At 43.9% G+C, this 134,148-nt stretch overlaps 1 protein-coding gene and 1 long non-coding RNA gene across 3 annotated transcripts; both read left to right on the top strand.

Moving 5' to 3' along the window:
• The first annotated feature begins 20,842 nt into the window (after positions 1-20,842).
• Positions 20,843-35,887, top strand: LOC140254305 (uncharacterized). The gene is made up of 3 exons (XR_011904137.1): positions 20,843-20,975; positions 21,077-21,172; positions 35,150-35,887. It is a non-coding gene; the product is annotated as an uncharacterized lncRNA (long non-coding RNA).
• Positions 35,888-41,850: 5,963 nt separating this feature from the next.
• Positions 41,851-114,186, top strand: FGFR2 (fibroblast growth factor receptor 2). Of its 2 annotated transcripts, XM_072339541.1 has the most exons (18): positions 41,851-41,985; positions 45,733-45,986; positions 59,422-59,688; positions 60,369-60,443; positions 67,375-67,544; positions 72,824-72,947; positions 86,266-86,456; positions 88,616-88,760; positions 90,761-90,957; positions 98,267-98,418; positions 101,118-101,239; positions 101,801-101,911; positions 102,643-102,833; positions 105,290-105,412; positions 106,411-106,481; positions 107,946-108,083; positions 108,928-109,033; positions 112,466-114,186. In XM_072339541.1, exons 2-18 carry the CDS (start codon positions 45,812-45,814, stop codon positions 112,628-112,630), a joined length of 2,523 nt encoding a protein of 840 aa, XP_072195642.1. In that variant the 5' UTR covers positions 41,851-41,985; positions 45,733-45,811; the 3' UTR covers positions 112,631-114,186. The 2 variants fall into 2 exon arrangements, with proteins under 2 accessions (XP_072195642.1, XP_072195643.1); XM_072339542.1 differs by lacking the exons at positions 59,422-59,688; positions 60,369-60,443.
• Positions 114,187-134,148: the final 19,962 nt, after the last annotated feature.

Here is a 134,148-nt window from a genome sequence, read left to right as displayed (position 1 = left end):
AGGGCACGAGTCGTTCTGCTGGAGCTGCTGGCTTTGTTAGGGAAGGAGAAGGGCTTCAGAATCTATATATTCTATACTACCTTTGATATTTTGCATATATACTCCCTTTGATATTTTGCAAAGGTTCTCACCTGTCCTGCAATGCTGTACATTTACAGCTTGAGAAGCAACTTAAAGATCCACACTGTAACTAATAAATAGCACTATGTTTTTTTTCCCAGATTTCCATGCTGTTGAATAAGAAAGTTGCCTTTACACAGACCTGAAATCCCATCTGCAATGTTTAATGAAGAACTGGGATCTCCTACCATTCCTCTGATCCTTTGTACTGCAGTTTCGGAAGGTGGAATGAATTCCACGGGTAGTTTGCTTTCGTATACTATTAACTCTTATAACTACTTCAGAGTTAAGCAAATGAATGGAAAAAATGGTACCTAGATGATTTGTTCAAAGGAATAAGAGAGAATGACCGGGTTAATACTTGTTTGGTCAAACAGAGCAAAGTGGCATTGCTGCTCACCCCAGTTCCAGTTGGGACTGTTCATCTGGTACGGCCACGTCCCCGAATCCCTACAGATACAGTATTTGCAAACTTAATCAGGAGCAACAGGTTTTTCTCATGACCTATTGTATAGTTTCCCTTCTGAATGGGCTGTTGTGCTGTTCCATCTGCAGGCAGCTCCGGCTGCAACATAAAGAGCTCTGTTCTGCCCTTGTGCCCCTCTGTATTTCACACTGGTGCGCAGAAATGGCACTACACATCCTTTCTTTCAAGTGACACCGAATGCTTCATTTTCTCCCCCATTCACTGAGGATTTAATTGCCCTGCACATCAAAAGGGGAATATCTCCCCAATTACCATCCTCCTTCCCAGAAAATAGTTAACTGCGTATCTCAGGAAACCTGCCAAGATATCCGGGCACTGGGAGCAGAATGGAAGTGTGCTGGTGTGGGCTGGGGGGAGCAGGAGGAGAGGGGCTGATGCAGGCAAGTGTTAAAACACTCCCCTTTTTTCCCATGCACCTCCTTTTAGCAGCAGAAAAATGAGATACACAACTGCTTTCTGATCACTCTCAGGGCTTCTGCTCTTCCTTCCCATATGAAGATGAACTGCATTAATTACAGCGATGACAGAACCAGAGCAGTGTTTTTGCAAGGGGTTTGATGCCCTTGCCTTAAAAACATGCCGAGGTTATTTGCCTGTTATAAAGAAATGTTTGACAAAAGAATCGGGTCATATTCAAGCTGCACTACAATCTATGGCTTGGGGGTGGGCGGTGGAAGATGAGTCTTCAGGTCGCTGTAGGGCTGGGTTTTTAATAATAATATCTTACAGACAATTGAAACTGATTTTTCATTAGAAGCCTGCAGTCCCTGAGTAGTGCTTCCAGTCCTGGATACGTAAACCTCTCAACATTTCTAGAGAATACTTCTCTGTTGATTTCTCCTCTTCTTCCCCTTTTCTCTCTCTCCTTCCTGGATCTCTTTGGTATCTGTTTTACCCACCTGCTGGAGGATGAAGCTCTGTTTTTTGTCACCAGGAGGGTTTTCCTAATACAACAACAAAAAGATAACTGCATTTCGAGTGTATCGAAAGCGTGCTGGGATTTGTAGAGATCTTCCCCTCCAGCTTTGCAGCAATGTAGAATTCAGCCAGAAGTGTTGGCTTAAAAAGTTTGCCATATCATACAGGAGTCAGGAGCCTCGTCCTGGGCTGATAATCTGGCTGTGCCTTCAAAGGGAACTAGAAATTCAGAGAAGATTTCACTGGAGCTGAGTAAATCAGAGTAAATCATGAGATCATAGAACGGCTTGGGTTGGAAGGGACCTCGAAGGTCATCCAGTCCAACCCCCTGCCATGGGTAGAGCTGCCAGCCAATAGTTTGGACTGCCCAGGAACCCATCCAGCCTGGCCTGGAATGCCTGCAGGAATGGGGCATCCACAGCCTCCCTGGGCAGTCTGTTCCAGTGCATCACCACTGAGAAAGAACACTTTGAACTGTGAAATGATGGGAGTATGATTCAGAGTCCTGAGAGGCAGCTGAGATAGGACAATCTGGGAAAGCCTGGCTCTGTGACCACACTGCCTGGAATGTAGCTCCATTGAGTCATGGCTCAGAAATGTCTTTTTTTGTGCGTGAGCATAGAAAAGTGTGCACAAGGTGTCCATCCCGACCCTGGCTCTGCAAATGCTAACTCATGTGCTGACACAAATGAAGCATCCTGAAGGGAATGAAGCTTCCTTCCTTGAGGATAAAACGCTTTCAGTGTTAGGGCTCTCGGTGATTTGCTCTCACACATTTATTGCATGGCAATTTTAAGTCTCTGTCTTTCGAACCAGAAGATTAGACAGTGAAAAAAAAAGGGAGAGGGACAGGATAGTTTTCAAGTTTGTCCTGGATGCCGGCAAGCACAAGAGACAGCAATTTGTGAAGGTCGTTTAAGCAGCTGGAAAAAATGCCATTTGTCAGGGAATTACGATAGTCTCGTCTAGACAAGGCCAGTGCCTGAATCAGCTTCCAAACCCTGACAAATCTGCGTGTGCCGCAACTTGGAAACAAGATGCAGACTTTAGCAGAGATTTCTGTCGCGTTAATAAATGTTTATATATATACATTTATATATACTCCCATGCAGATGCATGTGCAGAGGAAAAAACTGCATTTGGTTTACCACGGTGTGGTCTGTGAGGTGGCTGTCAGTCACTTGGACCACAAACATGGCAGGATGTTTCAAATGCTCAACTTGGGACCTCTTAGAAGGGGCCTCTGAGGGCTATCTGATCCAACTCCCCTGCAATGAACAGGGTCAGCACAGTTAGATCAGGTTGCCCAGGGCCTGATCCAGCCTCACCCTGAAAGTCTCCTGGGATGGGGCATCAACCACAGCTCTGGGCAACCTGTTCCAGTCTCACCACCCTCACTGTAAGATTTTTTCCTTATATGCAATCTAAATTTACCCTCCCTGAGCTTGAAGCCATTTCCCCTTGTTTTATCACTGCAGACCCTGCTAAAATATCTGTCCCCTTCTTTCCTGCAGCTCCCCTTTAGATACTGACAGGCTGCTCTCAAGTCACCTTACAGCCTTCTCTTCTCCAGACTGAACAGCCCCAGCTCTCTCAGTCTGTCCTCATAGGAGAGGTGTTCCTATGGATCATTTTTGTGGCCCTTCTCTGATGATCATCATCCATGTTCCAATGGATCATTTTTGTGGCCCTCCTCTGGACACTCTCCAACACTCTCTACGTCTCTCCTATACAAATCTATCTCCTCTCTATACTAAACAGTATACTAAAGTTCCCATTTGCTTCTGAACATAATGCAGCCATCTGTTTATTATCTCAGAAAAAAAAAAAAAAGCGTGTTTTTATAGGTGCAATAAAACACAATTTCATTGTCTGAGAGGGGTTGTGGCTCTTATTTTTAACCATGGTTTTGTGCTGAGAAGACTCAGAGACATCAACCCCACATTCCCTGTTGCTATCAGCTTCCCTCAGACTGTCGTGACCTGTTTCATTAAAGCTGTTCCCCCTTCACACTCCCCGAGCATTACGTTTAACGACAGACTTTCACTACTGGCATTGGTTTTCATTATTGGTCTTTGCACTTCCAGCATCTGGGAGCAGCACACGCAGCATATGTTCATATAATTTATTTACATTTAGGGAAAGTGTGGTGTAGATTCTACCACGTTCAGTTCCCCTTTGGATGACCGTTTCCTTGACGTGTTAGCGCGGTGTTTTCGGAGCATGAGTGTTTCCTGTAGTAAAGACTGGGTTCACTGTTGCATCCTAACATGAATACCCTCAATGCCCATCTTGTGGTATGTTTAGTTTCAAACGTGGGCTGTGATGCTGTGCCATGTGCCGTGGCCAAATACTTCTGTTTCCTTCCCTGAACACCTTTCTCTATCTTTGTTTTGTGGATCATGTGTGCGGATGGAGACCGAGGTCAGTGCACTTCACAATAAAATCGGACAGCGTAATTATTGTTCCAGCTCGGTTCAAAGCTTGAATGTTTCCATATTAATGTCTGTCATTCTCTTCTTTTGAATGACAGTGCTTCTACTGGGAGCTGACGAGAACAATTTGAGCATTAAAGATGCACGAGTAAAAGGAAAACAACAAAAAAAAGTATTTTTTAAGCTTGTCCATTTGAATGTCTTAGAAATATGTGTTCATATCGCAGCAAAACTGCCAGCGATGGGAGGGTTTTTCCTTTGCAGAAAGGGGGCCTTGTAAATAGTTGTATTCATTGGAGTTAAAATTAGGTTTCTGTGGTGTTGACTTGCAGCCAGCTTTACCCACAGGGCAATTTATTAAAAAAAGAAAAAGGGGGGAAAAAAAGGGGAGGGGAGGAGGGGAAAAGGAAGCCCTAAAATAGCACCGTGCATATGACACGTTCTGTGAACTTGAGAGCCCATTCAGGCTGAAGCTGTCTTTGTATTTCTTGGTGCCTCCAAGGAAGAGAGTGGCCATAAGCTACGTTTCCTTACTTTCTAACGCAAGGGACTGTGACTTTCTTTTCTTTTGATTCGAGTTGTTATAGGTGGATTCTGTTGGACTGTCATTAGAGAGAAGCAATAATATTCTTCCTTGAACCACTGGCTTGGGAGAACTTGCCCAGGTCCATCAGGACCGCGTTCCTCCCGCTGTGTTGTTGCATTTTGAAAAGAACAGAGTTCAGATGGATGTCAGCAGTTGGTTTTGAGAAAACAGAATAAACATTATAGTCTGTTCAGTCCTCGTGTGTATCACCAAACAAGTGAACTGGAGCTTGTATTGGATGCTGTGGTTTCCTTATTTTGGTACACTCTGAAGGCAAAAGCCCTTTGCTTCACCACAGCTCTGCCCATTTGGGCAGCAGCAATAATTTTCTTCCTGCTTTCGGCCAGTGTCAGAAATAAATCTTGGACTTTCTCCCGGGCAGACATTGTTCATTTTACCTCTCTCTCCTCTTTCTCATGGCACGGCTCCACGAAGCGATGGAGCGTGGGCTGCCAGCACAGCTCCTGGGGCTGTAAAACAAAGGGCCCTCCAATGGCAACTTGGTCAGTGTGAAGCTTCTTACAGAGACACTGAAGAATCTTCTTATAGAGGAGATGGAGTTGAATCCCCCCATTCATCCAAACACCAGAAGGCGAACTGACAGTCTGACAGTCACTCGGAGTTGGGACCCACTTGCTGAGCCCTCCTTCCTCTGCTCTTAGTCGCCCAAATGACAAGTCCCATTGGATAAATTATATTGAGTTCTTTTGCTACAGGTCTTGCAGGTACTGGTGGAAAACGCGCTTTCGGGTTCAGGTGTTATTATCACATGGTTAATTTGTCCTTCCTACGGAGCATTTCAAGGGAAGAGAATTGTATCTCTCAGCAGTGTCTGCTTCGCGTGTTTTCTTATCTTCAGAAGCTACTTATTATCAGTCCCAGATGGTGTTGCTGTACCTGCAAATCAATTGCAAGTAAAACAAGCCATCGTGCATGCACGTGACACGATTGGATTTTGTAGGCAGAAAAATACACTTTACCCTGGCTTTTGGTTTCTGCTAACATCCCTGTCTGATTCACAGCTACCACCGGTTTCCCTGAGCAAAGTTCAACCAAGGTGGAGTCCTAAAGATGGCCGTAAATCATTGAAGGTACAATAGCTCTCTTTACTGACACCCCTCATAAGCCCCTTGTGAATTCCACTGGGCTAATTTGCAACGTACCATGGCCTCAAAAACAAAATCCACATTTTGAGGGCAATGTCATTGGGGAGTAATTCATAAGGATCAGTCACCCAGAAAGGGGGAAAAAAAAACACCAACATCAAAGGGAAAGTCTTAAATGGGTTCTATGTTACTAACAATTATAAAATGAATGCATTGTACTTTATTATCAAGAAAATTTCATAAACTTTATTATGGCGTAGTAAGGCAGCGTAACTATCTGTGGTGGCTACATCCTCTTCCAATCCTGGTCTGGATTGTGAAGTCTGTAGTAACCTACTACTGCTATCTATATTAATACTACTATCTACTGTAATCTATACTACTATCTACTACTACTATCTATAGTAATACCTGTCTGCTGGTCTCTGCTCACCCTTCAGCTCAGAAGAAATACCTTTCCTTCCCTTCTGTACCTCACCTTTTTCATTAGCATCCCATTGAAGAGAACCAAAGAGTTATCAGAATCATCACGTTTTGCTTCTTAGCATGCAAATCCCAACTTATCAAAGAGATTTCTGTTTACCTGGCAGACTGTACCCAACTTCTGTTCATTTCATTTTGTGCTTTTAGTAGAGCAAAGTAGCTCCTCTGGTTCCTCAAATCAAGTAGCTCTATCTGCCTCTGTTGAAGGCACCCAGAACCAGCACATGGAGGTGTATGGAAGGAGTTGGATACATGTCTGCACTGAAGATGTGATGAGAGTCTCTCACAGAGCTACCGAGATTTGTGTTTTTTTTGCCTGTCAGATCTTGCTTTGGTTTTGACAGCCGTATTCTAAAGAAAGAACTCCTCTAATTCCCACTGAATTCAATTAGTGCTGATGGATACCTGTAGCATTCTCTGCTCTTTTATTTTTAAAGCTTTGTCTATGGCAATGTCTCTTTGCGGCCTGAGTGGAGAAAATGAACCCTTCCACTTTCTCTATTTTTTCCCCCAGAGCTAAACTAACATTGCTGCTTGCCAGTTGGTCATGGAGCATTAAATTGAATTGAGGGCAAGAATAGCATAGAGTCTGAAAAGCAAGCTTTTTCGACATTTTAGGTGTGCAGAAGGACCTGCCTGTGTTAGGTGAAACTTTTAGGGAGGGCTCCATAGGTTCCCTTTCGCTTGTTTGCATTGGCATATGCAGCAGAAAAGCACTTGAGCATCTGCCATGCGGTTTGTATTTCTGCAGGACTGGGGGCTTGGGGAAAGGGCTGCTGGGTGGGCTTGGAGCTCAGGGCTTCCAAATGGCCACGTTTACTTCTTCTCAAGCTTGGCAGCCTGGCTAGGCAGAGCGGAGCGTGGCTGCGTGGCAGGAGTCGCTGCTCGCTCGGAGCTGAGCGCTGGCACTTCTCGCAGAGGCAGCAAAGCTTTTCCCTTCCACACACAACCTATTGCCTCTTCGGTGCCAGTAAAAATAAGAGAACGGCGCGGCTCAAATAGCAGACCTCCCTCAAAATAACTCTGTGGTCGTGAGCTGAGGGCAGGAATTGTTCCTTCTCGTTAGCATGCGTGAGATAAATGACTTGCGTGTTTCTTTCCTGAGCCCCTTCCTTAAAAAGGGGGCTCCTCCAAGAAAGTAGATGAGAGTTATTAAATACATTTCTCTTGGAGACCTCGCTTGAGCCTTCTTTTTCCTGCACCAGAGGAAAAAGCTGTATTATTTTCACCAAATGGAACTTAATTTTCGCTATTTTACTGGGTTGTTCTGCTCAGTTTTATCTATTCTTTGCCATTTTTAGTTGAGGTGGTTTCTCTGGGAGCACATTATTTTTTTCTAACCAGACGTTCCAGTGTGGGAATGTCTCTAATTTACTCCACAATGCACTCGGGTAGGTGGAGGGATGGGGAGAAGTGAGGAATGCAGCAGTGCTTCCCCACACCCCGCTCTCTGGCACCCTGAGATTAAAGTTCTTCTTTTTCTCACAACAAACCCCTGACCCCTCTGCTTTCTTGTAACTCGGCATCCTCTAGATGGCCCTTAGGCATAGCTTACCGCATGATATGTGCAGATAGCTTAATAATAGGGTATCCAGCTGTGAGGGTCTTATGGATGCTGTGAAATCCCAAATCGATTCAAGGAAATCTGCATTACAATGCACTGTTTGGTCCAGGTCTGTGCACTGAGCGGGTACACAAAAGGTAACGGAAACTAAATGTGTCAGGCATCATCTTTCTAATCCAATGTGGGGTCTGTTTAATCCCTTTCAAAAGATGTCTTAAGAACTCCCAGCGTCTTCATTGAGCGCGCTCACCCACTGCCGCCGAGGGGCCGGGACTGCGCCATCGCGGCTCAATGAGCTGCCCTCCAGTTTGGCTTAATTAACTCGTAGCGGCCCATCGCTGAGCTACCCTCGCTGAGTTGTGCTTAATTAACACGTAGAGACCCGTCGGCTGCTGCCCCGTCCTTGCTTCAGCCCACGGGCCTGTTGGTCTATGGATGGGTTAGTGAGGGGCATGAGGAAAGGGCTGGGAATTTCTCCTTTTTTTTTTCCTCAGCTGGGGGAAATAGAAAAGCCAGTGGATGCAGAATGTTTGGGGCAGAAGTGTTAGGCCATCATAATGGCAGTGATGATAACACGCAGCTCTTACAGCTCTATGCGCCTACACTTCCACAGACACCAGCTCAGCTGACAAAACCTTAAGCCCTCATGAAAGCCCTTTGGCTCAGACCCTGAGATGTAGGCTCAAGGCTCAGTATATGTTTTTCCTGCACAAACATCAGCCTTCTGGGCCAGCCATGGGAAGAGGAATGCCATGGTAGAACGGTGTTGGGAGTTGGTGAGGGTAAATGTGTGGTGATTAATGACCAAGTCTGATGGCCCAGAAGCTCTAGAGCCCTCCAGCTCCTGGAGGAGAATTGTGCCTGCAGTTTAAGCCCCACTGTAATGGAGTTGTGCTGTTTTACGGGACGGCTGGGAGGGGGAAGGCTGGGTGACCACAGCAGCCAGTGTGTCATTAACCAACAGTGAAGTAAGAGTGATATACCAGAGAGAGAATGAATGCATTGAGCAAGAAAAGATGGATGAAAAATTAAGACCTGCTGCAGGCAAGGCAAAGTTTTATTAATATTGATTTTGCTTGCTTGCATATTTTCACAATCAAGTTCTGTCTCTCCTTGCTGGTTCTGGGATCTTCAGTCCCATCCCATTGGTGTCTGGCAAACTTCAGCAGTGCCCAGGGATGGAGGAGTTCACTCTTTCAAGGGTCTCAACTCAAACCCAGTGACATACTGCCTGCCCTTATTGCTCCTTGTGGCCATGCTGTCTCATGGAGCCCTACCTTGCTTTTTTAGGTGGGACTTATGGTGCTGTTGTGGTGGTGGATACACCAGGAATGCCCAACAGGAAGAGTCTAAAGCTGTTGTTGAGACCAGTATGTCAGTAGAGCTACATATCAAGAACTACTTCTAGATTTATGCCTTGGGACAAAGTCTGGCCTTAAATGTTTCAGACAAGTGTTTCAGCACTGCAGGGCAGAGACCCTACAGTCAGAGACCCAGAGACCCTGGGGTTTACCAGCTTTTAATCAGCCCTCTACGTATTCAGTTGGTGACAGGCAACTGGAAGACACAACACATTGCCTTTCTGCATCTTTTCTGGCCTTTTCTGATTCTATCGTGTGGTTGGAGGTGATGGAAAAGTTTCAGTTGCAAAAGGAAAATGTGAAAATACATAGAATATTTTAAGAAATTCCAGACTTTAATAAAAATGGCGTTATCTCTTCGTTTATTTGTTTTAAGCAGCTCTTTCATGTGTTGGGACAAAGGGACATTGTATTAACTGTGAAGTGTGAAATGTTTTTCTTGTTTGCTTGGGACAACAACTGGGAATACATGGATTTGCCCATTCACACTGTATTGTTTTGACAACATATTTTCACAACGTATTTGAAAGCTGGTGCTATGAAAGGAATAATGTTGACTCTAAATCTGGAGGAGTTTCATGCTTTTGTTTTAAGCTGGCATGTATGAGCTCTGTCAAGACTGTCTTTCATCCGCGGTGTCTGCCTGATTCAAGGGTTCTTTTCTTGTTCAAATATCCTTTAGTAAAACCCATTTGACTGAAAGGCTGAGCAAACACGGGCTGGCTATGATAAGAGTTCTACGTGAAGTCTTGCACATGCTTTGTCAGCATGAGGTTTTTTTCAGCTGTGTTCCCAAGTAGAAGGAAAAAAAGCAAACCAGAAGTATGTTTTCCCCCCTGCAGTAAGTTTATTTTCTTGAAGATCATTAATTTATAATCGCTGTAATTTTGTGATGGATTTCTGATGATAAACCATTACACCTTAGGTGAAGTGTTAATCCACCGTGGATTAGTGTTGCTTACAAAGTCCTACCCTAGTGCTGCGTAACTAAAACAAATCACAGCAGAACTTAGGTCCCAGCCTCAATCAAGTGTGCGTTGGTTCTGTTTCCTATGTCTCTCTTTTGTAAGCAGCTTGCCAAGCCTTCTTTAACACAGAAATGCTAAAAGGCATCATGAGGAGTCTAATCCTTTAATTTTGCTAAGCACAGAAAAGGGGGTGGAGAACACACTGATCAGCTTAATCAAAATCAAAAGATTGTTGTTTTCCAAATTCAATCATTATACGTGTCAATGGCAATGCATATGGATAAACGGAGAATAGAATGCTTTGTTTAAAGCCTATCTCTGTTAAGACTTTGAGTCAAGACGCAGTGAGAGACTTGGAGTGGTTGAATCTTAGCTCTGTAACATCCAAGATGGTTACTGCATAAAAAAACCTGTTTGACTTGAGCAAGCTCTTTGTGCCACGCAGCACACAGCCTGTCTTCTCCAGTGAGCTTTGTCCTGCAGCTGGTTTGTAGAAGAGCAAGATGTAATGCTGCTCATTGCTGCAGTGCTGAATCGTTCCAGCTCCTCTTCATCAACACTCACCTTTGCTTGTCTTGGGGTAAGTCTGTGTTGGCATCCAGCTCTAAGACAGGAAAAAAAGAACTTTTACCACATGCCTCATGCTAAATACTAACTAATAACATGCTGGTTACATTCCGTTCCACACAAAGTCCATAATTGCTCACCGTATGAAATGAAGTTAATTCTGTGTAACGTTTTGATGAGTAATTTTAATCAAGGTTGTGGAGAAACTGCTCTCAAGTCTGGAAATATAAGTGGTTCCTGTAGTAAACAAATCTCGTGGTTTTAGCATTTCACTTAATTTGATTTTTCAGGTGGCAGAACATGTTCCTTCTCTTGCCCTATGGTCTTCAAGGCTGAGGAACACTTCTGTAGCCCAATTTAATTTATTCCTCTCTTCAACCAGTGAAAGGGGAGAGGGAGAAAGGGCACTTTTCATCTTTTGCTTTGGCAAGTCAACAGCTGGTCTTGGCTGTGACTTCCTGCATCTAAACTATCCTTCACCCAGCAGGTTGGTCTGCAGTGATGGCCTGTGGAAGTTCATAGCTTCTTTGCCAAGGGCATGGAGGATCAGTTTCTTTGTTGAAAGACTGTGTGGGCAACCTGGTGAGATCTGATCCGGGGAGATCTGACACTTCTTGGCACACGGCGATGACTGTAGGCACCTGGAGCCAAATGGATCCAACAGGGAAATCTCTTGGCTTCCAGCAATTGCTGCCAGGATGAATTTGGTCCATAGATTTTAAGCAATCTTTACCGCATGTTCTAAGCTCCCTGGTGCTTTCGAGGCTCTTAAATACACAAGCTCTGTGCCAGCTTATCTGGCATTTGAAAGAAGCAAGAAGCTGCAAAAGGGGTGGCTGCTAGAAGTACTTCTATGGCAGTTAATAGGGAATTTTCTGGATGGATGAACCCGACCTGTTTCCTTCTCGGGCCGTCCCAGGCAATCTACGGCTAAAAAGACCAAGGTTGTTGTCCAGAGAAATTATAAAATAGAAACCTGGAAATCAAATTTCCATTTGCTGGACGTGGTATCCATGGGCAAATAGAACAGGATGTAGATTTGGTAACAGCTGCAAGAGTACCTGGTGGAAAACAAATACCCGACCTTTTGGTGTGCTGAAGGAACTTCAACTTTCATTCAATACAATAGGTGGCACTTGCTGCATACGATTTTCTCCTGTAATACAGTCTGCACAGATTAACCTACAAGCAGCAAGATGAAGAGTTCCCAAGTTCCATGTGTACACATCAACCATGATATGCTGTGTAGTTCAGAGCACCACAGGTCCTGCCCCCGTGATGTTCTCTGAGAGGAGGTGGGGAGGGCAGCACGGAGCCATGGCATGTCCCTTCAGCATCCTTCTTCCCAGGATGTTTCCAGAGGAAAAAGATACAAACAGGGAAGTAACGGTCATTTTAATTTATATGTAAATAGGAGGACGGCGGAGTGATGCGGGGGTTATTAATATTTAGCAGTATTCCTCTGTTGGCCATTTGTAAGCACCATTTCACACCCCTGCTGGAAATGTAAGGTCCCGTGAGCCACCCCATCTCTCTCTATTATTAAATTCTTTGTCAGGGTTTGTCCTTTGCCGAGCACATTACCTGCTCTTTCAAAGCTGAGGCTCTCCAGATGTTAATTTTGTTGTTCAGACAGGTTTAATGTTCCCCTTCCAAACTATCACGGCAAACAAAAGATGCATGCTGCTACAGACAGGATGGGTTTATTTCCTGGCAGGCATTCAAGAGGCTGGGAGGGAAGGGAGTGCCTGCTGAAGTTCATGGTTCCCAAACTGCACGAAATGTCTTTTCACACTGTGGTGAGGAGGGACATGCAGCTTTAGTTACTGTACAGCACCGTTTGCTTGGGAGAATTAAAACCTGTGCATCATGTACTGCTCTGAGGGAGGCAAAGGGGAGAAACTGTCCTACAATCCCCTGCAAACATCTCTAGAAAATATCCCATGGCATCTACTCAAGTCTTTTGTTTATTTCGGCCTTTATCTGCTATGAAAAAACATCTGTGAACATTTGAGTGGACGCATTGTGCTGTGACACCCAGGACCAGAGCGGCCCCAGCTGCAGAACAACACCTGCCTCACATGGCGGGTCAGCCATGAGTGAAAGGGGAATAATTCTACAAAGCATTAGGGGTCTGAAGTGTCTAGTTGTCATATTTATACCTTAAAGCACTTCTGTGCTGTGAGTGCTCTCTCCATTTGCACAGCATCCGCCAGTCAGGGATGTTCTTTCTATGGCATTATCCATACTCGGTTCTGCTGATAACAGTTACAGCAAAGCAGGATTTGATAATATGTTGGTTTCTTGAATGCTAAAGACTCAACCTGCATTTTCTACAGGCGACACAGGTTCTGCTTTTGCCTTTAATATGGGGTTTTTAACATCGGTGAAGCACAGAGATGTACATTAACAGTACCCTTTAATCTTCTTCCTCTTCCTTTGTGAGTAACCTTCAAAAGCAAAGTGACTGATGGAAAGCCCTGGATGGAGGATGTGTCTGGCTGCTTCATTTACGTGCAGAGACACTGGCTCAACACCTGCAGAACACAGCTAGAAACGAAGGCTGCATATTGCAACATTCCCCTTCCTGCAGCTCACAGTGCGCAGGGATAGGACGGGCTGTCAGCTTCTGTTGCAGCCACAGAATAACTCACCATCTGGTTTTTGTTTTTAATTTAGATGCTAGAAATAGACCCGAACCAAAGCCGTGGTCCCAGGTCCCGTGGGGGTTGCTAGAAATTCTTCTGAGTTAAATAATTAAATAAACAAAAGTTATTTAATCTCTCAGTAGAAACCCATTGAGCAGCTCATGTGTCTGAGCAGCCACTCGCTCATTACCTCATTCCTTCCAGTCCCTGCTCTGTTAGCACTTGTTTGTTGTCACAGCTCAGATCTGTACCATAATTTCTTCGGGGCAAGAACTGCGTATGTTTGTCTGGTACCGTATCTATGGGAATAACAGAAAATATGATGGTAAGAGCAGCAAACATGAAAGGTAATTTGGAAACTGGGATTAATTTTGAAGCTCGGCTTTTTGCTGCATCTCAAGTAATCAGAAAATAAAAGGAGAGGAGAGAAACATCCCACTCCAGTGGGCTTCAAATGAGATTCACTATACCACCAGAGCTACTACTCCTATCAAGGCAATGGGCAATGGGTTCAGCAGCCACGCTCACAAGCCCAGCTCAATGCCACCCAAATGGGGACACCAGGATACACGCTTGCTTTTGGAGGTGAGAGCAGGTGGGATGGTGCAGAGCCAAGCAGGATGTAGCAAAGGGCCGGCAGGCATCTTTGGATGCCTGGTCCTGGGATAAATCAGTCTTGCCCATGGAAGTGATGATTTAGAGGGACAGCTCCTCTTCCTCATTCCTCCCTTGCCCAGACTTGGTCCTGTCACTGCAGCTTCCGTCATCTCTTTGTACACCACAGCCCTGCTGATGCATCCCCACCCAGATAGGTGTCTACCTGGAATGCCGAAGGAGGGTTGGTGTAAGAGAAAAATGTTATCAAAACACAGGATACAAGAGTGAGGAATTCTGAGGACCGTCCAAAGCTACCGATGACTGAAAAACAGGATCAAGCTTCCTCTTAGAAGACCATTCACTCTTCCTAAAGTAGTAATGCAACAATTCCAGATTACAGTTTGATTCTGGAAGGAATGGATTGAGGAGATTCTTTAGTGGTGACAGAGGGTTGATGAGCACTTTATAGGACAAACAGGAAAATCTCTCCACAAAGACAGCGAGTGGCCCAGCCCTTCTTCGCTCCCCAGTCATATTGTCTGCACTGGCTGCGGTGCATTTGTTTTTGTTGTCCAGTCTCCAATTTGCACAGCCAAATGCTACCTGAGGATTCTCAGAAGCGTCTCAAATAGTTGCCAGTCCTCAGGAAAGGAGTGGATCTTACCAAACAGAGTAGACTTTCCAAAAAACAGAGCCTGACACGGCTGTCATATGCTCATCGTTATGTGTTTAGGGTTGGTCTTGATGATCTTAGCGGTCTTTCCAACCTTTATGATTCCATGATCTTCTCCTTGGAGCAGTGAGCAGGGCAGGAGCCAGGTTCACATGGAGTGGGGCCAGCCTGCAGGGACGTAACAGGACTTGATGCAGCACTGGTACAGCCACCACAGCAGGGCCTTCATCAGAAGATTGCCAGCGGGAGAAATCATCTGGAATGGAGTGGAAGGATGCTGGAAGAGAAATGAGAGACATCTCTCTCCCTTTGGCATCATGAATAATCCTATCTGTTTTGCTTTCTGGCGTTGTCTCCCCGACGTGCCAGGGGTGAAGGGGGCAGGTGAACTGACGGCACTTGTATGGGGTGAGTGCCAGCAGGGAGGAATGGGAGTGGAGCAGCACAGCTGCTGAGACTCATGAGGAAATTATGTGGAGCTGGGACAGACGTCCCTCTGGGTCTTCTCCACGTTTTAAAACTTGAAATGCAGTCTGGGGGTTGATTAGAGAGCTTCTACCTTCCTCCAGCTCCATCTATATGGATGAGATAGTGTCTGTGCTGCTGAGTTGGAGGTACTTTTGTTATCCCAGTCCCTCTTTTGTTATTTTCCCCTTTAGAATAACAAACATGTGGCTCTGTGCATGGCAAGAGAGGATTTGAGACTTGTGTTCAGGCCTGGATCTGTGAATGGAAAGTCTGAGCGTGGCTTCTCGCAGCTTTCTGCCCAAAGCTGTGTGTCCTGTGCCAGCTCTCCACTCTGCCCAGCTTTCCCAGAAGGCTGTACGAAAGCCATGCGACTTTCTGCTCCTGATTGAACAGAGCTCAAAATTAGGAGCAGGATGTGTGGCTCAAAAGTTGAGTGATTTGTTAGGTATTGTCACAGCCCGGCTTTGGAAAAGTGGTGGATAGGAGAACACCGCTGCAAATATCCGCTACGGCGCTGATCCTGCAGAGGTCACCCGGTGTGATGGAAACAGCTTTTGTGTGGGTCTGCCAAAGAGGAATCAGAAAGAGATTTTTAAATGCTTCAACTTCTGCCTAGGACTGTTGCAACCCTCCTCTATTCGCTGCATCACCCTCCATTTTGCTGCTGGAGGGGTGAGGAATGCAGCCCTGCTGTTTAATCGCTTGCCTTTACTGCTCACTTGTGGCTCGTACTTGCTCCTCAGCATTGCGAGTGGAATGCAGTAGCACTGCTTTGCCTTACCACCGTGTAGCTAAGACCCAGGCCAATATCATCAAAATTCAAGGCATTCCTTTCCCAAACACGTTTTACATGGAAAAGCACCCTTAACTCTCTCTAGTCCCGAATACCAGGCTGGAGGGCCTCTCTACCTGCCAATGATGCTGGGCAAGCTTACAGCCCAGATAAATCCCAGGCAGCTGGGGAATGGGTGGCGGTTCTCGCTTCACCACTTGAAAGGCAGCTTTTAAAAACTGATTGGAATTCAGCCTTTAATTTTGCACCCACAGATCTGAACCCATAATCAGATGTGAGCGTGGATTTGCAGATCCCATCTGTTGGAGAACTAAGGACATCACCGTGCCTATTGCCTGCCTAATCCGAAAGAACAGTTAGATAATTAAATGTCTCAACGTCTTTACTTTTTCCCACCGCTAATTATGAACAGGGAATTAAAAGGCTTTGGCTCCCCTGCACACGCACTAGGTAAGTCTTATACCCTGTATATATACTCCAGGTCACTTGCTCTGTATGGATGAGTGCTCCCTGCAGCTTTCCCACTTTATTCCAGGCTGCTTTCCTAAAGGAGCCCTCTGACAGGCCGCTCCAAACAGAGCTGTTTGTTTAACAATCAGAAACCCAAACCCACACGCTTCCTAAAATGAGACTTAATTTAGAGGGGGGTTCTTTAAAATACATGAATTCTCTTTCCTTTTCCAAATTCCAACTTCAGATAACATTTCACATGCTGCAGATGTCACTGCAATGGCTTGGGGCCGTGCCTGCAGGCAGCCAATGCCTCGGCACCACTGCCAGGGGTGCTTCTGCATGCAGCCCAGCAGCAATGGGTTCTTCATTTCTTGCTTAAGTGTATGCAAGCAGTATTAAGGACAAAAGGCCTTCTCCCTCCCCCCCAGGAGAATAATTGAAGTAATCACTGAAATTTGATAGAATCCTTAGAGTTGGAAGGGACCTTTTAAGGTCATCTAGTCTGACACAGTCATATTCTTTTTTCCACCCTTCATTTGCATTCTTTACTTCGCTTCGTCGCAATTTAGACAGTAATATCTGTGGGGTAGGAATATGTAATTTTACTTTTGTGTGCAAAACACACCTACTGTGCTATGCAAATAATAACGCAGGATCTGTAGTGCGTATTTTCATGGGCCGCCAGTGTTTTCTCAGGAAAAGATCTTGCAGATGGACAGACAGCATGGAAATCAAGTGGAATTTGTAACTCCGTTCCCAGAATTTCATTACTTTGTGCTCTTTGTAGTGTTCAACTCACACGGAGCACCAACGCTCGGGTAATGTCAGATACCATGTAGGCCTTGTGGGTGGAAGGCTACTCACAAATCCCCCAGGATCTGAGCACTCGAAACATTAAAGCCAACAATCATCAATTCCTTGGGAGCCCTGAAGCGGCAGAGGTAACATTGCCCTCAAAGCCATGTTGCAACAGGACTCGGATCCCATGCAGACCTTGTCCTAGGAATATCGGGTTTTATTATTTATTTAAGGGATGTTTTCATGACGCTGCAATTTCTAACCCAGCATGGTGAGGCCATAAAATAATAGCAGGTCTGTTTGGAAGAATGTGTTTTATTTGGCACGTTAGGGGAATGGCAGTACAAAGAAGGAAAATAAAGTCGTGATGTTTATGGCAGCCGAGCTCTCTGTCCATTGGTAACCACTTACCACAAATAACTGCTCGCTGGTGCCCACACATGATATTTTAAGATGTGAGCTCTTAAAAAGAAGCACTTAAACTTGGACAGTATTTATGGCCGCGCAGCCCCTTGGCCACCACATAAACGACAGCAGTGTTTTCAATGAAAATGAAACTCATCACACAGTGGTCTTTGCTGAGACCTCACATCAATCACTCAACCCCAAGCAGCGCCTCGCACCTTTTCAGTTCCCACAGCCTTGCTCTTTCCATTACATTAGGCCTAATGTCTCTTTTTCGCCTTCTTCCTTGCCTCCTGCTCCCTGAGGAAACAAAGCTGCTAGATGAACAATCCTCCCACTGATTTGGAGGGTAACCCAATCCAGTCTGCGTGCCAGACACGATGAGAGCATTGTTATTGACTGCTTCTTACAATAAAACAAACTGGGCTGAGGTAGTAACAAGATCAAAGAGTAGGTAAGGCAAGAAAATGTATTCTTGCCCCACACAAAATTAACTGTGGGACTTATTGCCACAGGATATTGAGAAGGGCAGAAATAGATTTTAAAAAGGCTCTGAGCAAACAAATGGAAGCTGGACTCATTGCTCACCATAAGTGCAATGACTCAGGTGAAAGCAGATGCTGAGAAGCACTAGGAAGCTGCCAGCCCTGGGTATCCATGGCTGGTCCTGCAGAAAACAGTGGCTCAGAGTCTCTCCTGTCTACATTCCAATTGTGCCACTCATTAGGACTAAAGCAATTACGAAACGTAATTACACACTCTTGCAGGTAATTTAATGGATGGCACAACTCAGTTCTTTCAGTTCATCATTCACTTTCCTCCCTTTCTGCCTAGTACTGTATTTCTCCTGCTCTGCTGTCATATGTTTTGATTGCATGCTCATCAGGGATATAACTGCTTTTGTTTCTGCAAAGTTGTCTTGTGTAGCCGAACGTAATAGCTCAGTAGCTTTGTTCATTTGCTCTTACATTCTTCCATCCCTTGATATCCCCACAAACAATGGCTCTCCTTGCTCCTTCTTCTCCTCCATTGCTCTGGCCTTTGTAAGGAGCTTGGTGTTGGAGTGGTCTGTAGTCACAGCAGCTGCTGGTGGAACCCTGTTTCAAAAAGGAGCAAGGCCAGTGCTGAGCGCCTGGAAACTCTTTCCATGAGGCTCTTTTGCTTTGAAAATCTCCCACCCACTCGTTGTTTCGAATTAGGGTTTTGGCCAGGGATCACTGAGTTACACAACGTGGCATGAGAATGTATATTGCAAACAGAACACTAAGCTGTGCAGCGGCCATTGGTTGCTTACACGGCGCTTTAGCAGCACTGAGCATGTCGTGATTTGGATAGTGTAGCTGCAGTCAGATGAAGTTTTTACTCTGAGACTGCAACATTTCTTATCAAATATTATGATACTGTGAAGAAAGGGAAAGGAAAGAGGTCACTGCTGCATGAAATGCGTGTGTCTCATCCATTTTCACTGGAGATGCCTGTATAAAAAGAGGAACTGAAGGGCTGTTTGTTTCAGTGCGTTGCTGGGGAGGGCAGCATCTCCACAATGCTCAGTGCCACAAGCCACCAGATGTCCTGGCGCTGCAGAGCACGAAGGGCCCCCAGTAAACAACTGCGGGGACAACAGGGCTCTAAGGAGGGGGTGGATTTGTACCAGGGCTATCAGCAGCACCCGCAGTAACAACAGGGCAATTCAACTCCTTGGGGTGGCAGACTGCAGCAAAAAGAATGAATGAGGAGTGAATGAATGAGGACAGATGAGCAAGGCTTGGCTTGTGCGGGCTGGCACATGATAATGCCATTGGTCCTGTCATTTGATGCTGGATGAAGAATGCAGACAGAAAGCGCTTTCAGTCAGCTAAGTCAGTGTAGGATGTTGGTGGGGTTATTTTCTGGCATTTTCTGCCCCATTCTCTGTTCCCTGACTCACTCCTCATCTCCTTTCATCTCGTTGTTCTCAGCTATCAGGCAGCAACATGAAGGTGCAATTCCCGCTGTAGGTGCTCCAGCGGTCACTGTGGTGGCATCGATACAGCCAGAAATTCTCTGGTGGCTTCAAGCAGGTTGGGCTGCCCTTGAAAAGACCAGAAAGTGGGTGGCTGGCCTGGGGCATTCACAGTGGAGGAAAGGTAGTGGCAAGACCCCAAGAAACTGGATCACTCTGCTTGGGATAGAATCATAGAATGGTTTGGATGGAAGGAACCTTTAAGACCATGGAGTTCCAACCCCTGCTATAGGCAGGGACACGTTCCTCTAGACCAGGTTGCTCACACCCCCATCCAGCCTGGCCTCTCCTCTCCAGGAAGGAGAAAGTGAGGAAAGTGAGCATGCACTGAGAAACTCAGCGCTGGGCAGCTGGGCTTGGAGAGGTTGGTTTGTTCTCTTGGTGACACATGCTTTGTAAAACAGAAATCTTAATGTAAATAGTAGCAGATAAAGGATTTTTAAAATGGCTCATTGCCACAAAGCAAAGGAGTTAGGCAAGCAAACAAGCAAACGCAGCTGAGAGAATGAACATCCCATAACTCACAGGACGTTTATTTACTTACTTTGGCGTGGGACACAGGTGTGAGGCTGTTCTTTGTTTCCTTCTGAGGGCTGGAAGAAAGCCTGTCTGCTCCTGCCACGCAGGTAAAATAACTTGAGTATTGGAGAATATTCTTTAAAGCTGTGCCTCGCCGCCTTTATTTTCTAATGAAAAAGCACACACCGTGTGGAAAAAAGAGCAGCCCAAGGACCTGCCGGAGTTAAATAAATACAATCTGCCAGCAGTTTTGAGCAGGGCTCTGACAATGGCTTTCATTTATTCTCTCACCTCTCCCTGAAATAAGCTGAACTTTGAATGTTGGTGGATTACTCTCCCCAGCTCTGCTTCCTGGCATGGATCTTTGCACATTGTCACCTCTCCGGCCTTACAGCTCTCCGTGGGCTTTGTCGTGTGCCTGCTGCTTGGTTGTAGGAACTGTTTGTATTTTACATCTTTCAAATATTATTTTTTTAAAGTTCCTTATTTTGCTAGTTTGTTTGGTTTTTATTTTAGCCAGCTTAGACCCCTCTACTGAGTTTTTGACCATAGAGACCATCTGAGAGCATGGGAGGGCAAACTGAGGCCTAGTGTCAGCCTGGTCAAGGGCAGGTAAAAACTGACGGCCAGAGGAATTGCTTCTGGGGAGAAATGGTCACATTCAGCTCCAGGAGAGGGGATGTGCTCTCAGAACTAAGCCCAGCTGTGGAGCAGCCCCAGGAGGTGGCTCAGGCCCACAACGTTACCAGGTGCATCTCCTGGAGGGCCGGTGCACCTGGGGATGATCAGCTCCATGGAGCTGTGGAGGCTGCAGAGCAGGGAGAGGAGCAGCTTTGGGATGGCCCACCGATCTGGTTAATGAGGGCAATAAAACAGGATTATCTGCTGGCCCTGGGTTGATGACTGGCAACTGCCAGATACTCTGCTTCTCCTTTGTGAGTAAATGACAGCGGTGGCACGTGGAAATTACTTTTTAAAGCTAATTAGCTGGGCGTTAAGTCTCATCAGATACTTAACCTATCAGGCAAGTACAACTTCAGCCTCCACGCGTTTTCTTTCCCCATTGGTACCTGTCACCATAAATTACCGAATTCCCCTATCAGTGCTTTAAATGCTTGTTTTCAGGTTGGGCTTTACCTATTTCTGATACTGCTAGAATGCATCAGGAGCTTTCCCAGCATGGAGATGTGCTTCCTGCTCCACAGGCTGTACGATGTGAAGGTAAGAGATGCAGAGAAAGCTTTAGACAGTGTATTGATTAACCTTGCATATAACAATACGGGGTGGCTGGGAGCTTTTGAGCAGGAGGACAATCCCACCTTTGGAAGGGTCTGTGTTTGCAGGTTTGGGCCTCATGGGGTAACTGAGAGCTTGGTAAAGAAAGCAGTGACTGGGGAAATCTTTATTAGGGCTGACTCAGATATTCTTGCCCTACCTTGAATTAGAATGTTTGCTTTTACTGCTAGTGCCTTCTTCCTGGCTGCTGTGCCTCCACTGAAATGTCTGTGGCACCGATGGACCTCTCGTGATTTCTGTGTATATCAAATGTGTACACAAATATGTTCCTCCAGGAGAGCCTTTCCCTAGGTGATGCTCTAGGTGAGCTAGTTTAGAATGAACTCTAATCAGAGGAAGCTGCAAAGAAGTGGGCTGGCACGTGAAAACCCTTCTCTTGATCTCACGCTGCTTATCTTTAATACTGTGAAGCTTATGGTATCAAAATAAGTAATAAAGGTAGCATTTCTGTGGTCAGATTGAGAGCGTTCGCTTGGCTCACAGCTCTGCACAGCTGCCCAGCTGACATGTCGGCAAGTATTGCTGTGTGGTGCATATGTGGCATGCTGTGGTGCTGGTGGCTGAGTGCAGTTTATTTTGGAAACTGCTAATGGCTTTGTTTGCACATGTATTCCCTTTGCTGAGAGAGACTGCAAACTGCTGCTGTGAGCTTTCCTGAGAGTTCCTATAGTAAGAAGCTGATTTGGGGGAAAGCAGGTCTTAGTGCATTGGACGCCCTTTAGTAAAGCATTCAGCCCATCCACACAGAGATGCTGTTTGTAGCTGGACTCCATAGGCTGGGTAATGTTTGCTAGGGTAAATATTTAGAAATTAAGAATTTAGGAATACAAATAGACTAATGCACAGGGTTATTCAGGGCACCGGATTGCTCATTTTAAGGGTCTGGTTCTGGAGCCATCCCCAGCTGTGCCAGGGATGTGCCTTAAGCTGATTTCCAAAGGAGCAGAGGATCTCAACCTGGGGCAGTGTGCCTTTCTCCCAGCTTCTCTGTGCAAAGTGCCCACAACTCAGGTGCCAGAAATAAAGGGGAATTAATGAACCATCCTCACAATGTGTTCTTGTAAGCTGTGTTTAAAAGGTGGTCTGAAGGCACACAAACAAAATCCTAAGGTCTAAATACTAATGGGATATTAATATATGAAGATAACTATAAACTGTGTTTGTTCTTTACTTTGGTACTGCATGTACAGCGTGTTGTATCGCCTTCACAAATTAGCCTGAAACAGTTAGCTCTGATTGTGAGTTTTAGTAACACCGATTCCCATATAGATCTCCAGCTTCTATTAGTAAGAGAAGTTTACTTATATGGATGATAATTTAGAAGAGGGAGAGTTGAATTATGAAGACATTTTAACTGAAAATCTTATGTATGTTGTCTGAAGCAATGCCAGCTCAAGCTCCTCTGTGGGAACTAGAAAAGTTAATTCAGTACATTCACAAGCATCAATATTCACTTTTAATCAGCTTAAGAAGTGTATAATCACATTGGTCACGTATGCTTGATTTTTTTCCACTTTTTGGTTATTTGAAAAAATGTAGGTTTACTTATGGAAGTGATACTAGCAAAATCCATACTTGTCTTACACAAGATTTTGTTTATATTTCCCACAGTAAGTAATGATGTACCCCCTAGTGGGACAGGTATCTTGTCTACAGTGGTTGCTGTAGAGAGCCATGACTTCAAAAGATGATGGAGAAAACACAGAGAACTTTGCTGATGGATACATAAGTAGCAAGAATAGGACAGGGAGCAGCTCCTTGACTCCTGAAAGTACTCTAAGTACAACGCTGAGCTGATCCCCATTGAACAAATAATGCAGGTGTCTATTTAAGTTTTATTGGCTTCAATAGGGCTCACACATGTTCAGTGACAGCATTTGGTTGAGCTGGGGCTCCAGCTGTGGTTTGTAAATTACAGATAATCATATTTGTCTAGCTTATCCTGATAGGTACAGATAAAGCTACCCTGTCTTTAAAGCAGTATTGTCTATGCTTGAAAATAGGAGAGAAATAGCCAAAGTTGGGCTATTACTCTTAGGTTCCCTGGACAGCCTAACACCATTGCCAGTGCTTCTCAGCCCATCAGGTGGAAGTGTGGTGCTCATTATAATAAGGTCTGCCATCTCTCTGAGTTATCTTCACACCAAGGATGGGCAGTCTCCTGGTCTCAGTACAAACTCAGGAATGAAGTGACATTCACTTGTATTGCTGAGAAGCCACCAGCGTTTGGTCTGCCCGAAATGAGAGCAGACCAATGCCATGTAGGCTAAAAATTTCAACTCTCTCTTGCAGATATCCCAGTAAATCCATCAAGGAGGCATTTCCTACAGCTGTGAAAAACAGCAAACCCCAGAAAGCAGGGCAGATCCTCCCAGCTGCTTGATGCTGCTGTAACTCAGCTAGGAGGGCCTGGCAGGTCACTGCTGGGGCAGGGGAACATGATCAGCTCCCTCCTGGAACGTTGGCACTCTTTGTTCCTTAATTCCCCACTCACCAACTTACATAGGATGCTCAGAGTCACAAGCAGCAGCAACAAGTTCAGCCAAGACCAGTGTGGCCCAAGACATCCTGGTTCTGCCTCTTTCCAGCAGCAGGAAGTGGTTTCAGAGATCTGAGTTTGGGTTCGTGCCACTGAAACAGGGATATTTTTCTAGTAAATAAAGAATGCATGCAGCTTACTTTACCTCAGTAAACACAGCGTGAGGGTGTGTGTAAGCTTGATGCTAGCACAGAGTTCATGACTTTGAGAGGCTGGAAGCCAGGGAGCTACTGGCAACCACAGTCTGGTCCTTGGGTTTCACAAGCAAACAAGGCAGTATCAATGCCATTGGATAGAGCGGTGCATTGAGAAGGATCTTAGACGGAGGGACAGGCTGGGATGGGCACAGAGCCCTGCCAGGCTGCCAAATGTTAAGTCTCGGTATGCCAAGTAGTAGGGAAAACCAGTGAAAGCTGCAGATGGAGTGCATATGCCAGTGGTTAAAGCACGCTGCTAGGTGATGCAATTCATCTGTGGCACTGTTGTGTACGCTCAGTAACAATGAACCCATGCCTGCTCTCTGAATTCTGGGAGAAGCAGCTTGGCTAGGAACTTTAAGGAAAGGGTACTTGTGGTAATGGTTTAGTGAGCAGTATTGGTGGATGGTTGGACTAGATGTTCTTAGAGGTCTTTTCCTTAATGATTCTATGATCTATAAAGGGAATCTAACCTGGATTGTGCATACAGCATGTGGCAGAGTTGGTTTCCCTTCAGGAATGTGAGCCTGGTGTTGTAGATCCCTGTAGCACACACAGCAGAGTGTGTGCAGTCACTCTGGGTTGTTTTTCTAATGGCTGGCAGCCATCGCTGGGATTTTCCTGACTAACCACATTCTGTCCCAAATATATTTTTCTCCTTAATCAATTTGCTATGGAAAAGAGATTGCAAACTTCATGCACAGAAATTCCTTGTCATCGCTGTAAATTCGTGTTTCCTTCGTGAAACCACCACTTTGGGATGTCTGTGGTGTCTTCAAGTGTCTTTTTCTCATATACAGCTTGAAGGTTAATAGCTGCCTGTAGCAGTTTTCTGAGAGCTTCACATCAGACACAGTGACTAACAGCTTATTCTTTATTAGTTTGCTGTCTGGGGAAACTTCACTCATTTCTGGGGGAGATTAACAGGTCATCCAAGCAGGCGTTAATGTGAGGTCAAAGACTTCTGTAAGCAGGACTACATTCAACATTTCCACTTCCAAGCAATTCTCAGCCCTGTTGTATCTCTCATCCCATCAATGTGGGCTTCCTGGTAGGTTCTGGTGTGATATTTCCAGTACCTGCATATGAACAAGGGAGCAGCCCTGCCATTGCTACTGCCAGACTGCGTGCATTGCTCCTCATCTCTGCTTAATTCTGCACGATACTGCTGTTTGTTTGAAGATGGGTGCAGTTTGCACACACTTCCATTCCTTCTACAGATCTTTTTTTGATGTGTTTTGATTATTTGTCAGCAAATGAGTAACTGGCAGTGACAAATGGACCCTTAATGCTGTCATCAGGTTCTACCAGTGGACCAGCAGTGTTAAAGGTGGGGACAGAGAAAGATGATACGTACCCAAAGAGGCAAATTGGAAAAGCTCCCACAGAGTTCAGCAGGATCAGGATTTAATCTCTGCTATTTGACAGTAGGACAATGCTACATGGGGGAGAGGCTTGGGGAGAAAAGCAAAACCAACAAAAACCAAACCACCAGCTCCTCATTCTTGAAGAGCAGTTGTGATCTCGTGTGCCAAATGCATTTAATTATGATTTTTCCAGTATCTCTATAGAATTTAGGGACACTGAGTGGGACCTTCTTTTCTGTTTGGAAAATACTTTGCCCACTGTGGGCATTATGAGAGGAAAAAAATTGAAATAAGCTGTATTCAATTGCAATGTAATGGAAATGTAATACAATGGGAGAGGACCAAGACCCACAGGGAAGCCAGTGGCACAACTCCCACTGACCTTAATGGGAGCTGGATCACATCCCACACAGCCTTGGAGTCATTGGTGGGGGGGGGGGAAGAAAAAAGTCTACTGTAAAATGAAAGATGAGAATGAAGAAATGCACGAATTACAAAACTTTGTGGCCTGAGTGGGATCAGATCCAAAACCTGCTGAAGCAAACACAGAGGCAACGGTCAGGCTGACTTTGTCTGACTTGCTTTTGTCTGCCTTTGTTGTCTGGAAAGGTTTGTCAGCTGCTACTGCTGGAAAATACCTGTTCATCAGGTGGGTGATGCCTCACCAGCACTTCTCCTTTCATGTGCTTTGTATATAAGCCAGTGTATCTGTTACACAAAGTTGTAGCACAGAGGTTATTTGTGCATGTGCAGTCTGTGCTGATGCAGTCCATAAGAGCCAGCCCTGTGTTCTCTGTTCTCTATCATGCCCAACTTGGAGATTGTTGTTGATGGCCAGCATGTGGTGTGGCATTTGCGGCTGGGTTACCTTGCAGTGTGGGGACAGCTGGCAGAAAGGGCTCTTGCAATGTCAGGGTCTTCATCACTGTGAGACAGGCTGCGGTGCTATGTGGATGCTGGCATCTCGCCGGCTTTAGGGACAGCATCTAATCAGGGAGGAATTATTTTTAACGTATTTTCTAGGTTTGAGATGTAGTTGAGGAAAAGCTCAAGGCTGGTAAAATATTCTCTTTATGTAATAGGCAAGGAACTCCTGAAGGATTGCTGGTGGGGGCTGCAAATGTCTTCAATATCAACAGCTTAGGGTCAGCAGACACCAGGAAGCCTTCAGGCTGCTATTGTCTGCTTGCCATTTTAGCAACGTATAGAAAAAATGCCCTCAGTGCTTCTGTTGGTGGTAATCAGGTGTCTAACCTACCAATGTGGGCAGTGGGAGCTGAGGATGACACATAGAACCCAATCTTGGGTACTGGGGCAAGCTTTGCTCTGTGTCTCTCTGAGCACCCAATTCCATGAACTGTGAGACAGCTTTTTCCTAGTTGTCAGAAACCTGAATAAAGCAGTGCTTGCCAGCATCAGCTTTGTAGGAACCCTGCTCTGAGCAGCTCTCATAGGCAAAGCCTGGTTATCAAGAGGGAGAGCAGCAGGCAGAGGAGATCCTTGCTCCTGAGCAAAGGGCTGCTTGTGCCTTCAGAAGAACATGCTAGAAGCCACGATGTGCCTTGGAAGGAACGGGGATCGTATTTCAGCTTCAGATTTTAGGCACACGTTGTGACAGCCCGCAGCAGACATGCCAGGAACTTCATTCCATAAATCACATTTCTTGCAAAGGAGGCCTCTGTGCTCGGTAGTAGTAGTGTTTGTTTCTTCTTTTTCTTGGCTGCTTTGCTTGGAAGTGGTGTAAAGACTTAACCCTGGTGAGAAGGACCTGCAGAGAAATAATGGAGTATGTGAGAGCTCCGGCTTTTGCCTTGTTAAATGAAACTCAGTCTATATAAACACCCTTGAAAAAACCCACTGGTAACGCTGCAAACACAGGATTCAGCAGCGGGCTGTTTTCATTTAGATTTTTGGCAGCATTTTTAACAAGAATATGTTTTTTTGTGACTTTCAAACCAGACACATCATCTTGGATGAACTATAATGGTAATAAAAGCATTGCAAATCTCTCTATTTCTAACCCAGGTTTTGCTGGAAACATCTTAATACTTAGAGGAGCGTTGGAGCCTTCCTGTGTAGTAAGAACTTGCTTAGAAGTGAGAGCATCCCAAAGCGCATTCCTGGTTTTACTCACGCCCCAGCTTCACTCTTACTGTCCCTCCCTTGGTTTGCTCAGTGCCTGCCACACCATCTTGTTATGGATGGCTTCTCCTTTCATCTACCCCTACAGCAGAAACTTCAGAAGCTTGTGCCCTGGTGTACCTTGCCTTTTCCTTCTGAAGTACGTGGTGTGTTTGCAATGAGAGTGTTTCATATACACGGTGACTTGTTGGAGGAGGGAAGTCTGTTCAGGCAGCTGCTGAGGATGGGGAAGGTCGTAGGTGCCTGGGTAGAAGATGTTGCACTCTGGAGCAAGCTCTGCTTTGAACAGCGCTGTGTAAATATTTTGCAAGTAACTGTATATATAGAAGCACATTGTTCAGCTTGACTATAGTGGCAATCCTTAAAGAAAAAAGTATGAAATGGTGGTGGAGAGAGTGGGTGCTCCTGTTAAATAAACCTGTTTGATGGTGACTGATGTGTGCAACAGATACGAGTGGCTGCAGTTCAAAGTTCCTGCCAAACCCACCAGCTCTCCCAGCTGCCTGCTGCAGCCCTTGGCACGTAGATCTGGCTCTGCGGGGTTGAAATTGCAGAGCAAGCTTCTGGGAGCTCTCCTTTTTGACTCCCTCTGTTCTCACAGCTCCCTTCCAGGCTCAGGTGCATCTCAAGGAACTTACCTCTGTGCCTTTGCTGGGCTCTGCCTGTTCTTCTGTACGAAAGATGGGGAAGGCCACCTGTGCCTGAGGGTGCAACTCCTCCACCCCCAGTTACTGAGCAGCCTACAGAAAGGCAGTGAGGGTTGGTCGCTGGAGTTAGTGTGGGCAAATTCTGAGTTACGGTGATTCATTTATTCCATGCAGTACTGAAAGTATGTAAAGAAGCATTGAAAAGTCCCCATTTCCAGAGTAAGATGTGCTCTCTTGCTGTAGAAATGAGAAAAATAAGCTAGTGTTCTCTGCCTAAAAATAACTGAGAATGGTCAGGAACTGGCTGAATGGGGAAAGAGTGGGGACATGACTTAGGTAAGGCAACAGCTCATACCCAACCAGTAAGGCCAGTGTTTTATAGTGCCTGGAGGTGGCTGAAATATGTTGCAATCCTCTTCCACTCTTTGACACGTGAGGAGCAGTCTCTGTAGTGTAATGCCAAGAAGTACATCTTCTTAATATGAAAATGATTAGAAAACACAGAACTCTTGGATCCATAGCTGTCTCGGAGCCAAACACATTTGTTTGTTGTCAGCCTTAATAATCATGAGCTGAGTGTGGAAAATAAATTGCATCTTTCACAAAAACGCTGGGATTATAAGAATTATAGCTAAAGGCATAATAATCACCTGGATCTTGCCAGTGCCTCAGATACCTTCCCTTAACTAAAGCACAGCCTTAATGTACGTGATGGTCCAGATTCAGTATCTCACCACACAGCTGCTTGTTACCAGCACGTGGCTCTCAAGTGGTGATGAATCACAGACCACTGCAGCGTCTTTGAGTGTCACAACATGAAGAAGGAATGAGAGCGCGCTGACGTCGTTGTACCCACTGCTATTTCACCCTGCACACAGTGTCATGGGGCACGTGGGGAGTTAACTTTGTGGCGTGCTCTCACTCAGAGTTGTAAGGCAGCCGCTCTGCATGGCTGCTACCCAACTTCAAGCTGCAACACGCAGGAAGCACCCAGGCACACCTCTTTGCCTCCCCTTTCACCTTTCATTGCCTTAGCGCTCAAATATTGAATGGAAAATAATGATCAGGAGCTGTGTTGTTTATTTTCAGGTTTTCTGTGCCAAGCACAATAAACATTCCCTGTGCTGCAAGGCAGAGGTGGTCACGGAATCAGACTGCTCACAGTGTGTTTTCCTGCTGGTCTGTGACTACTCTTGGCTCCATCTTTGTGCAGTTTGGGCTCATGGTGAGGATAACAGCTCCTTACCTGTGTGCTGTGCTGTGGGCCTTCAGCATTGCTTTCATCTTGTTTAATAGTGTTTGGTGTGATGTAGTCTGTTGGAAGGTGGGATGGGGGCTCTTGCAGGGGCTGTTGCTCATAATCCTAGCAAAGTGCTGGTGCAGGGAGCTACTGGAACACGACTTCCCTCTGCCTGCTGTTGGTACTACTTTGTGTCCTCTTCTGTACCCATTTGCTGCAAATCACCTCCCTCCTAAATCCAATGGGCTAATTAGAAAAAACAATTGCAGCAGTAATGCTAGTTGAGCTATGGGCTTTGGTTGGGGAGATGGGGAGGGTTACAGTGTATGGAGATAACCTCTAAGAACAAGGGCTCAGTGGTGGAAACAATACCATCACTACTGCCCTGTGTGGGCTGAGGGGCTGCAGTGCTGATCCCACCTTGGAGCCACCAGCAGATTTGGGGCTGTGTTGTACCTGCTGTCAATCAGGTGGAATAGCTGGTATGTGCTGGGAGCATGTTCATCCCACTGACCGTGGGTTAGTTTCATCCAAACGTCAATTTGGTCTAGAGAAAAGAGCTGACCATCATTTTGGTTACTGGGGAACTCACTCTATAGTAAACTAATACTGCGTCTTATTCCTCTGTGTCAGCTTGAGTGTTACCCCGATACACCACTTGTTCAAGGCTGCTTATGTGGGGCAAGGGCTCTTTAATGAACCACTGTTATAATGAGGTTCTGTGGCTGAAAGCTGAAGCTGAAGAATTCAGGCCAGTAATAAGGTGTGCATTCTTGGCCACTGGAGAATTTAATATCTGAAAAAATTTGCCTAGGGACATGAAGAATTCTCCCTTTGAAAACTTAAATTAAGATGGGGTTATTTTTTTTCTAAACAATCTGGTTCAACCAGAAGTTATCGTCTTGGTGCCGGAGCTACTGGGAGCAAGTATATGACCCCGGCAACGTAAGAGTTCAGACTAGACCCTGCAAGCCTCCACTTGGGTGAAATACTACATTAGAATGGTGTATTAAAGCATTGCTTACTTTAGTGTTTTGTATCTTAGCTAACTCAACCTCTCCTGTAAGAAGCGGAGGGGGGGGGAAATAGGGGAGGGGGAAGAGAAGAAATGACATTGAATTTTCACATGGGATGCATTTTTACTTCTTCTTTGCCCATTCAATGCATTGATATTTAAGGTGTTTTATCTAGAAGACATTGGATCACCTTTAGAACAGCTTTCAGACTTCTTTTCTTGTCCTTGGGAATGAGATATTGCCTACCTGGTAGAATACCAGAGCAAAGGGATAATTTACCAGGAAATACCCCAAGCAATGAACTGCACAGTACAACAGCAGCCTTCTTTCTACTCATTTTCCTGCAAAAACAATCTATGTGTTTAAGTATTTCAGGAATGCAAAATAAAGTAATGGTAATGACTTTGAGCCATTAAGAAGTATATTTTTCTACTCTTCCCTTAGCGTACCGCTGTGTAAAAGGGAGCTTCACAAAAGCCCTTGTGTGGCTCAGAACTCCCTGGCCCCAGTGCTGCTCCTTGGGCCAGCATTGCTGTCCCTTCTCCTTCCAGTTGTAGCTGCATTCAGACCTCTGCCCCAGCAGTTCCTTGTATCTGTGATTGACTGCAGCTTAGCCAGCACCAGTATGGGCGCAACTGGAGATGATACTGGACTACTGGAAATGCCTTGGGGTGGGGTAAGGAGTGAACAGTGTCTGTACCACAGCTGTGCTGAATGGTTAGCGTTGGGTTTTTGATAAGAAAAAAGGAAGAGGAGAGAGAGAACGTGGTCTTTGTTTGTTATAACCCCATAGGGGCATCACCTGCAACCCTTCACTCTGCATACTCTTGGCACTGTACAGATCTGCTAAATTAATTTGATAACGACGATCTAGATGAACCCTTGTGCTATTACTGATAATACTAAACTAGGAGCTAGAAGGAGCTGTTGACACCCCTATAGATAGAGGGGCCTCGCGGAGGGATCTTGGCAGTTTGGAGGGATCTTGGCAGTCTGGAGGGATGGGCAATTGCCAACTGCAGTATGTTTCACAGGAGCTAGTGCTGGATTCTGCACTTGGGGTGGGGCAGCGCTGGCTAGATGGATGTACAGACTGGGGGACAACAGGCTGGAAAACAGCCCTGTAGAATGGGATCTGGGGGTTGACAGATAGTAAGTTGAATCCGAGCTGGCAATATGCCCTGGCAGCCAACAGGGCCAGCCATACCCTGTGGTACACCATGCCCAGCGCTGCCACTGGGGTGAGGGAAGGGGTTGTCTTGCTCCGCTCTGTGTCAGTGCTCAAGGAGAGCTGGGACGCTGCTCTCAGACATTGGGTTTGGGTGGCCCTGTATGGAGCTGGGGGTTGGGCTCAGTGCTCCTTGTGGGTGCCTTCCAACTCGGGATATCTATGATTATTTTAGCTGTTCCCTCATGAGAACCCTGAAGAAAAAGGAGAAGACAGGCCCATTTGCATGGTTTATTTGCCTCTCCTCTGTCACTAAGGATAGCGGTGAATGAATGCATATAGGAGCTCAGGACTGCAAAACTTGATTGTCTTGTATGTAAATGAGGAGCCTTTTGTTCACACTCTACAATTAGTACGTAAATCAGCTGAAATCCGTGCAGTTATTTGAATATGTCCCATGATTTTACATTTCAAATGTATTCTGTTGGCTGGCTTGACTAGCATTCAAATCACATCACTGCAGCTCTGTCAGACTCCTGTTGTACTTCAGGAAGCAATTCTAATAAATGGGGATTATTGGAGGATTATTTTACTCTAAACAGTTCAGAATTAGAGAAGCCAGTTGGCTGTTTACTTCAGGTGATGCTCTTATGAAAAGCAGGTAATGCTCAAGGGTTTAGACACTGGAAAATTATTCTTTGATTTTCTTTATTAAAGTGAAAGTCAGGAGCCATCATTGTGCCTATTCTAAATTATTCTTTGTTATGTATAATGTAACTTCACAAATTTATATGGATTTTTAGAGCTCATTGTCCAACATTCATTGAAAGTAACAGAAATACAGACATAGGAACTCTGCTGATTGGGATCCCTGGCTGGAGCTCCAGGCTGATAGCTGGGAACATCCTTATGTTCTGTCTCTGTGCCTTTCATCACCAGACAGCAGCAGGATGGCTTTTAAAGGTTGTATCTCACCTGGAGGCACATGCTAAATTGGGAGAAAACCCTAAAGACATTCAAGGCGTTGTTTTATACCATGAAGTTCCAAACATTCAGTTGAGAACTTCACATAGGCCGTCTTTGCTGAGCAGATGTTTCCATATTGACCTGAGACAGACTCTGCTGTTTGGTCAGCAAATTATTTAATGGAGCAAACAAAGAGTTGATCTTTATTGTCCCAGTCTTGACTTTGGCTCTCTGTTCTTCAGGCTTCACTCTAGAGCAGATCTTTCTGCTGACAAGTTCTCAGTAATGTTTCACTTCTTGCCGTGGTCTAACATATTTCTTCAAGGAATACATTTTTTCCCCCTTTATATCAAAAGGGGAATATTCACCTAAAGAGAAACTGAGTGAGGGATGGGGATTTTTATGTATATTCTCTCAGGTTAAGAAACTCATCCTTGTGTTTAATTCTTGAAAGATTTTATTGACTTTTAAATGAAACGAAAATACACTTGATAAGGAGAGAGCACGCAGTGAACCCGTCTGTATATTTCTAACTTATGTCTCTAATAATCAAGGCAATCATTGAACTTCTGGAAGGTAAAGGCGTATGCCATGGCAAGAAACCCTCAGCAAGGGCAAAGTAGATGTACTGCCAACTGGCTGTTGACCAGTTACTTCTTTTGGTGTTTTGGTACGATGTAGAGGGCCTGGGTGATGGATACATGCCAACACTGTTACAGGTAGTAACAAAGCAGTCTTCAGTGTCCTCGGTCCAGATATGGCACTGTAGAGAGCTGTGGCGCTGGCATTAGACTCAGAGTCACATTGGTTGTTTTTGCCAGGCATGGGAAGGAGGGTCATCAACTGTAACATCCATTAGGTGTGACCCTCTTGGGATATGGGCTCCCTTGTGATGAAGAGCTTGTCGCATATAACCTCTCCATGCACTAATGCTGCTACTAAATACTCTGCCTTGCGCTGATGCTGTATGACTAAAGGGAGTCATGGTTCTGAGGGGCTCCACAACAGCAGAGTCCACTCAGTAGGAACAGGCAAGAACAAATGCACGTAAATGAGCCTTCCTCCCTGTGTGTGACATTTTGAATGGAAAACTGATCTCAGAGAGATTAGATATTTCCATTGCTTATCTGTGAGCCCTTCTGCAGTGTGGATGAGCCGTAGTCAAATATTACACTTTAAAAGGCAATTATGTGTCCTTCACTTCCTCGAGCCCCTCAAAAGCCAAACAGCACTATCTAATCTAAACCACCCCGGCTCTTCTCCAGCCCCTCAGACATATGCTGCACATTACGTTTCTACAGAAATCTCTTGCAATCTGGCTCTGTAATCCCTTTGAAGTCCTCGGGAGCTTATCTGTACTCCAGAGAGACAAGGTGTGTCTCGGCCACAAAGCAGAAATCTACCCAGAGGCCACAGGTGCCTGCGTTTGGTTTGGTTTTTCTGAGTATCGAGAAATCCCCAGAATTCATCCCGGAATGAAGAGCTGCATCCCGAGGCTGTCACTTTGCTGAGGGCCCTTCTGAGCATGAGAAGGGTTACAGCATGGGGTACATCACGGTGTCCCACAGGCAGAGGTATGACGTGCTGCCTTACACAGGGCAGAGAGAGGAAGTGAGTTATAGATGCTTTGTGCCCACATGGCTATGGGTTCCCTGTCTTGGGGTTCACAAATTGCTCCCAAAAAGTGATGGATGGTTTGCAGCCACAGCTCAGCAGAAATCAGTCTTTAGATGAAGGTGGCCAAGCAAGTCTGTTTATGTAGGTTTAGGTTTTATGTAGGTTTTGTTCTTGTTACATTCTTGAAACTACTGGGGTTATCTTGTAATCCATCTGAATTACAGCCTGTGACATTTTAAGCTAATTCTCGATCTTGCTGCGTTTAACTCTCCTTCTGGCCTCCCTGTACATGTAGGAAAGTGCACGTTGTTATTTGAACCCTCAAAATCTCTGAGGTTTCTGCATCAACAAAGGCAGACAGAGCTGTCCTTGAGAACAGAAATTTGGGGGGGCTGATGAGACCTTCCTGAAAGATGACAGCTTTACTATGCAGCGCTCCTGCTTGTTTTCTGAGTGGTTTGAGTGAATGCATGTCTTTATCTGTGTTTAGAGAGTGGCAGCACTGGCAGTGGTGTTTATTTATCCACAAGATATGCATCATGCAAACAGCTGCTTCTCCCCACGGCTCTGCCTTCAGCCCCAGCAGACCACCCCTGGCACCCACTGAGCACAGCCCCCTCCCTGGGAGGCCACAGCAATCTGTGCTGCCTCTCCTTGAGCAAGAAGTGCAGTTAGGCATCTCTGCTGCATGAAGCAGAAGGATGTTCTGCCAACCATACACTTTCTGCTAAGCATCTTCAAACACATCTTCGACTTGCCAGCCAGCGCTTTCCTGGGTGTAAACAGACAAGACAAATCTAACTTGCACCACATGTCCCAAAGCCTTTTCTGCAGTGTCCATTTGCTGCTCAAGTGACATATTTAAAAAGCAACAATAGTCCTACCCACCCCTGAAGGACCCAGAACTGCTGGCTATGGACATTTCCCATTGCTGGAGCATACCTAGATTTTGGAAGACTTTTTTTCTGTATTGACTTTTATTTCCTTTTCTCACCGTTAACAGGAGAACTCCAAATGGCGAACAGCTTTGTCAGGTCTTGTGCAAGCCATAGGGAGCTTTCTCCTGGGCCTATTTGGTGACCTTCTCAGCATCACGTCACTAAAACCTGGATGTGACATCTGAAGAGTGGGCAGATTTTCCTGGAGGACAAAGCAACCATTCAGGTTGCCCAGGGAGTGGTGGAGTCCCCATCCCTGGAGATGTTGAAGAACCACGTAGATGTGGCACTGAAGGACATGGTTAATGGGCAAGGTGAGAATGAGCTGATGGCTGGACTTGATCTTAATGGTCTTTTCCAACCCTAATGATCCTATGATCTGGATCTCTCTCGTGTGATGGAATCACAGCATGATTTTCCCCTGGGATCTTTTGCAAGCCATTGCCTGCAGCAGATGGGGTTAACCAAAGGAATAACAGAGAGTCCTCTGCTTTAGAGGTGCCGAAGGACACATTTCTCATTCCTAGTGAACTTTCTGTCACTGTCTTTTTGACTGCTATAGGAACCATCACTTGCAACTCTCACAAGCTCTTTTTTCCTTCTTAAACAAGATCCAAACCTGCACTTCTACCCTGTGTGGTATTAAAACCCTTCTGGACATTAACCTGCCTAGGCAGTCACTGGCATTGCTACACCATGCTATTTCCATGCATGTAATTTTAAGTTCACATGAATTTAATGCTCACTGTTGCTTGTAGTTACTGGTGTCTCTTTGAGGAGGCAGGGTTAAGCAGTGCATTATTCCTTATCTGTAAGTAAAGTTTTCCCCGTTGAGCACAATTCCAAATGCAGCTCCTTTGCTTTTGGTTTGATTTTTCACTGTTTGCTTTCCCCCTCCCCGCTCCCTCTTCATTGTACCGTGCAGATCACAGTAGTTTCTATTTAAAATGTTTCAGCCTCTCTGTTTTCCAGACTTTAATTGGGAGCCTGTTGCTACATGCTGAGCAGGGTAGGACTGAGAGTCTTTTTTTTTTCCCCCCTCAGAAAATAGATTGCTGGATGTAAAGCTTCAGGGAATAACATTTAAAGGAGAGAAATTGCCTTGCGTGTTTTTACTGCATAGACACCTCGTTGGCCAACACAGCATTGCACCCTTTGCATGCCATGGAAAGGTGTTGTTAGCACTGATGCTTTCTGAAACCAAGTGTGCAGCAATTGTCCAGGTCTGCAGTGGAAGCAGATTGGGCAGAATCTGTGCCTCTGTCTGTGCTTTCAGGTCCTGCTTGTCCCAAGCAGCACAGAGCCAGGAAGTGCTGCTTCTGCCTCACAGGGCCTGCTTGAAGGCAGCACACAGTCAGGTCCATCAGTGCTCACTATTCACCCAACACCTCCCAGCCAAGGGGAAAGTGTGTGCTGCAAGGTGGGAGAAGCAGGAGCCGGGACCCAGCCACCACCCTGGTACAGCTGGGCTGGGGGTGAAGGCTGTGTGGCTTTGTCAGCCTCAGTGCTTTTGTGCAGCTTGCTCTCAGTGATTCTTTCAGACTGAGTGAGCAACAGACCGAAGACTTTAGGCACCCCATCTCTGACATTCCTTTTGCCCCAAATGCTCGTGTTGCCTGCTTGTCAAACTCAAGGTCATCAGATAATCAAGCCCCTTTGGCTCTGCAAGGCTCCATTTGACGAATTAACCCTAACAAACAAGAAGAGCTAGCAGAAGAGTTTCTGTACATCTACCGGACCTGCCATATTCCTTCCACTAGAGGACGGTAGCTCTTGTACGCAGCTTTCAGCAGCATTTTACAACAGAAGCTGGGATAAAGCAGCCCAACCCTTCCTGCAGAAACACGTTCCTTTCTAGTGGTTTCCACATAATGAATCCCAGTGAATATTTAACTAAGTCTCCCCTGTAATCAAGTTTCTTTCCTCCTCACTTTCATCCACAATGTAAAACGTTTCCTGATCGATTGCATTTAGTAGCCCAGAAAGTCTCGCTCTGTGTCTGTTTCTCTGTTCAGCTGACCCCAGAAGAGCTGTGTATTTGATTGTTTTTGGGTTTCCTCACCCAGCAAGCACTGATAGAAACTGCCCTACCTGGGAAGGGATGGAAAGGGTCTTTAGGACCTCATATTGGCCATCTAAATCAAGAGCAGGCCTTCTCAGCGAGCCCTGAAATGCTGCTGTATGTTCATACATATATGCATGCCCATTGCTGTGGGCATGAATATTCAGCAATCCAGTTCTGGATTTCATGCAAACTGAGCTGTCCTGCAACCTTCCCTTTAACATACAGGGACACGAAGAGAAAAGGTGCGTGTCTGGATCTGTGTCAAGGTGGTGTGGGCTTGTGGTGGCTTGGGAAACATTCCTGTGATAAAACCTATGGCCTTTGCTTAAGGAACTCCATGTATATGCAACGAACAACAAATCTCTTTGTGCTTGGCCTTTGTCTGCTGGACAGTTATCTTTTAGTCCCAGTTACAGATGGCAGCTTGCAAACATGGTTACGGAGTCAACCAACATGGGCTGTTAATCCTCGAGGCACCTCTGTTTACATGGAGGCAGGATGCTGGCTTCACTCCAATGCAGTCCAGCTTCACAAATGCAGTTGTGGACACCTCAAGATTGGAAAAGACCTCTGAGATCCCCAAGCCCAGCCCATTCCTTCTATGCCCACTAACCACGTCCCTCAGTGCCACATGGAATGCCTCCAGGGATGGTGACCCCACCATGTCCCTGAGCAGCCTGTGCCCATACATCATCAGTCTCTGAGAAAATGTTTGTCATAATATCCAGCCTGAACCTCCCCTGGTGCAACTTCAGGCCATTACCTCCCATCTTATCACTGTTACCTGGAAGAAGAGGCTGACTATGACTCACTATGACTTCCTTTTGGGATACCCAGCCCTCCAGTGAAGGATGTGAGGGACCCTGCTCAGGAGGAGGAGCACAGCCCTCCTGTGGGTCACTGCCACTCGGCCTCCTGTTACTCCCAGGGTTTAAGCTGGACAGGAGCCTTGGTCCAAGTCCCAAGTTCCTCAGCAGCCAGAGGTGCTCTGTAGGACACTGTGTAATGAATTCTTTGTAAGGGAATACATAATAAATTGAGGATTTTCTTTTATTTTGATAATTTAGTGTTCAATATCTGCATTATGGAAGTGCCTGGAGGTTCCAGCTGAGCTCAGTGTCTTATTGTTCTAAGCCTTGCATAAAAGCATTGTCTGAGATGAGGAGCTTACCATGTTAATAGATGAGATGAGTAAAGGGTGGGAGACAGGAAATAGCCATTATCCTCATTTCGTAGCTGGAAAGTTCGGACATAAGCAAATTAAGTGACTTTCCTAGGGTTGTATAGGAAAGCTGATGGAGAAAAGCAGAAAGAACCAAATGCTCACAGTGAGGATTGGTGATGGAAGTGGCAGTTTTTACTATTAGAATGGGCTCATTTTTACATCAACATGTGGAAGCCCCATCCCTGGGGGTATTCAAGGTCAAGTTGGACGGGGCTCTGGGCATCCTGGTCTAGTATTAGATATGGTGGTTGGCCTTGCCTGTGACAGGGGTTGGAACTTGGTGATCCTTGGGGTCCCTCCCAACACGATCCATTCTATGATTCCGTGAAATACTTTGTAAACTGGGTAAATATTTTAGCTGCCAGAATTTGGGTTTGGGCACTACTTAGCTGTAGAAGAACTTCAAAGAAAATATATCTTGGACAAATATTTACTTGTATCCAGCAGGGTCAAGCAGAAATTTTAGAGAGGGCTAAAAGAACAGGGAAGAAATGTTACTTTCCCATTGGCCTCTGTGGAGTAGCTGAGCCCTGGCTCGCATGCATGGCTCGATTAGGGTGCAGATGGTTTTTCCCTGTAGTCCTTTAGAGCTTTAATTTGTGGGATTTTCTTCTTTCTTTTTTTACTTCTTTATGTCTTCCTTCCTTCTTTCTTTTATATATATATATTTTTCTTGGTTAGATTCCCTTTTTTCTTTGTTCTCTGTTCTATTTCCATCCGATAGAGACGTGGCACGTTAGCAAGCCCAGCGCCTGAAGGGCGGGCTGGTATTGGAGGAGCGCTCCCTGCGCTGTGCGGAGCGGTGCCTTGCGCTTACACTGCCTTGCGCTTCACTGCGGCTCCGTGGAGGAGCACATCTCCTGACTTTACCTCTCAGAGAGGCCATAAAGAGCAGAGCAGAAGAGCGCTCAGCAGCTTTGCCTTGCGGTTCTTTCTAAGGTGGCTTTTTCCACGTTGCTCCACGGAATTAGTCGCTCTCCTCACCTCTCTACAGACACAACTTCTTTGTCTTCTGCTTCAGCTCCCTCCTAGAGGTGGGCTCCGGCAGCACGGAGTCCGGCGCGTTCCCACCGCGGGGCCGCGCCGGGTGGGAGCATCCCCGGCTCTCCGGGCCCGGCTGTGCCCCGCAGCTGGGAGAGCCGCACTGCCCCGCACTTCGCTGCTTGCGAAGGGGACCCGCGGCCCAGCTGACAGCGGTGACAAAGGGCTGGCAGCGCTGAAAGATTCAATTTAAGTTGCTTTCTCCTCCCCCGCCTCCGTGTGCGCGGGGACGGCACCGCTGGCGCTTTTGAAAGTAGCGGCGCAAAGGAGCATTGGTGTCCTCATTTTCCTTCCTCCCTATTGATGTATCATTGCCAGGATGAAAAAGGACGTCTCAAGAGCTTTTGAAAGAAGGGGTGACTACTCAAGACATTTTATAAAGGAGGAAGAATGGGAAAGAAAATAGAACTCGGTAGGGGGTAGAAGGAGCCTGAATGCGCGCCTTGTCTGTCCTTTCTTTCGCCTGAAACCTGGAGCTGTTGTTCCTATTCCAGTTCAAACTGTCACCTTTAGTTCGTGATGGCTTTACTGCCCTTGCTCCTGAACCTCAACAGATTGGGGCTTATTTACCTATTCACAGTCCTCTGTGGAACCTCATTAATAGGCTTATTAGCCACACCATTCACGTGCAGGAGGGCTCACAAAAAGGATCCCAGCCACTTTGAGAGGAGGAGGAAAAAACTGTAAAGAGATTATGCCCTCATTCAGCGGCCTCGCTGCTGTGAAAGGCTCCCTGGGCCCACTGAGATCTCTTGAAGCCTAAATATGATGACAGAATTGATCCCCCCCTGCTCCCGCCCCCCCCCGTTTTAATTCCAAACATGCTTCTGCTTTTCTCTGATGGAGGACTCGGTCGCTGTGGGCCACTTTAGGAGAATGAGGCTCCTTGGAGAGAATAGGGTGCCATTGATAGACTGCTATCTTTTCATCCCGAAACAGAATAAATTCTGACAAGTGCTTCCAGACATTGGGGATAGGTGTTCTGATTTGTCATTTTTTAGTGCAACGCTTCCTTTTCTTTTCAGAGCATGCAAAAGATACCGATGAATGGGGAAAGGTATTGCAGCTTCCTGTGCCGGGCAATAATTTATGTGAGAATGCATTAAAGGGTGTTTTCAAAAGGCAGTGGACATGACTGGAGCTGAGAAAATTGGATCTGGACTGTGACATCGCAGCTCCTCAACTAGAACACTGAGACGCCTCTTGCTTTAGGAACAACAAGAGTAAAGCTGAGCTTCCAATCAGCTACAAATTCGCCTGCAGCCCCTCGCTGCTGCTGGTGGCAGTGGGAAAGCGCTATTTGGGAGGTAGGCACACGGGGCACACAAAACTTGTTTTCAGCTTTTGGTGCTTGAAAGTGTGTAAATACAGAGAGGCACTGCTGTGCGGCCGCAGTCCTTGAGAGCCTCCAATCAATATTGTGCAGAACAGATCCAGTGCACGGCAGAGCTGTGCTCAGATAAAGTAACTTTACATTGATCAGCACTGATTTAATTGGAGGCGAGCAGCGCTTATTGATTCAGTTGTCAGGCCGATTCTACGGAGCAAGCATTGCACGGACTGCGCTAGCAACCTTTTAGTTAATGGTATCTAAAGTAAAAGCTTTATTAAGTTGTGCTCAATTTTAGATACCGATATTATGCATCACTTTAAATGAGTGTATGGAGAACTACCAGACAGCTGGCCTTCAGGCTGCTGCCCCCAGACATCACCACCACGCACAGCTGACCCCACGCTGTGCATACGGCTGGTGTTTGCTGGGTGTCACCATTAACCCCTCGGGTTGGGGTAACGCTGCTGTAGCCTCCGGTCCTCCAAACCCCCCGGGTACCACGTTCGCAGTCAGGTGGCCGCGGTGGTACCGTGAGTGAGTGCGGGTGCCGTCAAGGCATGAGGGCTGCGTGCGGGCTGGGGGCGGCCGCCTCGCCCTCCCACCGGGCAGAGCTGCGGGCCGGGCCGAGCAATGCTCGCACCCGCAGCGGGACCGGAGCCGGGGCTGGGCGGCGGGGGCAGGAGCTCCGTACCGCAGCCGCAGCGATTGGCAGAGCCGAGCAGCGCCGTCCAGGAAACGGCTCGGGTTGCAGCGGGGGGAGTGACCAGGGGAGGAGGGAGGAAGGAGTTGGAGGAGCGTGCGGAGAGAGAGGGAGAGGGAGGGGGAAAAAGAAGGAAAAAAAAAAGAAAAGCAAAAAGAGGGGGGTTGTTGGCTTGACAAAGCTGCGGCGGCACGGGGAGGGCGGCTGGATGGAGCGGAGCGGGACCCGCGGCGATGCCCGCGCGGGGGAGGAGGCTGCTGGCGCCGGGCACGGCGGGCTCGCCCCTGTGAGGCGGTAGCGCCGCAGCGCAGCGAGGGGACGGGACGCCGGGCGGGCTCCTGCCTCGCCGCCCCGCCGCCGCCAGCCCAGCGCCCCGCGGGGGATGCGCCGCGCTGCCCTGCGGGGCCCCCAGCCCGCCCCGCCGGGGCTGCCCGCCGAGTGAGCGCGGCCGCGGAGCGCTTCGTCCCGCCGTGCCGCGGAACCGCCGCTCGGAGCCTCGCCTCGGCGGAGCCTTCCCGAGGAGCCGCCCGGCTGCAGGTAATGGCACGGCCGGGGGTAGGGAGGGGAGGGGTGGGGAGGGTGCGAGATGGGGGAGAACCCGAGGAGGGGAGAGCTCGCGGCGCTCCCGACGGGACGGGGAGGCTCGGGATGCTGCGCTCCCCCCGCGGCTCGCTCTGCGGTCCCGTCCGATGCGACGAAACCTTTAGGGGACGGTGACAGCGGGGCTGAGGGCAGCGGCCCTCTCGGGAGCTCCCCGCGGAGCGATGCTCGGCGGCGCGGAACCGCCCCCGTCCCGCACCGGGTAAAAAAGAAATCCGCGGTGATCTATAGGTTTAAATGCAAAACGGCGCGTTCAAACAGTGAGCCATTATGCGTTCGGTGTGAAACGCTATCAACATTTAAAACTTCATTGTCTCCTTTGTACCAAATCCCTGTAAATCTTCCACTAGCCTTTACTCATTTTCATCTGAAAAGCCTGTTTGGGCTGAATAGACAGCAATCAACAGCCTCTGGACTTCTCTCTCTCTCTGGAATGTCAATTAAAATGCAGATTCTTTTTTCTCTTCCCCCCCCCCCTCCTCATCTCTTAGCGGTAAAAGACTTGAGAAAAACAGGATAGTCCTGGAAAGCGAATGAAAGAAGTTCAAACAATGCGAAAGTACGGAGGCTTGCCAGCCGGTTCCCATTAGTCCTCCAGAATTAATGTTTAATAGCTGTGATGCTCAGATTTGCTCGGAGATTGAGCGGGGATGGAGACGCGTGCGTACGTATGTCCGCATCTCCGTCTAAATAGGTGTCGATATTTCAACTCATAAGCGCTCGCTGGGGAGCTCGGTGAGCCTGGATGGTTGTGGGGAAGCTGCCGGGTGCTGGCATTGGGGGAAGGTCCGCATTTCATTCAGATTTCGCTATTCCCTGCCTTAATAGAGAGCGCTGCTAAGAGCTGCCCGATGAGCAGCGTATTGATTTGGTTAACATGCTCAACAAATTGGACCGTCCCTTGGGGAGTGATAAACATCTTATAAACAACAATGGGAGTAGATTAAAAAGAACACTGAGCGTTGAATTTAATTAATGCCACTGCTGAACAAGAACTACTTGTTCGTGAGCGAGTGTGCTCAAAAGTGGAGGAGAGCTCGGAGGAATTTGGTTGGGCTCCCAAACCAGTCTGCGTTCCCATGCTCGTCAGTTTGGCACAGAAATTTGGGCAGGTATGTGACGAGGTGAAAATTGACTTGATGAGCGAGTGGCAAGGAGAGCCATCAATCATTGGGGGCTGACAACTCCTCCCCGAAGTGTAGGCTGAGAGGAGAGACAGAGTTCCCTTTCAAGGGGAAAAATAAACACTACGTGTGGCTTTCACTGAGTCTGAGACTCCAGGAGGGATTATGGTATTGTAGTCAGGAAGCCAGAATTGTGGAGGCCAAAAAGCATGCTGGGGCTGTGTTCCAAACATTGAGATAGAGGTACATAATTAACCAGCGCAGGAGGTCCTTCCAGGGAGCCCTTCCCCGGAGACTGTGGCCATCAAACTATGACAAGAATTTGGGTTCGTTTGGTCTTCGTTGGACTCCGCTCGGTTTGGGAACGGGCAGCGTTCGGACCGTGGTTGTAGAGCTGGGTTCTGCGGATGGGCCCAAAGCTCTGACTGTCGCTTTGCTGCACCTTCTTGAGCCCGGGCTTTGAATTTGGTGTTGCCCTGCGAGGAAAGAGTCCCTCCGTGCTGCTGTTGGATGCTCAGTGCAGGAGCTGGCAGCCTCCTCCAGGTGAGCAGAGCTGTCAGGTGGCCTTGGGCTGCCATTCGGGATGGGTGCTGAGGCAGGACCAGGCGCACACTCTAAATGGCATTGAATGCAGCCTGGAAGTCCTGCGCTGCTGAAATGTAGGTGGGATTAATGCTGTTTAGAAAAGAGTCTGGGATATATGATAGCATTCTGGTATGTTTTCTTTTTGCAAAACTATGGTTAAGCTTTGCATTTATATACATAGCCTTTAATCGGGCTTTACGGGATGATTTATGGAAATTAAATTAGCTTTACCTCCAGTCTGTTAATTAGGATTTATACCTGCTTTACAGCTGGATAAACTGAGCTGTGGGGCTGTGAGTCAGAGGCTGAGACCCGTCCTTGGGACAGAACTTGGGCTCCACACCTGCATTGCCCTCTTATAGGGAGGTGCTCTGTGGGTTCTTCCCCAGTGTCTGTGAAGTGGTCTGGCTTTGGTTCTGCTGGAGGTGGAACAGTTGTGCGCTTGCGGTGTTGTCTTCTGCTTCAATCTCTAAAGGAGCAGTGGAGCATTGAGCTGGGAAAAGCTTGCCCCAGAGTGTCAGAGGTTCACCCGAAATGCCGTGTCTGAACCATTTCCCCATTTGGATCTCTTCTCAAATCTGCTTCTGCAGAGCCTGGGGCTTCCAAGGATGCCCCACAGCACACCTGTCCCCACTTCTGGGACCTGAGCTCAATTTCCAGCCCTGAGCGAGAGGCTGACATAGTCTGAATACATTCCTCTATGGTTGGCTCCATAAAGGCAGAACATCTGTTTGTTTTGCTGAGTTCTGCATGCTGTGGTACCGTAGCTCAGGCTTCTTTTTCCCCCTCTCTATTTAAGGATGGGGGCAGGAGGGGGAAAAAAAGAGGTTTTATGCTATTCTTTCCCCAAGACCGGTGCTCTCTAAGCTTCAGTTGGGTTTCATTACTTCTAAGATGAGTTACTGGCCGATTTGAATGGCTTGCTTGATTTACCCATCGACAGTGGTGTGTCACCTTGTACTTTTTTGGGGGGGAAATACAGTGCAGTTGTCAGGGTGAGCTGTTGGGTCACTGTGCGAGGATGCTCTTGGTGTGGTGCTTGTTGGGGTCCCCTTAGGTTTCTTTGGCACTTCTCTTTCATCAGCCCATGGCAGCGCTAACAAAACACTCAACTCCATCTATTGACATTCATTTTACGGGGAATGAAGTGAACTTCTTTCCCCCCCTATCTGAACCATGTATTCATAAGGACCTTTGAAAAGGGGATGCTTGTGTGCACATGTATGCATGCTGTGCAGCTGAGCATGTATGAGTGGAAAACGATGCTGGGGAGGTCTCATGTGCAATTGCTGCCCAGGTTTATATGGCTGGAACACAGTGTAGTTAACCAGTACCTCTGTGAAGATGGGACCTTGTTACCTGCATGGGGCGCTCAGATGTTAACTTGCACTGAACTGAGGTGGAAGAGGGTACACCTACAGGAGAGCTGGAATTGCTGAGGCAAAGTAATGTTTTATGGGCTGTCTGAGCGTAAGGAGTGTTTTTCAACTGTTATTATAGTGGAAAACTACTGAATTATTGAAACTTCAGCTGCCTGCGGAGCCGCCTCGGTGAGGGAACGAAAAAGCTTACATAAACCTTCAACCAATAACAAGAATATCATTTGTATAATTGTGGTAATTTTGCAGCATTACAGGTTATGTGTCTGTACATGTGTGCGCCTTTATTATTAATATTGTTATTTTTTAAACTGTGTATTTTTTTCTGTCGGTGAAAGAGCTCGAAATACGTGCTGAGAAGTGATTTTGTGAAAACAAGGAGGACTTGGTTACACCTCGGGTGATGATGGAAACTGCTAACAGAAAATGAAAAGTCACTCACTTTTCACATATACTTGAAGCTGGAAAAGTATTTTTCCCATCCTCCTCCTTCTCCTCCTCCCCCCTTCTCCTCAGCTCTGTATGGGACTTTGTGGGGTTTTCTGCTTTGCATGTAGGGTGGTTTTGCTGACAGCATTTAATCTCTCTCCTTGCAGTCGCTGCCGTTCCCATTGAGGAGGGATTGCCCTGGCCGAAGGCACTGCGTTCTGTCCATGCTCCTATAGAGGTGCTCAGATGGGATTAAAGTCCACATGGAGATATGGAAACGGACCAGGAACTTACTCTAAAAAGATGGTCAGCTGGGATTTGGGTTGCCTTATCTGCCTGGTGGTGGTCACCATGGCTGGACTTTCCCTGGCTCGACCGTCGTTTAACTTAGTTGTTGAAGATGCCACTTTGGAACCCGAAGGTAAATCATTCTAGTGTACTTAATTCTGTGAAAGGAGTTAATTTTAAGTACGTCAACATCTGAAATTGAAGTCAACAGCTTTATACGTGTTGGTAAATAGAAGGCAAGTAACAGATTTGCCCTCAAGAGTTATGTTTTCCAACTTTTCCTATTCACACGCGGACTGTGTTCATGCAAGCATGCGTTTATTTAATCTTGTGCAAGCAGTGGTGTCAGTGATTTCACTTGGGACTGTCATCGCGTTGTATAATCACAGTGTACAGCTGAAAGCTTTCAGGAACGGGTCTTTAAGGAAACCTGTTGCGCTTATGTACCTGTTATGTATTGCTTAAGAAAGGACACCGCTGGGTAGCTGCATGTCACTGTGATTTGAACTACCTGCAAAGTTGGGAGGAAAAAGAAATGCCAGTTGTTTTGAATCACACGCCCTGATTGTTTAGCTTTGCAGGGCACTCTGCAAAGGCAGGTGTCACAGCCCTATATTGGTGTTTGTGGCTGGTTGCTATAAATTTCCCTTTTGTTGTTCATGTCCAAGAACAATCAGTACGCTGTCTGGATCGCAGGGTCTGGAAGTGCACATGAGGAGATCTGAATAGCAAGGAGAGATTATTGCTGTGAAAGCAAAAACCGATCGAAACCTTTGCACTGAAAGAGGTGTTCCGATAAAATCTCCTACCTTGAGCCTGCACCTGTTGGTATGTTCTCGTAGGTGATCCCACCCTCAAACTTAGCAAAGTGTTTTTCTTTATAGAGCTAAGGAAAGGTTGCTTTTCTTGTTGTCCCGAGCCACTTGTATTTTTATCTCCATTTTATGGAGAGCGTAGGATCATTTCTGCTCGCTGAACGCCCTGGGAAAAGCAAGGCTTCCTTCTTCTAGTTGTATTTGTCATTTGGAGGGCTGATTGCATTTCTATTAACTGTCAAAACAACATAGTAACCCATAATCCATATTTCATCAGACAAGCTTTCTGAGGGGAATTTGGCCTATACATGTCCTGCTACCCACATCCAGCGATACAGCCTTGTTTTTATTCAGTCCACTTTCATGCAAAACGTATTTGTCTCTATCCACTGCCTCTAAAAATAGACGTCACCAGCTAACGCGTTTCTAGACTCTCTTCCAAGTACATTTTTATTGATGGCAGGGGAAAAATTATTTAGAGACGATGAGCCCTCCTCCCTAGCAAGCGTTCCTGAACCAAAATGAATGCAGTGTAGCAATATTGTCATCTGTCACGGGCAGAGACTGTTGATGGCAAAGCCTTTTTGGTTCGTCCCCTCCCCTTCTGAAGGTAACATGAGAATTTGAGAAGGCTCAACTCTCATCAACGCTTACTGTATGTTTTGTTAATTGCACATCTGGTGCCGTTTTGGCTTTTCAGAGGAGTGACAAAATCAGGGATAGTTCTGGTGTAAGATGGGCTGTTTGTAGGGAGGTCCACTAGTGTTAGGGCTAAACAGGGAAGGAAGAATGTGATTGAAATATTTAACTTGTGCTTTAACAGTTTTCTTTTCAAAATCTGCTTCTTCCATGAGAAATATCCAATGGGTGAGAATCGAAGAGTAAATTGCTAAAAACCTACTGAAAACTTCTTCCCTGGGCAGGAATGTTAACTTGCATGAGATGATTTTAGATGTAAGAACTTGAGTCGTTACGAGAAAGAGCTTCTCAGTTAATGGTATAATATTAATGGTATAATAAGAGCTTTTATGCTGTAGAATACAGGCAATTGTGTGGGATTTATATCCGAGATTTGGGAAATAAAACCTCTTTTATGTACTTTGTTAAACCCTACTCTAAAAAAAAGAACACAACAAAACCCACTCTTTACTGAATCACCTTCATTGGTTCCATCACTGCCACCCACAAGCTCTCCGTGCTGAAAGGAGAACAAAACGCTCTTGTAAAAAAATCTCTTCAAAGACAAAGCTGACTTTTATTGTTATTATTTTTTTAATCTAGTGAATGCCAAACATTTCGGTCACAGCTGATTTGAGGCAGTCAGGTGCTCCAAAACCGTATGCTTTTGGTTCGGTTGCTGACTGAGCAGTCATTAGGGCAGTGACATTTTAGACCAGCTGAGAAGGTCGCCAGGGCTGTGACCTTTTGTGACATACTTTGATCTGTTCCTTAGTCTTCCTTGGTGGACATGCCCTGGATTTTGTCTTTTTTTGGTGCTAAGTGCTTGTATTGTTGTTCTTTATTGTCTTAGTGACTCAGAATATTCAAGAAGCTGCATGCAGTGTTAACAGGAATTGAGATTGTGCCTTTTGTTCCTTCAGCTGTAATAAATAACCCCTGGTTGAAATACAGTCATCTCTTAGCTAAACACGACTCTGGGGACATTGCAGCCACTTTCTTTGGAGTCTGTATTTCAATACCTGCTTTAGCACAAGCAGTATTCATCTCTCAGGGTAATGAGCTGCATAGCTGTGTGTACATGTGCACTGAGGTGTTTTGTTTTGTTACCTGCAGTTTATCTGATCCCTTTGGTAGCACCTTTCTCTGAGCTGCTTTCATACAGTGTTGGGCTCTGGGTCTGATCTGTGCCCATTCAGTGTTGCTCTGGGACGTGTAAAGATATGCTGAAGAGGGTAACTTGAGCCATAGTCAACTATAGTGCCAATATTGATACCATGGATGCTCACTAAGGGCTGGATCCTGGGTCTGTTTATCGTTGATTGCAATGCTTGCTTTCTTATTCTGTGATGGCAAGATCAAGGCTGAGGTGGTGTAAGCAGAAGCAGGACCTGTAGGAGCGGGTTTGGAGACTGTCAGCAATCGATTTCTGCCTTGTATCAAGTGTTTACAGATATGGTTTTTTTTATCCCAGGGAGCACAAAGACTTTCTGCTTCTAAATATTTAGAAATGAGTCTGCCCCAGTGTGCATAAAGGAGCCATTCTCTTTCTGTGTACCCAGCCCGCGAAGGCCTTTGACAGCCAACGTTACAAAAGGGCTTTGACCGCACACATGGCTTGAAGGGTTACTTTGTGAACTGAATAATTAGTTTAGACATCAATTTGATAAATAGCAAGCTCTCCCTTGACCTTTCCTTGCCCAGGCTGTGTGTTATCATTCTGCTGGGCAGCTAATTTAGCCTCTTCCCCATCCAGTGAAGCTGGCCTTGGAGTGCCCGCTCGGAGCCCACGCCTGGTGCAATAACAGCGTGTTTCAGTTCTTTTAATTTAGGTCAAATTTCAAAGGACTAATTTAAGCTTTCCACAAGGGACAGCCTAATTCTGTGTCCTGTGGAAAAAAACCCAACATCATAGTTTAAAATGGCCCTGAATGCTTGTTTGGGAATCTGCTAGGAGCTGCGGTGAGCAAGGCCTTCTCTCATGGGTTGTGTTCTGATGGTGGACACCAGAGAGGCTGAAGATTTGTCACCTGAGCTTTACATCAGTTCATGGATATTGAACAACATACAAACATGTTTGGTGCGGTACCTGGAGGAGTATGGAGCTTACAAAAAGCACACTGCTTTATCCGCAGGCTTGAAGGGTAACGTTGCAGGTGGTCACAGCATGGTGAGCTGATTGGGGATGCTTCCTTAAGTGTTGTGACCCACCTGCTGAAGTCTTGGTGTCCTGCAGGGTGTTTCTCAGGAACCACTCTATGATGATAGATAGAAGGAAGGCTGCGTGGCAGTGGGGTGTCTGCCGCCACCCAGAGCAGTGTGCCCACTGGGTGCAGCTGGTCTTCTCCATGCAGCACAAATAATTGGATATTTCAAACTTAATTTTTTGGTGTGTGTATTCGTAGGGGGGGGGAGGGCTGATTTTCTGGCATTTGATTCCTTCAGTGTTGTTTTTTTTTTGGAGCCAGGTTTTCAAACGTGCTGAGTTTTATTTTTGATTTCGTTTTATTTTTTTCCTTTGGCCGACTCCAATGGCAACTCAGTTGTTCATTTTGAAATAGTTGTTCCTTGGCAGAGGACGTGCAGTGAATTTCAGGCTATCGTAACTTTTTACAGGCAAGTTGCAAGCCTTTGAGAGCAGCGTTTACAATGGAAATGCTGACAGCCCTGGTTATGCAAGGTTGTGTATGCATGAGATGATGGACTATTGTGGTGTTGCAATAACAACTGTCGCATAGCCCTTAATGAGTGTATGTCTGTAGCCAGCTTCAGCAGGAATGATCTCTTGCCTTTTAGGAAATAAGTTCAAAGACTATTCTTTTTTTCTTCCTTAGTGTGAATATCAAATTTAGGCAGAGATAGAAATGCGAGGAAAAATACATAGCAACCCTTTGCTGTCAGATTTTAATCTGTGAAGCATTTTGTGAGTCCTTGTGATCGAAGCTTAACAGTGAAAGCAGAGATTTTCCCTTTAGGAAGCAACACTCCAGCCATATAAATCCGTATTTTTTTCAAAAGACCCGTCATTTGCTTAGGCGAGTTGCATCTTGTCTATTTGCAGTAGCACACCTGGCTCAACTAAAAGGGAGAGCTTATTTCAGTGCAGTTAAATGCAAAATCTGTGCTGAAAATTTGCCAGAAACCCCAAGCAAGTCTGAAAAGATGAGAGGTGGTGCAGCAGTGTGACCTGATTCCCCTGGTTTTCGCCCAGACCTGCTCAGGTACGAATGTTTTTGGTTGGAACATGATAATCTGTGCACGGGATGGCTGTGGGGAGCAGGGCAGTGCTCAGCACGGAGCCTGTGGGGTAAACTTAGTGAGTAGTGTACGTCTTGTAGTGTCCTGTCCCATCTCTTAACTGTCACTGGTGTCTTTGTAAGATGAACCCCTGTTTTGTAGGAACTCTGAGCGCTGGTTTCCTGCTTCAGAGCATCCAGCACTAAGCACAGGGATGTGCCTCATGGATTTCAGTTTGTGCTGGTTCGGGTCCTTTCACTGCGAGTCGCCTCACAAATGACATTATCCGTATCAAGGAGAGGGATAGAAGGGCAAGCTCAGTGCTGGCAGAATTCTACTCTGTGGTTTCCTTCAGCTGCCATGCTATTTTTATTTTAATTGTATTTTTAAAATTACTGTAGAGAAAGCATTTGGTGAACCTCAGAGAAGCCGAGGAGCTCGGAGATGTGACCTACTTTAATTCCCTTCCTCGCATGCCGTTGCAAGTTCTGTGTAATTATTGCTTTTCCTCCCCCACAAAAGAACTGGCTCATCAGTTTGGGACATTGACTGATTTCGAGCTGCCTCGCCTCTCAAGCTGAGGAGGGGAAAATCCGTTTGTACAAGGGGAAACTGCCTCTGTTTGGGAAGGTTTGATGGGGTTGGCAGTGTGATGTGCTGGGGGACTGGTGAGGAGGAAAAGGAGGATGAGATGTTGGGTGAGGAGGAGAAAAATAGTGTGTGGGGGGGGGGTTGTGTTTTTTTTTCCCCACTGTTTTCTCTCCCTCGTAGTTTTTTGTGAGTATTGTTTGGAACTGGGTTCTGTGACATCGGAGTTATCACCTCGGACTTTCTCCCAGGGGGCTTGTTCAAGTTGTGGCCAAGTTTAAACTGGATTTGGGGCTGGATGCTGCGGCCAGGCGTGCTGTAGCAGTCTGTGCTCTGCAGGACGTGTCTGTAGGAGGTTAAACCGCGGTTGGGTGGAAGAGAAGTGGATCAGAACGCCGTGCTACGACTCAGTTCTTGCACATCATAAAATGATATATATATATATAAAGAAAACAACAACTGTGTAAGGTTCACTTTATTCTTTAGGATGGCCTGGAGGAGTGTACAGGGCCGAGGTGAGCAGCTGGCAGGACCGGGCAGCCGGGCATCCAACCAGCTCTGCCAGTTTGAGAAGAGCCCTGCTCAATGTCTGTGTTGCAATGTTTAATTTGTTTCAAGAAAAGCAACATTTATAATTGTGAAGGCTGCTTTAGGCCACCCAGCTGCTTTTAATAATTATTTAAAGGAAAAAAAGTTTAAATGTTGAGCAGTTCCTGAGCTTGGTTGTGCTAAGCATTGTTTAATCACCTATATAAATAAATAGCTGTGCTTAGATCCTATGGTGTTGAGGTACCCAGATTCAGCTGATGTTGTTTACTCACCCGGGGAGCACAGGTATTTCAGCCCTATGGGATTAGCACAGAGGCATTGTAATAAATCTGCGGTGCGTGGCTGCTTGCTAATAACCCTTCTCCTAACAATTCAGAAACATTCGAACCATCTTCCATTCCTATGGCACAGTGCCCAGGAGTGACTGCTACAATAACGAGTGACCCTGGTGTCTGCGAGTTCAAATAACCCTTTGTGGGGCACCTGGAAGGGCAGCCCTCCAGCCTGGCTTTAACTCTGGAGCTTGCTCGGTATTTCTCCTTGCTGCCAGGTACGTGGTCCTGACTGTGCTGAGCTCCACTGCCCGGTGATTAAATACTACAGTCATCAGTTAAAAGTCTTCTTTTTCCAAATCCCACCTTAGGAAGTGGGGAAGATGAATTTCAGAGGCAGAGTGGGGAATAAGCGAGATGAGACTTCCAGACGAGCTGCTGAAATTAAAGAGGATTTGTATAGTCAAGTAAAAATGGGACCGTGTACAAAAGAAACAACTGCTGACTTGCTTATAGGGAATCTGAATAGATGTTCTCAGCCTCCAGAACTAGTGCTCGAAGGTGAAATTGTGCAATTTTGAACCTCTCGGTTGTAATTTACTACTTTTACATGTTGAATAGTAATAGTCCTAAGCACAGCCTTTGGCAAACCTGGAAAAGAAGTCGGGTTGTGTTTTTATTGTCTGGATTTATGCCGTGTTCTGTTTTGTTTTTATGCTGCTCTTGAAATGCAAATAAGGGACCTGGAGAAAAGCTGTAGATGGGAATGGATGCAAGAAAATATGGGGAACAGTAAAACCCTGATCAACTGAATGTACATGCTCATACCTTTTGCCTGGGCTGTCTGTGATAAACGGAGCCAGGTGAACTCTTAACACTAAGCTGGGCAATGAAGCTGGTTCAATTGCTTCGTTACTTGGTTGTATGTAGAATATGGTCAGGAAGATTTTGTGTTCTGCTGTTGCTGAAAGTAAAAACAGCGAGCAAATGATCCCAGCCTCTTCTTGAATTTTACCTTAACGGTAGAGAAGTGTCTTTTTTCATTCCATTCTTCATTTGAGAGCCTGGAAATACGTGATATGTTCCCTTCCCCTTTGTATTGTGTGATAGATTACATGAGAAGATTCTTCTGTAATGACTCTGAAGAGCAGTTAATTATTTTTGAGATTGTGCTACAGATACGTTACATTCACATTGTACTTCCCAGTGCTCTCAGTTAGCTTAGGGACCAGAACTCTGTTGCTTTGTGCATCTGATGGAGTTTTTGTCTTGAAATGAGAGTTTTGGATCTTGCTGCGTGGAACCAGAGGTTCAAATTCCGAAGATGATCCTGCAGCTTCTCATCATATCAGTGGCATATTAAAAGGCAGTGTAGTCATATTAGGGTTTTTGGTGTGGTGGTTCAAGCTTGGGAGTGATTTCACTCTCTTGTTACCAAGCCTTTGTGTGGACGACATACTGATGCTGATGTTTTACTGCTTCTTACTTTGCCCCTTGCCTGGAGCCAAGTCTTACACTGGCTATTGTATAAAGAAGTCTTCATCCTGTAAGGAGCAGACCGTGAAGAACTGGGACAAACAGGAAGAAATCAGAGGGCCGTTCCCAGCAGCAGGAGGTGGCCTCGCTGGTCTCTCTGCTGTTTACTTTGAACTTGGCACGCTCTATGTCTTCCCTGGCTTGGCTTCCAGAAGCATGAAGCACACAGCCAAACCCACGAGCATGTGATAGTTGGCATTTTTGATGTGTGTTATGTGGTTGTGCAGCTGTAACTCAACGGTCACAACCATAAAGACAGGTAGGAGCAAGCAGGCTACAAGTTGTAGGAATCTTAATCTCTGCACAAAGCCTGGACATGTACAGGTTGTTGTTTTGTTGGGTTTTTTTTTGCTTCTGAGGAGCAGTCTGCTTGCTTTAAACATGGATTTGTGGTGTGAAACATCAGCGTGGCTGCTTTGCAGCAATGACGGCTGGGCTGTAACAGCTCGAGTACCTCTGGCACTGTGGGAGAATGGGGCTGAGGCCCAGTTTGCCCCCACAGCTCAGCCCAGCTGGGCCTGACACAGGCCTTTGGGGTTCGATCTCCCCTGGGCTACCCTGGGGTGCTGCAGTCCTAAAGCTGTTGGCATGCTGCAGAATGTGATGCATTGCAGATAGATGTATTCATCTTTTAATAACTTTTTGGTACATCTTTGCTCTTGGCCCAGGGATCTGCAAGTGATGGAACTCTGCTGATCACCAGAATTATTTATTTTTCTAAGTCTTCAAGGCTTAGGAAAACAAATTAGGGCCATGTGATATTTTCCCTTACCGGTGATGACATTGGCAAGTATTTCAATTGGAGCCAATTCTTTTATTTTGTGTTTCTTAATGGTCTTGGTCTATGTAACCCTCAGTAGGCATTGGCATGGTGCTGTAGGCCCAGAGCAGGTCAGGGTGGCTGGAAGATCTACGCTTGCTGGAGTACCCTGCATGTATGACATGGCAATGCTTGCTTTGTTTTGCAAGGCTTCACTTCCAGAGCAAAAGGATTCTTTCTGTACTTCACATCTCCACCTCAACCTGCCTTGTGCCTGGTTTTATCTCCCATGCAGCCATCAGATGCCTCGATCCTTATAAAGCAGGGATAATAGGTCTAAAGGAGATGTCAGGAGAAACACCTCAGTTTATTTTGGAGTTTGCTGCGTGATGCTTTTGGAAGTTGCCATGTTTTCAAACACAGCATCCCAGGAGCTTCTTTTAAAGGAAGAAGGCAAGACTTAGGCTCTGCCACTTGATGTTTGTAGCTGTCGTATGTATCCCCTGCTTGTTGATGCTGAGCATTTGGTGAAGATTTCTATAAGGCCTGTGTAGCTTCTATTTATAATTACAATTAATATTTTTAAACAATGAAGGGGAGAAAAAAAAATGCTTTGTGCTCTTTGGAGTGTTGTTCATAATGACACAGGATGTTTTTATGTTTTAAAATTATGAAAGGGAGATGAGTAGCTTTGAAAGGGAAGTATTTTATCAGAGCACAGAGACTTCCTGACTTCCTGGCCAAGGCAGAGCCGGGCATAGCTGGCAGCTAGCTGGCATAAACACGACACAAATAGGACAGCAGGGAATCCAGTGACTTCGGAGAACCAGATGGATGAATTGAAAACACTGTGTTGTCCCCCTTTGTGTAAGGAGATGTGCTCAGCCTTTGTGACTTTGGTTCCCTGTTGGCTAACAGCAGTTAGTCACAGCGGCCAGGAGCCACTCTGCATTTTTGGCCATTGCTTTTGTAAGTTGAGTTTGCTATCCATCATCCTGTGAGAAGATGTGGAGCTGCTCTTAACATTAGCCTGGCACCTTGTACCATAGGCTTGTACCAGGGAGATGAGAAGGTTGCAAACCTGCTTGTTACCTGGGCTTTCATTAGCTCCAGAGGCATCTCCTGCAGAGAGCAGGAAGTTTTGGTGTTTGACTCAAAGTCACTGTGGTCTGTAGCTATTCTGCTTCAGGCACAGTTCAGTGTTTCCATTCCATGTAGCTCAGAGTGGTTTTGCTGGATCTTCTGCAATGCTCAGAAAAAGAAGCAGCAGGAGGAGTGTTTGCCAGCCTGGCATCTCCCATGGGGACATTTAGTTTTGCAATGAACCTCTTGGATTCTTGACAGGTCAGGTCTGTTGACCCTTCTGGGCATGCTGTAGTGAGTGTTTAGTTATTTACTAAAGCCTTTTGAAGCGAAAGTGGCTTGATGGGATCTGAGGCTTTTGTGTTATGGAGAGTTGTGTGAGAATCTTTGCTGGGGTTAGCTATTAGCTGATTGTTTAATTATTTGGCTCTGTAACTAAGTAACTAAATGCCTTGAGCTTTAAGATAAGCAGCTCTTTGTTAAGGTTTTAATAAATGGAGACAATTAATAATTATTTAAAATCTTATAAGGAAGTATAAATCTCTCGTTTCAGTGACTGATCTTGAATAGAAATATGACTTGGAATGTAATTGTGCACCTCACAATAATATTTAATGGGGCTTTCAGAATGTTCTCGGTCCTCCATTGTGGTCGTGGCTTTCATACAGGCAGTATGTACTCCATCTGATGGCTGGATGGTGTGAACCACGCTCTGACCATGTGTGAGCAGGTGAAGAAAAAGTTCCCACTATGTGTTTATTCAGCAGGGACTTGGTTTTCCATGGGGTGCCGTTCAATGGCTCCACCTATAAAGTCTCAATATGCTTACGTTGTGTGCAGCACTATTACAAACAAGGATGTAGCTGGGAGAAAACAATAGCAGAAGCAGCGTTCCCTGCCTTGTTCTCCCGTGCTTTAGAATGTCAACAGAAATGTTACACATGCCTTTGTTTGTTTGTTTTTTAAGGGTGACAGGCAGGTGTTATTCACATCACTTAAAGCACCTTTGCAGTGGGAGCTGATGCCACAATTATAGGATTTGCAGGTGAAGTCCCTTAGAGAGGAATCCTGGGCTGTACAGAGCTCACCAAATGAAGTGTCGGCTGATGACTAGCAGTTTATGGGGATGGCTCAGGGATACAGTTTTAGGCAGGAGGAGCATAAACGCGTTATCGAGTCATCAGATGCGATGCCAGGAAGTCAAGCCTTACTTGGCAGCTTGTGCTGGGCCATCTCCTCTTCCTCCTACCTGAGACCTAGCTGGTTGTTTTTGCTTAGGATCTTTGGGTTTGGGAGAATGCTGCCCCCCAAACACCAGAGGACGGGTGTGAGTGAAGGCAGAATATGGCTCGTTTCTCTGGTATGCTGAAAAGATGTGCAAGTGGGGAAATAATCCTCGTGTAATCCTCAGGGGCAGCATTGCTGTGGTTATTATACAGTGTGCAAATTTGACCCCTAAATCTTAGGGCAGTGTACAAGTGGCTTGTGAAGGGGTGCAGTGTCCTGGGGGAGTTGACTTTGCAGGGTACGGCTGTTTATACACTGCTGGGAATTTGTTAACAGTTTGAACCTGTCAATTTTCATTGTGAACCTATTGGACAGGCTAATAATGCCTCTGAATCCCACCTGTTCTCTGTTTGCATTTGGGCACCATTTCAAACCCACACTGGAAAAGTTTATAGGCAAACATTATAAAAAGTGACAGTCTTAAGTGCTGCTACATTCTAGTTTGGCAATACAAAGGCTCACCTGAAAGAGCTCACTATTTCCAAACATGACTTCATTACTTCATGACAACACTCGGTGATGGATCTCCTCTGATACTCCGATGAGGGAGGCACGCAGGAGGATAGCATTTACTAAACTCCAATACCTTAATACATACCCATTATTTTTGGTATTTATTTCTATGTTTTGCTGCTAGTTTTCCCTTTAAAGCTGTATTTGAATTCGGATTCGTGTTGGAAGGCTTGAATTAAAACTGGGGACGGTCATTTTAGAAACCAAAGATGCGAAGTAGAAAATGCAGCCTGTGTGAGCATCCTGCAAGTGTCCTGGTGCTGCTCAGCACAGCCTTATGGGCACCTGGGGGAGGGCTGAGCTGTCCTCACCCATGGTGGCTTTAACAAAGACCTTTTAAAAGACTCTGGGTAGGTTTTTCAGCGCAGTGTAAACTCTGTAAAAGAAATGTACTTTGCAGGTGGAGTGCTTACAAAGAAGCCTTGTAAACGTCACAGTAAATTAGCAAGGCGGTGTCAGCTTTTTTTAATCATTATTTTTAGTTTCTGTTGACACCAGGTTCTGTATTACAAATATTATCCAGTGTATTCAAATGTATTTATTACAGCTGTATGTGCAGCAACAGCCCGAGCTCCTTCTGGAAATGACATTTCGAGCAGCACAGTGCAGTGCTCAGTAAAACACCTGCACTGCAGATCCACGGATTCCTGGCTGCATCAGCAAGACTGAATGAGTTTGTAAAATGTGAAGCTGTATTGTAGCTTGTTGTGGGCTTCGAGATGGAGTTTTGCACTCAGGGAAATGTAGAGAGCCAGTTATAAAATCTAAATCTGAGAAATGTTATAGTGCCCATAAACGGTCTTGCTCAGGTTTTGCTGGAATGGTTCTCCCAGCCACTGCCCTGCTGGGATGCGTGCCACATCTGCTGTCTGAAAAACACACTTGCCTTAAGGGAAGAGACGGGAGGAGCTTTGCTGGCTTTGCAGTGGCTCATCCCTGGATCTGGTCTCTTTTTGCATCAGGCAAACTACCATCCAGCTCCATGAAACTGTGTGAGCAGGAGGAGAAACTGGGCTCGCTGCTTTCAAGTAGAACAAAGGGTTGAAATGCCCAAGTATCCCTCTGGGGTTCTGACAGAGCTTCAGCGTGACCAAGCACCCATCCAACGGCTCGCTTGGACCTGGCACTTGTTTCAGCCTTCTCTGTTGAAGGTGTGATGTGAGAAATGAGCACATGGGAGAACTGTGGTTTTCAGGGCACGGTATTCTTAGAAGCAAGGGTGGACACTAAGGGAATATTAAAAGCGGTGACTCCCAACAAACAGAAAGCAGCGTGTGCTGTATTTATTTGCACACTCATGGGAGCACAGTTGGTGTCTGTGTAGGACTGTCCAGGTGCTTCATAGGGATGGCCTGGGGGGAGTCCGTCCACCCCATACCGCTGCCCCATGGGGATGATGCAGCTGTGGTAACTACAGGCAGATGTCGTTTTTGGTTCTTATTTAAAGACTGTGGTTTGAGGGGCTCAGTGTTTGGTTATGAAAGGGAACCAACCGATGGCTGAGCAGTTTAGCTCTGAATGGCTGGGTATGCCATGCCTTCAGAAGCTTTGTGTTTCTCGGTGTCTGCTGTGCTCTGCTCGGGAAGGCTGTAAAGTAAGGAATGAAGAGGAAAAAATAAAAAGGAAAAAGTTACTGTTGCTTGAAGCAGAGTTGGCAGAGTGGAGAGCAAATGTCCAGGCTTTGGAAAAGGTGAGAACTAAAGGGCACCCCCGTGTAGGCTGTGTACAGAACTTTGTTTACTAGCTTAGTGTGGTTTTCTTGGCTATTCTTTTCCTCCAAAACAGCTCTTTTCAGGTTGAAAAAGAACCCTGAATCTAAAATCAGACAAGGACAGATAAATGTTTGAATTACAGACACAAAAGCTGTGATACGAAACTGAAGTTTTTGCTTTGGGCTCTTCCTGCCTCCTCCAAGCTCCCTTTGTGCCCTTAGGTTCAGTTCTCATCTGGCTGGGGTTGGCATGGTGTGGCTGTGGGGTGGGTTGTGACTCGGTGGCAGCTGAGATAAAGGGCATGACAAGGGACCTATCAAAGGGAATGAGCTTTCTTTGTGGTTAATTTTGTTTGAACATACAGCTTATCCATATCTGCATGCAATTCAGTTTTGCAAGGCAGGTTGCTGGGCTAATCTGGATGAAACTTTGTATTGAACGTGATTTCCGTGGATAAAAAGGGCCTTCACTGACTTGTGTTGGAAATTCTTTCCTTCTTTCTTCTTTTTTTTTTCCTCCTTTCCTTCAACCTTCGCAGAGCCACCAACCAAATACCAAATCTCTCAGCCAGATGTACACTCTGCACTTCCAGGAGAACCACTTGAGTTGCGCTGTCAATTGAAAGACGCCGTCATGATCAGTTGGACTAAGGATGGGGTCCCTTTGGGGCCCGACAATAGGACAGTGATTATTGGGGAGTACTTACAAATTAAAGATGCTTCACCCAGAGATTCGGGCCTCTATGCTTGCACTGCTATTAGGACCCTAGACAGTGATACTCTGTACTTCATTGTAAATGTTACAGGTGAGTGAGCTAAACATAGGTTTTGCATGTAGAAGCTGTAAAATGTCATATAAAGATATATAATAATATAACTTGAAACAGTCCAGTTGGGCACACAGAAAGTTTAGCTGAGTTTTGCAGTTGAGATATTCCGGGTATTTTCCCCTTTGTCCTGATTCTAAGATGGCATTGGTTTGTATATACAACTTCTGCTTCGTGGGGTCTATACTAATAGCTGCCGAGTAGCCCTCTGTTTTATGCCTCTGTGACAGGTTTAAATTGTACAGAGTTGCTGTTATGATGATGATAAAACCAGTAAAATGAATATGAGGTTTTTTCCCCCCAGTCCTAAGAGGAAAAAAAAAGCTGCCCTACATCCTTTTACTCTGCTTTGTTTAGAAACCAATTGCTCTCAAGGCACTCAGTTCTGGTCAGCTGAATGTCTCAAAGAGAAGCAAAGCTTTTTCAGTCCAAAGATTTTTGGAGTTAACGAGCTCTCTTTGGAAGCTCCTGTAGCGTTTAAGGTTTATTAGCTAGTTTTGTTGGAGTTTTATAAGAACACACATTCATGCATTTTCTTTTTCTATAGCTCCTGCACAACTAACATAACTTCTCTTGGTAGATAATATAAGATGTAGCATATCGGTATATTTATCTCCAAAGTACTCTTTTTAAAAGTCTTGGTTATTTTTAATGTGCAGATGCTCTTTCTTCTGGGGATGATGAAGATGATAATGATGGGTCTGAGGACTTTGTGAATGACAGCAACCAGATGAGTAAGTAACAGCACGCTGCCGGAGGTGCCTGGCAAGATAAGCTCCACATGGAAAATAGCATCCAGTTTCTTGCACTCCTGCCTTCAGAGCTCCTCGACTGTTAACTGCATGTGCTATCACATAGTGTTACCTTTTATCCTCTTCCATTTTCTGTTTCTCCTGGTTCGTAATTTGGAACGAAAAGAACAAATAAACTAATATTCTTTTAAACACGCTTTCCTGGTCTGTACTTTCTGTCTCCCTTCTTGCCTGCATTTCTGAAGTTTCCTGCCTTCCTCAATTGAAGTTCAGTCTTTATCCGTTTTCGTTAATCTTTGAGAATCTTCACTTTCTCTGGCTCTGGGCTGAGATCTAGAAGAAGCAAAGATCCAGTTCACATTGTTAAAAGGTGGCGGTGGTATGGAAGCCTTAAAAATGAAACTGAGTTTGTTTCTAAGGACGAATCTCTCAGTCCTTAACCTGGGAGGAAATCTCACTGGAAAGAATGGATTTGGAGGCAGTGGTTTTGTCTGCAAAGGTCTCAAGGTTTGTCACAAATAAGGCAATTCTCACCCAAAACCGCATTTCGTGTTACTTATGCATGATGAAAATGAGGCTAAAAGTGTCTCAGACCTTGCTGGATGTTCAACTTCAATCCCTTTGGAGGAGTTGGCAAGCTATTAATAGGCTCTAAATAGAACAGCTGCTAAGAAAAAAAGAAAGTAAAATTCATATTGGTTCCTTATGCCCCCTGCACCATTGCAGAATCCCATTGGGTGGCTGGTAGTTTGCTATTCTTTGTGCTTTGGAAAGCCAATAACACAAAAGACACAGAAGTCCTCCTTTAGAGATGTCTGCTGGTTGCAGAAGCAGTAGCCAGCAGTGTGTTTGCTCCCTGGACGTGTTAGCAATTGGCAGTGATACTAAATACTTGAAACACTTGTTGGGATGAAGGAGCACGCGCCTTATTTCAGCTACCCTAGTTAGTTACTATTGTATACGACTGCCCTGCTCTGAAGCTGTGAAACATTAGATGCTATTTAAAGTGATATAAGCAGTTAGCTGCCGGCTTGGCCCCTGCCATCTGTTAGTGCATTACCCCAGTCTGATGCACAGGTGCAGCTTGAAGTGGCCGGGGTTAAGCAGCTGTAGGCTGCTCAGACAAAGGAATGCAGTGGCAGAGATAATTGGTGAGTTTGGATAGGAGACATTGCTTTTGAAAGAAATTGCACGGGCAAAACCTGCAAGCACAGGCAGTGTTAGTATTCCCCTGAAAACAGCTTGTGGGGAGGAATTCCTTTTAGGAAACATCCCTGTATCTGTTATGGCTTCAGAGTTTTACTGGTGCCTGTCAGAAAGGGGCTGGCAAGGTTTTCAGAACACGTTTGTGGGAAGGAGCTTTGGAGATAAAACGGGAGCAAATGGATTTTGGAAGCGTGTGTAACGAGAAAAAGGCAAGGACCTGATTTCAAGGCAGCTGTGTGTTGTGGTAGCCATTCCTTGCCTTACATTGAATGGGGAGAACTACCCTGTGGTACCTCCTGTAACACTGCTGATACAGTTCGTCATACCAACAATGTTTTGAGCCACTGTGAATGTATTTTTATTAGGGAGCTTGGGGAAGGATGCTGACAACTTCTGCTTGCTGGGGATGGGCTGAGAGCTTTAGCAAGGCTCAGTCACACCTTCCCAGCTCGGAATGAAAGCTGCATGACTCTTCAGGCGTCTTCTCAGGCAAGTGCTCATAAGAGTGCCTTTCACAAGGTGCTGCTGGTTCCCTTTGTGAGCTGCAGGTGGGCACAGGGTGCAGCCCAGCCTTCTTTCTGCTGTATGAGCACTCGACAGGAAGCGTGGGAGCCAGAGAAAGGACTGTGGCACCGCATTCCTGCAAACAGTCTGTTTTCAATGAAAAGTTGCATCATAGTAACTCGGTTGGATTAATACAACTTTGCTGAAAGATGACTGTGATTTGGCATGATCGGAGCTGTCTGAAAGTTAGGGGTGGGACTCAATTTGATCCTTTTGCAAACCGCTGAAGCTTGCCTATCTGATACCTTCTCAGCCTTCCCATCAGCATTCTTGGCCATTACTCTCATAGATTTCATGTTGCACCCGAAAGGCCCCATCTGATTTAAGAAATGGAGTTGTGAGGCTGATTAAAAAGTGAACATGGAGTTGAAGAGTAGTTTTAAGTCCACGCTGATAGTGCCATGGGGGAGGCAGTGTCCTGCAATGGTCAAACTCCCTTCCCACCTTCCTGCTGTTGGGCAGAGCCTGGGGAAGTCGGGATCCCACCAGTTGCTGTTCGCTGCTCCTTAAGAGAGGAGCTCCTTAAGCGTTTCTTGAATCAGGGTTTGAGCACTGCAGATCTAAAACCATTTAACCGACAATTTGCATGCAAATTACAGCTGTGATCATTAAGGATAAGCAATGGAAATTGGCCTGGTTATGCCTTTAGTGATGGAAACAAAAGGCCACGGTCTTCAAAGGTTGTTGCTTTTTGATGAAACAATTCTGATAAAGTCCAGCTGTCTTGGCATGTTAATTATAATGTGATGAGGCAGGAAATGGCTGCAGTGCCTTCCACGGGAAGCTGAACCTTGGCATCCTCATTCCTGCATATTTAAACCCAAAGCAAACCTTTTAGAACTCTTGTATTTCCTAGCTGAAGTGCTCTTTTAAGCTTTATAAGAATTTTCCTTTGCCTCTGTTACAAATGTGTTGGCTGAGGTTTTCAAATGCAGGCGGAGGGAGGGATGGAGGAGGCAATCTGGCCTATGCTTCAAGGCTACCCTGAGAACACAACTGCTTCTTGGAGGACTGAGGTGTAGGTGCTCGGGAGCTGGAGGCACTGAGCCTGCTCTCAGGAGAGGAGGCCACTCGTGTTGCACACGTGTGCATTCATTCAGCCATTTGGCCTGTGTGTATTTTTAAGTACAAGGCATGCATAGCACATTTCACACTGCGTTTGGTGTCCTCCTATCCTGACAGATATCTTAACTGCCTGAAAAAAAAAAAACCAACAACGTGGTAGATTTGTTCCAGACTGCATCCTGAATAGCTTTTTATTACTTCCAGCTTTTGTTGAAGTGATTAGTGCTCACAGGGAAGGTGCAGGGCTGGTTCCACTGCAAAACCAGTCCTCTCTGTCCATAAAATGGCTGTGTTGGATGCTCAGTTCTTCCCCTAGTGAGGTGCCTCAGCCTGGTGCCAGAAGGCCATCTCCATTGGCGTAGGCCTAGACTTCCTATCACAGAGCTAAGGGCTGTCCTCCATCAGTTCTTACGGGCAGTAGCTCTTTGTTGCTGCTTGTTGCCTTGTCATTATTGGGATTTTGAGAGATAGCCCTAACTTCAAGAGTTCCTATAGTCCTGACAAGGCTGCGCTGACACTGGGGTTGCACAGAGGCCTGCCAGCAGTAGTTTGCTGGGGACCACAGGGTAGCCCTGAGGATGCTTCTTTTCTCCCTTCAAGCCTGGTCAGGTGATGGGAAGTTTGTAGCTTCATTTTTCCCCCCCTTATCATCCTTTAAACAAATTCTTCTGGGCCAAGCAATGGTAAATTGGCACTAAGAACAAAAAGTATCTAAATGTAATCCACATGCTGTGCTTTTCATGCCTTAAAGAGTTTCGGAAAGGATAAAACAAGGTTTAAATTCATCAGATCCTGCAGAGTGGAAACCCGCTCAAGGGAGCAGCAAAAATTGGATGCTGCCTAGAAGTGTTTTTTAATTAAAGGTCAAATACAATTGCACTGAAAAGCTCGGGGTGACTTGGTGTGGTCATTCCAGGTGCACTGAATGGCTCAAGGTGCTCCTCGGGCAGGCTTGGAATGGACTGCTCCTCTATTTCTTTGTATTGGGTGTAATCAGAAGAAAAAGAAATAATAATCAAGAAATTCTGAAGTGGTCCCCTGGGCTGCCTAATTTCAATTTCACATGCAGGAGATTTGCCTGATTAGATGTAATGTATTTGCAGCAGAGTGCAGTGAGGGTCAGCAGGATATTTTCTTCGCTAATGAGAGCTCTAAAAGCGATCAGGAATTCCCACTCCTTCCCCTGCTGCTGCTGCTGCTTGTGGGGCTGGCAATGGTTGTTAGTGGGAGCTTCTCCCTTGTCCTGTTAGCAGGGTGGCATGTCACAGAGATGGTCTGTAAGGGGTCAGCCCGAGCTGGTATGTGCTGATACACTGCATTTATTCTTTGTTTTGAGATGGAGTTGCTCTCAAAACGAAAGCAGAAATGTGCTTTTAGGTTTTGTTAAGTTTCTCTGCAGAGAGAAAGACCATGAATCGCTGTAAGAAACCACAAAAGGAGAGGGAATGGTACAGTTTGGGGAGATTGCTTCCTTTCTTGTTTCCCTTAAATATGCTGGTGAGCTACCAATATGTGCTGCTGGTACCTGGTGAAGATGGCAGGGTATCCTGTGTGTTCTCCAACAGGGGTTTCAGCATGTGATGTCTGCATGTTTTTCTCAGAGTCCCCCAGTAATTCAGATCTACAGGCTGTGCTGTCGTGAGGTTTGTGTGAGGGAAAGCTTTCCAAGCACGGCCCTTGCTCACATCCTGGAGTTTCCCTCCCTTCCTCCATCTCTCCCTCCCTCTGTGGCTGCTTTTCTTCATTCCTGCCAGCATCCTCCCAGCCTGTTCTCCGCTCCCATTTTTTCCATGGAATGAAGCGTTTCTTCCCTGTGCATTTCTTGTATTCAAGGTTTATTTGGGCACTTTACAGGAGATTTTTCAAGGATGTGGGAACAAGGGAGTTGTATGCAAGACAACCATAGGATGAGCTGCACTGTAATGCAATACAAGCCGGTATTTGTATGGAATACTTTTATTAAAACTTGGCTCCGTGAGGCAGCCTGGTTGTAGGATCTGCTCATTGATGGTTGAATGATGGCCTACTTGCATGCCTTGATCTTCAGCTGTGTCCCAGTAAGAGCTTCCTGTTGATCTGGGTGCAGGCTGCAGAGCATTGTGGCCTCAGAGGGATTGTGGAGGCTGAGCTTAGAGTTCCTGCTTGCCCATGAGTGCCTCCCTAGCCATCAGTGCTTTGGACACATGCAAGTGCGTGGGATGGATATGATGAGCAGGGACAATGATTGCTGCAAAGCTTCTGAGTCAGAGGTGCCTATTTAGGGCATAGAATCAATTAATGGTTTGGGTTGGAGGGGCTTTAAAGGCCACATAGTTACATGTGCCTGCATGCTGCAGCCCTCTGATCAGCCTCATGGCCTCCTCTAGATCCTTTCCAACAGCTCCATGTCTTTTGTGCTCGGCTCTGGATGGCAGTACAACCAGTTAGGATGGTTGAGGATCTGACCTGCTACAGTTGACTATGTGGATATTATGACCTGATGTTGCCCTGTGGGATGTATTTACCCATCCAGAGAAAATATCCTTGTAACTTATCAGCACCAACCTGTAATTCTGCCCTTGCCGCATACAGACCTAATGTAATTTGGTCTTTGCATGTATGTCATTCCTTTGGTTGGCTTTGTTTAAACTCTTCTGTTGGTTTAATGTGATCCTGGTTTTAGCAAATAACATTAGCAGTCATTTTCCTTGCACTTCTAATTCACTTTAGCCCGTGTAACAATTTCTTAGCCTGCTAGTTAGATTTGCAATAGTTACCTGATGTTATGCTTTGATTACATGCACAAATTTGCTTTGCTTTTCTACTTCATTAGTTTTAACTCTAATTGCCACTTCAGGCAAAAGAGGAAAAAAAAACCCAACCCAACCCCCCCCCCCCCCCCCCAAAACTTATCGTTCTTAGCATCATTTTAAGACTTGCTTTTGGAATGTTTTCTTTATACAGAAAGAGATGTTGTTAAAGGATTTATTTCTGTATTTTCTATCCAGCTGTATTTTTATTTAGGGAGGGGGGGCAGCAGGATTTCTGAGTTTACACTGATTGTAAGAGCTGCTATAAATATTTGAGGAACGGAAGGGTTTATTTATAGTGGAGTGTAAGGCTGCTAATGAAGGAAATGAAACAGGGCCGAGAGAAATAGAGTTCTTTTTCTGGACCCCTCTAGTCCTCAAAATTCCACACTAATCTGATTTGCTTCGGGAAAATGCCATTGTAAACTAAATTAATGTTTCCTAGTGTTAAACAGATCTTGAATACTTGACTTTCTTTTCAGCTGTAATGGGGATATGACCAAAGCGATGTTGGGAAAGCACTGTAGCCCAAGTGGAACGTGGGTCCAGAGCATGGGCTGATCTTGGGTGTCTTGGGTAAAAATGTATTGGGTAGAAGAATATGGGCAGATGTATGTTACGTTGTGCTGTGTTTGCCATTCCAGTATGTGACAGGATTGATGTTTCGAACAAAAGAGGAATTTTCCAAGCTTCTCTATGCTGGTGGGCACTAATTGTCAAACTCTGTTGTTGAGTTTCGCTGATCTACACTCCTCTTTGGTTAAGTTTTTGGAAATATGTTCCATTAGCAGATGGATTTTAGTGGCATCTCAACGGCGCAGTCAGCTTTGCCATGTTGCTCTGCGAGCTTTGCAGGCTCTAGGCAGATAGTTGTGATTTTTCCCCTTCAGATGGGGAGAAGATATAGGCCAAGGCTTCAAACAGTTCTGCCTTCGTCCAGCTTCTTAATTAACTGGGGTTTGCTGAGTGCTTGAAGTAACTCAGGTGGGGATCTTGAACAGTGGAATCTGCTGAAAGCTTGGTCCCTCTGCCTTATTCAACATCCACAAAGCAAGGAATATCTGTGGTTTAATTATTGGAATTTTCTCATAAATCATGTATTCAGGGCTGCAGAATGAGCTGTTTGTGAAACTCTGATCACCGCTTGCAGCAGGTGATTTCCAGTCCTGTACCCTTCCTAGAACACGCTGTCCCCACTAAAACAAATGCAGATTCCATCCATGGAAGGGGATGGAGAGGGAGGTTGTATGCCAAGCACTGACATTTCTGGATGTTTTTCCTTGCAACAGGGGCACCCTATTGGACACACACAGACAAAATGGAGAAAAGGTTACATGCAGTCCCAGCAGCAAACACTGTCAAGTTTCGTTGCCCAGCTATGGGAAACCCAACACCAACCATGAGATGGCTGAAAAACGGGAAAGAATTCAAACAAGAACATCGTATTGGCGGCTATAAGGTAAGATCTCATTAAGTTATTTTGCAGCTTCTGTTCTTGACCAATACTGAAAAATAAACCACCACGACAACTTGCTGAAGCCAACAAAGGATCTTTCAATGGGCTCGGTTCAAATTTAGAAGCAAAAAAATAATGTTTTCTTCTGAGGAAGGGCGGATGGTTTCTTGGGCTGTTACTGAGCTTTAATTCTAGTTCTGTTTTTCCTAACATTCAATGCCAGTGCAACTAAGGTTTGTTTATAAAGACTTAGTTGGAAAACTAATGACTGACGCTGCAGAATGCAGTAAGATGTGAAGATTTTGCTTCATTCATTTTCACCTGGATTGCTAAAGCCATGACCGTCCACAGTGGGGATTACAGGCAGTTTGAGAACACAAGGGTCGGAAGTCAAGAGTTATTATTTTCTATAGAGTTTATGGTCTGTGAAACTGAAACGGGAAGCAGAATTTGAGGGAAAGTAATAACAATTACTTGGAAGGGCTTGTTTGAATTTTAAGTAGCTTCAGATTAGATGTCTCATTTGAAGCTGGTGGTTACTGATTATGAGAGCAGTTTGGGAAGGCCAGCTTGTTCTCTGGCTTAGTGCACGGACCTTTAACCTCCAGGTATCTGCCGTATCTTCCTGGGTCAGGTCAGAAGTCAGAATGGGGTCATCTTATCCAAGGGAATGGGCGCTCAAGGCTTGGATGCCAGGTTGAGTTCATGCATGTGCTGTGCTGTCCTATGCCAGATTTCTGAGCCATCCTAATCTCTGTTATGGGCTTTCTGACCGTGCTCCTGTTACGAGGTACGGGATGAGACGTTCTGAGTTTGACTCACTTTTTGTGTCTTGGTTGTAAGCTGCAGTGTACGACTGAGGAGCCCAGAGCAACCTGCAGCCTTTGCTTCACGGTCCAGGTGCTGAGCTTTGCGGTGCCTGCATGGAGTGAGCGTCGGTGTTGCTTTGTGTGCTGTTGACTTGGATCCTGCTCATTACAAAGAATGTTTTCCGGTGCAGAGGAGGACAAGCCATAGCCTCCTTTCCTCTCTAACCAGAATTACTGTAGAAAGTGTCAGTTTTTCCAACGTTTGTGTTAGCAGAGCAAAGCCCAGAAAATCTCCCTGCGCGAGCACTAATTATCCAAGTCGACTTTTCCATCTATTTGCTTACACCATAAATTGCTGTGTCTTATGAGTGTACACCTGGCAGCACCTTCGGCCTTTCATAATACTATGGAGTGTTAACGAATTGGCTACAATTCAGTGGTTTTCACCTTTCTCACAGTGCTTATTTTAAAAAAATAAATTCCAATTAAAAAAAGCCCTTAATACTGACTTGGAAAATAACAGTAACCACTTCAGTACAGACTGGGATGTTGTTTGAATGCTCTGCATCTCGCAAAGGGCAAATTCAGGTATCACACTTGAAAACCATGAAGGATAGTTGGTGCCTTGTTAGATAACCGTCTCCTTCGGGAGTGGTCTGTAAGTGCTGAGTCCCCCATTTCTGCTGCTGGCTTGAGTGAGAGACCTGGGTGAGCTCATTGCTGCTTACTGTAGACACATATAAAGCGGCACAAATTAAATTTTGGTCATGTATATTAAATGTGTACAATTTCCTAGGTATGTATGTGCTCTGGAAAGAAACTGCAGATGCCTATTTCTAAAGCCAGCTGGATAAGTGAAGTCTATGCCTCCTATAATTCTAAATCATAAAACTTCTTACATCTCTTCAGTGTAAAGGGGAAAAAAAAAGAGGGCACGCAGCTGTGGGTTTTAGGCTTTCTTCTTGCTCATAAATACACCAGCTTTAAAATGATCTGGAAGCATTTACTTATCACTGTCATTCTGCTTACCAAGTCCCAAGTATATTCCGGATTCTTTTGGTGTTTTGAGTAACTGTGCTTTTAAGGTGGAAACATTTTCAGTGGGTGACTCCTAAAGAATGAGGTCTCCAGAGCTGCTGGATATTGTGTCCTTTATTTGTTGGAGAGGCTGAGATCACCGCAGGCTTGCTCAAAATGACTGGGGAATAAGGAGAATTGTATCTTCTCAACAGCTCTATACTGCATTTTCTGCAAAGGAAAACTCAGAGTCAGGCTCCCTGTACTGGCTCACATGCAGCCAGCTTTAACAGCAGCCCACAGTATTTCTTGTACACCGGCTTGTCTTTAGCCTAGGCATTGCAACATATAAAATGCTTCTGCCATAGATCTTCATACACAAAAATACTTTGTGCAAATAGAATAGCGTGAACCAAGAGTGGCCATATCTGCCATGACCAGTTGACTTAATGCTTCCTTTTGGAAGGGGCTTTAAGAACAAAGAAAGGGAAGGAAGAAGTGAAGTTCTCTAGTAATCCTCCAGCCGCCTCTCTCCTGCTGCTTTGAGCCACCATATCTCTTCTTTGTATGCTGTGTATCTCGATCAGATAGCAGCCTGTAGCACTTTGTCCCTCCGACTGGGGAATGCCTTGAGTCAATTTACATTCAGGCAGGCTAGCAGAAGGGTGTATGCACTGGTCAAGATAGCTCCCAGTGCAAAATTCCTCCACCGTGACTAATTCTGGGTGGTGAAATTCCAAATTGACCCTTCTGTTTTTCAGGGCATACCTGCAGTAAGGAAAAGAGGATTGGTTACTAAATTTATAAGCACCTTTTTATTTTAAATGCCTCCTCAATTAGTGATTCTCGCTCGTGTGTTTTAGGGTATTTTAGGGTATTTTTTGACTGAATGCTCTAAACCCTCTTTGTGAGAATACAGCAGCCTTTGCATTTCTATACACCACCTGGAAAGTAAATGTACTTCTATCAGTGGGCACTGTTTAACTATTAACAGGTGTGTGTTTTCACATATGTCTTTTGATAAGCTCCATCTCCATCTCTACAGTGGTCTTTTCTACAGTGTGCGTATGGAGTAAAGGAAAGAATTAAACAATTGCCCACAATTATTGCATATGCAAAAAGCAAGGTATTTCTGTAACAATCTTCTTCCCCATTGCATTCTGATTCCAGTTAGGTTTGCTCAGCAGCAAGTTATGTTGAAGAGATAGCTGTATGTATTTCATGTTGGTGATGTAGTTTAAAAATGGGTGTAGTTTTAAAGATGGGTGTCCCATCCCTGGAGGTGCCCAAGGCCATGGATGGGGCACTGGCCAGCTTGAGCTGCCCCTATGGCACGGGGTTGGAACAGGTTGGGCTTTAGTGCATCTTCCAACACAAGTTACTGTATGACTCAGAATGAGGGGATCAGTTTGGGAGTCTTCACTGGGAGAAGCTGCCCTCATCCCTGGCAGATGCATTCAGCTGGGCTTTGCAGTGCTGCCCTTGTAAATAGAAAGCAATCAGCCAAAGCCAAATCTAGCTGAATCCAGATTCACAACATAAATCCAGTAGTATGATCATTTGTCACAAATGCTTTGGGCTTTCACAGCAGTTGTTTAGTTTAAACTAAAGAGACATCACTTGCAACTCATTGGATTTGCTGAATTGCTACTTACTGGTGTTGCAGAAAGGGAAATTACACAAATAGTTTCTAATATTTCCACGTAATGTATGGAGTTGCTAAAAGTGAGGTACTTTCTTATTGAATGCTACTCAATTTCTTGTGTTTTCCCATCAGTTAATTACTTACAGCTTGTTACCTTATTTTTCTTTTCACTTTCCTGAGACTCTGTTGTGTCCTTTCTGTTTTGTGATCAAATAAGTTAAAAACTCTTGTTCTAATTCTGACCCAGTTAATTTTGATCGTCTCACCCAGAACAGCCCATAAATCAGTAAAATACTGATTTTCCAGTGTTCTACAATAATTCTTCCTGAGCAAACACTGACTTAGTATTCTATTATCCCCTTATTCAATCAATGAACTGTTTCTATCTTGGTAAACATATCTCTAAGCTCCTGATGCTGGGGGGAAAAAGAAAACAAACAACCTACCACCAATAGATTGCTTTGATGCATAGCACCAAAAGGGGGAGCTGGGGAGAGGGGCTGTGATTTGGGGCTGGAGGTCTTGTAGTCTTGTTAGCAAGCACCCAGCAGTGCCACAATTAGCATCCATGCCCTTCACCAGCTGCTGGGTGATCACCTGCATCTTATTTCCTTTTCCAAGCCCACATGGCCAATCAGGGCTTCTAAGCTTTGGACTGAGGGCATTTTTATTTACATTGTTGGCAACAGCCCTGAGCAGCCCCTTCCAGCTCAGTAAGGACCTACAGAACAGCAGAGCAAGGAGCAGAGTTTCATGAACGTGTAGTTACTGGAAGTGCTGCTGATGGTCAATAAATTTTTCTGGTGTACTCTACTGAGTTACTACTTTCAATTTGGATGATTGAAATTACTGTACCAGACCCTGTTTTATTCTATTTGCTAAAACGTGGACTTTGTGGTTTAAAAGCTGTATATCACAGCTACGTGATGGTAAGGTTTGTGAGCACTTTGTCAAAAGGGCGATTCTGAAACAAGGGAGTAATGGATGGCCAGCAAGAGGTCGTTTTGGTCCCTAATTTATGATGCAGAGAATATATGTATGTACAAGATGGTTCTGTATCCTTCCTGTATTGGGCTGGATCCTATTTTCTGTGAGACCATTGCCAGCATTCCTTTTGAATTCAAATGGGAGCAGGACCAGCACTTTAATGCATTGCACCTAAGGATTGTGTGGAATGAGTGTGTGTCTTTATATTCTATTTCAGTGAGTGTTCTCTTATCAGGTGTTTTTGGGGGAGATGCCACCATTTCTTCCAGCTGTGTTACCCTTTAGCATTAGATGTGATTCCTTGTGTCCGTGGGAGGCAGCCCAGGCACTGCCCTTCTGCACTTTGTTTCTTTGAAGCGCTGGCTGTGTAATTGAGCTATCAGTGCACAACACAGACCTGGATGTTAGGGGATCAAATCCATCCCGTGTTGCTCATGAGTAGTTAATATTATCAGATGATTGTTTGGAGACAGATGGGTAATATCTGGAGGGTGTGAATTCATGTTGGAGTAGATTGAGAGGTAAGCCTGGTAAGACAACTGCTGCTAATTGGTGCTGTTGTTTTAAGTCTGATAGAACTAGATGTGCACTGAAGGCTGAAGTGCTCAAATTAGGGCTGAGGGTATGTTTATAACGGAGTACATGAAAGCTTCTAGTGCTGCAGCCATGCTGTACCTGATCAGGCATGAATTAAGTATTTCAAAGTCCCGATGAACACAGGGGAGACTAATTTTGAACACAGCCTATAAAAGACTGTGGAACAGTTGTTTTGGAGAGGGATGCTGTACTGGGGAAGTTCTCAGTTTCTGTTTACAACCCTCCAGGTCCGCAACCAGCACTGGAGTCTCATCATGGAAAGCGTAGTCCCATCTGACAAAGGAAATTACACATGCATCGTGGAAAACCAGTATGGCTCCATCAACCACACTTACCATCTCGATGTTGTCGGTAAGTAGTGCTCTGTCAAACACGTAAGGACGCTGTTAATTAATGGCCAAGTTTCTCTAAAAGAAACCATTTAGAACCAAGCCGATAGATTTTACTGAACTCTGATGATAATTTCATGGTATTTGGAAGATAAGAATTCACTGCATAAACAACTCCTGCATATCTTGCTATCTGTCTCAGTTGTGTCTATGGGACTGATCTACCTGTATCTTGGCAAAGTGAAGTATTTGTGCAAGGAAGCTCTTGGTAATTGCACGTTGCTGCAATACACCTACAAGCTTACTGTAAAGAGCGAAGAATAAATACTAATGCAGTTTTAAGTATTAGTGTTACAACTGTATTTTTTACTGGTACAACCAATATTGACACAAATTTTGTGCTGATTATACCCTGGGTGATCAGCCTTGGATGGGTGTGGAATAGCTGTATTGAATCTGTAGAGGTTTCTGTACAAAACAATCAGTTTGGCTATTATTGCATGACTTGGTAGTGGTACCTTTGGAGGTCTGAACCTCTGTTTCTGAAGTATGCATGAGTGGGCTTTGCTCTCCCCAGCTCACGGGGCCATCTGAGTGTTGTAAGCTCTGGGATTAAACTAATTTCAGTCAGTACTGACATTAAAAATGAATGTTATTATTGTTAAGCTATTTCTGGCTGATGACTGGCAGCTTAACTTGTTTTCTGTAGTGAATCTTAATGTAAGTTTCAATGTGTTTGGCCAGAGCAGGAGAAAGTTTTCATTTCCCTGTCTGTTGATTATTTTTACATGAACAAAATTGCATCCCTTGCGTTGTTTAGGACCACTTAAATCTGCAGAAACCCCCAGATCTGAAGGTTTAGCCTTCATGCAGCAGGAGAGGAAGAAGGGAATTTTGTGATGAGGATGCTGTCAGTCTGAAGCCACAGCACAGCCTCTAGACTGTGAACCAAGTGGCTGACAAAGCCATTTTTACCTGAATGTTTATTTAGACGCCATTTGCTGAGGGTGCAGTGGTGGCTGCTGGTGCAGGCAGTGCATGGTGCCCTGCATGCTGTTCACCCTGCCTGGCCTTACAAGTGGGCAGGATGAGCACCTGGGGACTTTTGGAGGTTCTGTAGAAATTATTGAGCTATTTTGGGGAATCTAGATTGGTTCAACTTTGTTTTTGCTTAAAGCTGCATAAGAGGAAGGAAGCTTCTTTTGCAATACTGGAATTTTTCCTTGCTCAAAAGAAACTGATCAAAAATTCCCCTTCTTTCCCCTGTTCCTTTTCCTCATTGCTGCCCCAGTCCCAGCATGGCATGCTTCAAGGTGACCATAAATTCCTTCACCCATTTCTTTCTAGCAAGTGTGTTCATGGATGATGTGGTCACTTGAGCAAATATTTGTTACAAGTTGTCTCACCTCCTCTCTCCCTTTAAGCTTTTTGAATGGCTTACATGGAGGAATATTGTGCAGGCGTTTATTTTTCCTGGCAGTAAATTATAGTGACTTGTGTGAATGAGTGGAATGGCAGTAAGGATGATGTCACTTGGTGAAATGTCTGTTCCTTTCCTATAGAGAGGCAGAAACATTAATAGTGAGGTCAAGTTCTTCAGAAGTGACTGACTGCTGACATGGGGTGTTGGGGTATGCAGCTCGTGGCACCCAAAGGACACTTGATTTTCCCTGGGGGAAAATTCACCCTTTTGTGATATTTGGGCCCTAGGAGATTGGAAAACCAAAGCCACTTCTGCAGATCACCATCAGCGTTGTGGAAACCATGTTTCACTCCCTTTTTGCATTTGTTTCGGTGTGTGAAGGGGTATCACTGTTAATTTGAAGACATACGTATAGGACTGTATACCCTAAGATAACTAATACTGTGTGTTGAATTTACTCAGAGTCTCTCAAGAGATTCTACAGTGGAGCTTTAAGCTGAAAGGGGTATTGATGCTGGAGAGCTCAGCCATTTCTGTGTTGCTGAAAGCTTGTGATAATTGTGGAGGTTGGGCAAGAAACTGATGAAGCAGTAAATTACAACAGGCCAGAAGGGGAAACTCTGACAGTTTTCTAGTTAAGGCAGTTCTACAGAAGTTAATTTTCTGTATTATTATTATATATTTTTTTCTTTTTTCCTTTTTTTTCCTCTTTATTTCTTTTATAGGAGTTTTCCATTCCCATAGAGCTGTAGAGAGTTATGGGTGTTTGTTTAGAGGCTATTGCACATGTAGACAACATCTTACAAGCTTCAGGTCATAATTTTAGGCCAGGTTGTACGTGGAAAACTGTCAGTTGAAAGCCTCTGAAATTGCTTTTCCTACATGGTTTAACTGATTCCAGAGTTGATTAAGTGTAAGTAATAGCAAATGGTATTAAACATGGTAATGTATTATATGAACACAAGAGTCTGACTATATGGAGTAACGTAGAGAACACTCTGATTATGTCACAGATTTGGGAAGTATCCCAGCAAAAATCCTGCCAAGTAGTGACACAATGCTTGTTAGGAATATCCAGTATGACTCGATGCCAATAATTTTCCAAACCTTGAACTCTTTTGACAATTAAAAGCCTGGAGCCAGCAGGGCTGAGAAGTTTTTCAGTGCAAATGTAGGTGTGAATTATTCTCGTTTTTACCTTGTAATTACTTGCAAGAACCCTTTTAAAACAGTCAACTCGGCTCAGATGGTCTTGTTCACATTTACAAACTTGGCAGAGCACTTGGACTGGATTTTTTTTTTACAATGCGAGTTAGAAAATACTGAAAAATAAAGCAGCGAATTGTCGGCAGCCTCTCTGCGCAACACCAAATACATGTCCACATTGACAACGTTAATGCAGTGAAGTTGGGCAGAGTGTTCTGTGCTGAACGAGGTCATTCTTGAAGTGTTTGGGACACCCTCAAGGGCCCCTGCTCCTCGCCCTTCCTGTCTCCAGGCAGGGACTCAGGGCTGCAGCTGTGCTGATGGCATCGGTGGCTAACGGTGACCATGCAAAATGCTGTTGGAAAGGAAGAGGAGCAGTCTCCAGCTATTTATTGGAGTGCAACCCAGAGGCTTCAATTAATATCAGCTATTTGTTGCCCAGAGCAGCATGCCAGTGCGCAGTAATTGCTTACAACCTAAATGCAGACTGGGAGAAGGGAATGTCACTGTCTGTTTTATAGATGCGAAAACCAGCTGTGGAGCAATGAAATTTCTTGCCCTGGGTCACACAGGAAGCTGGTGGCAGAACAAAAATGAAGGCTGATACTCTAATCCTCCTCCAACACCTCAACTAAAAGAATGTACTTTCCCTTGTACAGTTGAGCCCATCAGCTGCTTTCTACATGCAACTCAAGTGCCTTTCTATTCTTTTTGTGTTTAATGGCAGGTTGAAGCTCAGCGTTTTATAGTAAGCTTGCTAATAGACTGACTCCCTTCTCTTTAAACATGTATAAAGTCATGAGGTCTTAAGGGAGAATGCTTGAAAACTGTGGTTTTCACCTATGAGTTGTATTGTAGTGAATCCAGGTTGTAGAAAGCAACATGGGAATGCAGCCACTGAGACTCGTACATAATTAGATCACTGTTGGATTGCAATTATCGTTGGAGTACAATTTCAGCAGCAGCAGTTCTGCTTAAGCGTGGAAGTAACTAATTGAATTTATAGTTGAACAGCAAAGAAGGCTTAGTCTGTGCCGTGCATAGTGCAGGTAGCCATTTCTGTCCTATTTAATGTCATCATCCAGGGAAACAAACCCCGTTTTGGTTTCAGATGAAGTTCTGCACATTACCTCATTTACGGGGTCTTACAAGCAGCTGCCATGGCACGACACATCTCCCAAGAATGTGGAGTAAGAAGACCCTGCTGTTTACTATTAAAGGGAACATAACTGGTCACAAATGTGCATACATATGTTTAAAAGTCCTTTTGCAACAAGTTTAACTTTACCTTGAGCTTCTAGTTTGCATGCCAGCCACACCTTTGGCTCACATCATTAGGGAATGAGGTCTAGAGGTATTTCAGGTGGCTCTCAGCTTAAACCTCGTGTCCCAGAAATTCTATATATGAGTGCTTTCACCAATGGTTGTGTAGAAAGCCGCTTGTATTCTGAACCCTTGGAGGTTTAGAGGGCATCGGGGTGAGTTTTACTCATGCTTTTTACAGCGTGTTATTAAACAAACAAAATCTCATTAAAACGGAATCTTCTTTTTGCTCTCGATGCGCGTTCATTGTTTATATTTCCTTTTGTTTGGGCACAAGAAAAGAAAAAAAAGAAGCCTTTGCTTTTGTTTCTGGTCAGCTTTATTTTTGGGTTTTCCTGTGCTCTTCCAGTTTCTTGCTGTGAGCATGGAACGGACATGGTTTTTTCTTTAACGACATGTTTCCACTTTGCCATTCCTGAATGCATAAAAACATATGCTTTGTTATTTGTTTTCACCACGGCTTGTTTTGTCCAAATGAAATTCAGCGTTAGTTTGACGCGACAACAGAATGTTCCTTAATTTCCAGAGAATTATTTTTAGCAGCCAGGTTACATACAGAAAGAACTGACAGCAGCTGAATTGAATGTGTGCCTCCTGAGTCGCATTACTTTTGCCTGGGAGGAGTTAAATGTAGGTATTGTGACCAAGCCCAAACTTGTGCTTCTGGCAGCTGGATTTGTAGTTGTTGATGCTCCTGGTGTGGACAAGCTTTGGCTTGACATCCTCACCCAGGTGCCTGCGGCCTGTGGCGTGATGAGACTGGCTGCAAGCATGCAGGTATCCCTGCTGATGCCTGCCCTCAGGTGTTTGGTTAGGCCGAGAGGGAAGAAGACTTTATTTTGTGCACCGATAAGATTGAGTGTGGACTTTACACCTGGCACTTGGCTTATGGCAAGGTGTGTGCACCTGAGAAGAAATTACACAGTTCAGTGCTGGAGGCTGTGCAGTTTGCTCCCAAAAACAAAGGCTGCTGTGTGATGGTTTTGCTGAAGGAAAAGGAAGGCTTAGGGGTCTCTCTTCTTTCTTAATAAGGCAAAAATATTCCCAAACCCTAGTTTTATAGCACTAAAGCTTCTGATTTCATTGGGGTAGTCTGGCTAAATTACATTTTATGGACAAATACTGGTGTCATTACTTCATCTGCTGAGTGAATGCTGTATTTGTCATGTTTGGAGTGCTTCCTGCAGAGCATGCTGGGGGAGGACTGGTCTCCCTGTCCCACTTTCTGTCTTATTACAGCCCCAAGGCAGGCATTTCTCTTCCTTTTGATGAATGATGAACAGGATATTGTTTCAGCCCTTTTATTATCATTTTTAATCGTGCCTTCCTAATGCATGCAGTATCACACTTGTGGAAATACAAGGAGGATTTTGCAGGAGTTGCTTGAAGATGCTGCGCAGACTGTTGTGTTGTTCGTTGTGCAGTTGGCACGCGTTGAGAACCATGTCTGTGCCTGCAGATAATCCCACAGCCACAGGTTTTAGCTGGGATGCTCACCCTTGGGGGTGAATGTTTTCCAGGGATAAAAGCATCATAGGTTTTTGGGGGTCAAACTAGTGTTAAAAGAGAGGTAGAGGTGGTGGAAGTAGACAGGGATGGTGCTGAACAGTGGGTTGGAGTGGTTAGATGTTAGGGGTTGTATGTGGCTGTAGTAAGGCGAGGTTGAGGGCAGTGGGGCTGGGAAGATGCTCCAGCATAAGGGTGTGGGGTCTTTTGAGAGGTTTACAGTGCAGGAAAGAAAAGACCTTGAGGGACAGGTACTGGAGTGAGGTAAGAGAGTGAGACATCTAGGAGTACCGAAGTATGGACAGATCACTGAGATGTGGCATTCTGTGGCTATTAGAGAAAAGGTTATCCTGACAGCTTTGGTGTGGGTGTCCTCTCACTGCTTTGCCAACCTCTGTGTAACTTGGAATCCAGAGGTGGCTGTATTTTATGAGTTTTCTGGGTTTCAATTAATTTGGTCATTGTTGGATTACTCCCATTCCCGTGGTGCAGCTTCAGCAGCAGTTGCTCCATTTAAACATAAAAACAAAGTGATGTATAATTTAATTATGATGTAAAAGCCACATTAAAAATAGTAGTTTATTAAACGCCTTTGGATGTTGAACTACTCTGTAAATGTAACATGTTATGATTATTATTTCATATTACTATTTAAAAGGTTGCATGAATATGCTTAAATTTGGCCGTGTTCATGGAAGGAAAAACACAGATACTGTCAGAGTTTGAGTAACAAACTCAATATTGACCAGTTTTTTGCCATATTTACAAGGTGCTTATGAACATTTAAAATGTGTATTCTTTTCATTTTTTAGCTTACAATCACTACTGTAAAGTAGGAGATCAAAGCAATTGATCGTAATTTGTTCATGTGTATTGAGTTAAAGTGTCTATTTGTTCATTGTGAACAGCTGATAGATGTCTTATCTAGATAGAGGTCTTATGTGAGAGTGATGGTATTTGGATGGCAAACATTGGATAGAGCCTGGTGGGAAGCTTTAGCTAGTTCTGATTGTGATTTTTCTGCTCTTCTCATTGACAAGAACAGGCTTTGTGTTGAGCAACTCATTCAATCTTGTTGCAGCTTTCTCTTCCTCGGCTTGCTGCCATGTGAGAAGAGGTGTGCAGATGAACTGATGTTATAAAGGTGTAAGGCAAAGATGAATTTTAGCTAGATCGTATATAAGACCACAAGCTCTACTGTAGAGCCGTCCAAAGAGACAGATGGGAGAACATAAGTGGGAGCTTTGCCTGCTGTAATAACAGCGCCGTTACATCCAATTGGAGGTGAAGGTGGTGAAGCCAAGGACAAAGAGTTTGGATATATCTGATTCATTTCTGCAAAGATTTAAAAAGGCACTGCCTTGTACTTGTCTGATCTTGGTTACCAGGAGAGTTTAGGCAGCACGGGAAGGTTGGATGGAATGGTAAATGCTTTGCTGTGAGTAGGGGGCTGCCTGCTTTTGCTGCATGTGACAAAATGCAGAAAGAAACGCCTCACATTTATACCAAAAACTCACGAATTAGAGAAGATTAGAATGCAGTTGTGGATGTCAGCTGCCTCACTGCCCTCCCCACGGCCCAGTGCTGCTCTAGGCCTCACAGGTTCCTATGGTGAGGACCAGGAGCCCTGACACTGCTCAGAGCTCCTGGCCACCAAGACCACCTCTCTGGGGAGCATAGGAAGTGCTGATATGTGGAGAGTCATGCTGCATAGGAATGTTGGACAGCATGAGAACTTGTTGGCTAGTACCTATTGGTAAAAGGTGCCAAGATTTGCAAGGCGTGATTTCATCAGCACTGGTAATGCTGGTCTGATCTGCGGGCTGTTCTGCTTGTCAGTCTGAAGGCTCCTGCTCTTTATCAAGCGCTCTTGCCAGGGATGGTCGTTATCTCTCAACATTTAATGACAGTGATCTGTTACTCCTTATAGCCTTAAAGCTTCTCATGGTCTTAGAGAGCTTGAGAAGGGAGCGTTGTCCCTGATGTGCTGCGGATGATACCTTGGTGTGCATAAATTGCCTTAGAGGTGGCGGTTTGAGGGGTGTGTATGTATGTACGTGTAAATGGAACATGACAGTTCAGCAGCACTTCTGAATTGGCTATAAACAACACGCAGTGCTTCATATTGGGCAGAAGGGAAACCAAACTGACGTGCAGCTGGTAGAAGCTGCTCAGCTCCTGGCTCGTGTATATACCGTGTATGACATTAATTAGCAGAGGCATTTTGCCTGCACCTGCTCAGTTGTTTCTGATCTTCTGCAAGAGCAGCCAGCACCCAGCCTTACTCCTACACACCACTGAACAAATAGTGGGCCTAGCAGTGTTTGCCTTCCAGCCTTTCGCCCCCATAAGCAATTGCTTACTTCTGAGGAAGGGAAGTGAAGGTTTGGCTTGGCCTGTGTGTGTAGAAAGCTACCTTGAAGGAGGAAAATTCCTCTGGGAACTCTGACATCTGTTTGGTTAGACCCCTCCTATGCCACTCCACCTAGGGGTATGGAAAGCAAGTGTAATTTCAAGGCAGATCTTTTGTATGAACTTGGATAAGACTGTATTTATAGGGAAACCTGAGCAGCAGTTCCTCATGCCTTGGCTGCCTCTGGAGCTCTCCTCAATGGGGCTCTCTAATTCAGAGAGCAATAATTAATCCAGCCTCGGAGTGCTTGTGGACTGGGGCCAGATTAGCAGTTTGTGTAGGTGGGATCTTTCATGAAGGACACTGACTGTTGTGTCTCTCCTTCCAAACCAGTTCATTGACTGTCGGCCAGAGTAGGCTGTTCTACTGGTAGTGCTTTCCTCATTTAATGTGAGGGATTAAGCATTCATCTCTTAATGGTTGATATTTAGCCCAAACTGGTAGTGATTGCAGACTGTGGTCAGCCCAGTAAATGTCCTTACACACTGAAGATTTCAGTCTGTGTATATGTTGGAAAAGGCTGTGCTTGATTTCTTTTATTTATATTTTAAGGCTAAAGAGACAGTCCTACAAGTTTGAGGTGCTAAGCAAAAGCTGTGCAGCAAGGGCACATGATTACTGCCCAGCCTAAAAGACCATAGGATGCTTTTAGAGACCTGTAATTTACAGATCATGAACATTTCTCAAAGCAACAGGTGTTGCACAGTGACTGAATATACAGAATCTCTACTGAGGTCTATGGATCCAGAATGGTTACTGATGCCACACTTAGAAGCATCGTTGGAGCTCTCTGTAGCTTTACAGCATCAGCTGTCAGGATGGTTCCTTAGGATTCAGTAGTATTTCAAGACTGATGGTAAAGGCTCTGGTAAATGGGTTTGTCTAATGAAAAGCTTACTTCTAGTTTTATTTTCCCCTTTTAATTGAGGATCTCTCCGTTGTCCCCAGAACTCTTGCATTTGCTATTCAGCTTTTATTTTCTTAGCTTACACTTAAATCACATGCTTGCAAGGAGAGGAAACAGGCACATTCAAAAGGAAAAAATAAATAGTTTTCATTTATTTATTTATTTGTTTTCCTGAAATGAATCAAATGCCTTATCCAAAGCCCATTGAAATCCATGTCAGCTCTTCCCCTGACTTCAATGGGCTTTGGTTCTGGCTTTTAGCTCCCATGAAAGGTCCTGAACTGTCTGTCCTGGGGTGGCAGGGAGACTTGGATAGACAATTGCCAGAGCTCTTCTCAGCCCTCGATACAGCCAGGTTGCTAAGGAGACTTGGCCTTTAGATGGGACCTGGAGCTCCCTGCTTCCGGGGTTATTGTCTCCTTTCCCTGCCAGCACGCTCCAGGAGCGGCAGTGGCACTTTTTCAGTCACAATAGGCTCTCTCTGGCCTCTGGCACCAGCAAGCCCTGTCCTACATCTTCCTTCAGCTGGCATGCTCAGCAAGCAGCCTCTCTTCTGTGCCTTTTCATTCTTGCACCTCCTAGATGCTAAGACCAGTGGGGAGATCAGATCTTCTGGTCACTGTTGGCTGTAAAATTTGTCTTCTGGCCCCTCTCGACTGCCTCCATCTCTTGGCATCTTCGTCTCATATCCTTGCATCATGATGTTCCTGCCTCTTACCTCTTAGATTTCTCTCTCTGTTAGTTGCTGTGGGTCAGCAAAAATACTGGGGGAGATGAAGCCAAACACTGGAGAGAGATGACCTTCTGTAGGAACCCCCTGTCCAAGGGCCTTAAACTGCTGAAAGGGCCACTTCTCAGGAGCTCCTTGGGAAGCATGCAAGCTCCACAGTCACTTCCAGGCTGGCTTCCCTGAACTGTTGGTGGCAGGATTTGCTCCTTGCCACCCACCTCCAGGTGTCCATTTGTGCCCACTTTTAGGAAACTTGGAATTTTCCAGCTACTTGGCATTCTTTGCAGTTTCCTGTCTTGGAGAAAGGCATTCTAAAGTTTTAACATTAACAGACTAAATGAGAGTTTCTTCTGAGCCATTGGGCAGCTCTCTTTGTCCATTGTCTTTTCTGATAGCAACCCTGTTTGCCAATAGATAAGCTATCGGAACTGCTCAAGCAAATTTGAGCAGAAATGTTTAAGCCCTGGATGCTTTTATGATGGTGTAGACTTGAGTTAGATGCTCGTAGCCTTGAATTTGATATTCCTTACAAGAACAACCAGTTTCAGTGCTGGCTGTGGGTAACTGTCTCCCCAAATGGAGTTGTTCTTGTTTTGAAGCAAAACTGCAAATCAGGGAAAACAAACTGGTGTCTTCTTTTTAAGGCAGAATACAGAATTAAGCAAGTGTTCTCTTTAGGTCCCTTCCAGCCCAAGCCATTCTATGGGTATGTGAAGGGTAACCTACAGAGATTTATACACGGTGATTTAGTTCAGAAAATATTCTTCATTTTAAAACATCCATTATGTTTTAGTAAAACCAGAAAAGTCTGCTCAAGCAAACAGGGCGTGTCTATGAAAAAGCTTGTAGATCTATATGAGGTTGACTAAGTAACTAATATTTATGGTAGCAGAACTTGTATCGACTACTTTTTATGGTCTTCATAATGTAGTGTTTAGTATGCTTGAAGACAGCTAATCTTTGGGGGCAATCTTCTGTGCTATAGCATAAGCTGTTGACTTGTTTTTGAAAGGTTTGTGTTAGCAGTGAGAATGAAACACTACATTTTTAAGTAGCCAGATAGCAAAGATTTATTTCTTGAGGTTCTGATTCAATTCAACGACAATGAATGAAAGGCCGTATTGCGACCAGCAGGGTAACGGAGTTGCAAGCTTGATTGCCAGCTTATTCGATATGAAAATGATGTCTGACTGAAACAAGTGGGGATATAGGGAGTCACTCACTATAGTTTAGTGATGGTCCTAACAGTAATTAGTACATTACTTAACACCAGTTTCACCATCTTGTAAGATATTTGAGAAAGCATCTTTAACTTTTATGCTAGTATTTAATAAAAAAGAAAATATGATATTCCATATAATACTAGCATAGCCAGTTGTGTGAGTGGTGATAACTGCTTACAAATGTAAGGCTTGTGTTTTAAATGTGGAAAAGTGATGTGAGATTTATGAATATGGTTTGTGACGGTACCAAAAGTGAAATCCTTAACTGTATGTAGTTTTGCTGAGAAATAGCAAAGACGGGATAACATCCTGGAGTGACTGTTTCCAAGCAATGATACTGTACAGAATATAGTCATTAGTGGAAGTTCCATCTGCATATCGTTACTTTCCCCAACACACATGTCATTTCTTGTGGCCCATGGATTCCAGGATTGACATGAAATCCCTCTGAATGAGCACTGTGATATTTATGGTCCTCTGTATTTCTTGCTCCCTTCTACTGAGGCAGGGGAGCTGAATGAATACGAGACATGGCTCTGCATGTTGGAGGGTAACTGAAGTTTGTTTTTTAGCACACATACCCTCAGAGCAGAAACTTCACAAACGTTTTAGCTATACATATGCATACTTTCTTTAATTTTTTAAGGAATTCAGGGTAAGAATGTAAGAACTTTGCTTTTGCTGCTTTGCTTTTACTGCTTTGTTTGGCCTTTTCTGCTTTGGTAGAGGAAACGTTTGACAGTCATTGATAAAAGATTAAATCGTTGATGGCTATCGGGATAAACTAAACACATTTCGTGTGTTGGTGCTGCCATAGTGGGAACTTTTCCAAGATGTTTCGGGCCTCGTTCTCTGGTTTGTTTAAGGGCAGCGAGTAAGGTCACAAAGGAAATCAAACCCTGATGTGGAGAAATGAAACATGAGGCCTACTGACTTCTAAAAAACATTTTAAATAACATTCTCTAAGGTTTCATTTTATACCGAAGGCAGCTGTAATAAGTTTTAGAAGATGGTGTAAGGTTTCTATTAAAGAGAGATCTTGCTTGCTGTTTTTGTACCCAAATGAAGGGGCGAGGGAGATGGAATTAGAGCTTACTTAGGATAAGGTGAGAAACTTTAAAAGTTTTCTCTCGAAAGGATAGAATAGTAATTTGTACAATCTACTGCAATTTGCAAGTAAAAACACAAAGTTAAACCATTCCTGGGTCTTTTGAAAACGACGTACATAGCCATGGAATAATTTAATAACTGCAATACAAACGCACTTTTGCCACAAGTCAAATAAGACTGCTGCTTTGTAGTGTGCTGCCAGCGTAGCCTCAGTGAATAAATTCCCAGTAGATGTTTGCCGCATGCCAAATATATTGGACGGTATGAAAGATCCCATTGTTCCATGGGCATCATTATTTGCTGTTACACTCGCAGTGTTTGCTTGTGAAACAGTTTATTGGAAACCAGTGTGTTTAAGAAGGAGCACTTGATTTGAAATTCAGTTGATTTGGCTCTTAACGCCAACAGCCTCTAAAAATAAATATTTAGATTTGCTCCTTTTTTCCTGGTCTTCGAAAGAATTCCTGGAGCACTGGATCTCAGGCAGTGATAAGCAATGGGCTCTTCACTTGTCATTCATAGGCTGAACCTGTGTGTAGGTCAGTATTAGCTTTATACTCTTAGGAAAAGAAATGCAGAGTTAAGCTTTCATATGGGCTGTCCAGGGAAGTGATGGAGTCACCAACCCCGGATGTGTTCAAGGAGCGTTTAAATGTTGTGTTAAGGGACATGGTTTATTGAGAGCTAATGGTGAAATGTGGATGGTTGGATGATCTTGTAGGTCTTTTCCAACCTTGGTGATTCTGTAATTCTACAAAGAAGGGAATGAGTTCACTTACAGAAGGGTGAGAGCTGCACTTGTCTGAAGGGTTGTTGTGCCCAGGCTTGTGCCTAACTCATCAGCAAGGAAATCTGAGAAGCATTCAGGTTGGACTTGGTGGTGGGAAATTGCTTCACTTCATAGCTGAGGAGAAGGCTCCATCGATCCTCAAAAGTAGGCTGGGAATGTTGGCTGCAATGCCTTTCTGGATGCCCAAATGAAGCAGTGTTTTCAGCAGTGCAAGCTCAATGAACAACATTTATGAAATGCTTAGGCTAGCCAATAAATAAGCAACTACGTTAGCTCACATTATAAACATACTGTTTTTTGTTTCCCCCACCCCAGGTAGCTCAGTATTGGTTTGAGTCCTGTTCAGGATTACAAATTGGTATTTCTGCTGCTGTCTGAGTAGAGAGCTTTGCTGCAGTACTGATCAGAGTGTTCTGATGATGATATTCTACTTGTTTGTCTGCACTACAACAAATGCTTTTCAGCAAGGTTTCTCCCCTCCCCCCAAATAACTGTTCTTTACGTTACAAGTGTAGTGCTCAAGTCATCTCCTTTGAACTGTAGTTTTCATTATACGTTTTGGCTGCAGTGTTATTTCGGAGGAGTCAGCCAACAGGCTTACAGGGCTTTTTGGCTCGAGTTCACTTACAGTTTTCTTGGCAGCTTTGCTTATTTATGCATCTTTATTTCTCTCTCTTTCTCTTGCTCCTCGCCCTCCCCATCGGAACAGAGCGATCACCGCACAGGCCCATCCTCCAAGCTGGCCTTCCAGCAAACGCCTCAGCTGTAGTCGGAGGTGATGTCGAGTTTGTCTGCAAAGTCTACAGTGATGCTCAACCCCACATTCAGTGGATAAAACATGTAGAGAAGAATGGCAGTAAATATGGACCAGATGGACTGCCTTACCTTCAGGTTTTAAAGGTGAGGCATTGCAGATGCTGCTACTGGTGGTGACGGCTTCTTTAGAACCTTGCATTTATTTGATGTAAATCCAAGGATTTTGAGATCGGAACATTTTTTCTTGAAATTAGGAGTATTTATTACAGATGAGAAGTCAGATAAACATTTGGTAGACTGAATGCTAATTATGCAGCTTTTGATTTGATTTTGTGTATTTTTTTAGTGTTTGTCTTTTAAACTTCCTTGAAGCCCTTCATCTCTAAACATTTCAGGCGTGGCTCATTCAGAAAAGACCAAAAACCCTCTTAAATAACTTCACTGATGTTCCCTCACCCTGTTTGTTTCAAAGACTGTTCAGACACATGACACCTGTTGCCAAAGTTGGTCGGAGGGTTGGGTTTTCTGGATGCTGAGCCTGTGAGGATGTCCATTTGTCCCCAGTGTGATGTGGCATATTGGTGGCACCGGGTTGTTCTGCACCGTGGAGTTTTCCAAGCTGGTTGGCGATGCTTCGGATTAAAAAACAAGCAAACAAAACTCAGACCCTAAATGTTTTTGACCTTGATGCTTGCATGAAGTGGAAGTCGTTATTCGAGTGAGGTGTTGGTGGTGGGACCTTAGACAGATTTGTGTCCTTTTTGGACAGCAGTTACATTGTTCTCCTGTGTTATTGGTCTATTCTAGCATTCGGGGATAAATAGTTCCAATGCTGAAGTGCTGACACTGTACAATGTGACAGAGGCGGACGCTGGAGAATATATTTGTAAGGTCTCCAATTATATAGGGGAGGCCAACCAGTCTGCCTGGCTCTCTGTTCTGCCGAGTTCACAAGGTAACAATGTTTTTTAAAGAAAGCTGGATGTAGAAGCTGGAAAAAAAAAAATGGTGCTTTGGGAGCCTGCAGGCAGCTTGTAGGATAACTCCTTGGCCTTGTGGTATATTTGTAATCCTCCTTTGGTGTTGCAACTGGTGTTACACCAGCAGCCATGGAAAAATTCCCACAATATTCTGTGTGCTCTACTCAATGGCGTCTGATGTCGGTCTTTATTCTCTCTTGTGTCTGTCTGTGTACTCGTTTGTGTTCAGTTTTGTTGTTAATCCTGCATACTTTGCAGTTCACGTCTAAGGTACTTGATGAATAAATGTCTTTACAGTCTAATTGGTGTATCATATGCACACACATAAAATATATATACACATATACGCACGTGTGTGTATATGTGTATATGAAATGTTCACATAAGTGCCCATTGAAGCACTTAAGGCCTCCATTCACCCATTCCTGGTACGGTAATAACCCACCATGAGCAACAAAGATTGGCAACAACGTGACTCCATCTCGCAGCTCAATTTATTCAGAAATGGTGTCGTAAAAATGCTTGTATTCTATCATCACATACTTCAGATTAGTGTCTTTGGATGGAATAAAGACAAAAAGCAACAACCACTATCTTTATTTAGAATAATTTCTCTAAATCTCCAGATCAGAAGCATTGGCATGGATCCCTGTTGTACTCATCTTGGAACCTCTAGGGAGTTCCATGTTTAAGAGTCCCTGAGTTTTGGATTCTGTTTATTTGTAAAAGATTGGAGAAGCACTGAACCCTGATAGGTCTGGTGCATAATGACCTAACAGTGCTTCTTGACGTACCACATTTACCTGCAGTGCAGCAGATGATGCAGGGACCATCAGCTGCTTGAGACTTCTACTGAGTGGTCTTGTTTGGAGCAGAATTTACCTTCTTTTGCCTTTTCACAATCCATATATATGTGTATTTGTAAATTAATTCTTCTGATGCAGGTAACTCCATACAAAGGATACCGCATTCTGTGTCTGTTTTCTCTTTGCTTTTCTTTCAACACTCTTTTATTGAAAACAAAGGAGAAGGGAAAAAAACAAACAAGCAAAGATTTGTGGGTTAATTTTTCCATGTCACGTGATTGCATGCATGTCTAGGTGGTGAGTTTTGGTCTGGTGAAGGGTGTTGATTACTTTCTGAGGTGAGCTGGGACCTGTTGGTAAACGCCTTTTGGAAGAGGGATTGTGGATGGGGAAGGAGCTTTGCATCTCTCCACCTCTGCCTTTCCGAAGCGCAAAGCCCTGTGGCTCCATCTCCCTATCCACAAGAGTTCTCTCAATGTCTAGCTTTTTCTCTTGCTTCCCTCTTTTTTTTTTCTAGGCTGCCGGTGTTAACACTACGGACAAAGAAATTGAGGTTCTCTATATACGGAATGTAACTTTTGAGGATGCTGGGGAGTATACATGCTTGGCGGGTAATTCTATTGGGATATCCTTTCACACTGCATGGTTGACAGTTCTGCCAGGTATACACTGCTCTCTTTCAGTGGTTTTTCCTCTATTTTTTCCCCTTGTTGAGTGCTGCAGAATTAGCACAGCTTCTGTCTCAGAAAATGACATCAAGCTTCCTCAGCATTTTTATGATGATTATATGGTGATTATATGTACAGTTGTATTTGTCACAAGCCAGTGGATTGTCTTGTGACACAATCTGGTCTACAAGTCCAGATACCTTTCCCAAAAATACAAGCCAAAACCAAAACCCAGACATCTTCTGTTTCACTTAAATTATGTTTTATGAATGTTAAACGCTCATCGGAAATGTTGAGGAACTGCTTTTCCTTCTCACTTCAGTGAGATAACTGAAAATCAGCGTGTAAATCATTGTAAATTTCAAGAGGAGGAAATTCAAAGTTATCCTAAGAAACCTGGGGACTGATTTGGCCATAATTGTATAACGGTTCATCTGAATACACAAGCTATTCAGGATGCTTAATTCACTGTTATCTATCATCCAAACCTTTTATGGAAATTCTAATTTTGATGCCCATGGATTATATACAGAAGCGGTGCCCTTCATCTCTTGGGAATCAGCTCCGTGCATCTTTGAACATCGCATGCTCTAAGAAAACAAGTAGTCATTTGCTTTTACTGCAAAGCATGTCTTGCTGTTCTGGGGTTGATGATGTTTCTGTCCTGAAATGAAACAAACATCAACGTGCTTTATTGCCTGAAAATTGTTATCAGCTGTTAGAAGATGTAACCATGGTTGGTTTTGACGTTAGTCAAATGTTCTTGTTTATAGCTGTTGGCAGCTGCCTTAGGAGTTCCTTTGAAAAAATGTGAACCACCTGAGGTTTGCTGGGTCATCTTGTGCTTACCATTTATTCATTGTTAATCCTGAGCGAGAGGCACAAAACCTGCATGTACATAATGCTGAGATTTCGGGAGTGAAATTTTCTGCAGATATTAACCCCATCATCAAAGTATATTGAATGGTGCAACGTTATTACATCTCACTCTTACGTGAACACCAAGCCTGCGTGGTCTGCCACCAAGCAGTCAGGCAGTGCCTGTGTGAATCTTGCTTCTGCTAGCAGTGTTTGCAAGTGCTCGAACAGCATATTTTAAGCAATTCTCTTGAATGAAATATTTTGTTAGCCTATAACAAGGCACAAGAAAATTCTGGCTCGAACGTGCATTGCTTGTGGAGTGACTTCTGATTGCTGTGGAATGCTGCTTATCTGGGGGATGAACCCCAGATAAGGGATTAGGGATTGTGTTTGTATAAATAAGAATCCTGAAGATGGGTTCAAAAACTGTTTGTCAAGGTAACATAGAAGTAGAGCCACTCCCTCTACAACCAATTTCACAGACTAGCAACCATAAATGTGCATCTTCAGTGTGGCTGACAAAGGAAGACTCACAGAGGCATATTGCTAGTAGTTCAGTTGAACTTAGAAATACAGTGAGGGGCTGATTTATCCTTCAGTACTATAAAAGCCCATTGAATAATTTGGATAAACAAGCAATGCAGACTCAAGCCCCGAATTCTATTTGCACGTTGTGATATAACACTTCTAGACTAGCAAATTTGGTTTTTTATCTTTAAATGTGCCTTTATGTGGTTGAAAGGAAGCACAGTGCTTTTGAAGGTTGACTTGAGCGATAAAATGAACGTGTACCTAGTTTGAGCACTTCAGTTCCTTCTTCTTCCTTAAAATAATAGGGGATAATTTGATGAATGTGTCTCCTCAGCAGGCAGACACAAGTATATGCCTATATAGGTCTGCTTATGAACACACACGCTGGTGTGAGATGTTAAAATGGCGATCTTTAGAGAGGAACAGCTCTCAGATTTCAAGATGACCTGAATATCCACAGTGATCTATATGTCACAAAGTCACTGCTACAACTGCTGATGTTTTAACTGTTTCATGCTGTTCCATGCACTGTGCTGAGCTGTGCCTGTACTGTGTGCTAACTCTGTGGCGTGATTATTCCCTCCCGAAAACCTGCAATCCAGCTCCTGAAAAGGAAAAGGAATATCCAACATCTCCAGACTACCTGGAAATAGCAATTTACTGCATAGGGGTCTTCCTGATTGCCTGCATGGTGCTGATGGTCATCCTGTGCCGTATGAAGAACACCACCAAGAAGCCCGACTTCAGCAGCCAGCCAGCTGTCCACAAGCTGACAAAGCGAATCCCTCTGCGCAGACAGGTAACAGAAAGTAGATAAAGAGTTTGAAGAACTTTTACCAAAACCCAAAGCCAGCACATCCTTCCAATAGGAACATTGGAAGGAGGAATAAGGGAGCATGAAAGCACATTGTAATGAGGGCTGGATTTAGTCTGGCACCAAGGGGAATGGTATGGGAAGAAAGTGCATCTTGATGCAACAGTCTCAAGGCAAGAAAGTCAGGGATGTAGGAGCAAAACTGTGAAAGATGGAATATATTCTTTATTAGCAGTACTATAGATGGCAAAAAAAAATGTATTGCAAGTGATTTGGGGCCTGATCCCAGAGCTTGTTGAAATCAATGGAAAATTTTTTGCTGACTTTGGAACAGAGTCCTGTTTAATTGTATATTTATGATGTTTCTAAGGTGACTTCTATTGTAGTAACTAGCTACCAGATACAGGGAGGTATTTTTCAGGAAGAGGAGGAAAATTCATAGCTAAGCATATAGAGAACATCTCAAAATAGAAAGGCTGCAATAAAGTAATAACAGGGGCAATATTAAATCAGATCGTAAGCTGCTGATGTTTCTGAGTAAGGAGCAAAACTGGAAGTCAGATCCAAAATGCTTAGTGCAGTCCTGTTGTGTGCATAATTCGTAGTTGCTTGTTGCTAGCAGTGAGCGTTGCTGGAGAGGGCAACACTAAGAGCAGCAACCCAGCTGAACAAGTATCAGGCCTTTGGCTTTGTCACGGGACACTGCCTGCCAGAACAGCCTTTGTTCTACAAAGTGTGGCCTCCTAAAGACTTTGGATCCAGGTCTGGTCAGTGTGGATGTGAAGGTTTTGTCCATCTACAATTTCATGGGTTGAGTTGAATTTCTGTATGTGTTTCTTACAGCCAACCTGGGATGTTTTCACTATTGTTGTAATACCTCTTCCTTCTTCATTGTAGGTGTTTCAAAGTTTGGATGCACACTCAGGGGGGATCTTAGTCTGGGATTTCAAAGGATGGCTAGAAATATGGCAGGGAAATCCCTGCATTAATGTGTTGGAGGTTGTCCCCTAAGTAGTGGTGTCTAACAAAGTCTTGGTGTGAGGGATGTGACTGTTACACAATCTGAAAAGTATTTGCTGTGTTTTATAAACAAAGGTGATAATTCTTATTTTCTCTGACTTGCTTTGCCACTTAAAAATAATTGTTGTTTTACTCATTGACTTGAAAACCACCAGGGAAGAGAGGTAGGTTGGCTTCTGTGTATATCCCAAATAGAGATGAGAAGCCCTCAGCTCAATTAATATATCTCTGTAGGTAAAACTCAGTGTAGTTTTCTGGATAATGAGGGCTTTTCATAAGCTGTGTGCCTGACTAGGCAGAGAGTGATAAATATCAACTGCTTAGAGAAAAAACATTTGCTAGACTTTTGCTTGAATATAAGAGCATCGCAGTAGCCTGGAGATGAATAGAGAGCATAAAAACTGCCTGAGGTTTGATGTGAGCTCAGTTGTGTCAGTTGGAAATGATTCCTCGACGGGAGAGTGTTATTTCACTGTGTGTGACACCGGTGCCAATCACTGCCCTCAGCTTTGCTGTTTATCATTAAATGATGCAATATGGAACTTCTCCAAAGCTATTGTTCTCACAGAGGAACAACGTCCTTGTCATAAAACGTGCTTGTCAAGTCCGTCATTTCACTTGCTTTTCCTCAGCCATGGCAAAATAAATAAATAAATAAATGGCATTTTGTTGTTATAAGCAAATATATAATAAGCAAACCCCCTGCAGAAATTCCATCACTCTCCATTGTCCGGAGTACTCCCTATCTAAGAGGAGTTGCTCATTCAAGGGCTCTCTGCAAACACATCGCAGAGGAAAAGAGCTGCTGTAAAGATTGAGAATAAATCTGCATCTTTGTTCTGATGATTTCACTGGTCAGCTCACTGATTGTATCAGGTTAAGAGAACAGGATGAGGTGAGCAGTTCCTGGTGGCTTGCTTGTCTGCAGTGATGATTCCTTAGATGTGGGTGCAGCAGGCTTTCCTTTGCCTGTGTGCTGTGTTCTGTAGGGAGAAGGACAGAGGAATGGCCAAAAAGCTGAGAGGATAAGTGTGAGTGAGCAGGGGAAGTGCTTGTGACAGGTAGATGGTGTGAGTGCAGCAGAGAACCTGGCCAGTGGATGTGATTTGGTGGGATTCCAGGGAAATGAGGCCATGGTTTGGGGAATTCATGAAGTTGTCTTGGAAGCTCTCTGCTGTGAGGTCAGGCTCCCTAAGGATGTGGGCATGAAAAGAACACTGGTTCAAGAGGAGGCATTTGCTGCGTGGCCGTGATGCCATCTCATTTAGGAGTCTTGTTTGGTAACATGTGGTTTGATTTGCAGGCCTGGAATCTCATACATTGGCTATTTAGTCTGAGCTACTACGGGATTTTATCATCTCTCACATGCAGGCATTCTTTTCCTGCCAAAACACAGTTCTCTTCACATTCATAGGAAGGATCACAATGAAGCTGGGAATTATCAGTTCCCTCCCCTTGCAGTCCTCACCCCCACCCAGTTCTGGTGCTTGCTTTTCGAGATAGGAACTGCTTACAGGGAAATGTAGCAAGCAGTTACAGAGAGCTGCAGCGCTCCACTGGTATTAGCTGTGTTCTGCATGGGAGTGCCAGCTCACCAAGCAGTGGGAAGAAGCACTGCAGGACTGTGCTCACACACCCATCTGCAGCACAGGCTGCAGCTGATAGATCCTCTGAACTGATGGGCAAAGTGCAGGCATTGGTAGGAGGTACAGTTATTTTGTAAAGCTTTGGGTCCCCTCAGTTGTGTGTGTGTGTGTGTGTGTGCCTTTTGGAGGGAAGAATGATTTCTTTTACTGTATCTTAATTACATTAATTAATTTACATGTGCAGGGGTTGGTTGTTTTGAAAAGCAATCTGTTCCTGAAGGAGTTGCAGTGCGCCACTTCTTACCTTAGGAATCCTCAGACTCCTGTAGCAAATTTACTTTGTATTTTGCTAGATCCAGGCACTCAGACGGACCATTTCTAATTGCACTACTTACCAATTATATTTGTATACGTATATGCAGATGACTTCAAATTAATTTCTACAGCAGAGCCTTCAAAAAAGACTGACGATTATAGGAAGTCTCTGCATGGCTGCTAAAAACTCACAGTGTGAGTGCCAGAGCTGACAGATCCAGGCTTCAGGATATAGCATAAATCATACATGGAGGAAAACACCCTTCATAATCAATTACAGACAATTACACACTGCTCTGCAGCTGATTCTTCCACATAGCATGTGAAGATTCATTTAAGTTTTAAATGCTGCTCTGCTTAGAAGTGCTTGTGAAGTATTTATCTCAAAGCTGATTAAATGCAGCATGTTGGCTGAGGGACAAATACTTAGTTAAAATGGGGATATAATGATGCTGAGTACATGAGGTTTGGAGAGAGTGGGCTTTTCTCCTGAAGTGCGGGAATGGGGTTTGGGATGTGCCTGAGGCTGATAATTCTGCTTGGTTCTGGCATCCTAAAAGCAGAAGGCACACAAGAAACATGTTGTGGTGGAGGACTGCCCACCTCTTGAGATTAACATATAGCACAATAGTCCTTCCGGTGTTCTGCTTGTGTCAAGTGGACTTCTGCCTTCCTTTTTTTAATCAAGTACCCAAATAAGTTTTCGGGGCAACATAGCCACTTAAAACAGGCACTATATATGCGGTGCATAGGCCTTGGAGATGTCTCGTTCACATCCATCAGGTGTTCCTTCTTGCTTCCTTCCTCCTGGCTAGCAATGTGCTAAGCAGGAAGAACCTCTTGGTGGGCTGGGTGGTTGGCCAAGAAGGTTGAGCATTTTGGCTGCATTCTGCTTTGTGGCACTCAGTGGACCCAAAGGTGGCCCTGGGTCTGTACAGTGCCCAAGTATAATTGCAAGCTTGCTGGGAAAAGTCAGCATGGCCTTTGTTACCCCTTTGCTGGCATGAATTGTTGCATAACTGAAAGCAAAAATAATACTCGTACATGGAACTAAGGAGAAAGCAGCTCTGTGCCCTGAGGTGTGAGGACTGTGGCAGGACCACCACTGGTTCTCTAACCTGTGTGAACAGGGGGAAGCAGCAGGCTGGAAAAAGGCTTCCTCCATCCTCTTACTTAAAGTGTACCCACATAGACTAAAATTGACCACGCCTACTGAGCTTCAAGCATGTAGGGCTTTCCTCACTGTTTTATAGTGTACTCTAAAGTAGTGAGGAGAGATGCTAAGAGATGAGTTCAAAGGTTAATTCCTTACTATTGTGTGAAAGGGAAAGGGACATTTTAAAACAGAAAGTCTCTTTCAACTGAAGCCTAGGCTGGCTGAGCCTTTTCTGGAGCAGACTTTTATAGCTCTTCAGCTCCTGTAAGTCCTTGCTCTGCTCCAGCCAGTCAATCAGGAGAACATTCCCTGGGAGTGCAGTCCATTTTCCTTCTCCCAGACACTTGAAGAGTTCCTCTGGATTTCTCATCACTCCTATCCAAGTGAGTCTACTTTGTTTATCTACAGCATCTCCAGTCAATCTTCTGTTTACTGTGCAAAGTAAACGTGCTCAGTTGTGTTGAATGGGAAATCGACAGTCATTTATCTGTTTTTCTATAGTATTATTGTTATTATTTAATGTCTGTGTTTGAAATGCCTCACTAGGGTATTTCAGTTTATTGCAAGTTTACATTTCCCAGTTTTTACTACTGTAAGGCTGCTGAATTGTGAGTGTTAGAGAGAGAGAAAAGACAGAGCTTTTGCAGAGATCTAAACAGTGTCAGTAAAAACACTCTATTATGAGAAAAATGACCCCGGAACATTTTTGGTCCATTTCTGATGCACAAAGGGCATCATCTCAATTTGCCTTTATGTTTGTCCCGTGGGAAGACAATGGGTGTGATGACAAAGGAAGACACGAAAGTAAAGGTAACACAAAATATCTATATATAAATGTCAGGACTTGAACACATGTCACGGTAGAACGGTCAGAGAACAGTGGGTGGATTTTGAAAGTATGGAGGGAGTGGTCATAGGGAATTTAGTAGTAGGTTTCCAGTGAGAGAGATGAAAAGATGAATGAAACAAGAGAAGACTGAAGTTCGAGGGAAGACTTGCTGTTGATGGAGATTTGCACGTTTCTTAGTGCTGAGCTGATTCGTTCTATGAGGCATCACTTTTAAACTGTAGTGAAATCATGGAAATGAGTAGAAGTCTATTTCTGGTGCTGGTTCTCCTGCTGACCTGCCCTGCCGATCTGAATGAGCAGTTCAGCTTCAGCAGGTTTGTTCCTGCTGCATCTCTGTCCAAGGGCTCTGTTCAGTATTCGTCTACTGATTTAGTTACAGCCCTGAAGTCTGCATTAATAGCAGTTTTCTGTTTGCATCCCAAGTGGTCACTGTATTTATTATTCTAGAGGAATGTGCCAGGTACTTATATTTGCTGAGAGTAAATATTGAGGCTAATGATGGTGGGATGGATGGGGGGAGGAGGTCCACCTTCCCTGGCTGAATGGCAGCTTTATTTGTGCAGCTGTACTTCTTGTTCCTGGGCATATCTCACAACCAGAAGCTGGAGTTTCTGATCTCAAGGAAGGTCTATCATTCAGCCTCAAAAGCAGTTACTAAGGTTAATCTTTTGAAAGCAGCCCTTAATGCTTTCTTCCTTATGAAAACCTTTTCCAAGCTTAGTCTTTGGTCTATGAAAAAACATGCCAGGAACTCAAACCTGTTTGATGGGATGGACTTGAAGTTGTCTACCTGCAAAAAGGCACCTAAACCAAAAGCATAACAAAGTCACGATGAGAAATTTGAGAGCTGTAACCTTGTCTTGTCACAATACATTGTGCAAGAGTGTGAGGTGGTTGCAAAAGCCTTCCAGCCATGCTCTGAGGAGCTTCAGTGGGCTGTGACACTGTAATCATTAGTTGGACTTAATATTATTGAGCACTGAGTGGCACTTATCAGGTGTCATAGAAACAAGAGGATTTTGTGTTCATATCACTGTGAACTGCTGGCAGGATCTGTTTGCTTATACAAGCTTTTTTATTCAGCTATGAGACCTCTGGAACAAAACTGTGACCTGGTGACATTTTACATAAGCAAATCTGGTTTCAGAGTAGATTACATGTGTTAAGGAGAGGAAGATCAAGAGCGATGCTTATAGAACTTGGGAGAGGTCCTGATGATGCTGCCCAAGACGTGTCTTCTGCCACCTGATGTGAGGATGGTTCCCAGAGATCTCACTGTGACATGGCCTTCGTCCCACCATGGCCACCAGCTTTGGGTTTGGCCTGAAGACAGGAGGAAGATTCATGTTTCAAGGAGAGGACAGAGTGGCCATGCAAGCAGTTTGGGATGTGTTTCCGCCATTTTGAAGACAGTGGGCTGTTTGCTGGTGTAAGGGAAGATGCACCTTATGGAAGATGTACCATTTGCACCAACACAGTTTTTGTTACATGGATGGAGCAGTTGGTGCCTCCATTTTCAGAGTAGTTACAATTAAGTACATCAGATGCTCTGAGGGGAATGTACTTTTGTTGAGGCTGATGATGAATCGTGAATCACTCCAAAGTGAACTATACTTTGAAGCATTAAACACGAAATGTTTTTTTTAATGAAGTCTTCTCTGCCACGTGTGCGGAATCTTTACTTCAATTTTAAATGAACTTAAATTCTTAAGTACCCCCTAACTATTGTCACAGCATTTTAATAGTTTCAATGTTAAACATTTAGAAAACATAGTAGGGGAGCCTACGTTTGTTACACGTGCCCATGACCTTGGTCATTGATGCTAGTGGATTAAATAGGACAACTCTTGCTTAAATTCCATATGTCAATTAAGAAAAATGAGAATTTTGGTTTAATTCATAGCGACACCCAGAAATACTAAACTGTGTACTGATTTCAGAATACAGATGGTGACAAGGGAAACAAGAAGTGAATGGAAGATGCTGATTGGTAACTTCTGGTATAGGCTGCCCCACTTAGGTCTCTTAAGGCTGGTGAAGTAAATACTCACTTGATTTTTAAAAAGAAGTATTAATTCAGTAAATTGGGAGAAACATTTATTCAGATTCCCTTCTGAGGGAATGCTTCTACAACTCTTTGAAACTCTGAGACAGACCTATGTCTATGGCAGCAATTGGAGTCAGTGTTGTGCATACATGGGATAGTAAATGTAGGATAGTGCTCTACAAATGGGTCCAGATTCAGTCTTCACCCTAACACCACTGCTATTAGCTGGCTTGGTTCTTATGTGTCGCTGCTTTTCCAGTATTGGGCCAAGATTACATCTCCGCCTTTCTGTTTTTTTGCATCTTGCATTGCAATAACAGGTGTCAGCTGACTCGAGCTCCTCCATGAACTCCAACACGCCTCTGGTGAGGATAACTACTCGCCTCTCCTCCACTGCTGATGCCCCAATGCTGGCGGGGGTCTCAGAATATGAACTGCCAGAGGACCCAAAATGGGAGTTTCCAAGAGATAAGTAAGTTGCCTTTTTTCCTTACCACCACCTTATGTGCATCAGTGAAACATGACATGGTATGAGAGGAAGCTTCTTGCTGAATGTAAGGTGGTCTGAAGGCACAGCGATCTTGCTGTGGACAGGAGATTGTGGAGAGAGCGGTGTGCAGGGTGCACCAAGCCCTGCCAAGTGCTTTGTCCTGAGGAAGGTGCTGCCTTTTGATGCTGGCCGTATTGCTGGGGAATCGAGGCCTCGGGGCAGTGAGACTGCATTCATGGCTGCTTGAACCTTCCCCGAAGATCAAGGTCTAGTTCAATTATCTATGCTTTCATTTTTCAATAGACTCAGGATTTTCTCTGCATGTTGTTCTGGTTTATTTTCACTGCTAAAGAGCAGCTGAGATAAACCCAAACTATATCTTTGTATCTGTATTTCTCAGTAGTTTAGGGCATAATTGATCAATGTTTATTCAGGACTTAATACAGTATAAAATAAGAGATGGAAAAAGTCCAGAATATGCTGTTAGACAAACATGCAAAACGAGCTGCTGAATATGCAAAGGCATAACCACGTTTCTTAATGTGAAATGGGCATGTGAAAGAGATGGTATTAACACAGGTAGGGCCATGATGTTATATTGAAGTTGACACTAATTTTAAGAAGTTTTCAGGATGACACCTGCTGTCCTGAGCTGTGTTCTTTGAAAGCTCAATGCTGGGCCTTTGGGGTGATCGAGCTGTAATTTCGAACCTTCTGACAACTGTTTTGGAAATTACTTTTAATTATGTAGCTGAAAACTAGAGGAAAACACAGTAATTGCCACCTGCACTGTTCTAGTCAACAGGGGGGCCTGTATACATATTCTGGCAGCCCGTACCCTTGGGGGATACACTAAATGCGGAAAATCTTAGTGTGCTAAACATTTAAAACTAGCATTCAGCACAAATGTAGGTGGAGTGGATTTCCAATGAAAGGAAGCTATTTAGAGGCAGTTATATTAAGTTGGGGGGCAGCAGGCACACAATGAGGGGTTTGTTACATTAGTCCTAGCAGGGCAATAGCACATAAATTAATCAGTTTCCAATGCAAATGTTTGTTCTCTGCCAAGATCCTAAATTCAATTTCAGTTCTGGATAAAGTGCAGGATGACCTCAGCATAGCATTCGCTGCCCTTCAGTCTTTGCACCTTTTTAAGCCAGCGTTTGCTTTAGAAACCAATCCAAAACAGATTGAGGTGTTCTCACCGTGGCTAAGACTGCACTTGACACATTGTCCACGAGTTGCTCTGGGGAGGAGGTGCCCTTCATCTCTCCCTTGTGCCTGAGCAGATAAGCAAGTAGGGTTTGCAAGCCAATTGCCCCAGTCTAATAGCCTTCTGTTGTTGCATACCAATGTGGGAAAATGGAAGTCCATGATTTTCACAACTAGCTTTACCTACATCATACCTGTGAGTCCTGCTTGTGGCCATGGAAAGCCACAACTATAGTAGCTTGGTTATGAAAATGTTTGCCCAAATCTGGCCACCACGTTGAATAATGCTGACTACTACAAGTTCATGGATGTTGCATCTTCTGCTGCCCTCATTCATGACATCTGTGGCAGCAGTGAGCCTGCAGCCAAAAACCAGCCTGGGGGTGGGTAAAGGCTCCCATCTTGCCCCTTCAAAGGATCAAAGCTCTGGGAGAATGCATGAAGATGTAAGAAGAGCGATCTTGCTGTGGACAGGAGGTTGTGGAGAGAGCGGCGTGCAGGGTGCACCAAGCCCTGCCAAGTGCTTTGTCCTGAGGAAGGTGCTGCCTTTTGATGCTGGCCGTATTGCTGGGGAATCGAGGCCTCGGGGCAGTGAGACTGCAGTACAGAGCTGTCAGTGGCTCAAGGCACACGAGCATCCCCCTGGCTCCCCCTCATCTTTGTCCTCCCGCCCCTTTTCTGCAAGAAGACTGCTGTCTGGCTGCTTCCTCAGCCACAGGGAGGAGGAGTGGGGTGATAACCAGAGCTGATAACCACCCACGGCTGAGTCCAAGCACAGCTGCTGCTGGGCTGTTCTCTGTCCTGGCTGATCCCTTCAGTGCAAGAGATCATTAGGCAAACATTCATGACCCACATCCATAGGCAGAAAACAAAAGTAGGAATTCTGAGCAAAAGTTAGGCTGAGAGTATGTCTGACTGTTCCCTCTGTGCCAGTATATCTCATGGTTAGTGATCCCTAAAACACCCATATGGTTTCGATACCACCCTTAACCACACAAACCATCAGCTGCCTGACGCTGAACAGATGACAATGTGCACAAAGAAACCTTTCTTCCATCTCCTCACCGTCTACATGAAGAAGCAGAAGATGTGCCACACCAACCACCACAAGAAGCCAGGCTGTGCCTTCTTCCATTCCTGCACCCAGAGCTTTGGTTGCACCCAGATGCTCTGCAAGTTCTGCCCCTCCACCATGGAGTGCAGCCTCTCCTGTTAGAGACAGAAGTGCAGCTTAAAAGCTGGGTTTAGCAACTGATCTGTTGGTATTAGATGCTCACTGTAGTGTCACTAAGAAAACAGACCGTGGTGTGCGTGAAAACTGACACACGCCGTGCGTCTCATTAGTTCCATATGATAAGAGCTTCGTGCTGCAGCAAGTTGTTGAAAGCCTTTTATATTTAGCTCTGGAATTTTGCTGGCTGTGCCCCTGCCCCAGATGCTGTGTGTTAATCCCCTGTTTACGCCTCCAGGCTGACACTGGGTAAACCCCTGGGGGAAGGCTGTTTTGGGCAAGTGGTGATGGCCGAAGCGGTGGGGATTGACAAAGACCGGCCCAAAGAAGCAGTGACTGTGGCAGTGAAGATGCTGAAAGGTAAGAAAATGGGCTGAGCAGGGTTTCAGGCTGCTTTCAGCCATGAAAAGTTTCCCTTGTGGTGTCTGAGCTCTGTCGCTGTGGGGGGGGTCAGAGTGCACATAGCTGGCCTCAGCCTTTGGTGGTTTGTGGTGTAAATCTGGGCTCTTGACAGCCTGTTTATCTTCAGCCGCGAGTATTTGGACGTATTGGCGTTGTGCAAGTTCATGTCAGCAGCTGTCTGCATGCAGATCCCAGCCCAGGTGGTTAGTGCCTATTTGAATTTTATTATGAAGTCAACTTTTAGGAAAGACACGGTTTTTAAAGGTTGATGGCTAAGGACAGGATTTTAGTGTTTTGTATTACTTAACATATGATTGAAGAAGCAGTCGGTCTGTCAAAGAAGCCGGGACTAATTTTTATTAGGACATAACACATGGCTTTATGCAGTGTACAACGTACAGTGTATGCTAGGAAACCAATCCCATGCTCTACATTTCGAAGCACACACATGCTGGTGTGCCACGGAGACGCTCATGCTGGCACAACAGAAAGTAGGAACTGAACTTGTGTCTTGTGCAGATGATGCTACAGAAAAGGATCTATCCGACCTGGTGTCAGAGATGGAGATGATGAAGATGATTGGGAAACATAAAAATATCATCAATCTTCTTGGAGCCTGTACCCAGGATGGTGAGTAGAGAAAAGAAACTAAGCCAGGACTTTCACACGGGTCTCCAGAACTCTCATTAATCATCATTTTTCAAGAGTTTTTAAGGAAACAGTCATGCTGTGATGGGATTTTTAGATATTTCCCTAGCTTAGCAGCGATATTTTAACTCCTGTGTCTCATTATATTTGCAGCTTTAATATGAGAAAGGGTACTATATCGTGTGAAAACTAATCCCTTGCTGTAGGGAAAAATGACATTTTATAGCAGCTTTACCCACATCTGTCATTCTGAATTGTCAGTCTCGTTTTAGTAAAACTTGTGTCCTTTGAATTTGAAATGTGTAATTTCATTCTCTAAAGGCAACGATGTTTCTGTTAAATGATAGTCGTGTAATAAAAGTCATGCAGAAAAACATTTGAATTCTGGAAGTTGGCAACAAAAGTGTTTCTTTAGATCTTGTGATATTTTGGGTCTGAAAATGTCTGTGTTTCAGTACGTGCCATGGTTTGGAAGGAATAGGATTTAGGTACTTTCAGTTGCTAGTGCAGCTCTGCCACTGTCCTTCTAAAGCACCCTTGGCCAGCCACTTAGCGAAGCCCAGTCCTCCTTTTTGTTCAAACGGTGCTTACTGGACTCACAGTTAAACATTTATTAATCCAGTTTGTTTATTGTAGAGCACCAGAAGATTCTTAACAGGAAATCATTTTACCTTTTGACCTTACTGCTTTGACACACTTCTGTTTATCCCAAGGTCCGCTGTACGTGATTGTAGAATATGCTTCCAAAGGAAACCTGCGTGAGTACCTGCGAGCGCGCCGCCCTCCTGGGATGGAGTACTCCTTTGATATTAACAGGGTCCCAGAGGAACAGATGACGTTCAAGGACTTGGTATCCTGCACGTACCAGTTGGCAAGAGGCATGGAGTACTTGGCTTCACAAAAAGTAGGTAGAACTCAGCAAATACTACGCGAAGCGCTTGGTACATATTTGGTTGTAGGTTTAGTTTTGTTCTCATGTTGCTTTTGGTTGATAAGCTGGGAGAACGACTTTTCTCAAACAAGTTGTGCAATCCATTCTGCGGAAGATCGGTGGGAAAATGAATACCCTTAATGTTTTATATAACTGTTCAACAGCATTGCTAAAATGAGATCTGGAATTGATCGCTTAAAGTAAGCACTGCATACCTATCTGCACTTTGAGTATGTAAGCACAAGTGATCACATGATTATACAAGTCCCATTACTCCACCCATGAGACAGCAAGGCATCATTTGCTTATTGAAATAAGTTATGCATCATGGGATATCTTTAGACATTTATTTCTTCAACTTTTCTTTGGACAGATTTTCTCAGGTAGTACCTCAATTAAATCACAGTTATGAAACCTTAACTAGCCCTGAATAGTGAACTCCATAATCATGTTGTTCCTTAATGTGAAGGCAACGATGAGTATTCTGGGCAGTGTTTCGACCCAGTGTCTAAACCAGAGCACCATATGCTGTTGCTGAGTACCCCCAGGAAAGCATGGAGTGCTTAGTGAGATTTATACCATTTCCAGTTGAGCCCATTCCCAACTATGGAGCTAGTTTTAACCAAAGTTTAGAGCTGAGTTTGAGTCTCCAGTCCTATTGTGTAGAGTTATGAGATTTTATTGCTTCTCTGCAATTGTAGAGATTGGTGAGGGGAGGGGAACAGGAATTGAAGTCTAATTTTGCTCCTATTCTTTTGTTTGGAAATAATAATTCTTAGTGCAGTAGAGTAGACAGGGAGACATGCATGACAGTGGGACAAAATCTATAGAGCGAGCATGAGTATTGTATTAAGTAAAGCACCTTAGAATATCCCTTTTGTAAGATGAATGAAACGTTTGCCTGGCAGTGAGCCACATCCAAAGAAAAAAAGGACCATTGTGAAAGGAAAAAATAAATCTTTTGGTTGGCAAATCTTGAAAAGCCCTGATATGCTGCTGCAGGATACTGCAAGAAGCTGCGTGCTCACACAGATATACATGGCAGCATCATTTCTTCTGTGGTCCAGTCCCTTTGCAAAAACACTTATCAGTGCTGGGCTGAACTTGACAGAATGCAAAGCATTGCATGAGGCTGTCTATTCCAGTTTTTGCCTTACAAGCAATTGTATGTTGGCTCTGTTGATGTGTCCTCTCTGACATGCCACTGTAGCAGCAAATCACTGGGGCCAGAGAGCTGGCTGTGAAGCCTGGCAGACATGGCTGCCAGTCATGGCACCATTTTGAAACAGCAAAATTGCAGGGTATGAGAGAGCAGAAATACCCTGAGAGAAGGTAGTGGGATTTTATTCACTGTCTGAATTCACCTGGAGGTGCTGCCAGCTGTTTGATATGTTCTGCCTACTGGCCTGATGCTCTAGAATGGCAGAAAGATCTGCTCTAGATCCTTTGCCATACTCATCAAGGCACCTTGCCTTATCAGTTGGCATTATTAGCTACATGTACTTGGGCAGGTGCCTTGAGCTCCTTGTGTCACATAGCAGGTTCTTGTATGGTGTGAGGACAAGGACAGGACAGGAAGGCTGGCCTGTGTTGCTTCTGCTACTGTGGCACTGCTGATGCTGATTTAGAAGCCTGATTTATGTATAAACCCCAAAAGTTATTCCTACTTAAAGGTTGGAATAATACACAGAGCTGCCACAACTTCCTTTTAGTGTCGGAAATATCAGCTTCAAGTTTTCAGGATAATGCTGGCATGAAGGAAGAAAAATCCTGAGGAAATACTGGTTGGAGTTTCAGTATCAGGGCTGTTTGAAAAGCAAACAGCCCAGCCCAAATTGCCTTTATGAAAATTGCTGTGAAATTGCTGTAGTCTCGTGGTTGAAGTAAACATACGCACCCCAGACATCTGGCTAAGAACTACTTACTAGAGATACATCTCTTATGAAGATCTTTCATATTAAAGAAGGTTGTGCTGATCCGGACTGTCAGGTTTTAGTTCAGTTGGTCCAATGTCACGTAAGAGAAGCAACACAGTGATGCTCTCATTAACAGCATTTGCAATGAAAATGCCGTGCTCCCTGTATCTGGGGTTTGTGTAACAAGGAGTGGATCACAAACATCTTAGAACATTTGGGATCACCACCCAAGCTCTCATCCTTGGCAAAATACAAGGCTTCAAAGGGGAGACTTTGAAAAGAGAGTTTTGGGCAGCTGTTCAACCTGGAAGCATCTGGCTGGACCTGAATAGGTTGCAACAGGGTAACTACAGCAGTCTTACTGCACAGACTTGCAGTAAACGCGTGGCTTTACAACCTAAGGATTTGGGTTAAAATCTGTGAAGGAGATTTAGTTATGGTTAGAAATAATTCCAGGCTTTTTTTTGCAGTGGTGTATTTCAGTGGGTGTTTTTGTCTTGTCTTTCTCTCCAGTGCATCCACCGAGACCTTGCGGCAAGAAATGTTTTGGTTACAGAAAATAATGTCATGAAAATAGCAGACTTCGGTTTAGCCAGAGACATCAACAATATAGATTATTATAAAAAGACTACTAATGTAAGTGGATGGTTTGCTTATCACTGCAAACAAGTGTTTCTTTCAGTGTTTCACTTCAAAACTATGGTTATAATCTTAATGGGCTTCTTGGACTTGCTTTTAATCAGACAGAAAACAGACATCAAGGACATAAGCAGTTCTTTCCCCCTCTCACAGTGACAGTTAGTTTAAAAAGATAAACAAATAGGCTCTATTTTTTATGATTTATTATAACTGCTAGAATACAACTGCCCATGTTGTGTGTCCTCGACTCCGATCATTTGAAATAGGTGGAAATTTGATTCTAGCTCGTTTTGAACCAGCCCTAGGATCTTGAAAAACACTGCATAAACAGTGATAGCAGTAACCATAATAAAAGTCCTGTTTGTGTGGTACTGCCACAGTACAGGGTTACACATTTTGCCTGTGCTTGGATGTAAATAACCACAGTATTAAAGCTGGTCTAGAGCTTGAGAAAATGGATTTTCAGTACCTGTTGTTGTTGTTTGGCTGTTAAACCTGTCCCAAATCAAGACAGGAACTTTGCAGAATTCTTTCAGTTCTTCAGACTCTGTTAATATGAAATAGCGTTGATACGAAAGATTAATTAATGACATCGCCTGGCTCATTTATAAAAATAAAGCACTGAGTGATGAATGGCATTTGAACAGTAATTATCAGAGCCTGCGTAGTTCCAAAAGGCGGAGCGGCCAGGTAGGGATTTGTTGGCGCTGGAGGGGATCTGAACCCATTTCATATCAAATTTGATACAGCTCCTTGGCTCGAAGCAAAGCAGAGCTTTTATGCAGAGCAACAGGCAGCTGTGGCTGCAAGCTTTGGGGAAAGGAAAAGGAAATTCTTGGGTTCAGTGAATGGACTTTGTGCAAACAGACCCAATTTTAAGAGGCTTTTTAATTATTATTATGTTTTTAATGAAAGTGTTTATTTGAAACAAAAATCAGTGTTCAAATCTTCATTTTGGACTTTCATTTCTCTTTTCTTCCCCTCTAAATATACAGGGACGGCTTCCAGTAAAGTGGATGGCTCCAGAAGCTCTGTTTGACAGAGTTTACACACACCAAAGCGACGTGTAAGTGACTTTATTTGTGTAGTCTGGAAGGGCAGGAGGGGAACCTGCTTCACGTTCCTTAAAGTTTGGGATATTTCAGACTGTATTTTCCTGCTATCCTTTCCCTTTAAGCGTTTTCATTTTGTTTCACGTATTAATAGCTGGAACAGGACTTGCCCTTAGAAAGTGAGGATTTTATGGTAGACTGCTAACCAGTGCTCTGTTACTAATCTGCCTGGCTTCAAAGCACATGAAAGGTGGAAAATGCTAACCTCCTTCTGTCAGTGCGGAAGTTTCCCCCCTTGAACTTATTTACGGATGTGCAGCTACAAAGAGTCTATCTAATTTGCTTGGCTTTCGACGTACTCTGCACTTCCTTCAGGTTAAAAAAAAAAAAGAAACAAAATGAAGAGAGGGAAAAGAAAGAAGAAAAAAAGAGCCTTGTGAAAATTTGTGCTGTGGTTGTGTACAGTAAAACATAGCCTGGATATACTAGAAGTGCTTTCCCTGATTTTAGAGATGCTGCGTCCCAGCAGTGTTTCACATACAGAAGGAAATCATTGGACTCTGGCACTTCAGGATCTTGTAATGCGCGTGGTGTAGCTGGCTGATGCAACAGCTCCCATAATTCTGCTTCCTATTAAAGTTCCTGGGCCCATCCTCAGTGCTCGCATGCATTGAGCTCAAAGTAAATGTGTATTTTTTACTCAGTGCAGATGAAGATCTTATGCTTTTTATTTCTCCAAGAGAAGCTGTTAGCCGTAAAAGGCTGGACGCTTCCCAGCACAGGTGTAAAAGCTTATGCATGACAGCACAGAGTTAAAATAGAAAGGAACGGGGTAGAGAAAATAAGAGGTGCCGCCTCCTCCTTTAACTTGGATGCTTTTCCCAAGTTGTTCTCTCCTTCAGAAAAGCATTTACCGAGGCCTTTCCTGCCATCTTTATGTTATTTATGAAGGAAGCTATATACACAGGTTAAGGGTGGAGCCAACTTTTGCTTTAAGATAACATCTTGACAAAATATTTAAGTGAATGTGAAGTAAATGGCTTGGCTGGTTTAGAGCTGGAAGTCATTGTGAGCTCCCAACAAGCACGGAGCACGGGCATTTCGGTGCTGGAACTGGGAGACGTTTTGGCCCCGCGATGCCTTTGGATAATATTATTGTAAGTTTGTGCAAACAGTTTACTAAAATACACTGCTGCAAAGCTAGCAGAACTGCAGAGCAGCTCGGGGCCAGGGCAGGCTCTGCGCTGTTGCTTACCTGGCAGAGAAGCCTGGCAATGGGCCCATGGCTGCCAGCGGGACGTGGCGAGGCAGCTCTAGAAGTAGGGAGCAGGCAGGAAAACTGGCTGAAGTTTTTCCCTCCTTTGTTTCCTTACAGAACTAGTTTTTAGTAGCAGCTCTGGTGTGCATCCACTGCAAAAACGTCTCTGTTTACAGCAGTAAGGCAATTTTCCTAACGCTGTTTTCTCTTTCTTTTGCAGATGGTCGTTTGGTGTGCTAATGTGGGAGATCTTCACCTTAGGAGGGTCTCCCTACCCAGGAATCCCAGTGGAGGAACTTTTTAAGCTGCTTAAAGAAGGGCACCGAATGGATAAACCTGCCAACTGCACCAATGAACTGTAAGGACTGAGGGTTGCAGACTGCACTGAAATCATAGAATATCCCGAAATGGAAAGGAGCCATCTCACAATTAATGCTACCCCAGCAGAATGTAGCATTTTCAGAATTGTTGGCTCTGAAATAGTGGATATGTGTGCATATAGATGTGTATAGAAATGCTCTGGAAAGGTCTCCAGGAAATGTTTGGTGGAGGACACTTTAAACACCCTGCTGTGATCCCTTTGAAAATGGATGAGCTCATCTATCAGCCAGTCTTTGTCAGTGCTTTTAGACCCTTATTTACTCAGTTTGGGTTCATGAAGTATGAAAATTCATAAATGGCACACATAGCCATACCACACACAGACTCTTATCCTGTATAAACTACAGCCAGCTGGTTTTGTACACAAAAAAAGTGCATTTGGGAACTTTAACATTAACACAGCGCTGTCTACCAGTGATAGTGGGAGAATGCTTTCCCTTTCTGATGCTTCAGTATGGCTCTTGATAGCTTTTGCTTTTATCCCCCACTTTAATTTCTTTACTTCACAAAGGCTGCAGTCTGTTACATGATAAAAGATTTAAGCACGTGTAATTTAATGCTGCTGGAACGCCACAGTAGAATGCAGACTCAGGTCCACAAAGAGGAAATTTAGATGCTAGGCAAGCACGGATAGAAATAGAGATGCATCTTTTGAGGGAAGTGACAGCATTGTATGGTTTGGGTAGCAGCAGTGGTTCATGTATAAGACTTTGGAGTGCTCGCTGCTTTACTTGTGATGAAGAATATTGGCTGTGTATGAAAAGGCTTATCAGAAGGATGTGTGATTTTAATTAACCCAGGAAAATGTGCATTTCTTACAGCTATATGATGATGAGAGATTGCTGGCAGGCTGTGCCTTCACAGCGACCAACTTTTAAACAGTTGGTAGAAGACTTGGATCGGATCCTTACTCTCACAACTAATGAGGTAGGTAGATTGTTTCCCTCCATAAGCTACTAATCAGGATGAGTGGTTCAGGAGGCAGATGGAATTTATACAGTTATGAAATCCTGTTCAAGTTCTTTTCTGGCTCCATTTGTCACCGTGCTCTGAAGTTAGAAGCAGCTAAACTATGTATCCTATGGAACACTCGGTTTCTTGTCATTATGTCTTGGTTTATGTAACAGGACAAACACATCTTTAAAATGTTTTTGTTAATTTCTCTTTGTATTTTTTATGTTTTTAACATAGTGTTGTTGAGAAAATACACGTGGCAGACTGAGCAGCTATGTTTATATTTCATCATGAGTTTCGTGTGGAGGAGTGGAGGAGAGTTCATGACGTTTTTCATTTATTAGCTCAGTTTGATTCCCAGCCATGATATCTAGGTCAGAAGAGGAGAAATTGTCAATAGTAGATTTCAGATTGTGTCTGAGAGTGAATTAGGTTCACTGAAGTAGCTCTCGGTGGAGGGAACGAGGGCCCGCAGGGAGCATGTGAACAGCCATCCAATTATCCAAAGGTCCTGCCTAACACTGCTTCAGGTTGGGCTATATGAATGCAAAAGGATTTCATCTGAACAGCACTCTTTCAGAGGTCTGAAATATGATTAGTTCTAGCAAGAAACACACTGATTAGTGTATCCACACAGGAATCGGTTCTCTTACTGCTATATCGCAGGCACCTTAGAGGAAGATCACGAGTAATGGAAATATTGATTCTTTTGGTGGGAACTTTGAGAGAAAATATACCTCAAAAACATGTTACAAATTCCTGTCGTCTGGGACAAATTATACAGATGGGGATGAAAACACTTCAACAATTCTTCAGTATATTTTATTATAGCGCTTCTATATAGTGGGGTGGGGAGCTGGAATGTAGAAAAAAGGTTTGGCTCATGTTATGTGTGTCACCATTACTTTCTAATTTTTCATTGTTCTCAGATTTATTTATTTTTTAAAACAAGATATTCATAGGCTTTAGGAAAGCCTGTACACCATAAAGATGGCGGGAGACCTTGAATAAGATGCTATTTTTCAGGTACATCGTTTATCTAGTAGAGTAAGTCTATACTTCTGGCTGAGAAGATTCTTTGGCTACAGTAGCAGCTATAAATTTATCTGGATTATTTTTCTCCAAAACGTGGTACCTTCAGGAATGGTTTGGGAATGGGGCAGGAATATGTGCTCCTGACTAAGCCTGCCGCATAGCTCTGTGTACCATTACAGTTTTTCCCCGCCATCCAACACTAACTGAATCCTTTCCTGCATCATTTACACACCATTTCACAAGAGCGGTTGGTGGCAGGCTGGCTGCCATCACAGTGTGCTTTGGTGGCTTGGAATGCATTTGCAAAGTCAAGAGGGAAGTTCTGGGCTGTAATTCTAAGCCTGGAGGAGGATATTTCTTCCTCTTCTTGTGTGTTTAAGCATCTTGTCTTCCAGTTGTGTAGCACTTATGGGCCTGGATGGATCTCAAAGGTAACCTGAAAAGGCCTTTAGGGTGATATAAATGACTTTCAGCTCAAATTGTTGGAAAAAAGGTCTGGAAAAACCTCAGCAACACATCCAGTCCACCTGAGCGGCCTGCAGCAGGATCCACTGTACATTTATCATGCCTGACGTGTTTGTGTAACTTTGTCTTTGAAGATCTCCACTGCTGCATTTCTGCATTGCCCCACAACAGCCCACTGCTCTGTTTCAATAGTTTTACCTCTTCAAGGCTTTTCCTAACATCTAAGCCTTCATCTTAGGACACTGCTTTTGCCTTGGATTAAGAATGCAAGTTACTTCTCTTGTCTATGAGCTCCAGTGTGTCCCATCTTCTGCCACTGCATGTGGTTTTGAGACCTCTGATTTCAAGTAAGCTGTGCAGTTTTGCTGAAGCACAGCTCCTCCATGCCTCAATCTGACCATACTTTCACTCATCCACTCCACTATGGTACCTTGTCTTTCCCACACATGCCACTGTTGATGCAGGGTCAACCTGGCTTGCCCAGCAGCTCCAAAATCAGTTTGCCAATAATATGTTCTGCATGTGTGTAAGTGATTATTTTGCCCAAGCTCCCCTCTTTTTTCCCCTCATTGAAATCCCAGTGCTGGAGACTTTATATCCCTGCATGTGACTGTAGCTCTTTACGTTGAACAAGCTGTCTGGAGAGGAGATGAGGATCCCACCTTCAGTTCTGAGCCCATAGATGAATTATACCAAGCCTTTCTATATGACAAGCTGTGTCTGTAGTCCCACAAGAAAGATTCAAATGCTGGAAGACTTTCTTCTGACTTTCTAGAAAGTGCTTAGTCATTTCTGGTCACACAGGGCTGCATTGCTGTATTGCTTATACATAAATACATGCCAAGCTTGTACTTGTGGATCTTCTGAACATCTAGGGAGCAAGATAAGAAGTAATCATTGATCCAGACTGCATTCCTTTGCTGCCTGCTACGTTTGTTGGCATTTTAAAGCTTACATTTTCCTCCTTAAAACGGTGACCATTCTTTAAGCAATAATATGGTCACATTTCTGACTTAAGGAAAAAAAAATGTCAACCAAAGAATGAAATTCCCCCAACCCGAAGCACAGCAGCATAAAGCACTGACTGAGGTGGAGGACTCGTCTCGTCAGTAAGATCATAACTTGTGGTTTAGCAAATGAAGAGATTGCATTTAAATGAATGCAGCTGCCTTTAGAAGTTGAAAGAGAAGGAACATTTCAAGGGGGAAAATAACTTTCTTCTCCTGCCAAAACTGTTGTTTCTAACAAAAGAGCCTTAACCCAAAACTTGGATTCAGCAGATATTATTTCCTTTTTTAATGACTGCTTTGGTCATGGCTACTCTAGGGCACGCAGGCGTGCGCACAGACACACAGAAAAGAAAATGTAGTATAAAGAACCCAATCGAGTGAATTTAATTTTCTTTCAGGTTATTTTTTTTTTGCACGTATGTCTGCCACTGCATGTTTAAACGCAAAGTTAATATCACGGAATATAAAACAGACATTTAAATTGACCGGAGGAATACAAAGTTGGAAGTATCTTTCCCTCTCCAAATCATTACCACGTGCTGGAGAAAAATGGTTCTATTTAGGATGAAATTTCATTTTTATCATTGTAAGTGAAAAGTCCTCTTTTGATGTGGTTGGCATGTTTATTTCCACTGACGCGGCTAATGTGGATGCCGTTGGACTTGACAAAAGTACTGTGTTATTGGCTTGGCTTTCCTTTCTTTATTCAGGCTCCTTGTTTTATGAGATATTTGAGCTACAGGCAGTTTAGAATGCAATTGCATTAGGGAAATGAGTGTTGGTTTTAAACTGCTCTTTTACCCACTGTGCGATCGAGCCAAATCAGAGCAATTGGAACACACTACTGCCAGTTTTACTCGCTGGTTAAAAACTCAATTGATTTCTTCTGTCACAGGAGTATCTGGACCTCAGCGGACCTCTGGAGCAGTATTCACCTAGCTACCCCGACACCAGGAGTTCGTGTTCTTCAGGTGATGACTCTGTTTTTTCTCCCGATCCAATGCCTTATGAACCTTGTCTTCCCAAGTACCAACACATGAATGGAAGCGTTAAAACATGAAAAGAAGCAAGAACACCAAGCTACCTACCACATACAAAACAACATCTTTTCTCTGGGACCCTAAAGATTCTGCCTGTACATATGAAATATGGGAGGAAAAAAGAAAGGAAAAAAAAAAAAGAAAACATGGAGGAAAACAGTCAGATCCTACATTAAAGGTCTCATAATGTGCAACTTGTATTAAATGTTCCCAACGAAGAAGAATGTTTATGAGCTGTTTCTAGATACCTATCGCTATCGGTTTTCTGGCTTACCCTAAGCTGCGACAGACTTTGTTTGTACAATGGACCAGTTGGACTTGAGGCAAACTCTGGGTCTGCCTTTCTTGTTTATTTTGTAATATTTGGAGAAAATATATGTTGGCACACACTTACAGAGCACAAATGCAGTATATAGGTGCTGGATGTATGTAAATATATTCAAAATATGTATAAATATATATTATATATATTTACAATGAATTATTTTTTGTATTGATTTTAAAAATGGATGTCCCAATCCACCTAGCAGATTAGTCTCTTTTTTAACAGCTATTTGCTAAATGCTGTTCTTACACAGAATTTCTTAATTTTCACCATCCAAGGGTGGAAAATACTTTGCTTTCAGGGAAAATGGTATATCATTAATTTATTAACTAATTGGTAATGTACAAAACAATTAATCGTTTATAGGGTTGTTGTGTTTTTGTAATTTAAATGGCATTTCTATGCAGGCAGCACAGAGAACTAGTAGGTATATTGCTCAGACTTTACTAGTTTTCAGATCTTTTAAAAGAAAAGAAATATTTACAGTATATAACTAATTTGGGGGAATTAAACTTGTGATTTATTTGTGTTTAAAAACCGCAGCGTCAGATGATGATTCTTATCGAAACCAAATCCTTTAACAAGAATGTCTTTTATTCTCAGTACTTGTCACTTTAACAACTTAACTCTTTAGGCGGTGTTTCCCGTGGTGAAAATCCAATCATTCCATCAAGAAAGAGAGAAAGAAAGAAAACAATTAGAATGGGTTCCTAAAGTAAGGCAAGTCATTAACTTGTCTATAACCATAGCAGGACGTACAGCTCTAAAAAGAGCTGAGCTTCTACCCTGGGTTGCGCATGCAACAGATTAAATAGATTTCTCTTCACTGGGTTGGGTAATAGGTTCCAGATCTTTTGGCCTGGATCTTTTGCCTTTTAGACTATCCCTCTATTGTAACTTTAAGTTTAAAAAGAGAGAGGTTGTTTATAATGACCGTTTGCCATAGGAATATCAGCATCTTTTTAAAGGATTAATTCACGCTGACTCCAGTATTTCCTTCTGATTCATTCCATAACAGTAGGTATAGCACTGGCCTCTGCTAAAATATCACTGTTGTTTGTATCTTTGTACGGAAGTCTTGTGTTTGTACTTTCAGATCCCTCACACTGATACGGCCATGCGATATGAATGCAAATTACACTGTTTTATGTGTGTTGTTGTTGTTGTTGGTTTTTTTAATTGGGTAAAAGAAGTATTAAAATCTGTTAACTTTTGTACTGACAATAAAATGTTTCTACAGATATTAATGTTAAAATTACAAAATAAATGTCATGCAGCTTATTTTTCCTAATCCTTTGTGTCATACAAAATGGTTTCCTGAACATCGAGTGATGGAACGCATCCAGGAGCGCTTCCTTCTGCCCTTATCATAGAAGGGCATTTCATATCACATCCCCAAGCAGTTCCTTCAGGAATGGTATTTAAACAAAAAAAATACTAACTGATGGAAAGAAAACAGACCTCATAGAAAGAATATATATATGTGTGTGTATATATATATATATATATGTATATATTCCTTTTTTCTTGTAAATGATTAAAAGGGAGATTGAGTAAAGTAGCTCATACTGCTTGAGTGAGGGAACGTTCTGCTCACGTTACTCTTGCCGCTCACTCAGAGAAGGGTCTTTTCTATATACTACAGAAGCCTGTCAAGGTTGGCGAGTATAATGGAAAGGGGTCGTTTAATAATGTAAAATTGTGTTTTTAATATGTTTTTGTTTTAGGTTGTTGGGGTTTTTTGAGGGGCCTTTTCTGTGTTCGTATTTGTTTTAACTCACAAAGATAAAGATTTGGACTTTGGAGATGGACCGCAGCTTTACAAACTGGCTGAAGCATATTGCACCATTCTTATTCCAGTTTTACAGTGTGACTCCTGGATTAAGGTTTTGTTATTTTCTGTTATCTGAAGATTTTCTTCTCTTCTCTGAGTGCACTGTTTATATAGAGCACAACACAGAAGCCCTCAGTTTATGATGGAAAAGCAGAAAACTGCATATGGAGATGCAAGAGGAGACTGGAGAGCAGGAAATAAAGACCAGAATTTGCCCAAAGAAGGCATGTTCTTTATTGAAGCAGCACCTTGGGCTCTTTCAATGAGAAGGAGGGGTTAGGAGTTTGGATTGCTGTCTTATCTAAAAATAAAATCGCCATTGATAAAATAGGAGCGATAATGAAGAGTAGCCCTATGTCAGAAAACGGATTTATATTGATGTGGGCAATGAGATTTATGCTCTGTGTTTAATCACTGTTTCCTGCAGCATCTAATTGTCTCGTCTCCCACTGAAGTATTGATTCAAATCAACTCTGCAGTGTGTGAGAAAATATGGATGTGGAAGCCCTGTTACTGTGGCTGAAATACATGAATAAGTTACTGCCTATTTTGTTGGTCACAATTTGATTGTAACACAGCAAGCAGAGTGTGGGCTTTATACAGCAGGTGAGACGGTAACTTTTGTCATTTTATCTGTTGATTTGATGTCATTTGGTATCTGTTCAATTGAAGTGTTGAACTGCGTCGTGCATTTCAAAGGATGCTTTGTTGTCCAAGGACGAGCAGGTTTACTGTTTTGTTTCAGGAATAACACGAGCAAAACTGTAGGAAGTACTTTCTATGTCTGTTGAAAGGATATCCAGAAAAGAGCAACGGATTAAGGATGAGAGCTGTCAGTTGTATGAGGGAATAGAAAGAAACAAATGATTGACAGTGAATAACGTGACATTGGGATAAGCTGCCTGGAGAAGCACTGGAGTCTGTCTCACTGTAGATAGTGAAGACTTGGCCTGGCAGGGTTTGGGTATCCTCATCTGAGGCCCTGCTTTAACACAAGGCTGGCCAAGATGATCTCCAGGGTTCCTTCCAGCTGACAATTTCTATGATCCTGCAAATCTGCGTTAATGGCCAAAGGAAAGCTGTACTGGCTCATGTTAAATTTGTCAGTAGGATGTATTGAGTAAATTCAGTTCAGTGATGCATTTAACGAGAGAGATTCCTCCCTATTAAGACATTTGGATTCTAAGAACCAGGTCCTGGCTTGCCTGTGATTATTATGGCTGCCAAAGACTTTCTGACTTTGAGTAATTATGCAGCAAAAAACCCTGTTTTGTCAAAAAAAAACCAAACCCTCTCAAGCACGAGTGCCTTGCAGAAGATAAAGTATTTCGACCTTATCAGAGTGGCATGACCCTATCAGAGTTATCATGTCAGAAGGAAATGAAGTCATTTTCAGTTGGGTTTATTTCATAGTAGGAGATAATACATGGAGTCAAAATGAAATACGTTGTTTTTTGTCCAAACAGAACGATGAGCCCAACTCAAAGCGACACGAAGCCCTGCCAAGCTCAAACGTCCTGCAAATAGTTTCGCTTTTAAAATGTTTTCTTTTTGGTTCAGATGGAAAATTGGGTTTTGTTTTGTTTCGTTTTGTTTGTTTGTTTTCCCAAGAATTTCTTGATGAAATTTCTGATGAAAGCCCTCTGCCTCTGCCCAGGCTGCTGTGAGTGAGGGTAGAGCTGCTGACTTGGACTGTGTGGAATCTGATAGAGCTACAGGACGGGACAAACAGTTCCAAAGCCTCAAAGGATTCCAAAGGAGGACTAATATTTCCCAGTGGTGGTGGAGGAACTCGGCTCCTCTGCTATGGTGTCATGACTTTCCATTGTCTGAGGCAATAAGGAGAGACTGAAGGCACAGGGCAGTGAATGCGAGCCCTGGTGCTTTACAGAGAAATCTCTGGCTTGATATGCAGGAACCAAAATGAATTAAAATTTATGGAAAACAGAACAGTGCCTGGCAGTACTGATTTTTAAGACATCTCATAGAAGAAGGTAGCCAAGGTGCAGTGTTATGCCAAGGCATGTTTCCCTGGCACAGCCATAATTGAAGTCTATTAGTAGCATGCATCCCTTTCCTTTCCAGAAGCTTGTTGCTGCAGGGACACACAAACTGAAAGCTGAATACTGCTAAATTCAGTATGTGAGGGATCTGAGATGGGAGCGGTGCTGTGTGCATGCAGAGAACAGCAGGCTGTGTCCTCGTCTGTAAGAGCAGTGTGCAACGTCCACCTGTGCACAGCTGGCTCAGAAAGGAGGGATTCTGGGGGGCTGCCCTCATGCTGGTGATGCATACAGAGGGCTTCAGCTGAACTGAGAGTGCTATGATCAGCCCCAAGCAATAAACTGGAGGGGAGGATCCTTCCCAGCTGGTACTGGCTCTTAATTCAAAGTGTTTCCTTGGGAAACTGCTCATTTTCTCCTCACTGGCTCCATGAAGCCACCAGCCTCTGAAGACTGATGTGTGCTCATCTCCTTGGGTGCTGCCAATAGGCTTGGAATAAAACATCCAGCTTTCCTGAAGCATTTTCTTTCACAAACATGTCCTCTTCTTACCAGCTTTCTTAGCTATTTCTATTTACTTCTAATAAGATATCTTAAGAGGAATTTGCATTTTTCGGATCACAGATTTTAGGGAAATAAGCCAAGTATTGTGCTAGGGAGGGGTGAATAAAGAAATAAAAATCTTCAATGTGTATTTTTTCCTCTCATTTAAGAATTTCATGGCTCTTTTACCTGGAAGCCTTTGTGCCAAATGATGGGCTTCTTCAGCTGATGTAATCCAAGGCACAATTCACAGGAGAGGAGTTGTAATACCTACCCCACTTATCAGCCGGTCAGTGAATTATGATCCACTGCTTTGTTTTTTAATGCTCAGTAGCCTTTTGGGGTGATTATTCCATAAGAATAAAGTATTTCTCTCTTGTTATCTGTAAAGATTGGATCTGCACAAGAATGCTTGTAGGTCCGGCCCTACAGATTGCTAAATCCTGAGGCTAATATCATATAAATGTTCAGTAGTCATGTAATAGATGCAGTCATGACAGAGTTTTGGATGATTCAATAAAAATGTTACAAACCAGAAGAAATTCTAAGGGAGAAATGTTTTTATTATGTAAGTAAAAAGCAGTTTTCCCCTCAGTATTTGGCAGTGCTTCCTTGCTCCTCTCATTTGACTTTTTGCTTCATTGTTCACAAATACTCTGCGGATTCTCTTCTGGTTCAGTAACTGGCAAAGAACAAACACATCCAGGGTGGTGCCAGCAAGTCTTAAAATCACCCCAGAATTTCATGCCTAGTCGGCCTTTCCAACCCAACTGTCCTAAGGATGAAGGATCCAACTTGGATCCAGCTTGAAGAAATCATCAATTTCTGGGCCCGTCAAAACCTACTTTATTTTTCTGCTGGCTCTGCAGTTTTGTGATAAGGCAATAAACAAGAAGAGAAAATCTACTGTGGGTTTCCTCATGCCTTCTTTCCCTGGTTGCAGGCAGATGAGAAGTGAGAGCTGCTTTCCATGCCTTGCCCCACTGCTGCTCCTGTTGAACCTCCCACACCTCCTGCCCTCGCACCCACGGCCTGGAGCACACGCCGCCACATCGCTACTTGGACAGCATATGGCCTCGAAGACATGCGTGTTTGTCGAGCTTTCTTTGTAACTCAACTGCAGGCAGCCATTGCTCCATTAATCAACCCCCTCTGTTTGACAGTCGGTAGATTTATGACGCCGCGTTTATGAAACCAAAATGCAATTAAACGCAATCACTCAGTTCAGCTGGAGTTGCCAGATACCGCTAGTGGAATCCTTCGCAGACGTCACTCGAGCTGAGGCTTCGAGAAGTGTGGAGTGAAAACAAAGGATGAAAGGTTTTCCAGATTCTTTTTCAGTCAATGGAAAAAAAAAAAAGCCACCAAATGGTCTGAAAGCATTTTTTTAAGCATTAAGGACCTGGGAGTCCCTTTGCTGTTTCGGATTTAGGGCTTTGCTTTCACTCATGGGGCAGGAGTGGGAGCAAAAGGAATGACAAAGTGGGAAGTCAGAGGGGTTGTTTTTAGTTCCTGAAGGCACGATGTCTGCTTTCAGTCCGAGTGGAGCAGCAGGCATGAATGGCGTTTTCCTATTGGGGGGAACATTCCCACTTAATTAATTCATAGCAAAGGCACGATCCTGACATAGCCAAGCTACATGCTGAATTTGTGAACACTTTCTTAAATAGCTTTGGATTTCTTCTTTTCCACGTCGTTTCTCAGCACACCCCCAGCAACTGACTTCCAGAAAAATACCAAGCAGTAGAAGTTACTATTATTACTATTGAATGCAATTGTTTTTCCTCAAATTGAGTGCAATAGTTGTGTAATGAGTCCCAAACGTTTTGAGGTTTTGCTCTCCCATCCATTTGATATCTTTTGAGAGAGAAATGCTTAGTATTCCTTGAAGTTGGGCACATTAACAAATGCAGTGTCAATAATGTTGTTGCTATATTTGTTGCTGCTAGAAGCATGTGCAATTAAAATGTTCTCCTTGTTTAGTTGCAAAAGGGGAAGATGCTGAAATACTAATGCCTGCGCTCCCTACACTGGCTGCATATTGAGTCGATTCTCATTTGGGGATCAAGAATATATTCCTGCACTCACTGGGGGAGGATATCCCAACAGTATTTTAACCCAGTGGAAATAACCCAACATTTTTCTAACAGTGAAAGAAGATGAGACTCAACTTCCAAAGCAATAAACAAAGAAGTTAAACAAACAAGCAGAAAACCCCCCACAGGTTTCTCTTTTTGCTGTGCTCATGTGTTAAGTCACTTAAATATTTTGGTGTTTCTGGCACCTAGGTGTCCCAGATAATAGTTATGAAAGGCCAGCAATAATTCTCATGAATTTATTATAAATTATAATCCTATCTTTACTGGAACTCCTGTTTTGACTCTGCTATGGAGCCAGCAACTAAGGCTCAACTTTGGGAAGTAACAAGGGTCCTTCTTGGCAAAATCTTGGTGTTTTTGATGCTACTGAGAACCAGTGCTAGAAGGAAGCTTCACATAAAAGGAATGTGTTGACTTCTTTTAAACCTCCACCCAGCGATATGGAACCACAGCATCCCCAGCTGCACGGCAGATACTCTGGGACTGGCAGGTGTACTATTTCCTATCTCATGTGGCCACAGGCATGGCAGTCAGCAGTTACCAACTGGAGCTGTCTTGCCACAGTGATCATTGTTTCCTAGATCTAATAGAAATATGTTGGTTTCCCCAAAATCTTGTGGTAGCTGGAATGACATGGTGAGCATGTCTGCTGCTGAGAGACCTTGGAGAAAAGGCACTGTAAGTCCAAAACTAAGTCCCTCAGAAGAATGTCATGTGAGAGTCTCCTTCTTTGTCCTCCAGGCTGCTCTTCCTACAGCAGCACTATCAGAAGAAGCAGCAGCAGCAGATGGGGTAAAAGTGCATTCTCCCCCATTTGCTTTCTCCCTCAGAAGGGCCCCCCATCCTTGTTGAAGCTCTGCAGGGCATGTGTACCTGATCCACATCAACACTGTTGGCTGCAGGAGCAAGCAGCTTTCATCCTGGCTGCATTAGCTGCCACTTGACCTCCTTAAGAATGAATCTCAGTTTTGCTTTAGAACAAATAACCACCTTCCAGAGCCTCTGCAACATGATCTCCTAGAGACAGCTACTGCACTGACTGCACAACCTGGACACTGCACTCTAGATTTTGGATGTGTTTTGATTTTGCCAATTATTAATTTTATAATGCGTCCCTCAGGTCCCGTATTAATGGACAGCTTACAGAGGAGGTCTGGGTTACTGTTTATCACAGCCCTCAATACTTTGGCATCCCTTGAGTCAAATTTAGCTCTCCGGCTTCTGCTTGCCAAGTTAAAGCCTTTAGCATTTTTATAATCTCCAAACACACGTTTCTTCATCTCTCAGCCTCAGCCTCGGTGATTTGGTTCGCATTCACTGTTTGAAATCAAACCATGATGAAATCTCTTAATAGTCACTCTATGAAAATATTTTGTTTAAAAAACACTCAAAACGTAATTGGAACGAAAACACCAGCAGCTGGGTTGTAGTTTGAAGCCGTAAGTCTGAGATGCAGCTGGAACAGCGGGAATCAGAGAGACACTTCTAAATCTTCCTCTTCCTACAGGAACGTTTCAAGGCTGCTGCGTTTTGGCAGGCAATGAAAAGCACCCACTTGGGTTCAGCCTTCTTTGACCAATATCATATGCTGCTGTCACATCTGTCACTTAGATTTGCAGATAGCCAAAGAGCACAAATAAAGGGCTGTATCTTTTCCTAAGTCCCACAAAGGGTGCTCCTGAGCACGAGCCAAAATATCGTTACTGCCAGCTCTGAATAATGACTGTAGTAAAGAAGTTAATTTCTTCTCAGCACCTCTAATGAGACCCACTAAAAGATATGACGTTAAAAGAAAAGATTATGGATAACTTGTTAATTGGAGGAGCTGTATTTATCCTTTATCTGCATTGTCTGGCTCTTAGCTTCGTCCTCAAACTGAGATCTAATTAAATTAATATAAACATTCACAAACTTCCTCGACAATTTGAGCTGTGTTTTATTTACACCAGGTCAGTGATCCAAATGGTTTTGGATCTTGTATATTCACGGTTATGTTCCTGCTATGAGTTCAATTGGCAAAATGCTCTAAGTTTTCAGACCAGTTCACTCTTCAATTTCTGCTGGATAAAATTCCTCCCACCTCAAGAACAAATTGATAAGGATGGAATTAAGTGCCTGGAGGCTCTGCCATTGTCTAGTAGAGTGAACTTTCACATGCAGCATAGCAGCATCTTGTTTATAGCTGGAAACACTGGCTCTTCAATTTGATCAGTAGAACAACTTGGTTTAGATAAAGAGGAGAACAAATGTAGTTTCAACGCTGATGCTGTAAGAGGTTCATGCAAAAAAAAAAATAAGAAAGCCCTTAAATTAATGCAAATATATTGGAGCAGCTTTTGGATAAATTCTGCTCATTGGATGTTTACTTTTAAGTCACCATGAGCAAGTTATGTGGATACCTAAAAATTACCTGGATACCTCAAAATTACAGATACAACGATACAAACGTAGCACATAAGGCAGCAAAAATGTCAGCAGCCTTGCAAGTCAGAAAGAAGGCAGTCCTGCTATTGGAGGAGGGCCCAGCCGTGCCAGCAGCAATGCAGCAACTCTGCTGAGCACTGTGGAAATGTAAAGAGGCATCAAAAGGCATTTAGCCATGACTGCAATCTTAATGCTGCTGACAGGTCTTTTGTTTTATTTTGGTTTTTGATAACCTGGTATGAAAACTGAGATCAGGTTGTCCCAACCAGCTGACTGTGATTGCAAAGCAGTGTAAACGGTTAAGGATATAAAGCAGACTTTCAGCTTGAATGAATTGTCCTTGTTTGAACTATTACAGAACCATCTAATTATTTTAAGACAATTACTGCTATGAGAAAAAGGAGAGTTGGAGCCAGAATGTTTTAAAGCAGAAGGGGAAAGGGTATCTCCTGTTACTCGGCCACTACACCCTTACAGTACCATAAATAGCTTATGAGAGTAAAACATGTGCTCTGTGTATACATATTGCTTATTTTTTACCTACAGTGTCATTTCAGTGTCTTCTGTGTAAATGAGATGGAGATGATCTGGGGAGAAGGGGTTTTAGGTGTTTTGACTGCTTCATGTCAAGCAAGACCAGCCCATGGATACACAGCAGGTATCTCCTCATAGACAGAGCATGTCTGGTGTAAGCAGGGCATCCCACAGCTCTGCACTGCATACATCTAATCACCTCCATGCTAGGGCCAAAGTTGTCCAGAGGAGGAGAAACTCCATAGCAGATATAAACAAATCCATTTTAGTAGCTGGCAACTATTGTTAACTTTTTCTTTCTTTCTTTTTTCAGCCAGCTTCCAAATTCTGTATTGTGAAGTTGCCTTTCTGGACAGTGCTGAGGACAGCAGGAGTCTCTCATCCACTTGGCCATATGAGAGGGTCCCAAATCAAACGTAGATAAGAACTAGATCTGGCAAAGATTTGCCAAAATAGTTCAATGTTTGTTTGGATTTTGAGCAGAATTCACTTTGGCTTCGTTCTCTCTTTGGCACTCTTGCACTACGAGTGAATTCTTACTATCTCTGGACATTTAGAAAAACAACCTTTAAAATCATTGGCTTCAGCAGAAGCTACATTTTATGTTTTCTTTGTTTGCATCAGAAGTGCTTGCCCAGGTGTATGGGAACTGTTGAGTCACAGCCTGAGCCACTGATTGAGCACCTGGGGAAAGGACCTGGTCAGCCCTGGCAGCACAGGTGAAGGCGATTCAGCTGTGGGACCAATAGGGGTGAAGCCTGGCTGCACCTCTCTTAGACCCCATTTAAGGCCAGTGGAGGAGGTGAAGTTTTTCTCTGTGAGCTTGGGATCTTCTTGTATGGGTAAGAAATAGGTATTTTTTTTTAATGGTACCTTTTTATAAAAGTGCCAGTTCTGTTGTCATCACACCTCTGTTGTAATGCCTTTCCCATCATATTAATCTATTCAGTTGCTACACCAGGTCTTGGAAAAGAGGGGAGGAAAAAATGCAAGTGCAGCACTTCTGTCTGATTGTAATGGTGTTAATGACTAAGGGGTTAATGTTGATTTTGCTTCATAAGCATACTGTAAGATTAATCTGGGAAGGAAAAAGTAATGGAGAAATGCAGTTGGCCTTCCTTTTTTTGCTGAAAGTGAAGTTTTGGTCTGAATGGTGCAGAAGTGGTAGCAATATGGAGATACCCCTGGGGAGGTGGGCTGGGGAGCAGCTGTGTGTTTATAAACAGGTGTCAGGTGATGTGGCTTTAGCACAGAGCATCCAGCAGTTCTCTGAGCAGTTGAATGGTGAACAAAGCAGGGGAAAAAGGAAGATGTCAGAACAGAAATCCTGGCCTGTTTTTAATAATGACAGTGTCCAATCAGGGTGTAATCTGTCAGTGGATTCTCTACACTCGAGTAAGCTAAATCTGTCAAATATTATATCACATACTAGTTTAGACAATAAGGGAGTTTATTCCAATCCTAGATAAGCACGTGAAACAACAAACACGTTGGTTCCAATTATAGTTAACAGTCAAATTGCCTAAAGGTGAGCTCCCAATGAGATCTGGAGTAGCCAGATCCACAGTCCTTCTGGAAGTGTAGTGTTCGAGGAACAGCTCAACACCTACCAGTGCTGAACTACATGTAAAGTCTTTCTTGCAAGAATGATTATGTGAGCAGAACTATGTCCATGTCTTTCCTGGATCTGTCAAATTGGGAGTAAATAAAGAAGCTTTAAACCCAAAAGTTCCAGTCTACTGATGTATTTTAGGTGGTTTAATTGGGTCTCAAGTGCCAGTTTGAGTCAATGCTCTCAGAAGTGGTACTATAAACTCAAGGGCTATAGCAGTACTGCTTGAGTTTACAGTATACTGTAGCATTTGATAATATTTCCCACACAAGCATTAGGCCACTGTTACAAATGGTTTTGTGACACCCTTATTCGCATTATTAGATTTTTCTCCCATTTGCACAACTTTCCTGTGCTAAAGCTGTTATCTTAATTATTATTAATCAATTGAGAAACACCTGCCCAGCATGCTGCTCCTTTGCTGCTTTCTTAAAGATCATAAAATGAAGGAGAACAAAGGATATCAGTCTATCAGTCAGTAGATCTCATTCTCCATGTAACTACATGGTAATCCTTATTGTTTGATACTACCCAAAGATGATTGTGAGAGTTCCAAAGCAATGCTCTGAAGGCTGAGATGGTTATGGAAAAACCTCTGCAGAGAGCAGCCATCTCTTGCTGTGCATTTTGGTGATCAGCTTCAGCAGGTGCAAGGAGTTGAGTGGTTTGGTAATTGCAGAGGGGCTGCAGCTGGGTTGCTGCTGGCCTGGAGTGCCTTCCTGGTGGGATTATTTCAATAAGGTGTGGGGATACAGCAAGTAAGGGGGTTGAGCAAGGGGTATGTGTTGTGGCAGAGCATTGACCTGGTGCAGGCTGTGGCTGTTGGCCCATGCTAACAGCAAGGGCCTCCATTTCCTGCAGTCAATCCAGCCTTATGCTTTCTCTGAGAGCTGATTTGTCTTTGTTATTTATTACTATTTCTTCTCTTTCACAGAGGAACAGCCTCGTGGTCTGGAAGATCAGGCATGTGCTGGCTGCCTGATGATGGAGATGAGAGCAGAGCAGTAAACTGGAGGAGCTGCCTCACACTGTGCTGCATCCACCTTCCCTGAGGTAAGTGCCCACAGGTCTCTGTACCTATGTGAATGTGCTGTGAGTCTTTGCATTGTCGGGGCAGTGCTTCAGCTGTTGAGAACTTGGTTGTTGTTTGCATAGGGTGCTCCTTCTGCTGGCTGTCAGCCCAGTACTGTGATGTTTTTATCCCATGTTGCTGTGTTGGCACCAGGCAGGCTTGGGCAGTGGCTGTGTTTGGGGCAATGTGCAGCTGGGCTTCGTGGTGCCTGTTGGGCAGGACCTTTAAAGTGTTGTGTAGAAGTGTTTGTTGTTGTGAAGCATGAGATAGTGCTGAGGCCCTGGAGAATACACACTTTGGGATGTGGATGGTAAAAAAATTGTAATGTCTGGTAACTTCTTGTAATGGTGAAGAGATTGAGCTCTCTCCTGCCTGTGCTTTCTCTTTGATGAAAACTGAAGTTATATATGTATTTTCTTATGAAAGCTATATAAATATAGGTCTTGTCCTGTTGCATTGCAGTAGAGTTGCATTTCTAAGTGTGTATTGACTTGTTCCTTTAACTTCTGCTGATGGAAAACCTGACTTTTGAGTCTGATGGCCACTGAGGGTGGCAGCTGTGTGCTCCTGCGGTGTCACCAAGCTGTTCTGTAACACTACAGGACAGTTTGTTTGATCTGTTTCTGAGGAATGGACCTGTTAATGTTGCTGTATCACTCCAGCTAGTTAGATCTGTGATGTGCTTCCTAAGAATGCATACAAATATTTGTTTTCACTGGTCAGTGTGTTGAGAGCATCCAAAGATGAGTGCTGTGTGTGTATAAAAACAGTCATGTTAGTCTTGATATCTGTTTGTGTTCTGCCAGCCTGATCTGGACGTTAATGTCTTGTTATATTCCAATTGCTCACACAAACCTTTGAAAGACCTTCTCTGACTACCCAAACAGCTTGTAAGTGATTTTAATTAAATGTAATAAGCACTGCTGTCACGTTGAAGGAAGATTAAGGTGATCAAGCCATGCAAGAGCTGCCCCTGAGCTCCAGGGCTACTAGAGGGGTAGGACCAAAGTATGTCTGTAGTGCCTACAAGAGGTGCTTCTATCATCCCTGTCAAGTTCTCCCTTCAGCTCATGCTGTCTATGAGGTACATCAGAATTAAGAATTTAGTTCCTTCCTAAGGAGCCCTAGTTTTGATCCTGTGCTTTCTTCTGTTTATTGACTGTATTTAAGTACTGCTTTGTGAAATGTGTGCTAAGCAGAGGAAGACATGCTGAGGCCATATACCCAAACTTCTTTCTCACAAATTATTTTAGTGAACATGAAGATTAAAGAATCAAAGTAATGACTCCAGTATAGCCTGGTCAGACCATGTAGCTTTGAACTGCACTTGGAGGAAGCTGTGTTCATTTTTTTTGCTGTGACAAATGGAGATGAAAACTGGAGAAAGAAATTAATGTTCTCTTTAGGATCAGATGCTTTTCTGGCAGTCAACAAGGTCCATACAGTTGGTCACTGTGTCCCCTAAAACCATCCCTTAGATCGTAGAGGTGTGTACCATGCCACCATGTTGAGCTTGTCTCAGCTTCTCATTGTACTGGGAGGTTTGTGTGATCCTATTAAACCCACCAGATCTGTTGAAAACAGTTATCAGGCATCTTATGCACTTGCTTCACTGTGTAGTTTGCTAATAGTCTTTTCAGTACATAGAGAGGCGAGTGAGTGGGGCTGTCTGACCTCCTGACCCTGCAGCTGTACTCAGTGAAATGTATAGTTCAATGATTTCTTTTATACAAACCCGTGTTTGGTTAATTTTTTTAAAATAATATTCTGAGTTTTCATAGGAATGAGTTGGAGACAGAGTACGTTCCCAGTGGCAAGTTAGCAAGAAAGCTTTCTTAATTGTACTGAAAGAACTTTACTTTTGACAGGGCATAAATATTGTTTATGGCTGTCTGTCCTTATCATTGTGAACATGGTTATATATGTCATTTTTAACTAAGCTTTGCTGTCATTCTTTGAGTTAGGTCCCATGAAATATTATTACATGCCATGAAATAAAGCTTTGGTATGTTATATTCTACTGTTGATTCTCAAATATTTCAAGATTGAGAGGCTTGGGTGATCTATTCTGAAATAAAAGTTCTCATTGCTGTAATGAGGCATCGGATCAGCTGACAAATAGTTCCTTTTGCATTTGAGTAATGCAGAATCACCTCGGTCCTGTTAGGGCTCTCTGAGAATCCAGTTCTACTGAAAATCACTCTGTAATCTTGCAACTTTGTTTTGTAACTTATCACCGAGAAACACAGCTGATGGCATAAATCATACTTAGCTGCAACACTGTGAGTGACGAGTAGTGGAGTGTAGGGGAGGTTTATGTGTGTCAAAGTTGGATCCTCTTAAAAGGGCTTTGATTTTGGAAGATACCCAGAGACCAAGACCTCAGCCTTAAGCAATATTAGGCAATATCTTGGTCAGGTCCCCTGCCTATCCAGTCTGCAAGGTGAATGCCATAGCAACTGAGCAAAACACAGGTTGCTTCTGAGGTCTGGGAGAAATCAGAAACAAGCTGACATCTCTATTCATTTCTAGTACTGTCATATGCTTGATATGTTTCTTCATACGGTACCTAGTAAAATGAGACTTTACAAATTGTATGGCTACAAAAATTAGCATTACACAGTCAATAAATCATGCAAGACATTTGGTATCTGTATACTTAATCTAAATTTGTTAACACTGGCAAGATAGAAGTCATTTTGAGTCTATGCCGACACTTGAATCTGGAACACAACTCAGAAATTTGAGGTTTCTTCATCCAGCTGTGTACATGTGCCTTGTTATCTAATACTTTAATTGCTAACTAAACAGCGGGTAGTAGAGAATATGCTGTTCAATGTCAATATTTAAGCAGGACTTTACTTATGGCTTAAGTTTATTCACCTCAGAGAGAGAATTTTTGCTTCGCTTGAATAATTGAGCAAAGAAAAAGCAGGGTTTCAACTTGCTCCTGTGGTCTGTACTTACTGTAGGCAAGTAGAAAATTATGTGAGCTATTTCTTTCATCCATGTCTTTCGGGTACAGCGTTTTTGGAAAGCTTAGGGGGCTGTTGAGACCTCTCACACATCTGGGACCTTTCCCCTTCTCCTTTCCCTTCCCAATGAATGAGGCAAATCAAACTATCTGAGTTGTTTGGACAAATATTTGTCAGAAACTCCTAAAATTCTTCTGTAGAAGAAATTTGGAAGTGTCATTTTCTCTCATTCACTTTGTGAAAGGCTGAAAATGTGGATAGGGACTTCTTTCCTGTTGCTATGAAGCCATAAAAAATTATTGCAATGACAATTAAGGAGAGGCATTAAAGCTTTGAGGCCTTCTATGTGCAGAGGCTCAGTTGGGATAGTTTTGCCTGGAATCTGTTCACATGTTAAAAGGAGTATCTCCTTTTGATATCTTGATTCACAAGCACATGGTAGGATTAACAAACCAAACCTTGAGGAAGCTGAATGCTTTGATTGCATGACTGTAGATAATAGGAATCAAGATGTCAGTCTGTTCCTTCTAACGCAAGTCTTGTTATTAGGTGAGTGGCTTACAGCCATGCAGCTATTAAATGGAAGAAGTGAGTAAAGAACACAAACACCACAACTTAAAGCTACTCAAAGACAAGTGAGAAGAGGAATAAGAGGTAAAAAGCTTTGAACAAAGAATTTTTTTCTATGCAGAAGAGTTGTGCACATGCCAGCCCTTTATAATCTCTGCCAAATCAGACCAGGGTTGTTCAGGAAGCTGACTGGAACTTGTCTGTAGATCTCCTGGATGACATGAGGCTCTAACTCTACTGAGGGAAGATGGGAACAGCTATTACTTAGTAGTGTCTGAGGTCCACGTTGCTGTTTCTGTTGCAGGCAAATACAAAGGGAAGTAGAGTGAGTGTTTGGGCTGTGTTCAGTATGCGGGCCAACAGTTTTCAGCCTCTTACTGAGCTCTCAATTTTCTTTCAAGGTGAGTTTTGGAAATGTTTTAGTTAGTTTCAAGCTGTGGCAAATCCCATCCTGGCTGCTGTTTGCAAAATAACTTTTCTTCCACATCCGGTCTCTAATCCAGATTTTCCAGTAGCTCAGAGCAATTATTACTGACAAATCCAATGCCAAAACAATCCCAGAGCACTACATTTGAATACTTAATTGTTTTATAGTCACTTCAGTTCTCCTACTGGAAACACAGAAATACTTATGAAAGGGCACTACTTATTTTGCCAGGACGTGACACTGTGACATTATGTGTACTGTAGTTGTGTTATCTGCTCTGAGGGTAAAAATGAAACCTGCAGTTTGAGGTTGCTCAACCTGAATGTATAAAACATTTTCTCCATCTTTCCTGTCTTTATATTTAGCCAGGTGCTGGACCAGCTAAAGTCTGAAATCCTTTTTATTATACTCTTAAACTGCATTTGGGATCTTTACAGTGTGTGTTTAGAAAGTTTCTAGAAGAACAAGCAGTAGAAAACTATCCTCTAAGATAGGCTGATGATGTTCTTTTATCATCAATCTAAACATCAATGCTCTAGAGGGAAAAATAGCAAACACTGATTAGAATGAGCAGTATGGGATGTCAAACACTGATTAGAATGAGCAGTATGGGATGTCACCTAAAAGAATGAAATCAGAAAAAAGAATGTTTCTGGATTTGACTGAAGGGAATTTGTTGGGTTATGGGAAGCTTGAAACTCAACCAACCAAATCCAGCTATGTTCTGTGTTCTGTCATATTCCTGTAACGTTAATTCTAGATGTATTTTTTTTCTTCCCAGTTTTGAGTATTGGCAGGCTGCAAAGAACCATGTATTACATTCTGTCAGTTCTTCACAATCATTCTTGTGATATTATCCCTGTAATCTGGTCAAAGTAGCCTATGTGCCAGGTAGGAATATTCACATGGCACGTTCTCCTATGTAATCTCACAGTAATGTTCCAAGAGCCTTTCTAGCACAGCATGGTATTTTCTTCTTTCTTTTCCCAAATAGCAAATGTGAATGTTGTCTTAATAGGTGCAGAATTCTCTTTATCTTCCCTTGGTGTTACAAACAGTTCCTAAGCAGTTTATTCTGGATAATGAAGTTTAAAACCAATGGTTTAACTTGCAAAGTCTATCACTTAGGGGAAAATCAAGCCAAATCTTGTGTTCTTTTGGGATTTTAATCAGCCACTTTTGCATTTAATTGCTATTTTGGCAGACTGGAGTAAGGAAATAAGGATTTAAAACAAAACAAAACAAAAAAAAACATATCAAAGTGACCTGGAAAGAATTTGAGATAGAGGTTCTTTTTGGCATAGAGCATCTCTGAGTTACAGCTGTCAAACCTTCTCCTTGTTAGGCAGGATGCAGTTTAAGTGGGAGATTGTCACTGAAATCATAAAGGAGCCTCTCATCTCATTAATGACTGTTCCACTACAATGGACCTGCTTCATGGAAGGCTTTATGGAGCTTTGAAAAGCAACATACCCAGTATCCCCTTTACCTAACTAAATGTCCCCACCCTGGGTTGTATTTCCTACAGCAGCCTTGCGCTACAGTCTCGCTGACTTTGACCTCGCTGCTTACTATCGCAAGTACAGCCTTGGCCAAATGAATTGTTATCAAATATCTGTCCTCTGCTGATTCATCCACTGAAAAGCAATGGTATGGCTCTCAATCTAGAGGGTGGCTGATTGTCATTAATATCCACTATACTTTAAACTTTTTTTTTTAAGTGTTGGAAACCTCAGAAGCCGCTATTCCAGTTGCTTATAATGCGCTCTTTGTTTTCTGCTTGGCTTATCTTTAGGCACAATACAATCTTAAGGAAGCACGCCCACTCCCTAATGTTTTCCTTGGGAGTCAGAAATGTGTGCTGTGGTGTATTTGTGCAGTTGCAAGTCAAAGAGAAGTGTATGCTATGAAAGCAAGAGGTGTGGGGGATGGTAGTGGTGGGATGCAGGAAATTATATGTGGACTAAAAGCAGTTATGAGAAGTTCTGATTCAGAAGCGTGTAGCTGAAGTAAAAAACATCTCAACTAGCAAATGCAAAAATGCTGAGCTTCCCTTGTTTAATGGATGGCTTTTTAAGGCTGGTACACCGTGTGTTAGTACAGCCAGTCTGCTGAAGTGAAACCAACCACTGTTCAAATACCTTTGTCATGAGAGTATCTTGTTTACTTTATGTTTCCCTTCCTAACAGGCATGCTGTTTGTTCCTAAACTGCAATGATTCTCTTTCCTTTCTAACACTTCTAAAACTGGCTAGTTCTGTTTCCTCAAATACTTCTTTTCTTTGAGACTGCTTTGGGAAGAACAGTTTAACTCCTAGATCTTATTTTAGCTAATACTAAAAGGCTTTGTACATAGGAGGCTATGGGCATAATGGACAGCAACCCATTGTGGTGTTAGCACTGGGAGTATTCCCCCACTCCCAGCCCTCAGATGCTTGCTGTCTGCTCTGAGCATCTCACTGCTCTTCAAAACCACATGGGGCCAAAGTGGCAAAGAAAGTGATTGAAAATGCATGAACTGAGTTTGTTGTTGCTTTACATCCCTCTTTAAAACAAATGACAGCAGAAACCAAACTGAATTTTAGAGTCACCTAGCAAGAAGCCTAAGTTCAGAATCCCATCAGATGTCACTGTGATTTAAGCTTAATGCCTACACTGAAATAGCTTGTGATTTTAGTTGATACTTGAAGGCAAATTTTCTTGGAGCTCTATTCAGATGCTGCTGAAAATACAATTGAAAAGCTGATTTTTGGAAGACCTCTGATTTAAAATGTATCATATGAATGACATAAGGAGGTTTTTCTCTGAATAAAGCTCAAACTTTGATTTGCACTTGAATTTCTTAAAGCTGAATGTGGTTTATGGACCACTGCTGATCTCCTGCTCCATGTTAAGTAAAGCAAGTTATGGTCAAGGCTGTTTCTCTGCTGAGTAAATAGACATTAATATTTCACTAATAGTTTTCAACAGAAAAGGCTGGCCTCACTGTTTCTAAAGAAGCAGCCTTATGTATCTGAAATGTAAATGGCTGATGTTAACAGCAACAACTGTGGTGTAGTTGAACATTTGTCATGATGAATGAGGAAATAAACAAGTAGTTCCCCCAAGATCTGCCCTATTTAGACCTGAAAGAAATAGTCATTGACTAAATTAATCTAATTGATTGTTATGGTGATGTTGTTCTTCTATGGAGATTGTTTTCCTGAGAGGTAGCTTGGAGCTGAGTAGTACTTGAATTTAAGCAAAACAGGGGAAAAAACAACCTCAACAATCTTCTAAATTAGAGATTAAGCATTAAAAATAACTTCCTTTAATCCCATTGTTACGCTAGTATAATGTTTCACTTTTTTTTTCTAGCTTAAAAATCTTACAGGAAAAATGGCTCTCCTTGTATTTGAGTCTCATCTTTCCTCATCCTTTCTGGAGAGGGAAAGAAACAGCAGGAAAGAGAGAAAACCAGAAAACGGGAAAATAACATCGTTCAGTTCTTAGGAGCTGAGCTGAAATATTTTGAGCAGAAATTGAAGTGTTTTGTGAAGTGACAATGAAGGGAAAACTCCCCCCCAAGTAGGTCTTTAGGTGTTGGTTGACTTCTTCCTTCTGCAGCACTGTACACTATGGGTACAGCAGTACTTCTTTCTATCCTGGTACAGAAAAGCATTTTGTGAGATATAGAGCTATCATTTGACTACTTCCACGAACCTATAATATTGCTCATACCACCTATTTTGACAACTGATTATTTTAAAAGTACTGAATTAGGGAAGCTAAGCATAAATGATGTGTGTAGTGGACAGTGTTAAATATTGATCCCACTCTTTTGCTTGTTTCTATGTGACCCAGTGCCAGTAGAGTTGCTGGCATCTGTTGGTCTCCATGTCAGTGCTCACTGTAGAAGTTTGCCTGTTTGACAGCCTATACCTGCTGGTGTTTACGTGTGCTGTAGGTCTGCCTTTAGGTGGCTGTTAGCGTTCACTTGCTTCTCACTGTTGATGCCTTTTTCCCTGACAGTAAGTTGTCTCCTTTGATGCTGCCTTCAGGCCAGCTCAGAAGAAGCTGGCCCAGAGATTCACAGCAGCTCACCATCAGCTATGTGCTCTGCTAGAGCAGCATCCATTGCAGGCAGTGGGTGTACAGCAGCATGGTTTGTCTTGTCTTCTCTTCCCGGCAGTTGTGTGTTCTCATACCTAGACAATTGGCTCATTAAAATGAGTGTGTTACTTCTGAGCACAAAAAAAAAGACAGCCTCTTTTTTTAAAGACTTGAATTTATAGCTCTGTGTTGTAATCGGGTACCACAAATTCTTTCACAAGCCACCATAAAGCAAGTTTCCTCACGAGAGGAGGGGGAGGGGAGTAAAAAAGGCGAGTACGCTGTCGTCCATTAAACAATTGTGAATTTCTAGTTTAATGCAAGCTGAAGGGAAAATGGGGACCTAGCTGTAAATCATCTGTGCAGCTCTCAGCCATAAAGTTTCTTGAGCAGTCAAAAGTGCCAGGACTTGTTTGGATGACTTATTCTTAGGCAGAGGGGGATGGAAGAAAGTTTATAATACAGCTGCAAACTTTTGCTGTCTCTGGTGTCATTGTTGTTTATATTATGTGATAATGTGCTACAGAAACCTCCTCTCATTTCAAAGGTGACATTTTCCTCTCTGACCTTGCACTGAGATAATTTCAACCAGCCCATGGAACAGAAAGCTGTAATTGTCCAGCTCTGGTACGTGTTGATTGGGTTGTTACAGAGAAAGGAGGGATTTGGAAAGTGTCACAGCAGCAAAGCCTGTCAAGCATAGTTGGGGTGAGGAGAGAGGACTGTGAGTCCGCTTGGGTTTGGATCAGGATATGGAGTACTTTGATGACAGCAGAGGTGGTGTGGGTTGGAATCCAAGTGAGGGGACTGATTAAGGCAATTCTTGGTGCTGAGGTTGGTAGGGAAAAGGGTGCCAGTTGGCCTGGGAGGCCCCATAGCCCTTGTGTAGTAACTTGCTGCTCTGAAAAGCAGTCAGCCTAAATCATTAGATCCATCCTGCTGATGTTTTCTTGCTCATTTCAGTGGACAAAATATGATAAAAGAGCTCTGGCACTGCAAGGTATTTCAAATTGTTCTCACTAGGAACTG

Source organism: Excalfactoria chinensis, chromosome 6 (assembly GCF_039878825.1).
Source record: "Excalfactoria chinensis isolate bCotChi1 chromosome 6, bCotChi1.hap2, whole genome shotgun sequence".
In the NCBI taxonomy this organism is placed as follows: domain Eukaryota; kingdom Metazoa; phylum Chordata; class Aves; order Galliformes; family Phasianidae; genus Excalfactoria; species Excalfactoria chinensis.
The sequence above is the reverse complement of the archived record's forward strand: the minus strand, read 5'-3'. Positions and strand labels throughout refer to the sequence as shown.

Excerpts from the sequence above, each read along its gene's own strand:
- FGFR2 (XM_072339541.1), top strand. The coding sequence starts at position 45,812 with ATGGGATTAAAGTCCACATGGAGATATGGAAACGGACCAGGAACTTAC. Across the intron at positions 98,419-101,117 it reads TGGGAGTTTCCAAGAGATAA|GCTGACACTGGGTAAACCCC; the intron begins GTAAGTTGCCTT and ends TTACGCCTCCAG. Across the intron at positions 101,912-102,642 it reads TGGAGCCTGTACCCAGGATG|GTCCGCTGTACGTGATTGTA; the intron begins GTGAGTAGAGAA and ends GTTTATCCCAAG.